Raw genomic sequence first — 144179 nt, forward strand, 5'->3', positions numbered from 1 at the left:
TTGTCTTCTGAGAAGTGCAAGGTAATTAAAAGGTCAAAACAAGGGCAAGTAGTACATGGTTTTACTTGCATGTAGTATTTCATTTAGAAATGTTAAACAGAGAACAAACTCTGCCGAAACATGTACTAATCAAGTATTTGGTTTTTTTCCCTCTGTATTAGGGGGCACAAGTCCATCAGCACATCTGTACCAATGCCCTTCCTATAAGGATTTATATTGTGGGCATTTTCAGTCACATTTCTGCTACAAAATACTGGTCTGTTACAAGCTTTTCAGCTCATTTTCTTTACCTGTCAGGTCGGGGTAGATAATTACTACGTAATGGGTGTCAAGGAATCAAATTCTTCAAGAAGGTTCTGCAATCTCAGACAAGAAATAGCTACAGGCAAACAGTTTGTCAGAGCAGTTATTGTACCTATCAAATGAAATTTTTAAAGGTTCCTTAAAAAGAAGGCAAAAAACCCCCCAAAACCACCAAACCCCTGAATAAGCTTAACTGTTGAATTACGTATTATTTTGCTCTGTAGTCCATTTCCCTTTCATGTGAAAGATTTTGCGAAGTAGCCAGAAGTAACTTAAGAAAAGCATGATGCTGGAATTCCACTTTTTCTGTATGTGCTGCAGGCAGCATGAAAATGAGTGCCAGTAAAAGAAGCAATTAATATCCAGGGTGCATAATATTTTATGCTATGTGAATTCTACTGGCATAAAAAGGGTCTTCACATGAATTTTATGACTGTATGGTGCCTGTAGGTTTGAGGGGAGAATGGCAACAGGTCATCCTCCAGTTTGGACATACTAGCTCTATCTTGCAGGAAGGTCAGGGTTGTGAGATCTTCTGGTTATTATGTTCGGCGGCACAAAAATTTTGATGAAATAGAAAATTTTCTTGTTTCAATAATATATTTACATTGGTATGAATTCCTTTCAAATAATCAGCTTTAGTGAATTTTCTTAATTAAATATTAACCAAAACTCTAGAGAAGTATATTTATTTGTATTATTAAAAATGTGAATTAAAGAAAATTGTTTTGCAAAAGCTATCTTTCCTATTAATAATTTGAAGTTATGATTTAAAGTACATGAAATCTTACTCTCATATAATACTAATATCAAAATTAGTACACCCAGAGCTAGTGACAAAGCAAATGGCAATTTCCAGAAGCATAATATAATGTTCAATCATAGTGGCACTGGTTAGAAATCCATACATGCATTCTCTTTATTTATTCCCTCTCTGTATAGTGTCTTCATGCTTGGTCTCTCAACCTCCCTTCTGATCGTAAGCCAAGACTTCCTCCTTATTGACTAGTGCATATTTATATACACATGAGTTCATATTCATATATTAAAAAAATTATGTAAATACACGTGCATATATGGTTCTTCACCCACACATGGGGAATACTTTTGCTGTTGATGAAGTCTGGAGTCAATGGTGGTGAATTTAATTTCTGGTAGTAGATGTTAGCATCTGGTTTATGACAAGAATGGCACAGATGTGGCTCTGGATGAATCATTTAATTGCTTCACCTGGGTTTTCTATGCAATCATATCACTTTTTTTTTTTTTTTTTGAAGGAAAGAAGTTAGTGTTTCATGAAGATGTGCAAACATATATTGAAAAAACTGTATTGGTAATAAATGATTAATACCATAAAAACACAGCATGAATACTTCAGCATCTTCAACTGGAGTAAGGTGAAAGGAGAAAGTAGGAAAATGCCCTCAAATTTAATTTCTCAAAGTGGAAGATCATTCAAAAACAAAAAGCCTGAGAAAGTTGCTTACTTGCTATAAGTATAACCCATGCCAGTCAAGAAGAAAAAGTATCCTTTACTGAGGAGCCACATTGGCTGAAGTAGTATGTGAACATCTGTAGGTATTTGGCTCAGTCTGTTCTAGTGGTTCCTTCATCACACCAAGCCCTCCTCGTTTTTTTTTTTTTTTTTAAATTTCTTCTGTAGAATTTATAGTCTATTGGCAATCTATAAGATTAAAAAAAAGGGAAAAAAAGAAGCAAGCACATAATATTACCAGTCTGGTGTACTCTTTTTGCAGAAATCACTTTTGGTATCTAGCTGTACTCTTTTTCTGCCTTTTGATTGCTATCTTTATATTACTACTAGGTTAACAAACAAACACGAAGAGCCAATGATGTTTTGAACTCAATCTTTTTGCAATGTCTGAAATACTTTTTTTTTTTTTAACTGGTTTCATTTATGTGTGAGCTAATGCAAAGATTCTCATTAACTAAAATATATTCAGATCTAGCTATTGTCCTTGATTTTCTGTCTCAACAAACCAGAAACATTTGTGCCAAGGACACAAAATAGAAAAAGATAGTGATCACAAAATAAATGCTAGCATGAGGCATAGGGATCTCCAAAGGGACAACTGTCTCCACAACCTGCCTGGATTCCTGTGGGGAAAGGACCTGGCCTTCTCTCACACCTAAGCCAGGTGTCCTAATGAGAGCACAAGGGGCTTTCTGGCTGCCCTGTGTTTAAGATTAGCTCTGCTCTTTTAACTAGGCACTCTGTCCCAAACCAGGGAAATGCTTGCATTGAAGTTACTTATAAAAGGTACAAACAAGTGTTGGTTTTTGGCAAATGGTAAAGAAATGACAGATTGATCCAATCAGCTTAAATGTATGCATCAACCCAGTTTTAAAACACTATCAATACCAAAAGGTAAAAGATCATTGTGAGTATTGATAGGAGAGAAACACTGTGCTTTTACCATTCTTGGTTTCATTGAATCACAGAATGGAAGACATGAGTTTCTCCAGTTTCATTATGCAAGAGATAGAAAGGAAATTAAAAATGAACATCTCTTTGGGGTCTATTAAAGAAAGAGGGCAGGGAATGGCAGAGACTGAGACTGCGGTAGTGTTGAGAAAGGAGCAGAGAATAGCTGTGATAGGAACTGGCAAAACAAGAGCAGAAGGGTTCTTGAGTATTTCGAGACTGCAGTGGGCTCTCTGGGGAAAATATTCAAGAAGCTAATGGAAACAATAATTCATTAATATTTTAAATAAAATATTAATGAAAGTCATGTGTTTTCAAATATTTCCAGCCTAATTCTATGAGGTGAGAATATAATGAAGCAGAAGAATTAAGGAGAAATAACATAACTAAATGACATGGCAAAGTTTGCTAATTGTGTTTGATCAGGATTGGCCACTCAAGCATCATAAAGTGAACGGATTCTTGCTGTAACTTTTTCAACTGTTTCTTGCAATACAGGAAATTTCTGCAAGTTGTATCCAGATGATCCCACAGTTCAGAGGAAGGGACGAGCTGAGAGATTCTTGTGTCATGCGAGACATTTAGTGACATGTATTTTGACTGAAGTTAATCATTCAGAAGCATTTGCAGAAGATTGTTGCTAATTCTCGGTGATAAAAATGGGTAAAACCAGCTACAGCAAACTAAATTGCTGAAGTGCTCTGTGCTTTGTCAGTTTGTCTACATTCTAAATCATAGTAAACTTAATATTTAGGAATGAGCAGTAGAGATATGTGATAGAAACAAGAGCTGTGCACTTCCCCCCCTTCTGCTTGTCTCTTCTGTTGTAGAGCAAGCTGTCATAATAATGGCATGGTACATGCTCAGCCTTATGTTAACAGCTTTCTGGAGATGATACACTATTCCCTTTGGGCAGCCTGCGTGCCAGCATTTGGCATATGCACAAAGAGAGGAACTGAGACAGGGAGACTGGATATTTCTACGATCAGCAAATATCTGGGAAAAGCCAAAGACAGCAGACTATTTCATATGGCTTAGTGATAGCCTGATATTTTTTCACTCTTTTCCTTAAAAAGATAGAGAACTGATTAGACCTCAAATACATTTTTCCTAGTATTTAAAACAAACCAACCAAAAAAAAAAACCAAACCCACAACCCACATAAAACCATCTGAAACTGTATCCTACCTGGTTTGTTTCAGGAGTGTTTTATCACAATGGAGGTTAGCTGATCAGAATCAGGCTTGCTGACTTTCAGGATAAAACATAACTTATAGTAGAGAACACAACTTTCAAAGTTCGGAGCATAGTAGCACACTGTAGATCAGAGTTAGAAATGTAGTAAAAGCAATGTCCCATTAGAGTTTTAGACTGCCAAACTATCAGTTCTGTTATCTTGTAAGAAAAGGCAATAATGCATATGTGAGGGTAGCGTAATTGCAGTTGCTATGGGAACCTACCTTGGGTTAGGAAGTTCCCTGAGCTGTGTGGATTCAAATTTCTGTCTCAGCAGTGCATCAATGTAATATTTTGAATAACATCTCTTTAAATTATCTCCCTGAAGATGTTAGGACTGCCATAGACAGTATTCAACACAAAATCATCTCCTCTGATATAATTCTTATTAGCATACAGTTGTATGCATTGCCAGTTGATCTACCTAAAAGCAAAAAAATTCCACTGAGCCTTTTACACGAATGCTTTTTTTTGGTTTTAATAAATGTATTTTTATAATGAGTGTTAAATTCCAAGATTCCAGGATACAAGTCAGCTTCTTTGCAGAGCAGTTTAAGCTGTTGTTATTTTTGAAGACTTCAGACAAAATTAACTGTTTTTCCCACATAAATCAACTAAGAAATATGTTTTAAAAACAATTCAGAGGAAATTTTTCCAAGTGCTGGTTTCTGAAAACAATGATATGTTTTTAAAAGGTTTTGGTTTCTGAGATTTTCATTAGCATTTGAAGTTCAGATTCTTAAAGTAGGTCCCTTTTTTAGGTGGTTCTTACCCACAGCTTGGGCCAAATTTTCCAAACTAAAATCTGTATTCTCATGGATACTTCTAATGGTTATCATCTGAAAAATAAAATGCCAGCACACAGTAATATTCCCATCACAATTCTTACAGTTTTTTAAAGGAAGCCCTTTTGAAGATTCACTTGTGATTTCTCTTCTTTTCCCCTAATCTAGTCCTTAGAGGCTTGTGTTGATACATGGTGAGGTGTGAGTTTGTGCTATTGGCAGAAACATACTGTGCATGGAAATATGACTGCTCACTCAGTGAGACCTCTATCCAAGAACTGTGATTTGTATTAGCTCTGGTTCCACTGTATATTAATAAGGGGTGGCAGCTGGTCCTGTCATATTCTGTGTTACTGCATTAACAAGGTGACCTTCACAAAAGCTTTCCTAATTTATTATTTTAGAGAGAAGGCATGTAAATTAATCCATTGAAAGTAATTATGTGCGTGCTTTCTCCATTACTTTGCATCATGGGAAGCTATACATAACACAAAGTAATAGAGCAGTGTAGATAAAAATAAGTAAGTTATGTAGTGGTTAAGCATCTTGCTTTCTCTGATTGCCACTCTGCATTGTCTTCCCCAAGGCTACTACATTATTTCTTCACTGTTATTGCATAAGGAAGTTAAAAATATCGAGAGAGAATCACCAGGAGAAAAAGGTGGAGAAATAAAAATCAAACAGCATGCAGGAGAAAATGTCCTGGAGAGTGGGGGTGAGTGTGAGTGTGATGGCAACTCTATTTTCCTGACTAGCACAACATGTGATACTTCATGCTGTTGTTCTGAAGGCAAAGACGACTACTAGGCTTGACCCTTCCTTCCTAGTGAAAAATCTGTGGTAAAGATGAACAGTATGTATTTTGCCACCAAGTGTAGTTTGAAAATAAGCAGCAAGGTTTTTGCGACATCTAGTGCTTAAAAATTCCGGAAACTGTCAAAACAATGGCAATAACTTTTGTCCTTTGACAACTTTGAAGGATTTAATTTGCCAGCAGGAAATACATATGGACAGTCGTACCCAGTAGTAGCAGCTGCAACATAGCCTTTCCTCAAGAGTTAGGCTGCTTGTCAAGATATGACGTCAAAACGTAATGATGTCATAAATTGTATTTTAATGGCAAAAAAACCTGGCCAAAAATATTTTTTACCTGTTCCTAGCAGCAACATATAGCACAGATGCAGTAACAAGTACCTGGGGATATATACTATGTGTTAAAATACAGTGGACTTGGGTTGAACTGTACAAATACTTCCATTTCAACACAATCATTTGAGGAATAAGATACTGCTCAACTTGAGTAAATTAATCAGAATCTCATCCAAAATGAATGTTCAAAAGCCTGTAGCTTGAGTTTTCTGGTTGCTGGGATAGACTAGTCTCAGGATTCAGCCTGCCACTTTGTGCTTGGAATTTTGTATTTTCATTTAGGATTATGCATCTGAGATGTGGCAAGCATCACTTGTGCATGTTTTACAGCAAGTGCTCCTTGGACACTTCAAAGACTGCATTTTGAAAAGATCAACAGTCTTCTGTAGAAATAATCAAGCTTGGCATGGTTTTATGAACTCAAACTTTTTCCCTATAAAGCATGATTAAAAATGCTGCAGTGCTAAGTTTTCCAGTAGATGTGGTGCAGTTAAGTGGGCTGTTTGTGAAAAAGGGTATTTCCCACATGAATTAAGAAAGAACAATCCTGAGCGATAGGTCTGATACTGCTCACAATTTATCCCTTTTGGAAGCTTACCCATGCCAGCTTCCTTGGGGGCTATATTGGGTCCTATCAGAAACTGAAAAAGATGAAGCTCCTATGTACTTCTCCATAACTTTGATGTCTAATCCCTACTGTGGGAATTCAGCCAGGCAGAATCTCTGGAAGCTGTACTCTGTTGCTCAGTCACTACTTTGGTATTTGTCAAGCTGGGATAACCTGGAAGCATAGACTGCAGTCTCTACAGAAGATTATCTAATCCTCTACAAAGTATTATCAAGATAAATCCCAATTTCTGATGTTGCTGTGAAACACTATAGAAGCGGTCCAAACCTGTGTAACCAAATGTTTGTGGCAATCTCTGTACAGATCTTTTTCCCACCCAGGAATGTTTCTGAAACATTTCTTCTGGCTTATTACAGTGTTTCTTCAGGAGTCTGAAATGAGCTATGGAACATTGCACAGAGCCACAAATGCTAGGCAGGGTTTTCATAAAGAAGTTAGGGCAGTTGAGACTGGGGTGAAGAGAGTCCTTTTAACTGTGATCTGGCATTTTTTAAACAACCTGTGTTCTACAGATCAGTCTAAGGAAACACTCACCATATAGTCTTTTATCATGCTACTGTTCAAAATCAAATTTGCATGTACAGGACTACTAAATTACACATACTCAATCTATTAAAAACAAGAGTATAGAAATTGTTCTAATTGAGCAGCTAAGGTTGCCTACTGGTAAGATAAATCTCTATGCAGAAAAAAGGCAGCAGGTTAGCTGTCTGCTCTATTCTTCATCCTCAGAGTATACTGTATTGTAGCAGCCTCTGGCAGGCATAATTTCCCTGACTTTTGCAGACAAAGTGGAATTTAGAGTAGCTTTGAATCCGCTCTAATTTACATCAGAGAATAAGTATGTTCAGTGTGTCCCTGAAAGGCTTTTTGTTAGTGGGTCAAAATAATCCACTTTTTCTGATCTCTGGGCAAAACTTTTTAAAAAATACAGTAATCTGAATCCTTCGTGCTTGGTCACACATAATGAGTCTGTCTCAGAAACTGTAAAATTCCTTATAAAAATAAAATATGAAGTCACCCTCAAACATTATTCTTTCACTTCCATTTTTCAAATCAAAATACCGCAAGGTATCTGCATGAATGGCATATGCAGAAGAGTTGGAAAATGGATATATTACCATGGTCATCCTTACTGTAAGATAGAGCTGGGATCAACCCAGTTTTTGTTTTTTCAGTTCAGATTCTGTGTGTGTGCCTTTATAAACATCAGAGAGGGAATGAAACTCTGGCCCGAATTGTTAAGATTCCATGTGCACTTACAAGCATCAGAGAAGCGATGAAGCTGTCCCCTGAATTGTTTTCCTTTGCTATGCAAATAACAGTTCATTTATATTTTGAATGTTTAAGAGGTGAGTTATGCTCTCATCTTCCTTTACCTGGAATGAGACATAGGAATGACCAGAGTCTCCAAGGAAGCATTCTGTACAGGTATACTGGAAACAGTATTCACAGAGTATTATGTCTAAGAATGGAATCAATTTTTCTTTGACATATACTATAGCAAAGCATAGCATCTTTTATAATATTTTTATATCATTTAATAAGTAGAACTCATTAGCATTATTTGATTAGCTATATGAATTTTGGTATGAAGGACCCTAAATAAAGATATTTAGGGGCAAACTGTAGAGGATTTAGTCGTATTTTAGTGCCGTATTACTACATTCCATTAAGAAGTATTGATAAGAGTCAAATTTTGCTGAAGTTAAAGGTAGTTGCAAGTGGTCATTATCTGGAGAACATACAGAATCTGATTCTTTTCACCTGCTTATAGCTCTAGCTGTTATGCTAGGAGGAATCTAAAAGGCCAAAGAAGCTCTGCCAATGTTTTAAAATCTCTGATTTCTTTTAACGTATGTGTAGATATGTCTGCTTGACTGAGTGCAGAATTAGGAGTTTATCATCCTTCTTATTCAAAGTTTCTTGGCTGAAATTTGTCTTTGTAAAAATCACATAGCAACCTGCTCCATTTGTGCAGTAGGGGTGAACTTAAATATACTCTGTAGACTGCAATGGAAATTTTGTTTTTCCTTCATATGTTCCTCCTTTCAATTTGAACAGTATTAAAATAGAGAGGAGGTAGGCTATAGCATTGTGCCCTCTCACTAGTTATCTGCCAATTCTTATCATGCCTGCAAGGGAATGTGTAAGTAGTAGCACATCTGACAACTCCAAGGCATCAAACCCTGGATCCAGCTTCTGCTAGCTGCCTCCTACAAGCTGGTCTGCACGCTGGTCTGCACACAGGTCTGGTACAGGCCTTTTGCTCTGCTGTCAAGTCACTTCACAGCAAAGGGAAAGCATCAGTATGTTATAAATATAGACAACCTTTGTCTCTTATGGAGAACTCCTGGTCATTGGAGATAAACAAGCAGAGTGTAGTGCCGGTATAATACTAACTCACCAAATATTTTCCTAAGAGAACACACACAGCTCTAACATCTTGGAATTTATCCACGTTGCTTCTGCAGTTCTGAAGTTCTTACAGCAACTTTTAATCTTTAGCTCCAAATTGTTTGGATGTGCAATACATCCCGGCAGGTACTTCACTTTATTTGTGGTATCCTTTAATTTATGGTTTATCTGAATGCTATTTTAAAGTCCCATGGTCAGGATTACAAGTTGGGGATGTCTTTTCATGGTCTAAAACAATTGCTTCATAAACATTTCAGGATGAAAAGCAAGGATATTTTCTGGCCTGTTGTTTGACCATGTGCTTGTATTATACTCAGTATTTCCTCAGCTATCATATGAAATATATTTTGATTAAACACCTCATTAGAAACAAATGTATTGTTCTTGGTAGTAGAACTGACTCTTATTTTTTGACTGAATTCAGACTAAAGCTGTCAGATCCTGTAGCGAGATATCCAAAAGCAATGAAAACAAGTCCATTAGTGTCAAGTATGCATGTGCTGCCATAACATTACTGCAACATTAATTATTTCTAACACACAGTAACAAAGTGGCACTTCAGTAAGAAGATAGATAGAATATAGACTATATGTAAACTGGATGAATGATACATAACTATAGAAAACCAAATATGTTTGAATGAAAAGGATCTCAAGTTTAAATAAATTGAAGAGATTGGCTCCATGTCTTTATAATTTATTGACTGAAGAAGCAGGCAAAATACATTGAAGACCTAATGAAATGTTTAGTGTTGCATACACATTTTTTTCTTTATTGCCTGAATTCAAGTGAATGGTTAGATGCATTTTAACAATATTCACTAAAATCCTTTTTCAGAGGGGAATCTCCTCTGAATGATAAACTTTGTTACTGTCTTTGCCAAAATATTGTTTATGCTTGGACTTGATGATCTTAAAGGTATTTTCCAACCTAAACAATGCTATGATTATGCAGTCACAATGTTTCAGCACATTCCTAATTATTTTGAGTGCTTGATCAAGTATTTAGCTGTGAAATATTCGATACGAAATTGCTAATGTTCATAGTTAAATAGCCTTTGTTATTGTTTTTTTTAAATACTCCCACTCTAAGGTTAGTCAATTTATTATCTAAAAAATTCTTTGTACTTTCAAAATAAAATTTATTAAAAAATTCAACTTGCAATACTATAGTTGGCATCTAAATCTGCTCCCAAAATTGAGGATTTTTTTCTCATTACAAATTCAGAAAGACAAGTAATTGAAAACCTTTTGTAACAAAAATCCCATTAGTTTTGAACTGATAGCCCAGGAACAAACTTTCAGCCTGATTTGATTTGAAATTGCCTGATAGTAAATGTACAAAATTGGGGGCAAAATTGCTAAAAGCTCACAGACCATGGTTTGAGCTTTTGTCCAAGTAATGCTCAAAAATAAAGGCATGCTTTCACCCTGTATTTTTGCCCTTATCTGTAAAATATTGCTCTTGGTGTAACTGCAAAATGAAGACAATTATTCTGTAATGCCATGTTATTTGCTAGATGACTACAGGGCTACGATTCATAACTGATTCACCCAATTACTGTTTTCAACAATGTTCTTACCAGGATATTGCTTTTTGGGCACTTAGAGAAAACTGAGTAAGATTGGATTTTATGCAAGATGAACCATAAAGGCAAAAAAATCCTACCACCAGCACAGGGTTATTTGCCTTAAAACCCATAAATTGTCAATTTAACACTTGATGTTTCTTGAATGTTCTGTGGTTTGGGTTTTTTTTCTTTTTTTTTTTTCTTTTTTTTGGTGCGTGTGTGTGTCAGGAAACAAAGGTGTCTGAAAACCTTAGCACAATCAACACAAAATCTATTAAACACCATAGTAATTGCCTTTTACATTTCAAAATACAGCTGTGGTTCTAATTTTAGGAAAAAATTAATCCCATTTTTTCCAAGCCTGACAGAATCCCATTGGCTAAAACAAATCTATTCTGCAGCTGCGGCTAGTAACATTAATTTCTATTGTGGAGAATGTGCACTTAATAAAATATTTCTTACTCTGTCTCTTTCTACTCAACTAGGAAAGAAAATGCAAATAAAGTCATATCAGCATTACATCTTCTTACGGGACAAAACCCTGAGCCTGCAAAAGTTGATGGGATTTTTTGCTGCTGTCTTTAGTGAACTAGACATCTTTTTCATGCCTGATATTTTTTTTTTATTAACTCACACACTTCACAATACATAAGAGTTGACAACATATTAAATACATTAAACTAACAAAAAAAAGTAAATTAGGGTTGAGACAGTAGTTTGAACAGCTTGTCTATTTAGTGAGAATATTTTCTGTAACATCTATCTTAAATCTTCTGCGATTTAAGCTTTTTACTTGTCCTGCCCACAGTGAACATGGAGTACAGTTTACTTCTATTTTCTTCACAGCAGTCTCTTATAATCACCTATCACCATGTGAATCCTCAATTTTTTTTTCTCCTATATAGTAAAGAAACCTACCTCTTTCAAGCAGAGGTCATATTTTCTAAATTTCAGGTGACCTGATGATCTTTTCTGTGCTTCGTCCAGTTGTTTCTTATCTTTCTTGAATGAGATGCTGTAAATCAGCTACAGCATTATAGCCTGTGTCATGAATTTCCAGAGCTTATAAGATTTAGTTCATGTATTTATGTCCAACACCTTTACTTGTATGTGACATGTACCAACATGCATATTAATACAGTTGATTTTTTTTTTTCCACACAAGAGAGTTTTAATTTTGCTTTCAGCTGGAGATCAAGAATAACCCCATATTCTTTTTTTTTTTGTATGTGTGTGACAACTGTCATCACTATCATGTGTTTTCATAGTAGACTAAAAGTAGCACTTTATACTCACACTTATTGCACTATATTACATATATTTTCCTACTATTTCATCAGAAATAGTTTCATCAGCAGAGAGCACGACTGTGCTTCTCTACACCCCTGCATCCTGAGGGAGCTATGGTAATAATCTTGTGGTTTAATCAATGGGACTGCCCTTACAAGCTCAGAATCAGTTTGGCCTCTTTAAAGCTCAGTACCTGTGTAATGAACAAAGAACATGAACAATGAAATATATGATGCCTGTGTATGTAGTAACTGAACAGATTTAAGAAGCAGAGTAGGTTCATGGGCAATGCGCTGGAGATGAGGTGTCTCCAAAATACCTTGTTAATGATCGTCCTTTACTTTGTACTTAAGGCAGCATGTTTGTCTGGAATTTTGGAACAATTCTCATTACGCTTGGAACTAACATTTCATTCAGCTATGCAAACTGAGAGAAAATGAATAAACATTGACTAAGAATGAGACGGGTATTTTGTGTTATATCAGGCACACAGGAGACTATGTTACTAAAATAATTACTATTGGCATATATGCATATCTGAGGCACAAATGGGAAAAATTGAGAAAGCCATAACTAGACGTTTCTGCTTGTTTGTTTACAGTGTGGCTGCAGATGTCTCTCACCCATTAAAAACGTTCTTTACATTCTTAATGCTAATGGATTATTTTTTTCCTCTGGAAAAGCTAATGAACTGTTTAAATTAATGAAACGATCAGGCTGTTTTGTTTTTCTAATAGCTATGTTATTCTTATAAAATACCTGAACACTTTCTGAGGACCCTTGTATTCACCCTGTTGAATTATTATTTGTTAGATATTCTTGAGGGCTTGCAAGCTACTTTGGCATAGTTAACTTAATTGAACTGGAATCCTTAATAGTTATTCTGTACAGACTGAACTGTTGTATAGTTGATGAATGAGCTGAATACACGTATATGGCCTTTTCATCTACTGGGGATGAAATTGAAAGGATTGCTATAGAAATGTGAATGTTTCTGTCTTAAGTTGAAAATATTCTAATGAAAAAGAAATAGCAGGCCAATTTTTGCACTTACATAAACTTTAGAAAGTCATGGTGTGTTCAGTGGGTACTATTTTTTTAATTAGAATTTGCATTTTGGAAGCAGATATTTAGTAACCTTTTCCCCATTTGATTACATACTGTGAATTAAAGGCTCAGGAACTCAGAGGAGGTAAAGTGACACTGTCATGATACTGCTCCTTTGACATCTATAGACTTGTGCTAATTCCCACCAAGTAAGCATTTGATGTAATGTGTTCCATGGAGTTCTGCCCTCATCACCAAATTTAGATGTTACACTGGATGAAGTTTCCAGAAGTCAGATTTGAAAATTTCAACAACTGAAAGCCTTGTTTGATGTACTATTTAAGGTTTAGCTCCTGATGAAGTGCAATTTATTCTTTCACTGGTAAGGGAGTCAGTACCTCCTAGACAGGCATTATGACAAATGCTAGATTCAATTAAGTGCTAGATTCAATAATTAAGTGAATTGTAAAATCCAAAATTTATCACATCTCTGCTCCCACTCTTGTGTTCAGCTATGGGAGGATAACCAGGGAACATTCAAACTAGTTCCAAAATTGTTATAATGTTGCTTCTCAGTGTCATTCAAAAGTGAGTATTTACAGATGGTACTTTTCCTCTACAAAAATTCTTACATCTGTTGTAAGAATATTAATGGCATTGCTTTGCATGCTCTTAGGTTTGAACAATTAGGAAAATAGCATGAGTATGTGCAGATATGTGCAGCAGCAGAGGTGCTTTTCCAGAGGTACCAGAGCAGTTCTTTGTTTTATAGGTGTTTATTATGGATCTGATTCCTTTGCAGAGTAACCATGCCAGCTTAAGGAGTCAGTTCTGTATTGTTTCTGTACGTATCTGACAATTATTTTATGAAATCATATGTAACTGAGTTGGTTTTTCTTTATTTGTGGAAAAATTTTTCTACTATACAGTAGTTGAATTCCAGAAATAAGGTTTGTCAACCAAAAAACCCACTCTGATTCTTATGCAGAGTGAGGAATTTAAGAGATTTCACATGGAATACTTCTTTCCAAGCGTCTCTGCTCTTCTGTGTGCTGTAGCTTTTGGCCAGTGTATCTGTTAGCCACTCTCATAATACTTGCTGTAGCTTGAGCATACACCTGAACATAAAGTTTATGGTCTAATAGGAAAAACTCATGGTCTACTGCAATTGCACAACAAAATACATGCTTCTTGTGAAATTATGCTTTAACTAACATGTAGATATTGCAACATATATGTGCAGTGCTGCCAGAAAGGAAAAAACAGAAGTCCTCAAGGACTTGGTGTGATGCGACCATACGCCGAAGGATCTTTTATAAAATATTTGGCTTTTGAGTGTGTCAACGTACTTACAGGTATTATTCTCAATGTCTTTGAATTTTCAAAACACTTCAGATGCCTGTGAAAATTGACAATAGATCAGTCAAGACTATCCAAATAATATTTCAATCTCTCCCTTTCCTTCTAAATATTGGTGTGGAAGGAAGAGAACTGAAACTTTTGTTAATTTTGCATGGACTGCTTTTCTGTTATCTTCCAAACATGAACTGGATGAGTATTGAGCTTCTGTAATGCTCAATTAATTACTTTGGAAAACCTGGATGTTAATTTCAATATATATCTTAATAAGCATATGTATAAACAAAAATCCACATTTGTAATTTACATTTCAAATGTCATCATTTAGTAAGTGAATTTGAAATACAAGTCTGTGAAATGTAACAGGTAAATTGCCAGTAAAAATGAAGTCTATTCTCCTTTCTTAATTAGGGAATCAGAACATCAGCTGTTCAGTTATTTTATTTTATTAGAAAACAGTGGAATGTTTTTCCTATGGTCCACTCAGGGGAAGCATTTCCATTGACTTATTATGGGATATAACTTTAATAATTCCCATCTACTGCAAGAAAACTTCTGAGAGAGATACATAATTACAATAAACTGTACCTATTTCTACAGATCTGTTTCTGTAGAGGAAAGATGAGATGTGTAGTATATCCCAAAAGTCAGTAAGTGTACATATGCTGTATAGCCACAGGTACGAAATGTAAATATAATTTCAATTCCCAGAAAACAGTTAGGCATTTTTGAAGTTTGTCACATATTTATTTTTAATCCATGCTTAACAACGTGCTGTGTTTCACAGAGACTTCCAACACCTTCGCACCATTTGATGAGGCATAACAAAATCTTTCACCATCTACAAAAAGTGCCTTTATCATGTAGAACCAGAGATGTGCACAGAGACTGACAGACCTACTCTAGTGGCTGCAAAATCAATGTTTAGCTGTAGGGAAGTAGGGAACAGAGAGTCTTATAGAGTTTTTATTGATCTACTGAAATATGAGTGAAGAGATAATGATACAAAGCTGTGTATCATCCACTGTCTTCATGGGCCAGGTGGAGCAAGAGGCAGTGTCTGTGGGACGAGGTATGGCATGGCACATGTGGGTGGATGGCTATTCATTAATTTACCTGATCTTTTTTGCCTTTCGTAGCCATCAAGTGCTATGTATAAATGGGAATTAAAGCGAAGGCAGCATTTATTTTCTCCTCTTTCATCCTCTTATTCCTTTCTTCTCTACAATGACATTGGAATTCCAGGTTGTAATGTTTAGTGTATATGTATACTACCTTTTACTGCGTGTAAGGAAACCTGCCTTGGAGGGGCTAACCATGAGTTAGGGAAACAACAGGACTCGGAGTAAACCGGAAGTCACAAAGGCAGAGAGAACAGAGGGTAACCTGCCTGATGTCTTCAGTTTGTTGACACATCAAGGACATGATCGCAAAGCACTCCTTGTTCCATAGCTAAGGCAGATACTCATCCTTCTCTGTTATTTTGCAGAAGTGAATTTTAAACTGTCTAAGTCTCTGTTGGGCACTCTGTATCAACAGACAGAAATGCAGGGAAGACACTATGCAGTTGCAAAAACCAAATGAGTGCTGGCAGTCTAGAGTGCAGGAAAAAATGTTTAATTAGAAATGTTTTTTGTTAGAGAACATTGATTGGGTCTGGATTTATTCTGGTTTTTGTTTAACACATAACACTGTAACTACTAGCTAGATTAAAAGGAATCAAAGGAGACACTGCTAAATATTCCTCCTTGCAATTTGATCGATACAGTAATTTTATTGTCTATCACCACATATTACATAGCTAAATAACACTTATTTTTCAATCATATTTAGTATTTCATGGCGGGAAAAGCAAAGAATACAGCTTGTGTCTCTACTCATATCAATGTTGTAAATTTCCCTTTTGTTTTTCCATAGATGAAAAATTATTGTGACACTTTGACTTTTCAAAATAATTTGCATGCAATCTTCTAAAGAAAGCCAGGTATTTTAGGTACATACAGCTACTGACTTTTCTAGTCAACGAAGGGAAAAAGAAAGCAAGAAAAGAAAAGATACAGTAGGTGGCAGTTTTTTCTGACTACTCTTAATACATTATTTTTGCTTCACGCTGTGACAGTTTAAATTTACGTATGGGTGTACTGTCAATGTAATGTCTATCCACCATAAATGCTATATAAAGGTCAGAATAGAAAAATGTCACAGCTTTAGGAGGGGGGGGATTATAAACATTTACCTGAGCCTAAGCACTGGTGAAAAAAATCTATATTTGCTGTAGTCACAGTCAAAAATACTGTCAATTACAGTTTAACTATATATTTTGATAAAGTAATTTCATTTAACCAGACACCTTGTAGAGTAAATTAGCTATGTTAATGGCAATGCATAAAGTAATCACAGCTGATGATTTTACAGAGCACTTAAGTGTGGACTTCAGTACGAGTTAACCTTTGGACTTCTCATTTTAGGAATATAATTGAATTACGGTGCATATTTAATCTATTTGTCTTATCCCCATGATCAATGCTGTTCAAGGTATGGAACTTCACGTTCTCATGTTTCTATCTACACTATGATGCCACCTGTAGCTATCAGACACATTTTTTCCTGCTTCTCCAGTACTTGAAAAAGGCTTGAATAAGTGCTAAGCATATTTACCCTACACATCCAACATTTATTTGATAGTTGTAATATTCTGCATTACTTCCTGACAGAAACTAGAATAGGTAGAAGGATGGAGACAATTGCTTTAATTCAGAAAAAGATGGTGGGCGTTAAATGTTGGTAGTTTTTTAACTGTAATACATTGGGTGTTTTGTTCAAGTAGTCATTCCCCACATCATTGAATCCTATGTTGTGTTACTTCTGGCTGTTGGATATGGCAAGAAAATACCTTATCCAGAGCCAACGTGACATTCCTTCAGGTCTAAATTGAAGGTCTTTGTGGTGCCATTTTGCAACATGTATGATGCACAGTAATCAGAAGGTATTAATTAATTCTCTGCAGTTTTCCGGTTGAGGGCAATGTAGCCTTTTGTTTCATTAGGACCTAGGCATGGGTGTGGGGCTAGGAAGTACAGCTTACATTCGACTTCTGAAAGCAAATTCTGGTCTTTGCATCCTAGTCTTCATGGATTTGCTTAGAAATAGCCTGTAAAAGATACAATTTGCTGTATCTTATTGGCTGCTGCACTTTTGGTTTTTAGTAGTCTTACAAATTTGGAAACTGTTGAAGGAGATGGTCCAAAAGCAGGTCTATCTAGAACAGCGTAAGGCAAGCTCAGGAAGGAGAGGGCTGCTTTTGAAATCACGCACACTGGCACATCTCTGTTTCATTTCTCATTTAGTACTGTAGACACCAAAGCTCCATTCCCTTCAGGGTTTTAGCTCCAACAGCACATATTATTGAATTGTGTTTTCTAGGCTAAACAAATAATGTAGATTTAAATTCAGGTCTGATGCTCTTATGCTGCTTGAATAATCTCATTTATTACTGTACGTGGTGTTCCTGTGTGGTATGATGTGCTCTCTTTCATTGTAATTTTCAGTCATGTGTAATTGGAATTCCATAAAACCACAAAAATCCACTATTTCTGTCTTATAAATACAGTCTTGAAATACCCCCCCGTCCCCCCCATTAATTGAAAATACTTGTTACTAGCAAATGTGAAGAAACTGGGAAAGTTTTTCTGAACCTAAGTATGGCCATATATAAAGACAGAGCATTTGAAATTGCGATGGTATGTAGGAAAAGGCTGTTAAAGTCAGTTATCAAAATGAAACTGCAAAGATACTTTAAAAAATATGAAAGTTTTGACTGTGGGAATGTCGACATAGAAAATGCCATAAGGTAATTCTTCAGAATGCTGAAGACTTACACTAGAATTGTTGTATGTACATGCACAGAGATTTATTTTTTTTAACCTGCAGTCTCTGTAAACAAGAAATGTATTTAGCTCCAAATTTTTGTCTTTATTCACGCAGCAAAGGTAGACTGCTTGTGCAGCCACCGTCACTACATTACTGGAAATAAAATGCTCTTTCAGTATTGGTACTGAATTGAATATTTTCTAAGGCCACTGAGGTAAACAAATAACCTTAGAAAGAATAGCACCAAACCCAACAGTTTCTTTCCAGAACCCCCAAAGTCATCAGTCTGTGTAGCATGCAGTTAGCACTGCAAGTTCTGAAGCCCATATCAGACTGGAAAATGGCTAAATCAGGTGAGGTAAATTAACTTTCTCTGAGAATTCTCTGGCATTTTGATGGGCAATTTCCATGAAAGTATATTAAAGATCTCAAATCTTAGTGAAACAAATGCAATATTTCAAAATATATATAAATTTAATGACACCCAAATACTGAGCCTTCCCCCTCTGATTCTAAGAGGTGATGACTAAAGCTTGATCTGTTCTTTCTTCTACAGCCAACGGGGAATATTTTCCTGGTTCAGGATCTGTCCTGAGCGAGTACAGGTTTGGCTGGCTAAAGACAGAGAAGTATGCCAAGATTAGGCACACTCTTCCCTTTGGACTTTGAGGGAAGCTGTGGAAATAGTAATTAAGATTGAAGTATTAAAGTAGGATGTGCAGGCTCAGAGGCAGGACCTATGGAAGATAATTTTAAGGTGGCCGTGTGCCTTAAAGGCACTCTCAAGGACTTAACTTTCTCTTAGGGTGAGCTATCACCAAATTTGATTTTTGAGGAGCTGAGACAGAAGGTGAGTTAATCCCTGTCTAGTCCCTGGAGTGGCATGCAAGGGACATGATTGGGCTAAGACCTCCTGGAAGAAAGTGCTGACAAATGGGTGGTGAGAATGGGTACCAACAGTTTGTTGCTGGTAGTCCGGAAATGGACTCTGCAACTTACCTTCATGGAAGAATGCCTGTGGAGACTTAAGCCAGTGACTTTTGCAGTTGGAAAGATAGCTCCCTGCTGCTTCTCAACATGCATCTGCCAGTTCCTGTGCAATTCACAAGATGCTGTTTGTGTTGCATGTAACTTCTGTCAGCCAATGCAATTGTTGGATGAATGGTATTCTTCATAAGGTTGAGAACTTCCTTTTATTCATAATGGCAAAATAAATCTCTCCCCGTTACTTACATAAAGTGAAATGTGTTAGCTTTGCACTAGTAGTTCAGAAACAGTGTGTCATCCAGAAGTCTCATATCATTCTACAAGTTAAATCTCTGTGTGCAAGAATGTTTGGGGTGAAAGTGTCTTTTCATGTTTGACCTGGATTTATTTTAAAGCTATTGAAATATTTTGTCTTACATCTGCTTTCTTTTCAGAAAAAGAGTTTCAGAAGAAATCTCTCTCCCTGTTAGATAAGTTCATACAAGCTAACAAAATATACAAGTTCTTCTCATACTGCTTTCTATATGTTTATTGACATCTTTCATTTTTCTACCAATGTTCAGAGTATTTTAGGACAAATCTGATCTAATCCCTCATTTTGTATTCCTGACCATTATGCTACTAACATAGCAAATTACAGTAACAAAAGTGCTCATCTGCAGGAGTTTTTCTCATGTTTTGATCTTGCTAAAGTTCTTAAAGGTACTTATGTGATTTAAAATAGTATTGACAGTATCCTTTTGATTTAGGGAGATTAAAACTAATTTTTAAAGAATCAGTGTTATTTTGTTGCTAAAGAATGAGCCAAAAATAATAGCTGATAGTTCTTTCACAAACATAATCCCGTATAGCATTCTTTCTATCTATTTATGCACAGAGCTGCTGATAACTGAATGGAAATAGGATTTAGTGGGATTTAAAAATATTCTCAGTAGAAAGGCTTAGCTTAATATGCAAGTCCTAGTGGGAATTTTCTTTCCCAAAGATATTTTTATTAGCATTTAGATACTTCAAAGTGTACAAAATAGAGATCCAGCTCTCAAGCAGAGAAAGCAAGTCCCATCAAAGTATTATTGTATTTAAATGTAGACCTTTATAGAAGCTGCACACTAAACTCATGAAGATAAAATGTGAGCTTATTTCTTTTAAGGCTTTGAAGTGTCTGTCCTTTCTCTTGTTATTGACTGCATTTAATACAGTCTTTGAGTTTATGCTTGATGTAGTCCCAGTGAAGTAGAATGGAATTATCCACAACTGGTCAATGATAAAGAACAATGAAGTAACCATCAACTACTGAGCACTCATCCTCATACAGTTGGAGCCTCATCCTTACAATGTGTATTTGTTAGTAGTGGTCCTGAGAATGTCTTCCACTTTCCATGAGTGACAGATTTGATACAGCTGCTGCACCCTGGTGTGACAATGCAGATACAAACTTAGCTGTAAAACTGACTATATATATATATATATATATGTTTTTACTACAACAAGGTAGCTGTGAACGTGGTGCACCATCCTTTCCCCCCAAAAAAGCCTCAATGATTGTGAACACCACAACTGATACATCTAGCAACTTTAGCTTCTGTAATGAATTATTAGCCTGAGAAAACCTGTATAGTACCTCTGGAAATTACAGCTGAATGTTAGGATAGCATCTCAGACAGTATTGTTGTATTTGATACTGATGGATGCTTTCTGTAAAATTAGAAAGAATGGAAGAATTTTTAGAATATTAATGCTGTAAAAGTGATCTCTGTCAGCTGAGTCAGTGAAACAGCAACAATTGGTTACTTAGTACAAGTTTGGAGATTCTTTAGATGGTTTACTGAGCCAGAAAATTGTCTAATAAAATGACTTTTTGTATAGATGTTTTGTGTAAATTCATGGTTACCTGGTAAATTACTTCTTGAAGGAATGATAGCTTTTTTAGAAATAAGATAACTGAGATACCGCAGAAATATTCAGAAAGGTGAGGCTGGTGTCTTCGTATATTCTCTTAGAAATATTTCTGTTCATGGCATTTTAATATACCAACTTGGAAGCTGAGTAGACAAAGAAAATATTCTCATAGGACTGCTATTGCATCTTCAAGGATGAAAAGCAAAAAAGTACAATGACAATAATTGGACTTCTCTGATAATAAAATTAAATAGAAATATGGAGGCCTCTAACTCACTCTTGTATATTTGTAAAATGAAAGGTGGTGGTTAGGAAAGCTGACTGTTATTTACAAGCATCATCTAGATATACACCACGGTATTCATTGAAGTAAATGAATAGCCAGTTCTTGACTCATAAATATGTAGAAGTAAAGGTCAGGTTATCTGGTGGCTAATATTTGCGAAGAGTATCTAGCTTATGTTTTTCCGAACTGATTTGGTTTCTTTAAGCCCTACTGAGACAGGCTGAATCCCCTCAGTGTGCCTGAGGTTTGTTTTTCCTGTTGGATAGGCATCTTGGCAAGGCAGAGCCAGGCAGGATAATCATCAGCATGGGGGACTGGTGGAATTCTGACAATCCCTCTACTGCTTCTCTCCTTACCCAAAGAGGTTTACTTGTCCAAATCCATCAGTAGCTCACCATGATCTTCATCTTAAATTTCTCCAAAAATAGGAAAGCCAGTTTGCTGCATCCTGCTGTTTTTAATTGATGCTTTTGTATTTCTTGCATTAACATTTATATTTCATGTGTAATGTTAACTTAGAGGTCTGGAAGGGTCTGTATTTTGTTACAATTCAATATCCAATTTTGTAATCATGTTCCAAAATTATAGTGGATATTAATCTTTTCTGTTTAACTTAATTTCTAATTCAAATCAATGAGTACTGCATATTTCTACTTGATGTGATACTTGGCTATTTTTTCCCCAGTTTACGTGGCAATATTTATTTAGTTGTCTCTATTCTACCCCCCCCCCCCCTTTTTTTTTTGACTTCTTAAACCTAGATTATTCCATTTATCAACTTTACAGCATACCCCACAAACAGTTGTATTGGCTCAAACAGTCTGTGAGTTGCAGCAGAGAGGTGGAAACAGAGACAGGGAGAGAAATATGGGAAGCTCTTTAACTGGATTTGCTACTACTGAAAATGAAATGTAAAACTCTTTGTAGGAACTCATGATAGCAGTCTTGATTCATGCCAGGCCTGTAACAGTCACTGACAAAACAGACATCACTCTACATTTTTTTTCCAAGTAAATTATCCAATAAATCCCAAAGTTAATGATTTTTGTGTTAAGGACAAATTGTAAAAAACTGATTAAAAGCTGATATCTTATATGTACTACATTGTTTAGTATTATCTGCTTTTGAAAAGCACAAAGTCAAAAAAGGGTTATTCATAATAACTTTCATAAATACATGTGACTTTCTAGATCAGTAATTCAATAAGTGCAGGAAAGTGCAAATCAATGGGACAATGCTTTAATGTTGACCTTTTTATGTTTCTTGAAGCATTGCTATGTGTTTATTCAGTCTTTATAAATCTGAATGGAAGAATGCACCCAAAAGCGCTGATAAATGCTTTAGATCTAAATATGTCAGAGATTCATGCAGTCAGAGTTTAAGGCTATGATGAATAATGCATCACCTATTCTGACCTTTCCTATTTCACAGACCATTACACTTCTCCAAAATTAACTTCAATATGGGCTCCTTGTTGAGTCCTATAGCTTGGGTTTGACTGAAGCAAAACCGAGGTGTAACTTAACGACAGTTCAGACATACCCATCATTGCTGGGTACAGAAATCTCAGTTCTTTTACAACTCTTACTGATACTAAAACATTTTCTCTTCAGAACTTGTTCCTTAATGCCCCTTTTAAAATTAATGGATGGTATTGCTTATGTAAGAATGGAAATGGAAAATAGAGCATTTACTAAACTTGATAGCTAATGATTTCTAATTACTTGAAATGCTAAAGCCCCTTGTCTGTAACTTAGCGAAACATCTTGTAAAAGGGCTTGGAAACTTTACAGGAATGGGCTCAGTAGTCTCAGTGAACGATAATTCAGCTGATAATATTGATAGATGGATTCAGGCAAGACCATATCCAAATACAACAGTGGGGCTAACTTGTGTGTCAATGTATGTAAATCTATGCTAATGAACTATTTGGTAGGCCAGAGGAATCCCTATTCCCTCCTTCCCATCTCCCTCACCTAATTCCTGGGAAGTCAGGTGGCAAACTTGGAAAAAAATGCCCTGTTTGTGAGTCTGTGCCACCAAGTGGGCTAGCTAGGCAGTGGCACGAAACTTTGGCAAACAGCTTATTCCGTCAGGACAGAAGCTGTTTACAGTGAGATTTTCTTGCAAAGCTTGTGACACTGTACAGTTTGCTTGCCTTTATTGAACAGATTCCTTTGATTATTCCGGTGAGCAAAGGTGGAGCATTGTGATTTCTCAGGACCATCTGCTGAGAGCTTTACAGTTTCCATAGGATGACTATATTGCTGTTTGCACTGCACAGTGGTAGATGCCTGGACACTGGGGTCTGTGGCTGTCCCACCACATCTTGCAGGCTGCAGCCCCTGCATGGCATGACAAACTTTGTTCCAGGTAGAAAAAAAATCTCAATTTCAGGGAGTCCAACTAACAAAGGGGTAGTTTTCTTATGTTGCGTGTGGTTGGATTTTTTTCTGGACATTACTGCTTCAGGCATTGTGTAAGCGATTGCCTGGAGACGCTATATTATCTCCAGGCATGGTCATAAATACCATGTAGAATTCAGGCACAGTCATGTATCTGTATTTACATCTGCATCTAGGTCTATATTTTCTATAACATCAGGTCTATGCTTTTTCTAAGTGCAGTTTGGAAAATGTAGAACTGAAATCTATGTAGCTCTCTCACCCAGATGGTTTTGATGCACTGTATATACTGATTGTTAATGTATATCTTTATTATATAATATTTTTACACTGTGGTGTAAAATATTTCTATTTCTGTGTATTTTCTTACTCTGTTTTAATATGGCAAATAAGCAGTGTTGTATGCTCATAATTATAGGACTTTCTGGATTTTTTATGAGCCAGTCTAATGACATAAATATCCATTTTCATACAGTACATAAATATCTAATTCCAGAATCATCTAGGCATATGTCATGCATATTGACCTTCAGTAAATACTAATAAAATCAAATGAGTTGGTATTTATTTAGTATATTCTATTGAATAACTATAACTGAGGGCTATTAAGCCAGAGGATGTATTGTGAAACAGCCCATTGGGATAATTTTATTTATTTTAATATGTTACATTTGACAATGTTTACTGTCTTTCAGATTAGGGGCTCTGCTGTATATGGTGTCATTTTTCTGCTCTGTATCATGATATTGCCATACTACTAGAATAACAGGATGTTAACGTTTGCCATAAGAGTGCAGTTTTGTCTTTCAGAGTGAAATGCGTTCCTGGGCATAGGGCCAGGATGAGTCCTATGAAGTCCTGCTTCAGCTCTCAAATCAGTCTAAAAGCATATAAAAATTGTCATGTTTTCCTCCCTCCTTTAGTCTGGTGAACAGAACTGCTTTTGTATATGCTTTGATGAGGTTTGTGCTCTCAAGTGAAGAGAGCTAGTCCAGAAATGTAAAAGCTAAAATGTGTTTAGGTAGGTACCCACTGTTCTTTCCAAACGTGTAGGTACAGTAATGTGCAGAAGTCTGCGAAGGGCTACATGTGAGGTTATACCCCAATCCTCACATTGCCCTGCTGTGGGAGCATCTTGGGTTGGATAAAATGCTCCTCACTGTGGCTTACCCTTTTCATGACCAAGGGAAGCTAGTAAAGTCTAGCAGTATTGGAGTTACTATAAGTCAGTCTGTTGAAAAGACAGACCTTTGCAGGGATGCAAAATATGGGCAGCATCAAAGTAGTCCTATTTGGATTCCTTCTCCATGAAGGGAAACAGTTAACTCCTAATAGAAGTGACATTTTTCCCTCAGAAATCACTGGAGGCACTATCCATGACAGGCATGCCATGATTATGAATTAACCAGCCACCCCTGCAATACATTGCCACTGAGACTGAAACTCTTGAATTAAAAATAACACCTTCCCAATGACCAAAGGCCTCCTTACTAGGGTGAAAACAAAATAGGAAAAGCCATTAAAAGATCAGTGTAACTGTGTGGGAACTGAACTTCTGGGCACAGATATTTGCTTCTGCAGGAGAACTAACAAATGATACACTGACTTGAGTTACTGGAAATCTAACATCAGCTCCTGGTGAGCTAAAGAAACCCTGTTAGGCTTAAGCTGAGCTGTTCTCTGTCCAAACTGCTCAGCCTGAAAAATGATATTTGTAAAAATTTCCTTTCTTTCCTGGCAGAGTGGGAAACTGTGTTAATTAGTGTCTGCAAATTGCCTTGCAGTCCTGAGCAGGTGGCTGCTACAGAAATGTCAGGTGGTGTGTGTTCTTTCTCCCGGAATGAGCTACTGTTAGAGCTCTAGTAATGAGTTAAAGCAGTTCTCCTGTGTACTTTACTTCAAAAGGCACTTGTGTCTTGAACTGCTACACTGACAGTGATGGTCCTGAGTAACCATTAATCTGTAATGTCCTTCAAGGTGACAGTAAACCCAGTTTACCCAGATGAGGGAAGCCTAAATAAATGCTCTGTCTGCATGGTGTGACACAGACTTGGAGCTTAACTCAAAAGGCATAAGCACCTTTGACAGGATGCACACTTAATTACTGTGATGCATGATTTTCTGGAGATGGAAGTGTTGCTGACCACCTTGAAGGTGTGATCCAGAAGGGAGAAATGGATGTCTAAACCTGCTCTGGTGAAAGATGATGCTAATTTGATTTCTCACTATTGCAGATATGAAACAAAATGTTTCCTTAAAAATAAATAAATAAAAGGCAAGAAAGTTATTTTGAATCTGTTTTAAATTATTTCTGTAGAGCAACCCATGATATACAATCAGTACTGCTTGTAGGCAGTTTTATGGGCACACTAGAGCTAAATTTTACATAACTGGGAAAATAAATTTAGGCCTTCTCCAGATGAAGCTTGCTGTGCTATAAATTTTCTGTGCAGTTTGAGTTCTGTCTGAACAGCCCTTCGTTGAAATTCACATTGCAAGATGAGAGAGGTTGGGGCAGGTTTAGGTGAAGATCAAGAAGATTAAAACAAACAAAAGAACAAATGCAAAGAAAAATAATCAGGAGTGGTTTGTACATGTGGCTGATACTGTGTGAGGGAAACTAAGGGAATGACTTCAGCAAGCCTAAGAAAACCAAAGGGGTAACACAATTCAGTAATACAGTATGGTACATTTCTTTCAGATTACTTTAAAACAATTTTGCTGTATAAGTATTTTCCACTCCAAATGTTTTTCATGCAGTCACCTTTCAAACTAACTTAATGTATAACTTTACATAAAGCATGTATAGCAGTTGACACCTATTTGCACAAAACCCCATTTTCCTTATTCTCGCAGAAACTGAAAGCAGTGAGACTCAAAGCCAACAGGTCTTTGGAGTAGGAGCGTTCTCGTCTATGTACACCAGATCACATTGCCTTAGATTGGGAATGAATGGCTGCAGATTGACTTAAGCAGCCCAGCTTGCACTCAGCCTATGCATCTGCAGAAGGGAGCAGCATCTATTGGTTACTAACGAACAAGTATTGGCTGCAGATAGTTGCCCGGTACCCTGGATCCTTGTCTCTCCTCCACCTCCTGATGCACTGGCTAGGACAGTAACACCCACTAGAAACCTAACATAAGCTGTTCTTTCTCAGGGGCCAGACAGGAGTAGAGAATACTGGGCAAGTACTCTTTACTGAAGTCTGAAATTTGTGGCTTCTTTGATGCTTCAGTGTCTCATATTAACAGTAAATGTTTTCATCATAAAAGGGCACCAAACCATTTATGTTAAAAAAAAAAAAAAAAAAAAGACCAAAAAAAGACATAGAATCAAACCTAGTATAGAGGAAAATATACAGCAATCACTTTACTTTATAAATTCCACTGTAAGTGCAGTTTTAGTATTGTGAGTTCTTTTGAACGAAGAACAAAAAATAATACTTAATGATACAAAGCATGTAAAACTACAGATAACTGTACCTGTCAGTAGGACCTTTGAGTGTAACAACGCTTGAAGATACTTGACCCATGTATAAATGAGCAGTTGCAGCAACGCAGAGGCCCTCACGAGCTCATTTGGACTCTTTCAGTGGAGAGCTGTGTGTTGTACCCCAGCGTGTTCTGATTACCAGAGCCAGAAGAGTCTTTGGCTTACCTTTAGGTTAGGAAAAGAATTTCTGCTGCAAGATGGATGGGGCTTAAAACACTGAGCTGGTGCAAAGCTGAGACAAACTGTTGGTGAGAAAGATTTCATTAGCTTCAGAAAGATGCAACTGGCTGTGGAGAGTTGCTGCTGCTTTGATGTAGGTTGTCTGAGGAGATATCGACTGTGTTTTCTGCCAGGAGCAAATGGTGGGAGTATCTGCTTAGGGTGTGGAGCCCACAGAGTGAAGCAATATGAGCACTGCACTATGTCACTGCAGGCTGAAGTAATAAAATAAGTATTTCTGACCCAGTGGATTGTTTCTGTTCGTGTTCACCATAAGAACTGTGTAAATATGAATTCAAGCTTCTGTACAAAAAGCACAGTAAAATGGATTGTGTTTTGAGATGTCAAATCTGACCTGTTAGTTTCAAGTGTCTTCATACACTTTTCTGTGTGGCTATGGTATATCAGTTGTACAGTTTTCAGGGAAAATGTGACTTCTGTACAGTGAACTCAAAGGTGGGGCAGAATACAACTGATCTAAATATTATCTGCATTTATAGTATTCATCACCCTTGCAGCTTGTCTGACACAATGTGTGCTAGTTATGTGAGAGGCTTCTGAGGAAAAAAAAAATAGGAAGTTGTCTTAAAATGCTCACTAAACATACTGACAGCAACTGAAAGTCTACAGGAGTTCACAGTTTTATAAGAGTTGTAATTAATTGTAATACTAGACTAATCAAGTGGATGGTCTGTTTGCAGTTTGGAGAAAGTCCCTGCACATCTCAGTTTTGTGAATCTGTGGTCATAGCTATTGCATCAATGTAGTATGTCTGTTTTCTAGAGCCTGGCAAAAGCCATACTGCACAAAACATTCATTTTTGTATAGTCTCCACAACTTGGTGCTGGGTAGGTCTGTGTCTCCTGTTTCCAGTGACGGAATGTAGAAACCCCAGTAATAATGATCTTTGCATAACCTAAGTGGTCTGTTTTCTGTGGCAGAAATATAACCTATTATTCTATAATTCTAGGATTAGTTTATAGTTGATTTATTTGTTGCATATTAATATGCATGTATATGGTCACGTGTGGGAGAATTACTGAGGAAAGCTCAGCTTAGAAAATGGACTTTACTTTTCATTTTTGCAATAAGATGGTCTCTATTCTTGGTGGGGAAGTAAGTTTCAGGACTTGGCTCTATGATCTATGGAAGTCAGTCTTTGCATGCTTGAGTCCTTCTGAATGTGAGGTTCTGGTGGGATGCGGTGGTACAGGAGGTCGTGGAGCAGGAGTTGGTCTCCTCAGAATTAGTGCAGTGGAGAGCTTGTCAGCTTGGGTTGAGATGCAGCTCTGTCCCACAGCTCTGCAGCCCTCATCAGCCTCTTATTCGCTGCAGGGAATGCTTGGATGATTTATAGAAAGATACATGCGCATCCAAATGATTTCAAAATACATTTTGACTAGCATAAAGCCCAGTCTGAATCAAGCCTGTTCCCTGGCAACTCTTGAACTGGAAAAGGATAAAATTTACTGGATGAATAATTTGCTGTGAATGGTTTGTTCATCTCTAGTGTTTTCTAAGCAATTGTTTATTATAAAAATTACCAGGTAACAAATTTATTCAGGCTGTGGTTTGAAACAAGCATCCTGTCTTCCTTTGCTGGGGATCCATCCTGCAGAGCTGAGTGACAGCTAGTGCCCTTGAGCTTGTCTGGAAATGAATATTCTTAGATATAAGCAATCTGTGATTAAAACATTGTATTGGTCTGTCTCATCCAACTATTCTCTTTTAATTCTTCAAATTGAATACCATCTTTTGCTAGCAGTGACTACAGTGCTGAGTAGGCTCCACAGAGCCACTCTGCCAGCCGTCTGCTTAGCACACCGTGACAGATAGGGCAGGCTGAGCAGCCTACGTGCATAACAATCGACTCGGTATAGTTACTCACTGGAAAAAATTGCCAGAAGGGACTATAAAAGATTTTTGCTGTTCAGGAAGCTCTTTCTGGGGTTTGTTCTACCTGTTTTGTCCTGGGGAAGGGTTAGCCCGTTCCAGGGAGAAATCTGTCGTTCACGTTCCTTAGGTTCCCTCAGGAGAGGCATGTCTGGTGGATTGGCAGACTTGCATTCCTGTGCTAGATTTGTGCATCCCTCTCTGCTGACAGCACAGTTTTGTGAAATTTAAGAATTCTGTTTTGGGTGCAGGAATGACATGGTCCTTTTAAGTGTTTTTCCCCTGAAGCAGGAGGCCACTAGGATATCAAAATAGGCTCTACAATTAATTTTCTCATGTTTAAGGAGAGATGGGGTTTTTTCACCTATGGTATCAATACTTCCTCATAACAAATAGCCTATGCTTCAACTATAAGAATAAAACTTTACTTGCTGATATGTAAGTTGCTGCTATATTATGAAGATTTTCTGCTTGTGCTGCTCAATTATGAAGGCAAAGCTTGTAACAGAAATTTGTTTATATTGAGGCATGGTGTTTTCAGCCTTTTGGAAATATGACTTTGGAATTTCCGATTTGGAAAAGATAGGTGATCAACACTGATTCACAGAAAAATGAATGCTTCACTGCAGGAAGCAGTGATACTTACTTGATAAAGTCCTACCAGGTTTTGCTGAATTGATGCTACGCAAGCTGTTATTTCATGTTTAAAGGTACTGGAATCCAACCCATTGTTATTAATTTAGAAGGGCAGGATTTATCTTGGTGTGACTTCTATGCTTTAGCACAGTAGCTTCATCAGTGAGACAAATCACCCTTCAAAGGTGCCTTTCCTATCCCTCTTATCCACCCATCTCTAGCACCCTGTAGTAGTGTCTCTTTCTTTCTTTGACTAATAGAAGTTTGTTACCCCTCACAAGTCTCACTAAATGGCATTGAAATCAAGTGAGATTAATCTTACTATAAGAACTGTTATCAGCTTGTACTAATATGTGCATGCTGATTACACACTATGAAATTCTTATGAAGAAACGTGGTAGTAGTAATTTTTTTAGATGAAGTGATCCTCATGTCATGACTATGTCTAGTTTATGATGATACAATAAAAAGAAGTTTAATTTCTCAATGCTGTATTTGTGGAAAAGTTCTATTTTGTTGAAGTTACTCTGTGGGGAAAAGGTTAGGGTTTGTTTTAGGGCTTTTGATAAAAATCTGAACATTGTTTTCATAAAACATTCCTGTAAGACACAAAATACATTTTTCAATCAGTAGTTGTATATGTTTTCAAGTGTCACAGGAGGTTTCATTGTCAATACAGGAAAGTTGGTTACAGGAGTGGTTTAATTTGTCTGTTTAGCTGAACTCAGTGTCTCCAAATCCTGTGTGACTGCCTTTAAGGGATAACAGCTGTCATTTCAGCTAGGCAGGAGCAGGGAAACGGAGGCAGGAGAATAACTTTTCTTTGGGCGTGTCGTAATGTGATTTGTTGGGTTTTTTCCCCTTTATCAGTTCTTGAAACCTAATTAGTAGTTCTCTGTTTTGCAACCAGTATGAAATATAAGGCAATTTGTTGTTCAGCTTCACATGGGCTTATATTGTAAAGCAGACTTGTAAATGTATATAGACATATATATTTATAATAATGAAAACATACATGAGACTTTAAGGTGGTCTTAGCTGGTATGTTGGAAGAATCAGCAAATCAAATGTCTTCAAAAGATATCTGGCAAAAAGTCAGTGCATTTCATTTTTTTTCTTGTTCTTAAATAGGAATATTTTTGTAAATGTTCTTGGTTTGCTGTAAGCCCAATTTCAAAGGGTATAAAGAGGAGAATCTCAGATTTTGTAAGGAACACAGCTTTCACATTATTTTTCAGATACTTGTCTTTTTGCATGATGTGATAGCCCAGCTTAATAAAAAGTTTTATACTAGTTCTTAATGTTAGTTTCTTTTCGATTATGCCAAAATAGATATATAGCACCTCATTTCTTTTTCTCAATAAAATACGCCCCCCTCCCCCCCAATTTCTAATGAGATAGTGTAGCAAGCCATATAGCTTTCAGAAATATTTGTTTCTCAAATGCATGGGTTTTGACCATAAGTAACAATTCTACTGCTAGCAAAACCCTAACCTCTTTGCAAGAGGTTGGCTTCAGTGTTGTGGCTGTTTTCTAGCAAGGGCAAGCAATATGGTGGCTCCCAGGTGCCACACTGATCATTTAGGCGTTGAACCTTTTCCTTTGTATCTTCTCCCTGATTACTGTCATCCCAGAGAAGAGCTTTGTCAGCAGTTACATGTTGTTCTATTAGGAGTAAGAAGACAGGCAGCTTAAGGAAAGTAACTTGACTCCTAACATTGTTCCTCACAGTGCAAGTATGGGATGCGCTCACACACTCGGGCTGGAAGCATGGGCAGCAGCCTGCTTTCAGATTCTCTCTTGTAAAGCCCAGATCAGGAAATGAGCATAACCAAGGGAAATAAAATGGTGGAAGGAAAGAGAGTAGGAGAAAAAGAGATTGAGACAGAGAGAGAGAAACCAGCAGTATGAGATAAAAATTGGGCAGGGCAAAAAATTGTAAAGCTGGGACTGGTATGAGGCTTCAAAGCTGCAAATTTACCAGTAAACACCAATGGTGAATAAGGAGGGGTCTACCAAGCAAAGCTGAGAGTAGGGATCATGCACTTGAGAAACTATTGGTCTTTCTCAGAACTAACACGCTTTTCTCAGATTTTTACCACTTTCAGTTGACTCATAGCCAGAACTCCAATTAAGCTTCAATATATTTTATAAAAAATAGTACTTGGTTTACTTTCACATAAGTGAAGAGATACAATTGCACAATGGTGGTTACAATGGTAGAAATACATACCGTCGATAAAATGTTTGCAAGAGATTTAAAAACATACTGTACAGCACCACATCTGAAATTGGGTGATGGCAAAATGAATCATACTCCATGTCCAAGTAAATTAAATTTCTAAATCTTTCTTTCTGAATAAATAAAAATACAATGTGCAATGTGTGTCTGACGCTACCAAAATATTTCCTGAAGTTGAGCAATAGATTAAAAAACAGAAATGAGGTAAAAAAAGACATTCATGCATTTAAGCCACCATTAGTCTCTGACTCTAAAATAAGGCAGATCATAATCTTTTTTAAAACTGTGTTTAGCCACTTAAAACCTCTTTAGTGCTTTTCAAGACAAGGTCCTGACAGATCTTGTAGAATCATGAGTTAAGATGCTTTTATTTCCAACAGGTCATTTTTGACAGGCTCGGCTGTATTTAAAATGCATTATATGGTTGAAAATGTTTTTTTTCCTTAATGAAAAAAAGAAATGTAAATTAAAAGGAACTGTGAGAGATGGATGCTTTTAGAGTTTATCACAAATGACACTGCTTTGAGGGAGGAGGGTGAGGGAAAGGGAAGGGAAAGAGAATTATGTGTCATCTTCAGTTTTAATGACGTGGAAAAGGGTGACGTTAAACAGGACTTGATGTCCATTATTCCAGGCATAGAGAGCTCTATCTCTTGCATTGTAGTCAAGCATGGATATGTGAAAATACTGATTATGGAAAGGAATGTCTGTGTACTCGTAAGTGGAGGTTTTTGTGGAATAAGAATAGTAGACCTTGGCTCCTGTTAAGTGAGAGTTAGTAACATACAAGGTGCCACAGATCATGAAGGATTCTCCAGCACTTCTCTTTGGGTAGCCTGTGCTCCAGCTCTTCAGCACCTCCAATGTATCCTGGTTTAGCTGGCTGATGACAATGTTGCCTGCATTCTGGTTGGTGGCATACACAGCCCATAGCCCAATTTCATCTGCCATCAGGTCAATATCAGAAAAGCCACCCCAGGTGTAAGGGTAGACATTGTGAAAGCCAGCATACTCAAGGCTACGCTGTGCAAGCACCCGCCCAGTGTCAAAGCTGTATTTGATGATGATGTTGCTCTGATACTTGTTGAAATAGAGGGAGCCATTGTAGACAACATGGTTGGTTCCTGCCCATTTGAATGGAAGGTTGTATGTCCTTGATTCAGCCCCACTGACAAAGTCTGCAATTGATTTATATTCACGGACAATTTTATTGTTAGTGTAACTATCCATGTACCAGACCTGGAAAGAAAACAAAGATTGGGAGTAAACACCTGGAACACAATCTGTGTTACACGATCATGATATGGCATGATGGATACATTGCAGAAAAAGAAGGAAAAAAAGTTTTAGGTGTGCAGCAGGCTATCAAAGTACAATATTGTCCACATTCCTGTTACAAAAGCATGAGGAACTCTTGAATTTCTGAATCAAAACTTACCCATACAGGTGAACTCTCAAGAAGGCTGTTATTACCTACAGTGTCTGCATTTTCAGAGAAATTTATTTTTTGATTATTCAGTGTTTGGGTCTCTGCTATACAGGGCTTGCTTAAAGATATTCCCACAGACTAATTATCAGAGCGAGAGCTGGGAAATGGCGTGTAAGCTAAACTTGGATTTATGCTTAGGAATAAATTTGGTTGAATTTTCTTCAGCTGAACCTCTAATTGGTGAAAAATAGTGTATTTTATTAAAGAAACCAAATACAATAGCAATGAAACCAGTAAAGTTTAGGAACCATTTTCCCTTGAAAACAAAACCAATACCTTTTTTGAATGTTCTATATGCCAACTTCCATTCCCCCATTTTTTCCTTCAAGCATTTTGCCTTTCCTCTGTTTAGTTTGTCAGAGGACAAATCAAATCCTGGCTAACAAAAGAACAAAATAATTTCTGGAGATACTTTTTGTGTTGATGTCAAAACTGGCATTAACAAAATATTTGTATAAATACCAGTTCAGCTCCCCATTTTCCTGTTAGTTGAGATGCTGTGAGGGATGTGGTTTGTTCTAATTTGCATGCAAATGCAAAAGCCCTTTGATGGAGGTAGCACCTCCTCAAAGCTGTGGTCAATGTGAGATCCTACTGCAGATCTAAGGAATAACATAACTTGGATCTGAGGCAGCGAATGGTCTGAATTCAGCTTATGTGGGGCCTAATCCTGCAAATTCTGACTGTGCCGCATTATGGGTTATGCTCTTGGGCACAAATGTTGATGTTTGTGTTATATTACTTGGGTTCTTAAAGACCCAAGCTCAATTAAATATAGTAAAAATTAAAAAAAATGTATAGCCAGTTCAGATAGGTGTATCTTATCCCTGAAACAGTTGAAGGAAACAGCACAAAGGTGCTTAGCTAACTTCTGTCTTTGAATATTTTTGCACAAACACTGTTGCTTTTTCTCTGAAGATGTTTAACATGGATAATGATGGAAGTAGAAAAAACATGCTTGTGAGTGTAACCTCCTAGGGGGAAAATATCTTTTTAAAGATTAAAATAAAGCAAGTAAAACTCCAGAAGGACACAAATATATTCAGTGTCTTAACATACTCGGTTATTTTTCTCTGATGCTAATGGATCTGTCATCCAGGCTCCGAATCGGGTTCCAGATATCTTGACTGTAATGGGGCCTGTAATTTTCATCAATTTGCCACATGCTGAAATTAGAAAAACAAATGCATTAATGCAAATAATTACACAACTTTCCTTGACATCAGTCAGAACACAAGACCAACTGCTCTAAACTAAATAGTGGCTCCAGGGGGTTCAGGCTTCTGTTGAAGATGGATTGTCATCTTCACTGTATGAACTTTTCCGTATCGAGAAGTAATATAAATATGTAGAAGTATACAAATAAAAATTTATTTGTGTATATTTTTGTTGTTATATATTTTAAAGCACATTTTCTGGGCATAAAGAAAAACATAAACAAGTAAAATATCTCCTGAGCTGAAGTGAATAACATTTAATAATAAATGAAAAGAAGACATAAACTACCCTCACTTTTGCCTTCAGAAACTTCAGCGCAAGGTGAGGATTGATGGATGTTTCAGTTTTCCATTGACCAGGGTAACAAGGAGGTTAAGGGCAGACAGGAAAAAATGAGCTGATTAGGTGAAACAGTATGTTTTTGAAGAAAAGATATTCCATAAGAATGTAAGAAGTGACACATGTATTTCTTTAATTTGAAAATAAGTGCTTCTCAATAATATATGGTTGTGCTATATTGTATCATAGAATGGTTTGGGTTGGGAGGGACCTTTAAAGACCATCTAGTTCCAACCCCCCTGCCATGGGCAGGGACACCCTCCACTAGACCAGGTTGCCCAAAGCCCCATCCAACCTGGCCTTGAACACTTCCAGGGAGGGGGCATCCACAACCTCTCTGGTATGACACTATCTAGGAAAGGTGGAAAACAGACTGTATCTGCTGCTGAGACTGAATTTATTCAGTTCAAAAGAAAAGGTCACATCAAGCCTGGATTTTCTACTTTATGTAACTGGCAAGGAATGTATTGTGCAAGCCAATTCAGTCAATTAGAAGGGGTTAATGCTGTGGTGACAACTCGGGCAGCTCGCAGGTGTTTTGGTCACAGCCAGGGAAGTGGAATGTAATGGAAATGAAGATAACTGAGTACATGCTGAGACCTCAATGAGCAGGGCAGGCTGTGTCTATTTTCTGGGTCAATTCAAAGGCATTGTTATTTATGTATCTCAATATATGTATCTTATAATCTTTTGAAGATATTTTGGAATTTCCTATTTTAAAGATTTTTATAGGTTTTCTGCTGATGGCTATCATAGCACATAATTTTTCATTCTGGAATTTTTTGTAGATAGGCTGCTGGTATTGTGTGATGGGTGCTGTTTTTCTACAGCAATGAACTGCTAGCTTGGAAAGTAGAGGACTATAGCCTATCAAGGTGAAGGCTTTTATTTTTAGATGTTATGTTAGTAAATAGTATTGGAAATGAGCATGAGAGAAATTCAAACCTTCAGAGGGGTTTAATTTGGAATTTGGAATAAAATTATCAAAAAAATAATAATGAGTAGAAAGAAATCAGGAAAAAATAATTACTCCCAAATTTGTAGTTTTTAAGATAATTAAAATACAGTGGATGTATGAGTTAAAGAGTATAATAATTGGTGCCTTTAAAACACAGTATTGAAATTAGTAGGAAAACATAAGCAAAGAATCTGGAATTCTAAAACACTATCTCTTCTATTTAAAAAATATCCAGGGAGCTAAATGTGGAATCAAAAATGCGCTGTGAAATTTTGCTTCTGAACAGACAAAACTGAAAGAAAAGCCCATGGCAGAGATGTGGGGGTGCTCGCAGAGCCCACCTTTTGCACATGGCCTGGGGAATGCCATGTGTTGGGGTAGGCACGGGAGTATGCGTGAGTTGACTTTTGCAAAACTGCCTGCTGGCACGATGACTGTTGTGGAGGCCAGGCAGAGCAGCTGCCCCAGCAGGATCCATGAGCAGCCAGCGCCCAGCGAGTGAAATCAGAGCATGGGGGCAGCGAGGTGGATCCCCTAGCCAGGGCAGGGGCGTGTGAACTCCCAGGCTTTCTCACTAGCGCGTGTGTTAGTGGATCGCGAGGAGCAGCATGAGCACACATCAAGCTCAAGGCCCTGCATCTCCAGCAGGAGAGCTGTAAAAGTAGGGGATGTGCTTCTAGCCCTCCCCAGCTGTTGTGAGGGGTGTGTGCACATAACTCCATGGGTATTTGTGCGCATGGTGCACCACGTGCGACTGGAACTTTTTGATACTAGCTAGAGAAGAGTGTTCAGAAATTTGTAGGTTTGTTGGTGTTTAAATGCCTAGTACTGTGGTTAGTCTGTTGTATTACTTGTATTGATCCTGAATGTATAGTTCACTGATTGCCAGTTAATGACATGTTGTTAATAATTAATAAACCTCTTCAGTCTTGAACTGAGCCGCTTTCTCCTGTGATGGGAGTCAGATACTTTTAGAGAATGATCTTTCAAAATGTATTGAGATACTGTTCAATGTGAAAAAAAGAAATGACATTGTACTGCAGACACTAAATGATAAGGGTATGTTTATGTGATTAAATTTTTCTTCCCAGGTATCATGGAGTGATATCAAGAAAGGAAGACTGTTAGGAGAGTTGCTATATAGCTGAGGGGCAGCTGACTGAAAAAGTCAAAGATGCTCTTTTCAGCATAACAAAGCAGAGAATCTTGTAGGAGGCATGAAGATTTTTTTCTCCTGCCCTACAGTACGTCCCATCTTTTCTTTTCCTTGTTCATTAACAGAAATGCACAAATCTGCCTATTTGTGATATAACTTGATGCAACTGGTATTTAAAAACTAAGTAGTAATACTACAAGGTTTTTTTTCCATAAATGGTAAGCCATACCCATTGTAGTGATAATTCATATCCCATCAGCAGGCTTCTGCTGTAAACCTCAGCAGTACCCGAGCTCTGTTGGCCTACTCGCTGACAGCTTGGGCAGTAAGAAGGAAGCAGCAGAGCTGCCAGTGTCCACCTGTCTTGTCACTACAGCCTCCTTATAGCTGGGAGATCCTTAGGCACAGGAGCTTAATATATGAAGTCTCCACCAAAATTCTAGTCATGTAAGTCTAGTACCCTGCTATTTTTCAGACAGCCTTTTTATAAAATTATTAACATGATTTTTAAAGTGGGGAAATATTGTTTACACTAGCCTACCCTTACTCCAACTGAAGATTGTTTCAGAACCTCACTTTTAATTTGAAAAATGTTCAGGGCCAAGTATGTGGATGTCACTTCTCTTTTCTTCTGAGTAGTCAGAACTCAAACCATTGCTTCCAGACACACGTGGACTGGAAACCCTTATCAGTAAGTTCTCTGAGTTCAGAAAGAACTGCTTGAAGGAACAGGACAAGGCCTCAAAGTATGTCTTGGCCCAATGGTTAACTTGATAAATCAGCTCATGCTGTTTTGAACTGTTTAAGGCTGCACAAGTAACTTTTGTAGAAGTAAATTGTCCCAAGTATTCCACAAATCAGTTGGCTTGCTAAATATTGGCCTTGTGAATACAGTGAACCTGTTGCTGACTGCTGATGCAGGGAAATGTGAGACTAGGAAAAAAGTAATTGAGGCCAAATTGTCCTGCCCTTCTCCTTGAAATCCCTCTGAAATTCAGTTCACGTTTTATTCTGTCAAACCTTCAGACAGTCCTCTAATGCAGTCATGCTTTCAACACTGAGAATCAAGTGAATGCAATTAAGAAAACAGTAAAACTAATTTCTCATTCTTCAAGAAAAAGGCATCATATCATTGTTTTCTGCAGTTCTGTCCTTTGTAGCCCTACCTTCAAATGTGTTTACCCATTTGTTACAGCAGACCTATGAAAATCAGCAGAATCTGGTTCATTTATGTTTTGTTCATTATAAAGTAGCAAATGTGCTATCTGTGCTGAAGTATTATTGACTTACTAATACAATTAAATAATTTATTCCAGATGGAATATCACAGCATTTTGATGACATTACCACAATATGCAGTTTATCAATCTGTTTAACACTGAAATAATTAGCGATACTGGCTTTATAAAGATAATTCCCTTATAGCTTGCCCAAGCCTGATCTTGCATTTGATACAGGAGTTAAATGAATGACAACTCTTTCAAGAGTAAAGCTCAATATAATGTTTAACAGTTCACTGACAAAGCAAGGTGAGTTTTCTGTGTGGTTGTAAGCACTTCCAACTTTGCATTCAGTGCCAGACATTTTCCTCACTCCTCCACCAGAATTGGAAAAAGCTTCTTCTTGTCTACTTAAGTCTAAAATGTGTCAATCTAATCTTAGCTGCAAAATAAACCTTGTAATTGTTCATGTGGCTATATTAAAATTGATCTTGCATGCTGAGGTTTCTTGCTAGGAAACGGTGATACTAATATACTGAAAAGCAGCATAATTTACTTAATGCTTTTGTGGCCTGGCAGGTCTGGGAGTCTGAAATTTAAAAAATTCTAATTAGTTTCCAACTGGGACTTTTCTTGATCTCATTTTGTATGTAGGGAGATAGAACATAGGCAAATGTCATGTGAAATGGGAAACACTTCTGGGCTATGAATTTTCATAGCAGTGAGGTGGCTGAGAACTAAAACTGGCCTATGCGTTTTTTTTTTAAGATGGTCAAAACCTTTCTTTTTTTCTTTCTTTTCTTTTTTTTTTTCTTTTCCTGGCAGAAGGGAACATATGAGGATGTGGAAATAACTCTTATGATGGCAGGAAAGATTTTTTTTTTTTTCCCCCCACTGGTTGAAAAATTTTGATTTATAGCAAACCTCTGCTCTTTAATTCCCTGACAGGAAAAGGAACAGATGTTAGTGAGAAGGTAGGTCAAATATATCTCCATACTAACAAATGTCAGGAAGTTCAGGAAGACAAAGAAAAAAAAGTGATATTTCTAGGCATTTTTTCTACCACTAAGAGGTTCAGATGGGGTGACACAGAAAACGAGTGGGATTTTCAGAAGCACTCAGTATTAGCCTCTTTGCCTTGACTTTGAAAGAAGCAGCTGCCTACACTAGAAAATCCCAACCATAACTGATTGTAGTAATTGGAAAATTAAACCTCTGAGTGTTTATCCATCCTAAATTGAACTGTAGAAGGAACATCATATCATGCATAATCTGGGTGTTTATGGCTTGATTAATCTCTTGTAACAGTTTTGTACCGTGGACTCCAGTAAGTCTGTTTGTGATTTCCTGTATTTATTTATATTAAGAACATGAAGTGAACATTAAAAAAGAAAGTAGATGTACTATCCCTGTAGGCTGGGAAAATCTGTGAGGCAGAATGCATCTGGAAAGCTGCCCCAAAGTGAGCAAATACCAAGAGAAGGTTGTGACAGAACAATTGGACAGGAGCTCTTCTGAAGATAGCTAGAAATAAGTAGTTGATAGTCCCAGTCTCTGTGATGCAAATGAATATTGGTGGCTGCTATATATACCAAGCGAGCGTTTGATTTATAGAAGGATTTGCAAGGGAAATAAAATCAAAACATTCTCTTGCAATGTTCATAAGCATTATTATTCTATTTATTGTAGGTAATAAACAGGGGAAAATGAAGTGAGTATTTCTTTCAGTGGTTACACAAATGGCTTCCAAGTGTTTTACTACTTGCACTTTCCTGCTTGCAGTCAAATTTGTCATAACATTACTTTGTTAATGTAAGGGAATGAAGAATTAGTTCTTAATGGGTGTATGTCAGTTGTCCTACATAATACAAATCCAGGAAGCACTATAATTAGAGCTTGCTGAGAGGAAGCCTCTGGATTCTTCTGTATCTGTGCAATGACTTGTGTAATCTTTGGAAAAGTCATTTATCCTCCTGGGCTACTTGTTCTTTCATCTACAAAATGGGGATAACAATATATATCTCTATTGCACAGTTTTGTACTAAATGATATTTGTAAAGTTCTTCAAATCCCAAAGGGAAGGATGCTTGGGAAGTACAAGTACCGCTGCAATCAATGAAGTAATCTCATGCTTGTACTGATACATCTTCTGTCACTGATGTAACAGCATTTCTTTGGATACATAGAATATTGTACTTTTGAATTTCTAACCAAAAACGTTACTGTAAAATATTTTTTAGATTCTACATTATCATCAGATGTAGCTACAAATGAATTCAATGTATATCTACTGTAATTATTTCTTCATATTTCATAAGCAACATTTGGCAGAGTATTGACCTCTATGAATGATACCCAGATAATTTTTTTCCAATTTCATAAACATATGAGAAGAATAGGAGGGTCCCAAGCATACTGTGCAACCTGCATTCTCTTATAAATGCGCATGCCTTACATGACTGCCAGCAAAGGACCCATATGTGCATAAGTGTATGCGAATTTGTGGTGTGTGCAGTCATATCCACTCTATTCCTACATGTTTAATTGCATGCACCCTTTTAAAGTTTTATGGACAAATTTCTCACCAGCTTCAGCCTGAATTTTCTCTAATTCCAAAAAGAAGGAGCAAGTTTCAGTCATCACAACCACTGTGGTAATCATTAAACAGTGAAAGTAAGACAACTGCTTATTGTATGTTAATGAGTGCTGAAAGTGTTGCCAGTGCAGATGGGAGAGCCTTTTTAAGTGGCCAGGGCAATACAAATAATGCATTATATTGCTGAAAAACACCTGCTAGGGAGAAGAATGGAAAATAGCTGTTACAAACGCTGGTTGGATAATTATATTATGAAATGCAACAAAACCTGTGAAGATTCAAGCCAGATCCTGTGGCACATCGGGGCCAGTCTGCCTTCTGCTGCCATAGGCTTCTGGCCATCAGGTTGGCAAGGACAGGCACAGCTGGAGCATCTCCAGCGTGGTGAATGTGACTGGGGAGAAGGTGTAGGCATGAAAGCTGGTTTTCCTTTATGCTTGCTGATCTGAACATACAGAACCAGCTTTGAGGAGTTACAGTAAGCCTAGCTGAAGCTGTTTTTACTTTCAACAGCACACAGAAACACAGCCAGTACATTAGCAGGCGACCATAAAAGTCATTTAAGCATCTAAGCCCAGGGAATAACGGCAATAAGGATAAATAAGTCTGTATTAGAGCTTGAGAAGGCCAAATCCCTTTTAATAATGGATGTGCATAATAATCTATTTCCTACACAAATTTCCTCTCTATTGTTAATATATGTAATTTTAATAGTCTTTCTTTACATTAGCATGAGAGAAATAGAATGTGTTGCAGGAATTCAGGATAGATAGGAGGGGATGAAAAATAGGGAAATAGTAAATAACTCCTGAGAAGAGAGCCCCCTGTGAATACACCTAGTCATTCTGATGTATGAAATGTATCTTACGCTGTAGTCACTTCACTAATCAATGTTACAAGAATAAAAGCAAAGTAGGTAAGAGTAAGAGCAAAGAAAAACAAGATACTCATTAAAGATAAGTTGATCTTTTGGTGTCTAATAAACTTATTGGAACACTCACTATCAGAAAATACTGTCTATTTATATGAATTTTCTTGTTTGCTGCAGTATTGCAATGCAGCCATTTTCTCCTGACTGCCTCCTGTCAATGCAGTAATGTGCTATTATGCGTGTGTACTGAGGGGAAAATAGGATCATAAGAAATTTCTGTTTGAAGAAGTCTTTCATGTATTTTAGCCCATCATCACTGTATTATTTCTAGTGTAAAATAAAGAAATTGAAAATAAATAATTTAAGAAGCTAACCTAACCTTATTCCACTGCTTCATAAAAATAGAGGCACTGCTTTAGCAAGTTAATAACATATTTTGTGTTATATGTACCATTTAAAAGAAATGTCCCACACTTGATAACCGAGATACTGTTCACAGGACCTAACCTTGGAATTTCTAGTTTATTCATGTTCAGCGTTAACTTCAAAAGCACTTATTTTTCATAGTGGGGCTGGATTGTTGGCTGTAGCAATCCAGATTGCAATAGTGATCCATTCAGGAGTCTAAGAATGCACGGATAGGTTGGGGAGAGGACAGACTTTGCATTGTGATTGCAAGGTAGGTAGGTACTAATTATCCCTCTTTGGGTAATGGAAGTTAAGGCTGACGCTTGATAATGATACAACATCAGGCTTTTTAGTTGTGGTAGCTGATACTGAGCTAGGGCTGATTTTCAGAGATGCTGAACGTTTGACTTTTTCTAACCAAAGCCAGCATATGAACAACCAAGATGGAGGATGCCTGATGTAAATCTAGTGCAATGCTCACAACAGATTGTTGCTGTGCTGCCTACAAAAATCATGCTTTGTTCCCTTAAATTAGGCCTAATGCCGAATTATGTTGTATTGCAAATTGGAGAATGGCACATCTCTCCTAATGCTAATATTACAGGTCTAACAACAGTACAGAGTGGCCTCTCAGGTGTCATAGCAAGATGACAGGGTTGTGATGTGGACATCTCGAAATGGATTCCAGTCTACTTCCCACTATTTTTTTTTTTCTTTTTTCACACTGACATCCCAAAGATGACCTAAGTTCCAATGCCTGTCTGAGTTTTTTTGAAAGAGTATTTGTAGCTCTCCACCCAGTTGTAAATCTGTTAGATTTTAAAGTTGCTGTGTGTTTGTAAGTTTCCATCTTAATTCCTTCTGTATTACACTAGGACAGATCATTACATAAGATACATTGGTGCAGACTTAGAATGATAAGACTAACCTTAGGTTGAGCTACTCTTGACTTTTATTAGGGTAGCACAGATCAGAATATAATGCAGTCTTTCATCAAACAAGAAAAAAGAGAACTTCATCTTTCTATAGAGACACAACTAACAATATATAGCTGAGGGACCAAATTTGCCATGAAATTGTTAACTTACTGAGCTTTTTCATGCAGTCTCGAAGCCTGGTTTCTAAACTGAGTACGCGCTGGTGTAGTTCCTCATAGTCATAAGCACCAATTTCTTCCTGAATCCCAGTGAGGACAGTAGACAGATTCCTAATTTCCTCCTTGAACTGGGTGATTAATTTGGCATCAGTTTTGTATTGTTCCAGAACTGGGATCAGTGGCAGGAGCTCATCCATCTTTTCTTTCAACTCCTGTTAAAGGCAATCAAATGTGCGTTAGAGAACTTCAAAGGATTTCAGTTCCCTAATTCTGTGTAATGTAATATTTATGCCTGATTATTAAAATGACTTGAAAATTATTATTGATTTTAGTTACAGATCTATTATTAGTGTATCGTGAAAATCTGAGGAACCTCAGACTTAATGGTAGTAAGCAGTAGATAAAATGCATGAGAGAACAGGTTTTTCTACTGAAAGTACACAATTACCTTCAAGTGATCTGAACCAAACCTGCTGAAGGTCTGACTTTCCATCCAGAGGATATGAACCCCTGCTATGTGTATCTTTCCTGAGAGAAGGTGGTTAGGCCTGAACATACAGTGACGTTCAAAGAGGTCAGACTTGTTTTACAGTGCTGCCATAATGAGTTGTTAATTTCTATTTCACTCCTTAGAAATACTGAATTCATTTTTTTCTCAATGGCTGTTGAACACTGTTTAGTTCTGTTCCAGGCACAGTGATATATACCCTTTCTTCTGAAGTAAAAAATCGATAATTCTTAACTGCGCTTTGTATTTGTCACCCTGCTACATCACTAGGTGCCTTTAAACTTCCTCAGCTGATCTCTCTTAATTTTTTTGCCATGTGCAGTTGTTGTGGCTTTGCCAATCCTATTCTTACACATTTATGAAACAAAATAAGGCACCACTTTGGAATCTCAGGTTGCCCTTTCTCAGACTTTTGCTGAGTCACATACTTCAAAAATTTGTTTCAGTTTGTAACCTATATTGGCTGCTCATCTTTAATTTCTTAATTATTCTTTTAAATGCACTAATCATAAGGCTTTATTAAATTTAAACTAATTGTTTGAGGTTGTTTTTTGTTTGGGTATTATTCTGTAGAAAACCTCAAAGAATCCTTGCAGTCAAAAGGTTTTGTTGTATTGAAAAGCGGACAGGTTTGTCTCTGATGTGTGATCTGTATCTAGAGATTTGCATATCTTTTTATAATTTGAGGAAACAGCAGGACTTCCATGAGCAAATGCCAGAGAGACATGAGGAGATGCAAAGCCTGGACAAGGCAAGGCAAAGGATGCAAGTAAGGATTTGTTAGGTACTAGCATTAGGGGATAACAGAGACTGGGAACAGATGAGGACACAGAGGGATAGGCTATTGGAGGGGTTAAAAAAATCAAGTCCTGAAGAATAGCTGGAGTAGTCAGCAGGCTAAAAGGGAAAGCAGAAGAGAACTAAATGGAAGCCCAAGCACAAGAAAGAGGTGCAGAAGCAAATGTGGTTTGAGGTTAGTGTAGTCACCATGGTGTGTGAAGACACGCATGTAGTTTGTTACATCACTTGTACTAAAGGATGCAGTAAACAGGGTAGGACATTTCCAAACTAAGTAACATGATGATGCCAAATGCATTTTTGCTAAGGAGATGTGAAAGAAGCTGATAGGCAAGGCCAGCATTTGAGCTGCTTGAAGATCTCTGAATTTTTTGCCTCTCAAACGTGTTCTTAAGACAGCTTGAGAGTTCTGCAGTATCTCTTCATCACCTAGCTAATATATCCATGTTATTTTAACAACTGCTTTCATATTGAAATTATTATTTACTTAAAGACTTGTATGTGTTGTTAGGAAGTATATTTTGCACACAGGTCATCTTAATAGCTAGAAAATTGCATTTTAACTTATAAGCAGATATGTCATTATAAGTGGATTTGAGAGTATTAGGAGTTCTATTGGTTCTATTCTCAAGGGATCTTCCAATTACATTATAGTAGCAGAATTACTGAAATGGATAGAAAGAAGTGGAGAGTGTTTTTGTCTACAGTTAAAATTATTTTTATTTGACTGTTTTTAATAAAAACTTAACTGTAGCCTACTTTATACCTGTTAAAATGAACAGTTGTTTTTTTCTTGATGACAAGGAGAGTAGGCTTTGTAACATAGAAAGCAGAGCTCCAGAAGCCAAAGTTTTTGTTACTTCATTTTGAAATGATGAACTTTGGCTTCAATTCTGTGGGGCAGTAAATTGCCAAAAGTCATGGGTAAACTATGATGGAAAAAATGCAGAGCTTGTAAAAAAAAAAAAAAACCAAAAAACCAACCTTCAGGAAGATAAAATATGTTTAAGGAATTAATGAAAGTAACTTATTCCTGATAGGATTTATGCCAGATGAGGTATCATTTGAGCAAACTGCTGTAATTTTTTGTGGCAATCAGGTATCTCCTGCCAAATAAATACTGATTTGACTGAAGTATGACCATATGCTCAAGTGTGATCTGGATCGAATTTGTACTCTTTGGTTCTCATCAACATGGAAGACCAGCATTAGAATATCTCACTTCAGTAAATGATATAGAGATGTTTTGGGTATTTTCATGATAAAGAAAATAATTTTGTTGGTTTCTGCTGACAATCCTAGCTTGTTGCTATGATGAGTGGTACAAGAACTAATTTGTATTGCAACACAGACAGGTGGTAGACATATTCTGGCACTTTGTGCCTGCTGGTTTGAGGGGTTATGCTATATCCAGAATGAGTTTCTTTGCCTCAGGAAAGACAAGGTACTGGAATTTTAGTAGATCAAATTTCAGAAAGCCAGCAGCATATTGTATTATGACCTTTTAAATTACTCTATAATTTGATTGGCTGGAAATCTGTTTTATACTCCTCCAAACTGTCAAACTGTAGTTAAATGACTGGCCAATAGAAATATCAAATATTTAAAAGGTTAGAGTACTGCAGAAATCTGCTACCTTTGACATCGTGTATCAGACATTCAAATTTTGGTATTTTGTTCCCAAGAAAAACTATAACGAGAATACAGACTATATAATGGCATTATAGAAATGTATTGTTATTGTAGCAATGAGTGATGAAGGGAAAAAAGGTGAAGATGTTTCTTGCTACCTGAAAATAACGGTAAGTATGTGCTCAAACTCTAATCTAAACTAAGAATGATGACATAAAGAATAAAGTTTGGTAGCCAGATCATTAGTGTACTTAATACCTGATATTATTAAGAACCTTTGGATATTCAGTGTCTCTCAAAAATACACTAGACCCCTTAACTGCAATATTGTATCCTGAACAACAGTTCAGGTATCTAACTTTAGCACCAATTAGAAAATTAAGTCCATTTTCTGTGAACTTTCATAAACTTTTTAAAAATATATATTTGATTACCATAGTATAATCTTCAGAATTAGATCCTATCTTGCTGTCTTGAAATATCAATTTATCAGACTCTATATTTAAAGAACTTAAATATGCTCTTGTACCATTTTTTCCTTAAGAGTACTTCAGATAGCTTTTTCAGAAGAAAAAGAAAAATTTTGTAATCTCTGCAGCTCTCCTTCCTGACAAAAAGATTGGCTTGTGGCTTTTGCTGTCATTAAAATTCCTTGGAAGTCTTTTTTTTTCAATCACACAAATGTGACTGGGAACGATTACCCTCCTCCCCTATCCCAAATTCAAAACAGCAAACCTTCAGACATGAAATTAGATCTTAATTGTACTAGATAAAAATTAAAATAACCTGATTTATTATAGGCTTTCTTCACTTCTACTGCAGTAAATGTCAGGCAACAGTAACAGTGCAGAACTCTCTAGTTGTTTGCTATTAATTCCATTGGATGTCCCCATTTATCACTGGAGTTTGAATGAATATAAATTTCTCAGTATGACATGCACATTGATAGAGAAAAAACAAGAATCAGTTTATAGTGACATTTCTCAAATGACTTAATAATTAATGGTTACTCCCTATTACAATTAAATTGAACAGAGCAAAAGATTATGATCATAAAGGAAGTTTTATTATGCTTTTTTTAAAATGTTGCTCTTGTATGAGCATTTCAAGCTGAGATTTTAGTAGTCCATGCATTGCTGCTTAGTACATTGCTTCCAGCAGGCTTTCAAAGTTATTGTTAAAATAAAACCTACTTGAAAATGCTTTGTCATTAATGTCTTCCGATCATCTTCAATTTGCCGAAACTTGGCCTTCAGCCCTTTCATTTGTGTTTCCATTTTTAAAACATACTGGAAATCCCTCTGAGTCCGTAGATTTAAAACTTCAATAGATTGGGACATATTCTGAACCTGTTGAAGAAGAACACTCTCTAAATGCACTTTTTGTTGCTTTAATTTTTTTCCTGGTTAGGTAGTTAAATGTCAGGCAATAAAATGTACTTATGTCAATGCTTTAGTTGTGTCATTTATACCACAGTATAGTTTTAAATTCTATAACCGTATGACAGTACAAAAATTTGGGAAGAGCGATAAGAGAGGACTATCAGCAGCAAGGCCTTGAAACCATGAATGATTTTGACTAGCTTCTTTGAGGTAGAGAGAGACCAATCCTTTCAGTATCAATGGGCTCAAAAAAGGCTGATAGGCAGTGGAGTCTACTTTGTCCCTTGTAGTAGATGCTGACTGTTCTTCAGGATGTGCTAGATAGCACGTTCTTTCTCCCGAGCACTTCAGGAGGGATGGGACTGAGATTTGGAGATTTTGGTTAGTATGAAGAGCATGATTTTATATTGCTAGTAGGCACTTATATAATAATTCAGTATAAGGAATTCATGAGACTATCCAGAGAAAAGCTGGTGTGTACCCATCATCAGATAGGTGTTTGCTCATGATTTTGTAAGTAGATATAAAATTAGAAATTTTATTCAATTGTCTCTTTGGTAGAAACCCACTTTTTTTTACTGGTGAGAAGTAGTGAATGTTCAGGTAATCTCTGTAGAGCAAGTGACTTTGTAGCTATACTGAGCACTTTTACCACAGAGAGGCAAGAATAACTGTCGTCTAGAGTAAATTATATATGTATTTAACAGTATCTGTTATAAAAGCAATGCTTTTGCCAGTCATAAAAATGACACATTTTGCAAGTCCAGTTATTCTATTTCAATAAGCGTTTTGTTTTCCCAAGCTATGAAAAAAGTAGACTGCTGTAAATGTTTTAGGCACCATATTGAAGTTTTAGCTCAAGCAAAAAAAACCCAACCCAAAACAAAAAAACCCCCTAGCTTCCTAATAAAAGACAAACCCAGCAGTATTCCTGTTGTTTGCAAAAGTATGCAATGTTTGAACTGATATTCATGTTTGAAACTAATATATTGTGACCTACAGAATGTGTGGATTCAGGAAATACTCTTAAAGTACTTTTAAAATTATTATATATTAGTTATTGCACAGTTGCCATTAGCAGTTCTTAGAAAGTATTTTTAATGAGAAAGGTAATGTTTCTTTTTTTCTTTGCTTTCTAATTGTTGAAAGCAAGCAAATAAAGTTCTTCAGGTCTTGGAAGAACTGAGTGTTTCCGTTTGACAGAAGATGCATTCACATAGAAGCTCTAATCAAATGACTGTGCATGCACTTAGTGAAGTAATAATATGACATTACATACCCCAAATTATCACAGTTCTAATCATAAGAAAATAACTTTTAGAAACTGATGATTTAGGTTCTTTTCTGTGGCAGCTCAAAACCTACATTGAGATTTTATCACCCCTCCAGCTGCCACCCCAAAAGAAAGATTTTTTTTTTAAATTTTTTTTTACATTAATATTTTAGTATTTGGGAAATATGCTAGAGCAAAGAGTCTGGGGACTAAAGGCTTCCCCTGTTAAGCAAACAGCATGAGGGGAGGTAGCTCTTCCTGTGTGTGCTGGGTCATCAATGTCCTCTCCCCGCATCTCATGCGCTATGGGCTTTGTCACAACCTGAAACTAAGTCCCTCCTGAAGTTCCACGGAGATTTAGGAGGAAAATCTGTGGGGATCTAGCACTATATTAGCACTGGATGTGATTTTTCTATAGCTAGAAAAATGCTGAAAATTGTATGCTAAAATATGTATTGTTAAGTCTACATTTTATGTTGCTTTCTGCTGCTTTTCAAACACTCTCTCAGGCCTCGGGTTCTGTACTTGTAGCTGTGATACAGTAACTATAACCTTGGTCACTTCCACAGGGACTGCAGAACAATAGTTTGTGTGTTCATTGTTGCGGTGCTTTTTCAGTTGTTGATGGAAAAATATGCTTCACAGGTTTTGTTATATATGCAATAGTGGGTAATATGGGAAATAAGAATTGGATTGTTTGGGGAAAAATTTGCACCACCAGAGAACGAATAAATAGTATTATTTGAGGAAAGAACAAATGAAAATTACAACTGTTTCTTTTCTGTACAGTCTGCTTTGCAGGTGCTGTCATGTCTATATCTTGTAATTTGCTGATAAGAGACAAGGAATGACCTTCAAGAGTCTCATATGATTGAAGCAGAAGCTGTAGTTGAAATCCCACAGCAACTAGCTAGTTTGAGGTGGGATTTGTAACTGGTTTTAGTTACAGAAAATCAGTCCTGTCTGTCTAAGGAAGAATTTTGGGAGGAGGTGAACAAGAGAGAAGATGCAACTTCAGCTTGCTAGATAAGTGGCTTGGGTTGGGAAAGGTGTGAATATAAGGAAAATAGACAAATTAATGATCAGTGGTGAGAACACAGGTAGGGGATATATCCTGAAGAAATATTTTTATTAGATAACTCTTCAGCACTCTGTTATGCATTAAACTTAGAGGGAAAGGAGTGGATTTCTATGGGAAGTTTACTGATCAAAAGGAGGAATTGCTGGGAAGACTTACCTTCTCTAGCAGTTGTCTGAGTTGCCTGCTTTTGGCATCTCTTGAACATAGGTTTTGTTCAGGTGCAACAACAGTGCAAATGCAACGGCCATCAGGATCCTGGGCTGAACTATAAACTTGCCACCCTTCCTTGGGGCTAATCTGAGTCTGTAACAACAGAATAATAAAAATAAAGGGAACTGAACTGATTTTTTTGTTGCTTGAAAACCCGCTACCTCAGAATATTTTGTTTATTTTTATAGTATATGTCTGCAATGAAGTTCCTCCCAGTCAACACGTATTACCCTCCTAATTGATTAGATTTGTGGTTTCACACAGTTTTGTCATATCTCACACCTTTGTAATATTTCTTTAGAAGTGTCCTGCACGCATTGTTTCCAAAGTGGATGAGAACAGTTTTCTCCTTGTGATTCAGCACAAGCTAGTTGATTTAACTCTTTGCAAAGAGAAGATACAGTTTTTCATCCAGCAGAGAACAAACATGTCCTTTCAGCCTGAATGACTTTTACTTTTAGACTAATGGAAACAACGAAGAAAAGAACAAATATAAAACCCTAAAGAGAGAGCACAGTGTATGTGACTCACGCCTCGGGAATTGGAGCAGAAGGGGTTCAGATGTGGGTTAGCAGATTTCCTCTTAAAGATGCAGCATACAGAAAACTGTTCTCCGTTGACTTCTACTGCACATTCACCAAAGGGGAGAGAGGCTTGCTGCGGGTAGTACTGAAAAGTGTTTGGTTTTGTTTAGGTGAATGGGGGTCATGGCAAGCGTGGCACAGTGCAATTGAGACACTGCACATCCTTCACTGGGATAGAATAATTCCAGAAATTTCTACCCTGTTCTTTTTTGCAGCAACCACCACCGAGAAAGAAAAGCAAAAAATAATGATGTTTGCTTGTAGAGGAGGTTAACTCTGAACTGCATCTAAAGTTTGTGTGATACCTTGTGAGACTAGGTAGCTGTCTATTTAATGGCATATATAGAAATACACAGCATAAGAATGAAAGAAAGCAACATAATTAGATGATTGAAAAGATTCAGGTGATGGAATTAAAACTAATGGACACAATAAGTAGTTATTTTAACTTTAAATTACAGATTAAAAAGAAAGTAATAATATGCATTATTATGGACTACTAAATTTTATAGTACAGATGCTAATGGATGCCATTGAAGTAATTTTGATCTGGACAGAGTTGGTATCAATTACTAGTTATATTATAAAATTGTATTCAGTGTCAGCACAGAGAGTGATTACTTAAACTGGCAAGCTTTGATATGTTTTACTGGCACTTTAGTGCAGAGTAAGTTGCAGAGTTCCTCACCTCATAAGAAGAGCAGTATCTCTGTAGGCTTAGGTCACAAAAGAGCACAGACTTTTCACAACAATGACTCTTCTGGAAGAAGTCATTGAAGAGAGCAGTGATCTCTGCTGCTGAGTTAATTGAAAAAAATCAAATAGTATTGTTCTCCTGTTTGCAAGGAAAAACAAAGTGTGACAATGTAGATGACTGTAAAAAGACGACAGCTGAATTTGCCTTAGGGTTTGCTAGAAAGGCATATCAAGAGTTCAGTGCTAAATTACACTGCTTCTATGGTGTTCTCTTAGCCTTCACTTTAAGAGCAAAGGGAATCTAGTTCAAGACATGGAGAATAACAAAATAAACAAAATTACATCTGCAGAGGACAATTTACATTGGGTTTGAGCAGCTGCTGAAGTTGCAGGCTTGAACAAGTGAAGCCTATCAAGGCTGGTAATCCCTGCAAAGTGTAAGCTCTATTCACTCCAGTAGTTTCCGTGATTCTCTGTAGAACTTATGCCCACGCAGCGTTCTCATGCAAGGGCAAGGAAAATGAATATTTGTTGAAGTTCAGGAACATGTTCAGGAACCTTGAGTTTGTGGTTATAATTCCTTTAGGGCAGAAATACTTAATATGAGTTTACGAAAATTGTGATATTTAAGCCTTATACCCCGCTACATTTAGATTGGTAGCAACTGTTTTACTGCATTTCAAGTAAGTTTTCTACAGTGGAGAACATAAGAGATACCAGGATTGTGCACGCTCTGTAGAAAAGCCATTATAATCCAGGTTGTGTTATCAAAGGTGTTTATATATTCTAGTGATGTCATAAGTGTCTTTCTCAGCTTTATCTAAGAAAAAAACCCCCCAACCATTATTGATTAACTTGGCATGATACTTTTCTTATGGTGTCTAACATATGGCTTGATTTTAAAAAGTAACTGCTATTTAGGAAAATATTTCTCACAGTGAGAGACTGTCAGGCCCAATATGAGTGTATGGTTATTAGCTGCCTGTGCATAAATAAGCTCTCGCATAGTACTCCCACTACTCAGGCTACAGTTCTTCACGGTATTCTGTGGTTCCCTGTATTTGGGCCATATAGGGTTCCTCCTGATTAGGATGGGTAATACGAGTGATCACAGAGAAAACAAGCATGTGCACGGAGGTGCGCTTTGCTTTTTTTTTCTTCTGTTATTTTTTTAGTTTGACATTTAATCTCCACATCAAGCAGAAACTGCGTGCCATGCAGAGAAGGAACTAAAAGACATCAAAACCTCACTGAAGCTACTGAATCTACTTTTCAAATGCAGGCTTACTGCTGACAGGCCTTCGTAAATGAACAAGAAAAGAAATAGCAAGTGGAGAACAGCAATGATAACAAATTATGCGAGTCTGGGGAAAACAGAGGAGTCTCTACAAAGAGCAATATTAATCATGTCTTGGCAGGCTGCTGTGCTACAGGCTCACTTCACCTATCTCCAGATTTATTTTTTTTCACTTGTACTTTCATATATTCCGATAAAACTGTTATAGTTACCTTCATTGTTACTATGACAGGGCAAATGCCATGCATATACTTAATATGATTGCTTAAATATAAACTGTATTTTTCAGTTCGTCTTGCAATTTTAATTCTGGGACTGGAACAGAGCTGAAAAGAGGAGGCCCTTTTCCCAATGCCACCTCCTTGAATAATTCTTCCAGCTGAAACGAGGAAAGTGGGAGGTTTTGGGGTTTGTTTTTTTTTTTTTTTTTTCCTGGTACAATATACACAATTTATGAGTCTCTGTGTGTGCTAAGAGAGAACTTTTGAAGAAATGCATGTGCTGCACTGTTCACTGGACAACTCTTGATGGCAGTTAAAAACCAGTCAATGATGACCTCAGTATTACTGAGCACCTGGGCCATAAAGTCTCTCAGCCACCAACTAAAGTTTAGAGAAAGGTAGCAGATTTGGGGTGCTTGGTTTTGTGCAAAAAGAACCCCCCCCACATTATTGTAAGTTCATATTTATTTATTTTTTTTTTACTGGCAGATATTGTCAAACTCAGATAACCAGGGTTTTACGATCATTTCTCCAGCTCTACTGGCACACAAGATATGCATATAACTTCAACTCAGTGAGTGCAAAGAGCATTACTGAAATAATACTTAGGAGGCATTTATATCAGCAGTGCTCTGTTGTAGCCAAGGGAAGCATGACAGTTTACACTACTTGGAATCTGAACATGTTAATATATATAAACACATATGTGTGTGTGTATAAATAGATATATATGTGTGTGTGTTAGAATAACTAGCATGTGTATCATAGTTATTCAGTTGCAACTTTAAACTTGAATTTAAATGTGATAGGGAACTTAAGTACTTGTAATATCATATTGCCACAAGAACTAGCAATATAGACTGTAGTTCAATGAGCACAAGTTACATTTAAAGAAAATAAAATAGAGCTTTTCCTTGTCATCTCATCTTCTTGCTGTCCTAAAACACTACAGAATTCTTTCTTACAACATCCTTTAATTTTAAAGACTAATATTTAAAGTCTAAATGCAGTGATTTTCTGCAGTAATGTTTTTCTTGCATGCATATATTCAATTAATTAAATGTTGATTAGTAAATGCATCATTTTTAGTTACAACTAAAAAAACTAAGTTCTGGGCATAGTGAACTACTGTACAAACAGTTAAATTTACATTTTACATAACATAGTATTATGTAAACATCTGATTGCAGTTACACAAAAAGATACATAGAGAAGAGTGTTCTACTAAACATTTAGGACAGTGGTGTTCTAGTTTAATTTATGAATACCACTGCAGTGTTCCCTCTTGTCCAATTAAAGTATTTCTTTAATTTTTAGACCTTTTATGAGTAGTTAATCACAGCTTTTTGCTCACAGATGCTGCTGTACATAAGCATCGACAATACAAAGTGATATTTGTGTCATTTGTATTATTCCCATATCAGCCTTTCTAAAATTCTGGTGCTGAACCTCCTAGTACTAATTTTATTTTGTTTCTAACGCTATTTGCTTAACCGTACTCTGATGAAGAAAAATAGGAAAGAATCAGACACCTTGCATATTGTAGTGAATAGCTAATATATAACATTTTTCAGACAAAAAGAAACCTACTGCTGGATATTTGTTTCTTAATAATGCAATACATTTTTCAGGAACAGTAAACATAGGAAAAAAGTCTAGACAAATGAAATCACATTCTTGGACTATTTTTAGCATTTCACACTAAAGATGAAGGCATTTGTTCTTAAATATTTAAGGACGCTATTTTAAAATCTTTCCTTTCATAGTAAGACCACAACATGCTCACCAATGTGCAGTTTCATGATGACCCAAAGAGAAGCATGCATTAAGTGACGACAGGAAGATTAGTAGCTAAAAAAGAGATTTACAAAGAGGCAACAAACTAAAACTTTTCCTAGCACTTAAATACTACTTCAGCATTAAGATGGCTTGCAACACATCACAGCTACTTACTAGGGTATCTGAAGTGGTTATTCTGGTGGTGTTTAGTCCTACCAGAGATGGGAGAGTTTGGGACATCCAGTTAGAGATCATTGCCATGGTACTAAGAACAGCACCAAGCTTCAGCAGTGGAGGACTCATTGCTGTGGAGCTAATGAGTTTTCATGGTGACTGATTATCAATCCCAATGCAGGCTGGCAGAGAGAGGCGTGACTGCAGCACACAACATCCACAGCGTGAAAGGACATCAAGCTACCCAGATTCAATCATCCCTTAAAAACACTCATATCCTTATTTGCCCTCTGTCTTCCTGTTCTTACTAACAAATACTTATGATTATGTTGTGCTGCCCACTAAAGAAGCAGTCCTTTCTGTGCTAATAATCAGTGCAGTTTCCAGTGGGAGATGGCATGGGTGAATCACCTCTTTATAGGTGCTAGAGAGTCAATTAGCACTTAATTAGTTCAGTCCTTGCAGAGTGCTATGTGTTCCTGTCTGAAACACAAAAGCCCAATCACAAACCCAAACAACCCCCCACTCCCCACCACTGCTTTGGGAGAAATCTGCTCCAGTCTATTTCTAAAGATGATGCTAGTCCAAGTGGATGGGGAATGGGGAGAACTGCCAGCCTGCCCCTTAAAACACCAGAAACCTTTCTGACCCTTCCTTAATTTGTTGATCTCACATAAATTACAAGCATCAGTGACTTTATAATTTGCATAGCTTGTTATTAAGATATTTGTTGTTCATAAAAGAACACTGAAGCAGTAAAGATTCCAATTTCTTAGTGTTCTTGTTAGTTTACAAGTTTTTATACCGAGAGTTATGGCACTACATCCAGGACCGGCAGACTCAGTATGTCTTTATTGCTGTTTGGGTGGGAATAGAAGACAAATTGTGGGTCGTTCATGTAGCATTTTGAGGCTTCTTTTAATCTGCTGTTAAATCTACTGTTCTCCAGTGCTGTAGCATGGTCTCCAGGTTCAGTAGCAATTTATCTTTGTCATAAATTTAGCAAGGGGGGGGGGGGGGGAAAAACCAACCCAGAAAAAAAGAGTGTGTAGAAATCATTGTGCTGTTGGGGTAGTTTTATTTTTTTAGAATTATCTTACAAAGAAGAAATGCTAAGCAGGGATTTCTAACAGCAATTATTTTACAGAGAACTTGCTTAAAAGTTTGCAGATAGACAGACTATAGTATTTTTCCCAGAGGCAGTTATGGACTTTGCTTGTTTCTGAATTTGCTTCCAAAAGACTAATTTTTCTTAAGGAATTTTCGTGGCTTGTATGAAGAAAACCTGTAGTGAAACTGAAGTGATGTGTTTTTATAGGAGAGTGTGATCATGAATGAATTTAGTAAAGTTACCAAAACCCTGCAAACAGAGCTCCTGTACTAAATTCAGGCTAGACTTTTCTCTTCCAACATTCGTTCAGAATTATTTCAATAAACCTCTGCAGTTTAATGAAGACACGTGGAAAATTAATTTTTCAAAAAGACATTGAAAAACACATTGAGGGCTATTATATAATCTTATCAGGAGTCTTATGTGGTGACTCTACTTTCTGGTTTTTTCCAAAGGACTCAATAGCAGCATTAAGTTTCAGAAATCAACTTTTGTAGTGGTGTCTGTGCTTACCATCTGGGCCGTGTTTGAGGGCTTGGCCTCCTGCTTGTCTGGAGTAAGCAACTGCTGCAATACACTGGCTCCAGCCAGGCATCTGGGTTTCCTTACCGTGAAAACCAGAGTGCAAAGATGGCTGGTATGTGCCCCATGTCAGGCTGCTATGGGCTTGTGGTGGTACAGGGATGTGCTGCTGGACCCAGAGCTTCAGAAGCACTCCTGCGTTCCACAGTTCTGTAATGGCAGCTGCTTTACTCAGTGTATTTTCTGTATTTCAGAAGATAAATGTCATAATAGCTTGGATTCTGGGATGGTGGCCATGGCGTATATTTCTCTGAAGAAGAGGACCCTGAGGCAAGACACCCTTGATGTGGTGTCTAGAGACTGAGAGGTCAGTCAAGCATTACCTCAGCATGATGAAGAGCATAGCAAATGGAGATGATTGAGTCTTTGAAAGAGAGTTTGTGTTTCTGTGGAGATAGGCTCAAAGTTGTCCACTAAACAGATGTGCATATTGAACCGTCCAGAATGACATCAAGAATCAGGCTTTTTGCTGAACTGTTGCACTTCATTGGCAAATTATCAATTTTCCAAGTAACTCCATTTTCCCGAGTACTTCCAATATGGATTAGATAACATTTGGACAACATTGCATGATCTTCTAGTTTTATTGGGTTCTTCTGAAGTACCTCAGCATCCTCTCTAGACCTAACACAAAGAAGATTGTCATGCACCAGTTTTAGCACCTTTTTTTGTTCCTGTCTTCTTTCAGAAGTTGAATAAGCACATTAATTCCCCCAGTTCCAACACATTTCCTTAAAGTCATGATAGTTTGTTGTTTGGGTTTTTTTATTTACCACATTGAGCTGCAGATGTTAATATTTTTGGTTTTCTTCTCTTAAACATTTTCTGTTCCAGAAAAGAACATAATCTGTCCTCTCCTGACTGTTTTAACCTTGGACAAAGTACATTCAAAAGACAATAAAAGGCTTTTTCTGATGTCCGGATGAATAATTACTGCTGAGTATCCTCAATCCAGTGTATTGTCAAGTCCTAAAAAGAACACTGGTTATTATGATTATTCCTAACAGATGACATGCTGCTGGTTCTTGTGATAGAATATTCATAACATGGTTTAGAACTTTGTTTTCTTCCAACTAGTTTACTTGCCACAGAGAAAACCTGCTGATGTGTGATTCACAGTTTTGAATCTAGATAGATTTTGCTAGATACATCTAGATAGATTTTGCTGCTAGATACATCTTAAAGAGCACAGCAGGAGATAATCTTCTAGTACTCTTGGGTGGTTGTATAATTTAAAATTACCATATAGGAGGTATCTGGACTCCCTATGGTACCGAAGTTAGACTCCCTATATAACTGCACAAGGGCTTTGAAGCACATTTGCACTGCAGTGCAGAGATGATGGCAGGTTGTAGAGGTATCTGTGAGTCTGCTAATGCAGCCCTAGCCCAGGGACTGACCCAAGTGTAGCTTACACTGGAAAGCTGCAAAACCCTTCTTCTAGGATTGTAAGTATGTGGCAGCTCTGTCCTATATTGATGCAAATTTAATGCTAAACTTGGGTTTGTTTATATAGGCTACACCTTTCCCTTAGACACAGACATGTTCAGTGTAATAGTCAATATTCTATGTATCTAATATTCCCCATTTCATGCACTCATTTGTCAAATAGTTGCTTCAGAGTAGTATTGTGAGAGAAGACATCTGTGAGAACGGTATGTCTCTAAAAAGGTTTCTTCCCTGAACAGTGGAAATACTCACTACAACTGTATTTTGTTTGTGTTCTTATCAGAACTGTAGAAATGTCCAAAGAAACCCTTTCTGTTGAGGAACCTAAAACTTTACAGTAATTTTAGCTGTATTTGGCCATAAATATTTGGGTAAATTAAAAAATGGCAAGCAAATAGTAGAATATTTTTGTGAGAAACATCTGAAATCACATATCAGAACATCTTATTAGAAACCACAGAATAACTGAAGAGTTATTCTCACCTCGTTAGGAAGTAGAAACAAAACCTTATGATCTGTGTTTCATTTCAGCTCTGTGTTTTTGCTTTTGTTTTTTTGAAAAGGTGCAATTTCACATTTCTAGTCTATGATAAACTGCTATGAAGTAGTTTTATGAACAAGAATTAGAAAGCAACAGCACTTCTAAATCTGAACATTATTCTTTATTACTCTGAAATTTCTACTGTATGATAACTTCCTCTTTTCATAGCTAACTTTTAAAGACAGTAAAAGCTAAAATGTTTATACAGAATGACTACAGATGCCATATTTTGATCTTAAAAAGTATGTGAATCTCTAACAATTTCAGTGTTGTTAGCAGAGTTACTGTATTCCCATTCTGTAATATTCAATTATTTTATTATAAATTATTTAGGGGTATTAAAGATATTATTAAGGTATTCTATGAATGCCCTTATTTATTGTTATCATATAAGAAGAAGTCGCAGGTTCTTCTAGTCTCTGATGTTTACTTTCACTTTGAGATCCTGTTATGTTTTGATATGGGTTAAATAAAATACGTAATGAGAATACAGCCAAACATTACATTATCAAAACTGAGGTATGATAATCTCTATAATATAAAAGAAATTAACATCAGTATTAGGAATATCAACACAGCAATGTCCTGAGAGTCAGCAACATGTGAACACACTCATACGTAAATGCATGAAAAATGTCTAATTACCTCCTGACTGGAGGAAAAGAAACAGTGATTGTAAGAAAGTGGAAATGGTGAAGTTCAGAAGCAGTACTTAACCCTGATGTCAGCTTATGTAATGTATGTAAAAAAAATAAAAAAAAAAATTACCTCATTCCCAAATATTTCTTAAAATTCAAAATCATGTTCATGGGTAAATGCTATAAAGGCTTTGCCTAAAACCTTGCATTTTATCCAGATAGAGATCAAAGTAATTGCATACTCACGGCTCAGATGTCTTAAATAGCTTCCTTTGAAGCAGAGCAAAGTCAGAATCTTAAATCTCAGTAAGTTTGTACTTCGCCAGGTTAGGTTTAGAAAGTAAGCTCATGCATAAAAGTCAAAGCTCCTTTGTTATAGTATTGTTCTTCTATAGTGTATGGAGTTCTTCTTCTTTATGTGATGTATTCTAGTGGTGACTCAGTAGCACATTGATTTAAAAAATGTATGTCACTACATTAGTCATGTTCCTGAGCATTATTATTATTCACATAAGGTTAATGCATGTATTAAGCAAAGTTCGTAGAATTTGAATAGCAATTAAAATTCACAGAGCTTAGGTGGACTGAGCAAGGACGTCTTTGCCTTTTTCCATTCAATTCCAATTCTCTGAATTTAGAAACACTGAGAAAACATTAGCTGCTTCATCTAACTCTATGTTTTTGTTCAATAAAACCCTCTGGCTTTGCAGCATTACTTGTGAGTAGTAAACATCCAGGTTCCTTGTAAGAGCAGATTGAGATGTTTGTCCCCTTTCTAGAGCATATCCTTTCACCAGCTCATCTGGGCGTAGACAGTGACATTCCTTAATCAAGCATCTCCGCTGATAGTAAAAGCATTGAGCAAGGGATTTGTAAAGTCTGTTGTCTGTTACATGCTTCTATACCGATGCTATTCCTGAAGTGGTCTTAGCTATCTGCTTGTTCCTTTTTCAGGCTTCAGGGAACTTCCTTTGAATGAAGGAAGACATTGTTCTTAGACAGCATTTTCGTGGGTTTTTTCCCCCACCTATTCTCTTGTGTTAGCAACTCACAAGTGTACAGAGAAACAAAGTAGTGTGTCTACAGTGAGCTTAGTTCATCATGAGAATTGCCTGCAACTAGAAGTAGGCTGAGCAGTTAATTGAAACAGCCAGGAAAAAAATGGGCTGGGAAGGACTAACTGAAATGAAAACAAAAACTTCTTCACTTGATTTCCTGCCATTTTAATTTTCAATAACATTTATATTATTCCTGCAAAATCCTCAAAAAATAAGATTTTGTGAACATGTCTCATTGGAAGCAAATCCATTTTTAACGTATACTGCTTCTCAGTGCCATTCTGGAAGGACTAGTTTGCATTTAAACAGGGATGAGAAGATACAAGGAGAATCTTGAGAAAATGCCATGGGTGATCTTTCCTGCAAGGCAGAATGCTATGGCCAAGTTCCAGTAGCGTTAGCAATGCTCTGTCTCTAGCAAAATGCTTCCTGCAGTTTCAGTTGGTTACTGTAATCTGTTCTAAATGCTGTACAGTGCTTTGAATACAATTAAACGGGTGCTGTGTTTTACCTCAGAGATGACTGCATTTCAGTAGTGGGTAAAATAGTCCATGGATATGACAGTAGTTCACACAGCTTATGATTTTCCAGAATCCCAGACTCAGCAACTGTGTTGGACAACCACAGATATCCACGTTGTTTTGAAAGAAGTCATTTATATTCTGACTTTCCTTCCTCCATTTCAACCAGCAGTTTGACTCAGGTGTGATTGATGTACCATTTTGCGGAGTTTTAGTATTAGCACAATACTCAGAAAATTCCATACATGCAATAGGCAGCAACTCAGGAGAGGACCTGTTCTTTTGTTTAGAAAAGACTGGTGTACATTGAAAGTTCTTGTAAAACTAGGCACGGAAAATTGTCAGCCAATGTAAACAATGTGATAAATGTAGAATATTTCTTGAAACTTGTGGAAAATAAGAACTGGAGAGATATTCTAAACAACTATGTTCATAGTATAACTGCATGGCTTGCATGCTGGTGCTTAAAGGTTAATAATTGCAATGCTTGTGATTCTTCACCCTGTAATGTATTGTCCTCTACCCCATTCTTCATGTGTCTCTAAAACAGGCATTGAATCCTGTTCTCTGAGTTACAAAGCTGTGAACTCCCACTAATAATGAGTGATTTTTCAGTTATTACAGAACATGATTGCAGCAGTTGAGGACATGGTGGAAAATGGTTGGCCTTTGTGTTGCTTTGCAGTCATGCAGTGGAATGTCTGATACTACAGCCTATGGCAGAGAAAGAGAGCAAAACCTTTACAACACAGTAAGCGGTTCTGACATCAAGCTGATGAATGACTTATCCCACACAAAGGGCTCACATTTCAGCTTCCAAACATAAAGCATTCTCAAAAAAAAAATAACCGTACATATCATGTCATATTACACTCATTCTTTTATAGTCACATTTTACAACCAAAGAAACAAAGTCATTCCCAATTTACAAGATGACTGGAATTTTGCAGTTTTGCGGGGTACAGTGAGCTGACAACAGAGGCGTATAAATGATGAAGACTCAGGCGATACCACATCAGAAGCCTTCTGTTTACTGACAGTCTCCATACAGTCTGTAACCTATATTTCTAAAATGCCTTTTTAGCAGTTTAAGGCTATTTTTATCATCTCCAGCACCTAATCCTTGTGTGAATTCGTAATCCTCTATTTACAATATCAAAATTAAAAATTGTAGAGATGACTATTATCTTACAAGAGAAAAATATGGAATGTGTGACAAGCAGACATCAATGAATAGCTTAGAAGCAAAGGTTTCATTTCCAGAGGAAAAGGTTTCTGTCCACAAGAAGTTCAATGCAGGCATTTTTCTTTCTAGCTGGAATTAGGGGGAATTCACCAATTAGGAATCACAAAGTCAGTGAATCTTTAAAGCACTGCTTAGCAATGTGATTGTGAAGACTAAAATTCACAGCAAAGCTGGTAAAGTTTTACGCAAGCTTTTAGATCTAATTAATAAAAAAGGGCCAAGATTTTGGTTAATGAAGGCATTTAGCTAACTTTTGAGATGTGATATTAATTTTACAGGGAAATTTAAATAACTCATTAGCAAATGACAGAGAAATTTAATAAAAGATTTCTACTAAATCTCATAATTTGTTTCTGCAGCTTGGCTAACAGTGATGCAGAAAGTGAAAGAACAACTGGTGTAAGGGCAAATTATAACTTTGGACACACAACCTGTGTTCGAGCTCCTGAAAAGTGTTTTCAATCCACAAAGATAATTTAAGACACATGCACAAACTCATCTCAAGGATCATGAAAACAAAACAAGAAAAGGAAACTTAAATCCAAACTACTGTAAAGGTCATGAGGGTAAGACTCCCACCTAATATCAAACAGTATACAGCATTTTGAAAGCAAAATCACTATATTCTTCAGGACTATTTAAACCTGAATGTCTGCAGAAGACAAGTTTTAATTCACTTCTGTGATATCAGCATATCTTAAAACTCAGATGACTACAGCCAATTATACAGTTCACCTGAGTTCCTTATTTGGATTTCATGAAAGCTTAAGTTCTGGTATGCACTTTTCTGTAATTTAAAAGGAAGAAAAAAAATCAGTCATATAGTATAGAATATAGTATTCAAGATCCAGAGACAGAAATATAGTCCTCTTGCACCCAAACTGTCCATACACTGAAAGTAACTGAGACTATCAATACTTTGGTTGTCAACAGAGAAAAACTGTTGAAATTGTGTTGTCATTGCTGTAGCTAAAGGTGAACTACTTTAATCCTGGGAAAGTATTTTGCTGTATGGTTTCTGTGAACCATCATTTAGTACCATTTGTCATAATAATGTCTTTCATAAACAAAGCAAGCATCATAATTTTGGTCTTCATAGTGACCAGAGACACTTTAATTTTCACCTGGAAAGCCAGTATGCCCTTGTTAATAAAAACATCAGGGATGCGATGCGTGCTCAATGTGACATGTTGCTTAGAGGGGTGAAACTGTCTTTTTTCAGCATCTTGATAGCAACAGAGAGGTAGGAAATGCTGTAAATAAGGAGAGCTTACATTTTCAAATGTAGCTTGGGAGGATAAAAGTATGAAGTATTCAACATTTCCAGCAAAATCCATGTGAAAAAAATCTGGCAGCTTTGCTTTTCTCTCAGAATCTTAATCCATCTTGAGAACACTGGAGATAGTGCCTCAGAAGTGAACTATCTTTTTCAAAGATCTGACTATAGCATGTCTGCAATTTTATTTCTTACCTTTTATACTGAGCTGAGCAAAGCATATTAGGGTTATATTTTTTGAATCATATTTTAATCACTCAATACTTCCAAAATAGCCCATAGAGAAATGATTCAAGAACAGAATGAAATACGTATTGTTTTCGGGCACTTCTAAATATAAGGAGGTTGATGATTGTTGGTGGGCTTAAAATATTTAGTTTTTGAAATCTAATAAAATTAGCGTAGCTTTCCTTTCATGATTTGAAGCCTAATCAAATTACCCGTAAGTGCAGGCAAGGTACTTTTCCTATTAAGGGATGTGCCTTGCCATTCTGCAGCTTAAGCAGTGTAATACTGAAATCATTACAACTAGCAAGTTCTTTTCTGTATTTTACAGCTGCGTGTCCCAACCAAGCAAAAATTCTGTTCTGAGTTTTTGTCTTGCATTAGTGTGTCCTTAGCCAAGGTTCAGATCTCCTGGTGTTGAACATATTGCCCACTACACATTGACTTTTAAAAAGCACCAAGTTGTTAAACCATAAAAGTAAAAACTAATAACATGAAACTGGGAAAAATGGCCACATCTCAGCCAATTTGTTACAGTGCTGGTGGTATTAAGGCAGTTAAGTAGCAATAAGAAAGCACTAAGGTCCATCATTGTTATTCTTGGAAATCAGTTTTAAATTTATAACTAGAATAAAATGATTTGAAATCTATATAAAAAGATGGCTTGACAGAAATAAGATGATGTGGAAGACAATATTGCAGAGGTCAAAAGCGGGAAGCTGAAGAAACTGCATTTCACACATACTTTTTTATTGACTTTTCACTTTTGATGGACTAGCAAATTATTATTTGTTTTCTTATGAATACAGTGCAGAATCAATCTGTCATAAATAAGGAGAAAAGTGATTCCAGATGGAACCCACCTCAGCCAATGCTGAGGGAAAATATTTGTCTCTTTGGAGGGCCAGATGGAATGCCACAGGGCTATTTGCAAGAATTAGGTATGGTTTTTTCTTTAATTAAAGATATAACACAGAAAAAACCAAACAGTGAAAATACATTCTCTAGCTTGAAAACATGGTTGCTGTAGGGAAATGCCTGCTGCCTGTGTTCTTATTTCTCATAAGCTTTCTTGCAGCTGAAGGGGAAGGAAAGGGTCAAAGGAAAGTAAAAATATTAATGCATGACTTCAGCAGTGTGCAGTCAGTTATAACAACAAAACTTTTACAGATACTACAAGCCATTTCCTGAAGGGCACTTGAACAAAACCCAGCTAGAATTTATGCCACGTTTTCCTGGAAGAATTTAAGTGGAGTTTTAAAATAAAGTTCTAAATTTTACTCTCTGGAGTAACTTAATTAAATGACAGTCACGTTGCAAATGGTTTTTGCTCATTATAGTCAAATAATCGAAATCAGTTTAAAGGCAAAGCATGGCTTGCATGATTTGCACAAGAGGTATAGCACAATTATTTTGGTTTGGATAGATTACCTTTGCTCACGTTGGTAAACTCTGCTTTGAACTGTGAGATTTTTGATTCACTGTTCAGTGTACTAAGGATGTAGATGAGTTATTTCACCAGTTAAAGGTAAACTCAGGAGAGAAAGTTAGTGACACGCACATTTTTCATCTGTAGTATGATGAAGTAAAAATATTCTGATGAATTTAAAATATTAAACTTATCACTGGAGAGTTTGTTAAATGACTTTGATACAAAAAGAAACATTTTGGAATGCTTTCTTTTAATAAATTGTTAATATGTAAGGAGACAGGTCCCTAGGTTGCAAATGACTTTTTGATCCACAGAAAGGTTGTCAGTCAAGTCCCTTTACATAAATCCAACGGTTTATTAGTAACATGAATGGACATTTTGAGTTGAACAACAAATTCTCCTTTCAAAGAGTTTAGAATAAATACCAGCTTAGACACTTTAATTCTTTTGAAAAATTGATAAACTTGAAAAAATACTTACTTTGTTGTTTAACAGGGTACTGGATAGAGCCATACTCTAAAAGCAAAACAACCTATGGGAATGATCTAGAGCCTGGGAAAGCAGACTACAAAACCACACTTAACTAGGGATGTGCAAGCAATATTGTTTTATCCTGTACTCTAACCAAATGTTATGCTGCTGCAGTCTTTCATGTTTGTTTATTGTTAAGATACATGTCTGAGCTGTACAGAAGCAGCTGGCTGCAGTTCTTGTGTGGTTTTGGTTCTACAGAACTGATGGCTATGGTTTCTTAGGTGATATAAATTTCCAGTTTTTTCCCTTGGCAAACCATTTCTCTAACTCCATCAGTTGGTTTAATAAATTATATGACCTCTTCCTAAAAATTTTACATGCCTAATGTACACACAGGAATGTAGAACACTCCCTTAACATGTATTAGGTTTTTGTGCCACAGCTTGCTTTCTGGGTTTAGAACAATTGATTTCAGAATCAGACTGGCAGATCTGGATCTCTTTTCAGAAGAAAATGTGGGTCCAGATTTTCCATCTTTCCTTGCAGGGTCAAATACTTTGCTAGAAGTTGTAGCTTGAGGATACCCGTCTTAAGAAATCAAGGTATCACACTGTAGACTTAGATTTGCTAAACTCCAAGCCTTCCTAGTTATGGACTTTCTAGTGGTTCCTTGAGGGTATGATTAATTGCCTGTAAATAGATTTTGAACTGTGCAGTATGTTTAGAACAGATAGCAAAACACAAAGCAGTATCCCAAGCAGTGTTCCTTGATGACTTTCATTCCTGTTATGCATTCCCAGATGATGGGGAAATGTCATGGCTGTATTAGCAGTCCCAGAGACAAACAGAATATATTGGATTTGTAAATATTTCTTTCAAAACTTAACAAAGTATCATATCTAAATGAGCTCCTTTGTGTGATGCTATCCTTTCTCAATGCATATCGTTAACCTGAAACATCCAAGAAGTTAAATGGAGGTAAAGGTAAGGTGCAGGCAAGCTGCTTCAAGTTGTTGAAAGTAACAGTGGCTTGATCATGAGTACAGAAGAAAGTACGTCTGACTCCTGCAGCCTTGAATGGAGTACTTCTCTGAAGCCTGAAATGTGGGGTCATAGACAGTTCAACCCCGAACACCTCAGAGCAAGGAGGACATAGGAAAAGACAGGTTTACATAGAAGATAAGAAACTTCAGCTTTTACTTCAGTTGCATTATGCTCTAGAGATAAAGCTGGAAAGCTAAGGTTGAATGTATAAAGGTTACAAATACTATCTAGTTATAAATGACATTTACTGTTTTCACTCTTCCTCTTTGCACTTTGGGGCTTGGAGGAGTTAGTGTTTAATTTGGAGGATACTGTTCCTGTGTAGCTACAAGTTTATGTTGTCCTGGACTTGGCAAGGGTGCTAGAATCTAGTGAAACCAGTATGGGAATGAAGGTTGGGAATCAGGAAGTGCAAGAGATTCGCAACAAGAATGGTTAAATCTCTTGCTTTGAACCGCAAGTGAGGTATTAGAAGTCAGATGCATTAAAGAGGGAGCAAATAGAGTCTCTGGTGCAGCTTACTTGGCAGTCAAAAGAATGTCATTATAAGAGCTTTTTAGTGGGGTGGAAATATCCATTTTCCCCAAAGACCAATCTGGCTTAGCAATGCAGACTTTCTGACTTCATATTCTAATGCTTACTTCACAAGATGCCTCATTTCTCCTTATGTAATGAATTGGAAACAACATTGTTTCAGAGCACAAAATCCAAGTACTGCTCCATTAAACAAAAAAATTCTCCAGGAACCTACTAAATAGAAAAAGAGAGAAAACTGGCCCTACAGTCTATATGTGAAAAAATTCAAATTTTATCTATTAGATACCTGTAGAGGAGATAATCAAACACATTGCCATCACTGAGACATCTGGAGTAGTGTGGCTCAGATGACCATACAGACCCTTTAAAAATGAAAAAGAAACTGAAAAGGCTGACAGTTGGGAACACCAGTATCTTGGAAAAGAAAAGCACTCTTGAAGGAGAATGTGGTTTATCAGATGTTAAAGGACAGATGATAAATTCCATGTTACTGAAAGCTGTTACTTATGCCAATGGCATATGAACTGCAATGTAGCTATAACATAGTACACTATGCATTATGAATGTAACCATTGGGATAAAAGCCTCCCAGCATTCTATACAGATGGTTATGTTACTGCACCAAGTCAGTCTTTAGGAATTATGACGAATTTGAGACAATTCATAGTCTCTATTCGTACTGTAATTTAAGCCTTCTGGGTTGGGAAACAGTTGTCTGCAATCTATTGTAAGAGGCAAAAAGCAAAAATATTATATAGGCCAATACTTACAAGATTAAATGAGAAAGTAGGGAAGAAGAAGGAAAATAAAATTATACAAATAAAAACAACAGATTAAAACAGAAGGAAATGTATGCATTAAGAGAATAACCTGAGATTTAATGGATAAATCTGTCTCTCTCAGACTAGGGGCAGTCAAAGTAAAGAGACAAGAGATGCAGTGGGTGTTTGGGCTTACAGTAATCAGGCTGGAACATTATTATGGAAAGACAAATGAGGTAATATTCTTCATTCTATAGTGACCCTTTTCAATAAGATTTTTCCTCAGTCTAGTATGGTGTTCCTACTAGGTAGTATGCTAACAATCTACCAAATGAAAACTACCGGAGCTGAAAATTGAGCACTTTCATGGGGAGAGTGAAACAAAAGAGTAGGAACTGAGGCTGACATAATTCAAGAAACAGATGCTTTCTGGTTTCTGTTAGGATGCTTTGGGACTCTCTAGCTGTCCTGCACTGGCTGAGAAAGGGATGTCTCAGCAGGAAGAGATCTCTGGGTTATATGACTCTCACTCACTGTCTTCCTGGACCTCTGAGACAATCACTTGTTGGCATCACAGGCTTCAGTCAGCTCTGATTTATGTTAGGATGAGCAGGTTCTCCTGGCAACACCAAGACTGCAGCACTGCAAGTGATTTATGATCAAGTTAGCCCTTCTCCCCTGGTCTTTTATGGGACACATGTCAGTGGTTCCTGAACGATGAACATGTAATCTTTAGGAAATTGCAGCAGAAATGCCAGGCTCTAGTGCTGAGCTGCAGTTTTAAAGGAAAAGGACTGGTGTGTTACTGTTTCTTCTGAATCCCTTATCAATACTAAAGCACATATCACTAAAAAATCTTGTATACAGTGGTGCTTTTTGATGGTTTTTATTCCATGCATGAATTAATCACACTACGCAAATCTGATTTAGTTTTACTGAAACACAAAGGAATGTACGTATGAATAAAAATTCCTATGACTAGTACCCAGTGAAACATCTTTCACTCCAATCAACAACTGGGCAGAATTTCCTGCTCCAAGTTGACTGTTTCATCAATAACATTATGAAAGAAAACCTCTTATTTCACCTTATGGAATCACTGATTGTTATTTCAGCACTTATTTTTTTCCTGCTTGTAATACAGATTCATAGATATCCTGTAATTAAAGGAATATGCACAAGAATGTGAATATGGGTTCTGCCTCTGCTCTCGAAGTAATATATAAATTAGTGGTTACTCACAGGAATTGAAAAGAACACTTAGAATTGAGGAAACTGTACTGCAACTTTTTAAAGGGTTTTGTAAAATATAAAATGAATTTCTAAAAAAGTATCATCATTTCCATCAATTAGTATGTTGGTACTTGCAACATTACACAATCAAATATCATTGACCTCAGAGATATTTAATTGTGTGCATAAAGCACTCAGAGGTAATTAATTTCAACTGTGTTTATAGGGGGATGCGGGGCTGAGAGTTCACGATGCAAATATGCCAAAATTGTTCAGTTTTGGAGGAATAGATTAAACGTCTTTTTGAGCTTCTGTCTATAGTTTATTTTCTGTGATCCTGTGATAGTTCTGATGAAGGTAGGCAACACAAGATTTGTTTCTTGGGTGGAGGAAGTGAACTGGGAAGGAGAAGAGTTTCTGAAGTACCCAAGAGACTTTTCCTCTTTTCACATGAGATTAAAGGGGGGCGGGGGGGGGGGGGGGGGAATTCCCTCAAATACTATTAAAATGAGCTGTGTGCTTAGAGGGCAGCACAGTGACAGAAAATGAGCTCTTCTGATACAGCTACCAAGACGCAAAAGTCAGAACTACAGACTAGGCTCTGGTCTACTAAAAACAGTCAGACAGAATGACTGTGCTATCTTAGTATAGATAAGCTAGCTATGCCTTTTAGCTTCTTAAATTTTCAATCTTAAGACACTGGTTCATTTATATCTTTGATTTGTGTTTGTATGTGAGCTCAGACTATGAACTGCAGAGATGGCATAATGAAGGTTAATGACGCTCTCAGGTTCATGTAACTCACACGAATTAGAAATAACTTACTAAAACAGAGAAGGCTCAACAAAATCAAATCTAAAAATACTTCATGCAGAGTTCATAACAGACTAAATAACAGACAGCTGCAATGTAATTTTGCCAGACTGATATAAAATAAATGCCAAGGAAGTGTCAGAGTGAACAAAGGAAGGGTCCCTTCTGTGTCCCTTTATGAATATATTTTCTACATTATTTCTCTCATAAATAGGGATGGAATAAGAATAAAAAGAGCAAGAAACATTAAAAACCAAACTGAACTCCCTCCTCCAGTTAGTACAGGAGTATACATTCCTGAAATCTCTCATAGCTTGAAGTCAAACACACAAGCAGCATTCGCTCTCTTATTTTGGTAAATACTGGAAGCATTATGAACTCAGCATTATATTGTGAAATCAGCTGTATGACTGCTGAGGAAACTAAGGAAGAATGAGTCCGGTTCTTTTGTTCTTCCCATAGACAGTTATACAGAATCTCAGGGCAAGGAGGAATACAAAAATGGATATAGGCTTGCCTCTTCTCTTCCCAAGATACCTGCCACTGCAAATGAGCCAGTGTGACAAGAATAGTATATACTTTCTTATATTAATAGCAATAATTAACATCTTTGGGAGGAAAGGGGGAAACAATTCTTTCTTTGTGCTGTTCATATAATAGTAAAACAATCTAATGCTCATTAAGAATTGTATCCCCAGGGCATAATTTGCAGGTAGACGACCTATATAGTTTTCAAAGGCGTAATCTTATAAAGAGAGGAAGAATGGTCTTAGATCATCTGGAAATGAATTGTACTATACACGCTAGAAAAGCTTGAAGGGTTTGGAACACAATTTTCATTATGGACAAGGCATCAATTTGTGTCACTTGGCAAATAATTCTACTGCACTTTCATCTTTTCAGGTTCAGTCAGTAAAGAGTAATTTTACAGTGAAGGTTTCCCAATAGGCATGCTGTGGAAACTCCACAGAGGTGGAAGCTGTCCCAGCAGCACAGTTAATCAGCCATCTCCCAAGTGCCATAGGAGCTCCTCAGAGGGACTCCACAAAACTACTTCATATGGGTTAATTGCAAGTTATCCAAGCTCAGGTTCTTTGTTCAACCACATTTTAATTCACAGAAAGACATTAAGCATTTAAGTCCAGAACAGGTCTGACTGAATTCTTTTCCATTTCATTTTCTTTCAAATTGCTCCTTATTTTCTCTTTGGTAATAATAATTACTTTAATTTAGACAGAGACTTTACTCTAAGGATGTCACAGTATTTTAACATGGGCAGTCCAGCCCAGCAAAAAAGAGGAGACCTAAAATCCTGTTACCTCCCATACCATATGAACAATGTGTGTTCTTATCATGGATATGAAACTACAGTTAAATTCCTAAAACCCTGGAGTGACTGCAATAGAGGTAGAACTGAATGTAATGGCTACTGATTGTAGTTGAATACTCCTGTGATGAAATCCAGTGCCTAAGCTGTAGGTTTGGTATAAAAAGAATACGCTACGTATGATATAAATATACCTTCTGTGTGACTCTCAGTAGCACGTCTATATGCTCCTTCACAACATACGGAGAACTTATGTGCATGTGTGAGACAACATCACATAAATGCACTTTGTGTCTAGATTATGTACAAGAAATACTAAACACTAGGTGACAACATATTATCTCACCATTAAACATGGTAAAGGTAATCATATATTAATAATGTGAAGCAATTGTTATGTGGAACTAAATCCCTAAATCTTATATGGTTAGACAGGTTAAGGATTAAGGATTTTGCTCCATATTGTCTATTCACCAAACATAATTACTTAGTTGCAAGTGTATGTGGTAAAAGAAATTGTGTTGTCTGTCACTGCAGACAGAATCAAAAGATACCATTCTTTTTTTCACACTCTGCTATTGCACTGTTCTCAACAGAGCCTCTGAAAACTGAGCTGAAAAAGACAGACATGAATCCAAAACTACCATATCTGTGTTTTGTAGATTTCCATTCATGGTGTTAGCAAATAATGAAACTCTGTCTGTGTGATAACTAATGGAAAAATGATGAGCAAAATCTCTACTGAGTATAAACAATGTTTAGCTCCATAGGCCTTTCTGTGTATGAAATGCAGCCCTGAGCTTACCTTAAGGTGGTTTTCAGTGGTGACTCTGAGTATTAAATGTCAGTGTATTATGCAAGTTTAGCTGTGTTCTTGAAAAGTACTGAGCCCTATTGTGTCTTTTGATATCTAGAAGTAAACCTGAAGTGACTATCTTCCGAATAGTACCTTGTTAACACCAGTTTAAGGGATGTCAGAAATTTGTTCTCTGGACATTGCTTTTGTTCTTTGGTTCACCAGATAAATAGAAGGAAAACACTCCTTTCCAAAGCATAATAATTCTGTTTATTGTCTGGGGGAAAAAGATATTTAGACATGCCTGGTGAACGCAGAGCAGCCTGCAATAGTGGACATGTTTGTCAGAGTATGTTGATTTATTTGAATATTAAGGTCTTACCAGAATAAAATATTTATGCAGCAGCTTTATGTAGCTAATGATGAACAGGGAGTAAATAGCAGCATGACTTCCTTCATTAAAAATCTTTCAAGCAGAGGAGAAAAGGCAATTGAGAATTCCACTGCACATAAAGAAGTTAGACTTCCCTTTAGCACTAGAACGGGTCCAGCTCCTGATGCAGCCTGACCTCTCTGAGAACCTCTGGTGACAGAAATTACGCTAAAAAATGTCTTATTATTTCAGCTTAGGATTCCTTTAGTGTGAAGGAGAGGAGGTGGCAAATAGGGGCAAGGATGTTAAATAATGGTGGCCAGATTCTGTCTCATCTCCCTGGCTTTTTAGTGCTGTGTGGGTGTCAGTCTCAGGCATAGATGGTAATTACTGGCTTGGGGATGACAGGATCACTCTAGGACTCAGTAACACCTCAAAATTATGACAAAGCATTTAGTTAAGGTCAGACCCTCAAGTGGTGTAACTCTGCCTGTCTGACTTCTGATGGTGCATCTATCTATCTATATAGACCCATCTTGCAAAGATCTATAGGTTTATAGTAGGAAAAATAAGCAAATAAAACTGAAAAAATATTGTAAAATCTAAGCATATCATTTTCTCCCTTATCCTTTAAAATGCATTTGTGCTCATTATTTTAAGATCTTAATAAATGACTTCAAAATCTAGTAAATTATGTTGCAAGAAACCGTAAAACTAGTAGGGAAAGAGATTTTTTTCTTTGTTGCAAACCAAATGAGACTGATGGCTAGCTAAAGAGTGATAAAATCTGGGAACAGCTGTAAATCACATTGTGTAGGATTCTGTTTCAAATATGTAATAGCTTATTCCTAGCTTTGTTTGCTTTCTGACACATTTCTCAGACATATGTTGAAGGCAAATCAATCATTTCTTAGTTTTTTAGTCTTCCCTGCCATTGAATAGTACTTAATATTCCTCTGTAAGGCTTCAGTGACTGATCCCTTTCTTTTCTCTTTTTATCCTTAGGTCTATACAATGAGTCAGAGATCCCTTGCCTATTTTCTCAAATTTTTCATAATTGTATGGAATTACTTTTTTAGAAAGTACAACAGGAACATATATTTCTCCTCCCTTGTAATCAGTAAACCAGATACTGCTTTGTAAGCATTACATAACTCTGGCTGTTTTTATATAAATAACAGTAGAGAGTTAATCTGAGAATGAAGAACTGGGGGAAAAAAATTGCAGCAGTGGAATGTGTTAGGCTGTATCATACTCTCCTGAGAAGCGCTGAGAGCCCCATCGCATAGTCAGAAATTAGACCTCACTGTATACTCGATAATAAGGCTAAGCAGATAATTTGATCAAAACCATTTCATAAAATTAGCTTCCTCTTTTACTAGAATCAGTCTACAGAGTACTATTTTCAGCAACATTTCTATAAATAGTTCCTGCTGTGTAGCTATTTTATGAATATTTCACAAACCTGAATGCTAAAACTGAAGCTACTTTGGACTGATAAACCATAAAACTATATTGGTATTTCTTAAATGAGTAGGCAAAATTTATTATCCTGTACAAATGCAAGTACAAATTATAAACTCCAAAATATATTCAAAAATATATTACAATATTCACCTAACATTCTCCTCTGTCATCAATTTTGCTTGCTAGAAAAGGAGTACAAAACAATTTTTAACCTACATTTGTTTAAAAATTGGAATGACTATTTGTGGAAGATTTTATTCTATTTTCTTTCCTATCTACCAAGGACAGTGCATTAGGAAAGAAAACTATTGAACTGTTTAATCTTTTTCATTCTCATTTTCTTCATAGGTATCTCGCACTGATGTGCTTGTCCAGTAAGACATAATCTTTGATGGGCATAGGCCTGCTGACCTAGTCACAGCTATGGTAATGTTCTAACTCACAGCTGATTGATGTTGCAAGTGAGAAATGAACGTAACTTTGCTGCTGTGGCCATTTTTCTTTGGAGATCTCTTGGTTTTGTCCTTGGTGAAAAACAGGAAGTATAGCTTTCTTTAGGCAAACAGCAGTGTATTTCTGAATGAAATATATCCCGTCACAATCTACTTTGGTACTGTTAGTCTTATTTTTAATATGCTCTTTATTAATAGGTCAGAACCTTTATGAAAGACAAAATAGTCCTAAAAATATTATCATGGGTTTTTTCAGATATTTCCGTTTTCAGTGTTTCCAGGGTGCTCCCAGTAGAATTATTTATTTTAATCTCACATTATATTATTTGGGTTTCCTGTTATCTTTTCCTTCCTAAGCCTATTTTTCCACTTTTCAGAGTACCTAGTACATTTTTCACGATGTGCCCACTACATAGCACATTCTGCTAAGTCCTTATCACTGTATCACAGTCTGTTATTTGAGATTGATTTTTGTATTTTACCCTATGAGGACGATATCTCATGCATTCAGCATTTACAATATAAGCATTATATTATAATGCATTACATTATAACACAACTGAGAAGAAACAGTTTTTGTGCCATGTGAGAACTGAAGTAGCAAAAAAAAGTATTTGGATGAATTTATCTTCCCAATTCTGATTTTGTAAATTTGGGCTCTTGAGAGTGCTTGCAAGCTATTAGCTCTGGGTACAGGCTTTGGCCATAAGCCCACGTAAGGCTACTTATGGCATCTAACCACAAACCTTACCTTGGTTTTAGTGGGAACCAAACCAAGATGGAGAGCTGCAAGGAATCCCCAGTGCCCACTGACCCTGACTGGACAACGAACAAGTCAAGCCTCCAGATGTACCCCAGCATGTATTTACTGCTCAGTCTAGAGGCAATCTTTGTTGCCAAGAGATGTTTCACTTCCTAGAAAACAGATTTTTGTAAGGAAAATGTACCAGAAACTGTACCTATCAGAATCAGTGGTGCAAAAAAAATTAACGAGAAGAAAGGCCCAGTGAAAATGATGATATGCTTGCCTCTCAACAAAAAATGAATACAGGCCAGCAATGCATATATATATGCAGTTGTTCTTAAAACCTGTATGGCTCCCCTCTGTGCTACACGTAAGCTGCCTGGTTATGGGAATGTCTGTACTGCAACTGGGTACGTGACTACGATGGTTTGCTGGAAAGATTTTTCCTCTGGCAGGCTTCAAGGTAAAACAGTGCAGACGGTCTAGAATGTAGCTTTGAATGGCATTTGGAGGTTGCTTTTAAAAGTCAGCAGTGGCATAGCCCGTATCTACAGTTAGACATTTAAGGGTTGAAGTTCCCATTAGGTTTCAGTGTTATCTTTGGTCTTTCAGCCAGTTACTCTTCACGTAAGTTAATCTTCAAGTAGAGTCTTGTAATGAATAGACACCATGGCACTCACTTGTACTGTGGAATCAGCCTTGTCATTTTGTCAGGCAAGAATTCCCCCAGCATCAACAATCGTAGGTCTGAGCACACTGGTCCTAATGAAAACAGAAGCGCAAAGCCTTATTGACTGGAAATGGGGAGGATGTGCTTTGTGTAGCGTAAAGATGCTCTAACAGGATGTTGCTGATTTTAAAATGCTCTGAATTCAAAGAGTCTAGCAGAAAAAGCAGAGCTTCTGAAGTAATAGGCCTGATCTCCAAATGTGAATTGTCTGACTGGATAATTATTTTTTTTAATTTAAAATACCCAGGTAGATTATTTAAGATATTTCTTAAGTTGTATTTAAATTGATGGTGGTAGTTATGCTGAATCATTTGTTCCTCCCACTCCGTCAATGCTTTGAGCAGACCTGTGCTAAAAAATGGCCCCCCAAAACAACCAATATTATAAGAAAGGGTACTTTTAGGCAGTGGTGTGTTTGTGGTTTTCTTCTTCTTCTTTTTCTCACCACCCCCCCACCCCCCCCCCCAATGCCTGTCATGAAGCATTTTAGTTAAACTGATACTAATTGGAGTAACTGTTCCAGAATTTGGATATATGCCCTTGGAAGGATAGCTGAAAGTCCTTCCAGTCCAATGGACCAAGTTACTAGATCTGTCTGTTATGGATTTTTAAGTAAAATCAAACATATATGGTGCATGAACCATAATCATATGAATGCTTGTAATCTTGGATGTTTTCCTTAGGTTAACAGTACCTTTGGCTTGAAATGTGCTTATTTGTAGCTCAGAGGATTTGATTTCAATTATTATTAAAAATAATAATAGCAATTATTAAAAATAAAAATAGAAATAACAAATTCAGCATATGAAGTGATATGGAGGGACTGGAAGATCTGTTAAAACTTAGAAAAACTCTTAAGAATCTTTCAAAACTGAAAAATATCAAAAAGGTTCCTGGAAAAAGACGCCATCCTCTAAAGACACCTGAGTATGGCAAAAGTAAATGCCTAGCGGTTAAGGGGATCTGTAAGGAACGTGGCTAGTCAGAAAGCATTCTAAGATTGCAAACAAGGATTGTGCGAGTACAGAATAACAGCATTTTGGAGGAGGAAGAAAGGACTTTGGCGTGCAATTAGCTAATAATAGCATAACAAAAATATTAGAAAAGATATTACATTTACTAGTTTATGTTCTTAAAAACTGCAAATGTTTGGGAAGCTAATGATGGGAGTCTTTAGAATAGCAACTGAAATTTATGACAATGGAAGGAAGAAAGTGATATTTTAACATGAAAGAATTTGCCTAAGAGATTAGTTTCTGGAGGTAAGGGTCCAGAATAATTAGAAAGTGAAACGGTAACATCAGTCATTCTAAGTGTTCGAGGCTATTAAAATCACAAAATACAAATAGCACATGTCCAAGAATACTAATGAGAAGGGGAAAGTAAGTGTTAGATAATATCTAGTTGCATGTGATTTGGGAACATTCTGAAGGAGAAAAATTGCAACCTTGTTTCTATTTAACAGAAGAAGTAGGCAGCTAGGGCTTATCAGATTATTTTTTTTCCAATAACTACCATCTCTATTACCATCCATTTAGAAAGTGATTTGTGGAACCGTATGAGAAAACATGAACTGGTCATGTCCCCTTGTACAGAGATGGACTCAATGACCTAACCAGCCTTAACCTTATTTAATTTCTGTGCCATTTCTAAATGAGGGAGAGCTATAAGCAAGAGCAATTCTCTTCCTGACAGACACCGCTGAATGTAATGTGAATGCCAGTAGCATCTGGGTATATTTTTCTTCTGTATGAACAGGAACAGTGAACCTTCACCATTAGTGTAGCTTTCTCACTTGACAAATCTAGAACTGGGCAAATTTGAATACTGCAGCTACTGCCAGTATTACATCAAAATTCCTTTTCTTTCATTTTCTCAACAAATTTCAAATTCAATGCTCTCGGTATTGCCTGGTGGCTTCTTGTGCAGTGGCCTTATCAGAGACATCAGGGAAGCCATGTCATTCTGTCTTCAGAGAGTGTTTTGAAATGTCCAAAAGAAGAAGAGTGTCTCTTTACTTCTTATTCAGGCCAGAGGAAACACAAATTCAGCCAACACATACCCTCCCTCTCCTTGTGCATCATATCCATCAGGGATAATTTCACTGAGTAGTCCAACAACGTAGAGGAATAGATCTGCCTGTACACACGGATGAGGTTGAAGGAGGTGGAAAGCAAATGAGCAGCATTTGTGTTCTTCCTCATGTGCTGCTCTCTAGAGCTGGTAGCTCAGAGAGGGAGGAGGAAGAGGGGGAAAGCTGCTGCTGACCGCAGTATAAATATAGGTGTTTTGGGAGAAGGAATTGGATTTCTCTGCCTGCTCCAAAATTCCACAATCTAGTCCCTGGTGGCATTCACAAAAGCAAAGTTATCTCTTCGTGAAATACATTTAATGATGATTGTGTGTTTCAGCCAGTATAGTTTTTCATTCTTAAGTCCTTGTGAGGTGAGAAAGACAACCTTAGAGAAGGGAGTGCTTAGTATTTAAAAAAAGATCACCACCGCAGTCTAAATAAATGGGACATTCTGAGAACACTGATTCAGTCAATACTTCCATTCAAAATTTTCTTCAAATGCATCCTCTTTTTCATTGAGAAAGAGGAGAACAAGCATATATGTCCTCAGGCTAGAGCTGTATTTTGCTGCTTGAAACAAAGGACAGAATTTTGCTGCTTTTGTGAGTATGATTTATTGTCCGGCAGTGTTTCACACCAAAGCAAACACAGTGGATGTAATGGAGGATGCTGCGCTTCCGAAATAAATGCTCCCCATAGTGGACTTCTGGCTGAAAGCACTGATACAAATACTCAAGGTTTAATTTATAGAGAGGTCATAAAACCAAAATAAACTAGCTACTTCCTCTGCTGTTAGTCCTTATTCCTTCACGACCTCAATAGAAATAATGTTATAAGAAATGAATATTTAAAATAGAAGCTATATCTTTAAATAATAATAAAAAAATAGGTACAGTGAATTAAACATTTCATAAATGAGTGGGAAATAAACATTAGACATAATAAAGATACTTCTCCCCAGAAATGAGAGATTATGAAAAAGATTGATTGGTGACATAGAGTGGATAATGTAAAATGAGATAGAGATTTTCCTTAAGTAAACATTTAGCCTTTTCCAGAGAAAGGGTCAACATTTTTGTCATTGCATTTTTTGATAATAAAATCACAATCTTACAAAGAACTACAATCCATAGGCTAATAGTTAGCTTTTTTAAACAGAATTTGTGATGAGCATTTCTCTGTAAAAAGCCTCGTATCTCCAAAACAACAATTTTCTGTCTCGGATCACCACAATTAATAATAAATTTGTAACATTTCAGCAAAAGTTAGATCTAGGAAAATAATTATGGAGAGCATGAACAACTATCTATCTAGTTTTAAATTTTTTTCTGGATTCTGAAATTTGTTTTAAAAGCAGATTTCTGAAACTGTGAAGAGCTTATGGTGAAAATGATGTAGTTTTGTAATTTCTAGTACTTATCCTGATTCAAATGCATTGGACCAGCACTAAGCAAAATGACTTACATATAAAATTGTTTTGTAAGAGACACCTGAATGAATGTTGCAGCTGTGATGCTGAGAAATATTTAAAAGCTGTTTACATTGAAAGAAACTCTAAAGATCTCAGAGAATTGCAATAGCAACATTCACTCTAGATAAGAATAGCAGAAATTGTTTAAAGCCACTAGGGTACCATATGTAAATGTAAGGCCAGTAATCGGAACTTTGGATACACTGATTTTACTCGTCACTGCAGTGAAGATATTCACATTTGCTGACTTGATCTTAAACAGAATATGTACATGGTTTTATGAGAAAGCAAGTCCAGAAGGCAAAGAAAGATCAGCAAAAGATGACAACTACTGCTCGGAAATTTGAACTCCGTGAATTGTGCTACGTAGATTGCTGATCACAGCAGGAAGTATGGAAAGGAAACAAGTAGACATGTATTGCTATACCATCTGCTAATATGGAAGTATTTGTTTTAGCAGTGTCTGCAGGACTAGTATAGCAGAAGGTCATTAAAAATTACTTTTATAAGCTTCATATTAAAAAGAATTAGAATGCGAATCAGCTATTTAATCTTCTGACAGCATAACTGACAGATTTTTGGATGTCCTAGGTGAACCTGTAATATCACAGGATGTAGAAATATGTAGTGCGTATATAACTCCAGAAGTTTTATGTGCAAATTCAGTAGAGGGGTAAAGATATAGCCAATCTCACTACTTAAATGCCTTCTTACCTTAGAAGAACTCTTATTCTTTGCTTCTGGTTTCAATATAGTTTTCTGGCCCAGGAGGGACTTCCATAAGACTGAAAAAATTAATTTTTGTGTGACATAGGATGGAATATAGCTTCCGGTTTACTCATGTGTCTTTCAGCTGCATTTTTGCATATCTAGTTTAATTGCACGTTACTAACATACATATTGTTGAGCTTTTTAAACAGCAATGTCCGTACAATGTTCATATCAACATTTTAATCACAAAGAGAAAGAAAAGCAAGGGCACTTGCAAAATTTGTGTGAGGGACCAAGGAGGTGTCTGGGAGTCAGTAAATTCCTGCCTCTTACATGGCAGGCAGAGGTGGAAGTAGGATTAGTCTTTAGGTTAAAGAGTCAGAGGGAACTTAAGGCTTTGAAAAGACAATCATGCAGGAGACTATATTCTTTGCTTGTGGCTAAAGCTAACCCTCATGGGAGACAGTTAACACATATGTTTACAATGTTTTGATAATTGTGCAAATATTCAGAGATGAGATGGAAAACAGGTCAGTGACAATCGTCGTATCTTCAGCTGTTTTGAGGACATACTGCTTCAAGTCAGAGGACAAGCCTATCCATGAATTAGATGTCCTCCATGTGGACCAGGAATACACGTAGAACGAAGATATGACTGATTCTCCCAATGTGATGTAATGTGTGTATCTCAGAAAATGCAATGAGTTTCTCTCAGAATGTCTCAAAAAGGAGTAAGCAGAATAAGCAGTGGGGACTAAAGAGTTGCTGAAAACTGTATTACACTGGGAGAGCAGTAGTACTAGAATAAATTTATTTAGAAAGGAGACAGACTGAGAAGTACAAGAAGTTATTTACAGAAAGTAAATTTGTTTATTCTAATGAATTTACTTGTAGTGCAAGTGGGCAAGGATATTATATCCTATGTCTAAAAAAGGAGAGAATGATATCAATAAATAATTATTTTTCAAATATAAAAAATAATAGATCCTGGGAATGCACTGAGACCGATAGTGGGGGGAGTCTGCACAGCCATTTACTCCTTTTAGTAAATTCATTCCTGAAAGTATGTTAAGTAGTTGCCATTCAGGATAAGTCAGTTATCAGAACAGAAATTGTGTGCAGGCTGAATAAAGTGAATATAATGTTGTAACTGACACCTTGAACAAGGCTTTTTGTGTGTCTGAAAAATAGCTACTGATTTAAAAAGCAAATCACTGAGTTATTAGGCTAACTCAAAAGACAATAATCTGTTGAATGATGATGAACCCATAGGAAAATGTAGTTTTACCTTGAAGCAAACAACCCACAATTTTGAACATTCTTTGAAACATGTATTTTAAATAATTCCTTGGCTAAGGTTGAAGGTGACAGAAGTAACTTTCAGGCTTAAATTTGCTTTGCAGAAGAAACCTTTTCTCTGAATAAGGTATTTCCAAAAAGCTTTCAATTCATTGCAAGTCTGAGTAAAATATGTGCAGGGAATATTATAATTTAGGCGGTCACGGTTCTCTGAGAAAACTTAAGAACTTGGCAATTCTGACTTCATTAACCAGTATTTGTTGTTCATTTCTACAATGGTTTATTGATGGATATAATTTGAATAATTACTTAATATCTGTGCTTTTTCTTATTTAATATAGTTGTGGACAATTGTGGTGGCTCCCCACTTACAGGTTACTTTACAGCTTCAAGAGGTTGTAAACACTATTTCCCAAAAACATAGGAGCGAAGAGTGCTACTTGCTTTCAGAATTTGCTTAAGACACTGTTATGCTGACCTATAAATGTTTTCCAGTGAAATAATAAGTAAATAGAAACATTAAGTCTGTAGTCACAGTTACAAGGATTTGTTTGGTTAGAAGGCAGACAGATGACTGTTCTTGAGGGGACTGAAGGATGAAAAAATTACATTTGTTTTAACTGGGGCTGCTTTAGTGTTAGTTGTTTAAGTGATTTAAAAGTCTGAGAAATTTCTCTTGAGGAAAAAAGTTTTAAATAAATAGGTGTCCATATTTTGTGAATAATTGTGAATAACATAATATGTTATTCTTTCTTGTGAAAACACATAGGTACAGAAGCAGTTGGGTAAGAGTTTAGAAAATTCCATATCCATAGGCCTGGTATTTCCTGTTCAACCTACTTCTGGCTGTAACTCAAGTTCCAATTTATGATTGTTTACTGACATGAAAAATATGCCCACTTGTTTCTTTTGCTTTTCTGATAAGTAACCCTGTCATAAAGTTGAAGAGGCCATAGGATTGTACGAAAAAAAGTATACAGTCTGTGTGATACCACCATGCAACTTTAAGCAAATTATTGTGTGTAGTCCTGTATCCATTAATACAGTTACCTTCTCAATGTTAACTGCTTGTATCACCAACATCCTGTGCCCTGTGCTTCCCTAAGGATGCACACGTTGTGGTGTATTTAGTTCATTCATATGAAGCAGTCATATTGTCAGAAAAGCTAGTTATTAGGAAACTATTTCTAGAAGCTGGTCAGTAAAGATAAAGACTAGAGATCATTTAGTTTTAGTCAACACAGAGCTAGCTAGACACTTGCTTTGATATATAGATTATTTTCCTATGTATTAAAAAATCTTTTAGTGCTATTCCCAATGAGATGGTCTTCTGAATGGGGATAATCCATACAGGGGGCCTTGTTCTTTTGCATTCTGGTGTCTTGGTGTCTCTTTCAGACAGAAATACGAATTCTCCGATTCCAAATAAAACCAACTCTAGACTTTAAAAACCTTTTAATGGCAGGAATAAAAAATTTACAATAAAAATAGTAACATTTTTGAAATAGTTTTCAAGTGTTCTGATAAATTATGCTGCTGATAGAAGTTCAGTTGCCTTAAAATTGGAGTCACTAATGAAAAAATCTGAAGCTGCCATCCATGCTTCCAGTGAAGTGTCACTGATTCTTGGAAGTAATGCTGTGAAAATAAGAGGTTATGTCACAAGTTCAGTCTCTTTTTTTTTTTTTTTTTTCAGATACATTTCTTGACACTGTGCTGTGCACAAAACATTAAGAAAATAATCTCAGAATTGTCTTTGCTTGGGCTTTAACCATCACCCAAAACACTGTAATTGGTGGTGAAGATAACTTAGTACTGAAGTAAAAGGAATTGTGCCCTCTAGAAAAGTAATTTCCTTCTAGTGTTAGGAAAATTTCCCCACTGACTGAATAAAGGAATGGTTAGAGATATTTATTGCCTTTTTTTTCTTTTAGCAAACTCAAACAAAAACATCATTAACGCCAAGATGAAGTACATGAAGATTGATGCTGTGTACTTTGAGAGTTCTTAGAGATCTCCCGGTGAATGCATTACGATAATTTCCTCTTAAAGACAAAAATGTGAGTATAAAATTACTGAAGGGGGGGCAGATTTGGAGCTGGCTCTTTTTTGTTTCCTGAAAGAATTCCTTTTTCGAAAAATGAGGTCAGATGAGGTGAACAGTAAATTGTTCTGTTCTGCAGGTGCACCAAATGCACACTTACTAGCTGACCATGTGGGAAGTAGTGCACACTGTATCCTTATATTAAGCAAAGTACAATTGAAGCTCTTGAGCTTCTTTCAGAATTCTTAAAATACATAAAAAATGTTAACATCCTGAATGTTCTTCAGTAGACCATTCAAAATATTTTTAAGAGCAATGTATACTGCTACTGTATTTCTGTTTTTAACTAGCTTGGAAGACTAAGAATTCTGCTGGCTAGGTTCTTAGGTGGGAATGCTTAACACATATAGAAACATGTGCTTGTATCACACATCTTGTTTAAAAATATGTGAATAATAGATCTGGTCTGGAATTCTAAGGTCTGTTCGTTCTTTTTTTTGAATGCCACTTAGGCTTAAATGCAAGAATTTCTGAAAATTTTCAGTTCATTTCTATAAGTAAGAGAAGTTTTCCACTTTGTTCCTGAGCACTCCTTTGTGAAAAGAATTCTGTATTCAAACCCAGTGCCACACAAAGTCCTCACGTTCTCTAGGTTTCATCTTAGATAAGAAACCCACTGCCTTGTGGAGTGAAGCAGTAGGATAGATTGTCATTCTTGTGAAAAGATGTCTTTGAGAGGACTTCTCCCAGACTGCATGCTGCAAAGATTTACCTAAGGATTTTGATTTTACCTATTTTCAGTGAAGATCCAGTAAGAATACCTAAGTGATACCCTGAGCATTTTTGTCGACTACAGTATTGAAAAAGGGGGATTTCAGACCCTAAAATAGGCTGGAGCCTCTCTGAGGACTCCCTGTTCATTTCTTAATATGTGATGTATATAATCCAGTGTATGAGTGCATCCAAAAGAAGTAGCAATCATATTAGTACTGAACAACAGAGGACTCTGGTTTTAGTTAAAGCAAAAAAAAAAAGTCTGTTCACATAGCATCAACAGTTTTAAAAAGCCCTTAAAGACCATGTGATGTCTGATAGCACCAGAAAGAGGTTAGCAGTCATGCAGATGTCAATCACATGCGTGTTTTTGCATAGTCTCTTCTAATATCTTCAGATATTACTTAAAATGATGTAGTGAATACCTTTCTGTGATTTTATATAACATATGGTGCATGCGTGTCATTGAGAGTGGATGAATAGGAAATACATGAAGCATCTTTTTTTTTCCCAGGACTGAAAGGTTAGAAAGCATTGTATTGATAATTGCAGGAAGAACCCAGTAGTGTTACCAAACAACAGTCTTTGGTCTTTACCCCGTTCACTGAAGTTACTAGAATGAGAGTAACATAACTGGAGTGCCACCTTGGGAGAGGCCCAGGATATATTGATAGCAATAGGGATAGTTCTTCAATGGCTATTGAATCACGGTGCTCAGAAACAGGATAGTAAACACCAAGTAAGAGTTGACCATGTTCAGCAATTAATGATTTAAAGCATTCTTAAATCACGCAGGTTAAATAATTATATACAATTTTCATATTGACTAACTACTAATATTGTAGGAAATAGGGTAAATTAATTTCCAAATAGCTAATGAGGAGTTCTATTTATTTTGCAGTGTATTGTAGTACTATGAGTCATATTTCCAACAAAAATAGTGTATTGTGGTAACCTTTGTTTGTACATAGTATTCTTGTTATTAAATCTCACAACAGGGATGAATTAATTTGTACTTACAAAGCAGCATTAAAAGCAGTGGGCTCTTCCTACTGACAAGTTCTTGAAATCTGGAAAAAGAAAGATTTTAGTGGCTATTTGTATTCTGACTATGTGTGAAACTAGATTTTGAAATCTAGAACACAGCTATTCCAAAGATGAAAATGCAAGTTTAATTAAGCATTCAAAAATAGATGACTGAATTTGATTTTATTTTTTAATGTTAATATTCCCAAATGTCCTATTATCTAAAGCAATAAACACAGATAATGGTTCCTTTCAGTAACTGTCCTTTAATGATACTATGGTTAGCTTCAGTATGGGATTGTACATGCCAGTCTTCTTCTGAAACATTTTTTGTGAAATTCAAATAATTGAAACCCAACAGATGTAGGACATACAGCCATTATAAAAGTTAAAGGCATAAAGTTCATTAGCTGTATTGAAAAATAAACATGGTTTCCAGATCTTTTATATAAAAAAGTAGTCCACTTTATATACTATGAAGGTCATTACAGAAAACTCCAGGTGTGTAGAAAAGCAGCACAGAGATGCATCTAGCAGTAACTCTTAGAAATTTCCTAATTATGTAATAGTTCCTTCTTTCAAGATACTGCACTTAAAGTGTAGGAGGAAAGAGGGAAAGAGTTTATATTCCAGGTCCTTTCCCTGTAGCTGGCTTCCTGCTGAATATCTATCCATGCTGCTGGAAATAAACCTTTACTGAAATACATTATCATGAATAATTATATTTTCCTGTATTTTTATGTAAGTACAGAGAAAAAAACAGAATCAAATTAACAGACATAACATTTAATAAGTCTCTTAAAATGATATTCTGTAATTAGCTCTAAGAGTGTTAAAAATTGATCAGTAGTGAGCTGTCTTCATTTGTTCAAGAAGAATTTCCAGAGCTGGTCAATATTCTATATCATGTTTAGCAGAAAATAAATAAAATACAAAAGCATGGGCAATAAATTACTATGGTTGAAATAAAATCCTAATATTCCAGAGATTTAAGAATAAATTTTATGTATATATATTTGGTTACATATTTTACCATAAGATGGCGATACTTAAACACTTACAATCAGTAAATAACCTAGTAAGTTTAGCATAAAAGCCCTGTCATAATAAGGGTGCCTCTGGACAGCTTGAGTCAGTGATGGCCTGGTACTCAATCAAAGCTTTCCCCCGGCATTATTTTAAAGTAGTTGATCAGTAAAAAAAGTTATTACTTGAATATTAATTAAGTAGGACATGAATAGGAATATATTGTGTATACTTTGAAATGTTTGATGTGATTTATTTTCATAAGCTGAATGGTTTGTGAGTGTCAAGGGCATGTAAAAAGTTGTCTGTCTAGTCATGAGCATACTGCACAGTTCTTTTTGGAAAAGAAAGACTTTAGCATCCCCTTGTTTCCTACAATTAATTTCATATGACATATTTGTTTCCCAACTTGCAGGACAGAAAATTATTATTCTACTTCAATTTAGCATAAAGAAAGATAAATAACTGAGCACTACTTCAATTTCTAAAGTAAAATTTCATTCACAACTTGTACTTATTTCTAAAAACATTCCTGTAAACATTTTATATATATCATTTTTCACAGAAATATGAAATTTGTTGTTCATAGTCAACAAAATTAATTATTATCTGCCACGCACCATCTTTTATATCCTTAATGTGGTGTAGCATCTTAACCAAGGATCTGAGTAACCATTTGATCTGATGTTTTAATTTCTGAAAACCTAATTTAGCTCTGATAAACACCAGAGTTTGATTAAAGGCCTCTTATTTTTACATAATCTTAAGGACTTTTGAGCTTCCTGGCTCATGACCCCTTCACTAAGTTAAAAGAGCCTGCAATGAACATTTTAATATCCCTGAAAATGTCACAGAGAGTGATGAATAAAAGGCCATTTTTATGCCCTCTGCACAGTATGCCATAGCAAAAAGGGCTAGAAGCAAGTTTCAATAGTTAATTTATGTCATTTCCTTTCAGTGGTTCATCCTGCTTTTCAGTGCTGATGGTGACAGACACATAAGATGGAGCATTTCTTGCCTCTGATATTTTGGGGCACATCTCTGACACCTAAAAGACTAATTCTGGCAGCTGAACCTCATTTGCTTCATTAGTGGGTTTAATCTGCTGTGGATAGACAGTGATACAGATTTTGCTTTTCCTGCTTTCACAGTCTCTTTAAGTCTCTTAACATGAATAGATCTCACTAAGTGTAACAGAAGATAGAAAAATAAAGGAAAAATGGATGTGTGGAAACCTGTAATTACAATGTGACCATGTGCTGCTATTCACACAGATGTGGAACTCCTGCACGTTGCCATACATAGCACTAGCGAATACTCTCAAATAGCTCCTATTTAATAACACTGATATAATTATTTAGCTAATGTTATTAATCCTATATCACCTCCTGCTTTTTTAAGATGTCACACTATCTTACTGATTAAAAGCGGTCAGAATGCTGTAGCCATAGATCAGATTTCTACTGAATTGCTTTTTAAGTTCTATCTTTATATTTCTAAAGAGGAAAACCCCTTCCATATTGTTGTAAATTCAGTACATATTTGTATATGATTAATTTATGCGATTAATTCCTTTATTTTAAAGGAAAAAAAACTGCCAGAAGAGCTGAACATTGCCTCATATGGTTGTCTGGTACCTAAACGGTATCATTAAAATGACATTCACCAACACACACGGTAGGGACCAACTGCTGGTAATAGGACTGCAATATACTGTAAGAATGTTTTCTCTCTCATTACTTTTTTATAATGCTTGCAGTTACAAGATTGCATGTCACAAAAAAACACGAGCCAAGTTCTACATCTACAAGATGCAGCACTACAGATATCTGCAGGCCTAGGGGTTTTCAGTCATCATTGCTCTTAAGTGATACAGTGCAATTCTGCTTTTATAATGATTTAATCTAAAATCACCTTCACATGCCAGGTTGCATGGCTACAACATATTGTTTACATTTATCATTATTTCAATATCAGGTGTGATCTTTTGGTGACCTGAACACTTTTGAAAATAACAAAAACTCTGCAGCAGCCCGGAGCGTGGCTGTAGTACTCAATTCAGTGTCTTCATGTGATGCCTCCGGTTCCACTCTAGACAAATTTATTTCCAGTCGGAGGCTAGTCGATCCCTGCTTCCAGTGCCTAGCTGCTTCCCCAGAAGTGGTGCAGTCACCAAGTACTATAAATACCTCTTCGCCTGCAGTCGGATAAAACCGCTGTTCATCTCAGCTGGACAGCTACCGGCCTTCAGCAGCTGACAAGCCCGGTGCTGCTCTGCCCCAGCCGTCCCGGGGCTCCCGCTGCCCCCCTCTTTTACATGCACCTGGTAGAAACCTGTGCGTGGGGGGTTGGTGCCGGGGGGTCGCGGGGAGACTGGGGATGCGGGGCTCTGCGTGCCGGTGCCGCGGGCCCCGCTGCAGCGTGCCCGCGCCATAGCCGCTCCGACCGCTGCGCACCCCGCGCTTCCCCGCCTCGCACCGTGAAGCCGGTAATCCCGGGACCGGGGACAGCCGTCTCCACCACCAACTCTCCGCCTGCCCTCGGACAACCAAGGACACGCACCCGCCTCTCCCTGGAGCCATCTAGCACGCCGGCAGAGCCGCATCGCCCGCTACCGCATACGCCGTCTGCGGACCGGCGCCGCCTGCCTTGCTCCGCCGCTGCGGGGCCGGGGAACTCGCCCGTCCGCGGGGGGCGCCTGGGCCGCGGCGCCCGGCCGGCTCCTACCTTGGACGGATCGAGGCCGGCCAGCAAGGACAGCAGCAGGAGGTTGATGATGTTGGCCAGCGCCCGCATCCTGATCCCGGGGCTGCCTTCTCCGCGCCGCTCCTATCGGTCATTCCACTCCGCTCCCGCTGCAAGCGACCGCGCCGGCAGCCGCACTTTCTGCCCGCCCGCCGGAGCCCGAGTGGAGGCGGCAGCGGCAGCCGCCCGGGGGACGCTCATTCCGCGGGCAGCCTCGGCGCGGGGAAGGGCGGGCGAGGACGGCGCTGCCCGTGCTGCCGGAGCGGCTCCGCTGCCCCGTCCCACCCCCGGCCCCTCCCCTCCGCCCCACGGCCAGCCCACCGCGAAAGTTTGGGCCCCGGGAGACGGCGGCGCGAGCGCGGCTGGACGGGTGCGGGGAGTGGGTGGCGGATGTGACATCACCGCCGCCCCGAGGGAGCCGCGGACCGTTAGCGGGGAGCGTACCGGGGGAGGCGATGGCGGGCTGGGCTTGCTGAGGGGCACCAGCAGCCGCAGGCTGAGGAGAGGCGCGACGCGGGCTGCTGAAGCGCGCGGTGCCCCGTCTCACAGGGTGACTCTCCCTGCCCCTTCACCAAAACTTTGCGTTATTCCCCACCGGCTGTGGCTGGCGGAGGCCTCTTTCCTCTGTGGAGGGCAGCGTGCCGCCAGGCACCGCTCTCCCGTTGCTTGCAGGCGGGTAGGTGCGGCTCTCCTGAAAGGAGCACCTGGCACCATCGCACTGGGAAAGGGGCAAGGGCGGGCTGTTGCGGGGAGAGGGCGGTCAGAGGAGAGGGGTTTTGTCTGGGGGATCCCGCCCTTTCACTCCCCCGCTTAGAAAGTTAAGTCGGGGCTTGGCAGAGCTCTGATGAGGGGAAAGCCACCACTCAGCTTTCCAGCTGGACCATGGGCCAGCAAGGAACTGTCATGTCTCCTAGCTTTGGCCAGAGCTGTGGCTGGAAGGCCTGTGTAGGTGAAGGTTGGTGGAGGTCACTGGTTAAGAACACGTAGCATGCAATCAGGAATTTCCTTTTCTCTGCTTCAGGCAGCACGTTTGTCGTCAGAGAATGCTGGTTTGTCAGCAAAGGCTGTCTCCTGTCTCTCAAAGCCCAGTCAGCTGGGCTCCTGTCTGCCTATGCAGCAGCTCATGGTTGCTGTTGGGCAGCTGGAGATGGGGAAGTACCAGCAGGGATGTGGTTTGGCTTCCTCGGGGTTGGATGCTCAGCACAGCTGAGTATGGCCTAAATGTAAATCACCACTTACAACAGCACCATCCTGTTAGCGTGGGCAAAGTACGTTAAAGTTTTCAATTATTTTTCCCTTACAAGATTCAAGCTGATGATCTGTGGTCAGGGTAACCTTATTTATAAGATTACAACTAAGATGATTATAATGAATTTTTCAATTTTGCATGGTAAAATACAGTTGGCATTTTTTGGTCTCGATTAGATTCTCTGGGGGTCTACATTTTGTACTTTTTCAGCAGCTAGCACAGAAAGGCCAATTGCTGTTGTGGGTTTTTAGGTGCTATGTAATCCTAATAAAAAGAAAAATAAGATAAAAATACTCTTAAAGAAGCAAAGCATCAGTGTAAACAAACAAACAAAAACCAAAACCAAACCCAAAACCCCAAACTAAAAATCCAAGCTTGGAGGGTGTTTTAGTTGCGTATCTATAGGATGAGTAGGGATAGGGGCATGGTTTTCTCCACACTTTTCTCCCCTTCCTTTTTTCAGTCTAGCATAAACTGGAAAAATGTACAATCTATTAAAGTAATCATAGAATGCAAACTTTTTAACGAGCTTCAGCGATGTGGTATGTTTTGTCCACTTCCTGATGCTGCTTGGAGTATTTTGTCTCTGAAATCAGTAAAATATTGAGAGTAGAAGTTAAAGCAAATGGCTCCTCAGGCCCCTGAAAAAAGGGAGACTTTAGATCTCCTGAACTCCTCAGATATTTTATGTGTTACAAACTAATAATTTGTTTGATATATGAAAAGATACCAAACATGTTTCAAAAGGATGATGTAAAGTGACCCAATTGTATTCTGCTTGATTTTAATAATCCACTAAGAAGAAAAAGAAAATATGTAATAGACTTATCTCCTCCACCTTCTAGCAACCTGACAAGTAATTTTTTTTTGTCAGAAAAGACTCTCTGAAGAGTGGTGAGAATCACTAGCAATTAGTACCTGAAATAATTGGCTTTGTTAAAATGTATCTGAAAAATTAAACAAAATTCAAGTTCCTATGAGATGTTTTTATTTCTGCTGTATGCCTCAAAGTGGCAAGGGAATATCTGATTCCGAAGATCTTTCTCTAACAAAGCTTTTGATCATCCTTAAAGCTTAGGAAATTCTATGTGAATTACATTTTTTTCTTTAACTCTTTGCATGGCAATGGCTGCAGTCAGGGTAAAATACTCAGTCATGAGAGAGAAGAAAAGAGATATCAAAAGCTTTCCTGCAGGCATCGGTGACAGAGTATTAGCAAAATGGAGGCAATCTGAATACAGTTTATTTGGATAGTGAAGGATATTTGCAGTGTTTGGCTAAAGTTATAACTTCTTTTTCACACTATATTGCAAGGTGTATTGCTAGCAGTTGGAATAAGCCAGATACTTGTTCACTTGTGTACGCTGGAAACTGAAGTTGATAAATTTGATATAGGTACTGAATTATATACAAATAAGTTCCAAGTCCTGCAATCTGAGGAGCTCAAAAGTACTGATGAGAGTTATGATAAAAGACAACATACATAGGCGCCTGTAGAAAGACTCTCTTTAAATTATTTATAGCAGGTCACATATGAAAACGGTATTTTAAATTGCAGTGCTATCAAATTTTTTTCTAGAAAAGGAAATTTTTCATGAAATCGGTCTTATACTTACACTGAATTATTTCATGGGTGTTGAATTTTCCACCAAGTTACGAAAATGGTCCAGATTTGCAATTCTAGGGCATTTTCCATACTTATTATAAGAATTAAAAGTTTAGGGAATTGGGAAGAGAGGTTGAATACTGATGCTTGTTGACTTTAATGGAGCTGAAATGTACTTGGTGAGCATAAATGTGTCCTTCATTACAGAAGAGATTTTGAATATTTCAATGAGACTAAAGAGTTAAAAAGATAAAAACAAAATTAAGCCATCAATGATATAGAAGCTAAACTTTTATGATAGATGTTATATTTGATTACATCTGTAAAGAACATGAGAGAAACAGATCACTTGAAGTGTGTTAAATCAGGTGAACAGTAAAACACGAATACATTTAATTTAGCTAGTGAAGAGTATGTAGATGTTAAATAGAATATAGAGATATTGCAGATACGGGACAAAATTTCAGAACTACTGTAAATTATTAAATTTGCTTATATTTGGATAGATTTTGCCATCCAATTGAAATATACTTTATAGTTATCAGTCATGTAAGGAAAGTAATCTTTTTTGGAATCTGTTAATACTACAACCTCACTTCCTAATCCACATTGATATATTAGTCAGTTGCAATATTGCGGTGAGGTTTCAGAAGCACGTTTTATGAGTGTGACTGTCCTAGGGATGATTACTTTTAGTAAATAAAATTGTGCAATTAGGTTATCACTAAGTATTTTTTGAAATCCTACTAATACCTGAAAAATGTTTGGGTTTTTTTTTTGTACATTACCAAAACTGAAAGGTGACTAAATGGTTACTGAAAATAAATCTAGCAGTTGATGTTTTTCCTACACTCTGCTCTCTCAAAGTGAATCCTTTAAAAGAATTTATTTTACTCAGAGGTTTTTTTAGGAACTTTTCTGGAAAATTACCTTTCTTTGTATATATCTCTGTAAAACCAGTTAAAATTCAAGTTTCTGGAGAACTGTCATACTAATGTTATTTCCCAAAGAGCTTACTGTCAATGCTAATGTGAAGTGTACTGTAGATGCAAGTAGCTGTGAATCAGCATAATTGTTACTGGCTTCTACAAGTATACAAGTTAGAGATGTACAGAATTATTTAGGCACTGGAAGAAGTGGGCAGGTTTAATGAGAACCAGTGAGTTAGGCACCTCTTTCAGATCTCCAACTTTTTCTTGAAACTGATCTGAATTTAGAATTTACTTTGTTGAAGTTTAAGTTTGACCTTAATTTTAATTGGTGAAGAAACTGCCATAGTAAGTATTCCCAGGTATTTAGAGTTCATATGAAATACAGCAAAGACTTAACTCTTTGGAAATCTAAGTTGTTTCAAAACTAATATGAAGATCAATATTTGTAAATATTTCTATGAAATGATTCAGTTTGCTTTGTTTTTCTTCCAGATATCATTTATGCTTCTTTTATTTCAGGATTTTATGCATCAAAACCAAATTAGTAAAATAAATCCTCTTTCTGGGCTTTAGGAGTTAACATCATCTTTACTTTAGAGCACCATATGGCTATAATCTTTTCAGATTTACAAATCAGTTACATTTGAATATAAATTACTGTATAAATAGGAATGAAAACATGTAATTAAAGATTTCATCAGTTTGAAATGTAGGAATGGCATTCTTTATGAAAGTGACACCGTATATGAAGAATGCTTATCCCCAAAAATGCTTTTCCTAGAAGATAATGGAAACTCTGCTCACAAGCTTTCTGATATTTTTCCCCTTCCAATATGGACAAGTACAATACAATATATCCCATCAGAGTGACCTTTAACGTGTATTCTTGGTTATGTGTGACTTTTATAATTTATAATATCATAAAATTTTAAGGATTAAGATTCTCTTTTAGAAGATCACAATGACAATAAATGTATTCTTGATGAACTCTCTGATGTTCTTAAAATTGCACAATCACATAGAATAAGTGAAACTTGGAGAACTAAGGTTGAAATATGTCTTATTTCAGAATTCTAGTGCAGATAGTAAAATCTAGTCAGTTGTTTAATAGAAATTTGGTTTGGCTGACAGATTTTGAAAATAAACAAAGGTACGATTACTCGATATGAATAGGAATAATATAATTTTAAAACAGTGAAATATTCAGTTGGCATAATTTAAAATTGAATATTACCTCTTAAAATACACAATTTGCAGCCTGGCAAGTCACAGTTAAAGTTGAGCCTAAGTAGCTGATGATCAGAAAATTAATTCCCCAGCTAAGGCAAATGAGCTAAAGAGGTGGGTGTTTTTGTAATACAGTAGTTCATTGCTTTGATTTTTAATCAGTTTCAGTTTTTAAAAGGACCTAGTAGTATGGTGCTATTTGTGGTACTATTAAAATATTCCTGGTTCTGTCCCATATAGCCCAGAAGGATGCTTGTTATAGCTAGTGACATAAAATCATGTGCTGTTATTGATAATTTTTTGTTAGTTGACACATGTTTTGATATTTTAATTCCAGCTGGATGCTAGAATATAACTAATCTGAAAAAAAAGTAATTGTCTAAGCTGATGCTTACTGACATTCCCCTGGTGCTTCTGTAGGATTAGGTTTTGAATACTGATATAGGATTGTGGCTGTGAAAGGTATGTGTCAGTATTCTCTCTGGTATCAGTTTAAGTAGGGAGGGAGCTTTTTAAAGGTAAATGTTAGGAAGAGAAATATTTTAAAAAGGTATTTCGGTTTACTTCATACATTTGTAGGTTCTAAAGTAGGTCTTTCTAAAAAGTACGTTGATGTGTCTCTTGGCAATTATCAAATGGTATCTGCTCTTCTTATCTATGAGGAGATTATCCAGGTTATACACTAATTGTCGTGAGTGAACAGACCTCCAAACTAGCTCCACCCAAGTCTCAAAGCAGTATAGGTGTGCTCGCTAAGAGTTGCACTGGTAGACTTAACAGCTCGACAAATTCTGCATTCCATAATGTACAGTGTTATTGCTTTTCTATTTTCTCATTACAATATACAATTTAGGAGACTATAACTTGCATGTGGGACATATTTTCCCTTTTTTATCATATTCCATTTGCCCAGTGTTATCCCAAACGCTTGAGAGTTGGCTCTAGTTTTATTTTGATTTTACTCCTGTTGCACAGCAGCAACAGAGAAACAGATGAAATGATTCCATTCTTTCCAATTCCACTCATTGATAGCTTCGGCTATGATACTTGGTCAAAGTAAACACAGTAATCTCTGCTTCAGAGAAGAAATTTATAAAGATTTTCTTCAATTTTCTGTAGCATATCAGCTTGTTTGTAAATTGTAGAGGGAATAACTGGATTAAATAATCCATAATAAATAATAATGTTTACTTTGAAGGCAAAAGATCTCGTTTTCCCTCATACTGTAGTTTTACATTCTGGTAATTTTGTCGGTCTTTTGAACAGCTATCCCTCCTTTACAACTAGTGTATCTGAAAAGTCTAATCCTACCTACAATATCTGATATTTAGGAAACGTAAAAGCTATAAATACCACATGTTTCAAGATATAAGGAACCATTTTTTCACCATTAGTGCACTCAAGCAGCAGAAAAGGTTTGCCCAGCAAGGTAGCACAGTCTGTATCCTTGGAGGTTTTCTGGCTAGATTGAATAAAACTCTAAGAAACCAAGTCTGACTTCACAGCTGACCCTGCTTTGAGGAGCAGTTTGGACTGGAGACCTCCTGAGGTCTATTCCAGCTTGAATTATCCTATGATCCTGTATCATTGTCAACAGTGGTGATCTGCACAACTGACTCTCCTCTTCTGCTGTGTGGTGGACTTGGAGCCACCTATCTTATCCCTCAAGACATCTGAGAAAAAAACAGATGCTGTGTTTTCCATCAGTATGTATTTTTGGACAAATATGGTGTATATTAGATAGTTATATATGTGTGTATATTTTGATGTATATATAGTTTTAGACCAGTTTGGTGTAGGTTTTTATTTACAGGAACAGTAGTGTACAAATTACTCAGTTTTCTAATTTGATAAGGTTTTATTGAAAATCAAAAAGAAAAAAAAGTATTGAGTTTGGTACACCTCTGCTTTTTTTTTCAGAAGATAGCTGTAGTCTTTGTAAGAACGGTATCAAGCTTTCTCATAATTAATAAAAAAAAAAAAAAAGTCACTCCTCTGTGCTGGCCCCTGGCCATTGTTTTGCAGGAACTTCAGTTTATACATTATTGCCACTTTTTTATCTCAAGCCAGAGGAAGAGCTCTTTAAATCAGGGTAACACTGAGTCTTGACAATGAGGTACGTAAACTGTGAACTCCCTTGCTCACATCTGCACTGCATGAGAGTTCACATAAATCTCCTGATTTTTTTGAATATGCCCTAGCTCCAGCTGTTAAGCAGTGGGCTCAAAATCAAAGCTTTAATGAATTCTTTGAGATAGTCTCCTTTTTCATTTTAAACCTGTGAGTCAAAGAAATGGAAGGTACTACCAGTTCTCTTACAGAACCTGAACAGTCTTTATTTGACTTGTGAAATAAGCTATGAATGAGGGGTTTGGTAACTTATTTCTTGGAAGGCTCTACACAGAGAGTAGTACAAATCCCTTGCTGTCATATTCAGCAGATGGCAGCATGCATGTTAACTGGCTGGGTATCTGCTCAAATCTTTAAGCTGCTATGCCATATTGACTAGCAAAGTAATGAATTTGTCAGTGTCTTTAAGGTAGTGGAAGCTTTCAGTGTGTTAATGTAAAAATCATCTTTACCCCTGAGGGGGCACTGTCACAGCAGGTAGGAATTAATTGTGGAATTATAGCAGTTTCTTCCTAGAATACAACTGTGTTGGAAGAAGGAAAACATACAAAGCCAGCAGAGTGCAGTTCAGGACCCTGGTGTTTAAAAACCTTAAAGCAAAGATTTAACATTCCCACACATGCAATCTGAGTGGTACCAGGATCAGAGCCTGGGGATTAGGTCATAAAAGGTCATGCAAAAAATAAGAATAATTCCATGACCAAGCAAATGTTCATGTGTGACTTTTCAATAGCGATACTCATGTCCTTTGGTTTTGGCCAGGTTTTTTGATCTTGAGAGAGACAGGTACTATTGATTGAGATTTGCCAAATTCGCTGCTTTTATTTGAGTTAGGATTATTTAAAAAAATATTAATATAATATTTTCCATCCTAAAAGATTTAAATGAAAGCTTTCAGTGTATTAACTACTTTGTGTGTGAGCAGAATAAGTTTTTATGTTGTTAGTCTGGCTTGCTAGGTTGTGGTACATTTTGGATTTTGTATTGATGATTTTGATTGTTCAGTCAAGTTGTGACATATTTTAAAAAATTTATTTAAAAAATCTGTTAAATGACAATTTTAACCTGAACGAAATCAAAAAATACCTTCCAAATTCTGAGTAAAACATGTTTATAAAATGGAAATTATGACCTAAAAAAAAAAGCTAAATTAATTTAAAAATACATAAGATTTTTCCCTATATTTCAACCAAATAAAAGATAAACAGACTGAGTTTGGAGTTCACCAATTCAAAAAGTGTGAGAAACACTGTAGTACCTTAGACCACTTGGAACCATGGCAGGATCCTAAGCACTACTGCAGTTCAAATAATGATATAAGATTGCTTTGGCTTGGAATTTCATCCACAGTATTACAAAAAAAATAGGGTTTGGGGTTTTTTTGGTTTTATTTTGTTTTTAGTAGAGGACTACCATTTTTGTCATGAACTGCCTCCATCTTTGTGTTGGCAGTCACCTGCATCTTGCAGATTCTTTGTGTTACATATGAATGAAGAAGATACTTGCAACTATAATATACTTTCCCACTTGGTCGCTCTTGGTTCCAATTTGGCAGTGCAGTGGCTCAAGTAATTTGCTCATTGATTCATATCTTTCCTTATCTAGCAGACACTCTAATGCTTACGTTGGGTCTAGTGGATGTACAGGCTATTTAAAAAAACAGCAGTAGAATTTCTTCAGCTGTATTTTTGTGAACACTGCTATCAACCAACACAAATATTGTAAGGTTTTATTTTATTATTATTAATTTTTTTATTCTGAAGCTTTATTTGTTGTCTTATTAAAATATTTACCGGTTTGGTAGTCAGTAAGACATGGGACTGGTTTACACCTTACACTTTTGTAATGGAGAAAAGACTAGATTTTCTCAAAGGGATGTGTATAACCTTCAGCTAGGTTTTGATATCAACAATGATGCCTTGTGAGGGCATTACAGTTAAGGCTCTTGGGACGTCATACAGAACTGGTGATGTTGATCTGTGCACACATTGAATATATTTGCATTAAATACTATTTTTTACTGGTTAATTTCTAGAGCTAAGCCTAGAATTATAAATTGCTCTTGGCTAGTGCTTTTGGTGTGATCCTTTGTTTAGCTCCAAACCTGCTGGAAATTACTTATATTCTAATTTCCTGGAGAAGACACCCAAGCCACAGTGTATGGCATTCCTGAAGTTATGTTAAACAGCTGAAGTCTGAGCAAAATTTGTCAAAGTGAGTAGTTAAAGATCAGTAATGATTAACATAGGTAATGACAAATTTTCAGTGACATATTTGTTTACTGAAGGAATGTGGGAGTGGAAAGGTCATTCAATCCTGGCCCCAGTACTGCATGTGACCCTTTTGCAAGACAATTAAGCTCCATCCTGAAACTAGTGGAGAATTTATAAAAGTAGATGTCCTAGAGCTTTGTAGCTGATCTGTGAAGCAATATTTGATCTGACCTAAATGGATATTTGAAACATTCTAGGCAAATGACTGGGAGGATGCACGTGGAGGTGGAAAGCATTTTTCATAGCAGAAAAAGAACTGTAAGTCACAGTGGAGGTGGAAAGCATTTCTCAGAGCAGAAAGAGTACTGTAAGTCACAGTGGCTAAGAAGGTCAGATGAATGGTGTAATAAATGAGCACTTATGCTAGTAGTCTGAGAATTTTACAAGGGCTAACTCTGCTTCTGGTGTTACTTTGCTTTGCAGCCCTAGAATGTAATTTCTGATGGCTTCATATTTCCTACGCTGTTAAGGAAGCATTGCTAATTGTTTATTAAATGATTTGGAAATAGAAATACAGAATTTCAAATCTGATCGTTCCAAGAGGAGAAAAAGCCAAACCAACTCACATGTGATGAACCACACATCCGGAATGGGAGCATTCTACCAATTCACCTTTTAAGCTTAGGTAAATGGACACATTCAAAAGCTCAGTGGCAAGGCTTCTGACAGCCTCTTTTTTAATACCTTGCTGGATGTCCTAGTTATAATTGAAGTCTTCAGCCTGAATTCAAAGAGAGCCTGATATTACTGCCAGACTCTTACAATAGGGCTCTTGCCATCCTCCAGTAAAACCAGCACAATCATAAAGGAATCACAGTGTGCTTCCATTCTATGTTTCATATTGTGGAGGCTTCCCTTCTACACCTATCCTTTGAGAAGTTAACTCCTGTAATATAGGATATAATGGGGTTTTTTTCCCCAACTAATTGATTTCTGCAGTTAATATGAAGTGTAAGTTCAAGTGGATCTTCTGTAAAACTTAAGAACAAACTATTATGATACAAGGTAATACTATGCGCAAATTAGTGTTCCTGTCTTTCTACAAGTATATTAGTTTCTTAACTGATTAAAGAAGACTGGAGAGAAAGAAAAGCTTTATTCACGTAATAACTTCTATTTGCCTTTTATTTGTGTTTAAAGGCAAACATTTGCTTTCTCATGTTTGAGCTTGTTGCAAAATAAATGCCAATGTAAAACTACAGCTCAGAATATTAATATAACATTAGAAGAATAATTTGAAAAAAGTAAAAAATTACCTGTAGACTAGGAAGTCTTAAAGTCTTTTCACAGACAGACTTTAAACATTAGTTTTGGCTAATTCATTCAGCCAAGAAAACCAACAGTATGGACTGCGGTAAGCTTTCAATTTGATGCCATTATAGCTGTCAGTCAGCCGTGCTGAGATGCTTACAATCAAATTACAGGTTATTGGCACTGTCTAGGGCAATAGTGCTGAATATTTTGCATATAAATCCACTACAGTGGAAATTCTGTTTACCTTATAGAAATGGTCAAAACTGTCCAAATTATTATAGTCAGTTTTCATGCATAGACATTTCATACTTTAATGCAGTTAGGCACAGTATGAAAAAGAGGGAAAATTTCTGATTGGGCAGAACTGTGAGATTAACCAGGCAGAGAATGATAAAAGCTTATATATCTATAATGGCTTACAAATTATGTATGTGAATTAGTTATTTGGAAAGTTACTGAAGTCCTTACTGTGTTAATAAAATATTTGCTGTGGGCATCTATTAGTTTAATTTAATACGGGATGCTAGAAATCACAGAGAAGGCATACAATGGCTCCAGACAAACTCTGACAGAGGTCAAGATAAAACCCTGAATCGTTAGTTGAGAAGGTGCTGTTTCCATCTGCTAAGGAATACATACAACTTTCATTGCTAAGGTATGAGGCTGAAGTTCAACGGAACGTTAAATACTTGAAAATAATTGTCCAGGAAAAAATAAAGAAAATTATGCATTTTGGAGAATTGCTTTGACAGTAACAGAGTGACAAGAGATGAACTATGCTGGGAAATGTTTGTGTTGATAAGCTTGTTGTTTGTTTTGATCCTGCTTCCTAAAAAAGGAAAAAGGGAAAAAAAAAGCAATCACATTGTTTGCTCCCTCCTTCAGCTTTGCATTATTTTTTTGAAATTAGATGTTGGCTAATTTCATCCAAATTCAAGAGAGGGGTAGACATGCCAAAGAAATTAATTTCATGCTGGCTTTGGGGAAAAAAGTATTAGTAGTGGTACAGAGGACAGACCTACCTTAGCACTGCCCTCAGAGAAAAGGTCTTATATTTTACTGTTGTATTTGACCTGCTAGCTAGCTGATCAGCCTATCCTCTGAACCATTCATGGGCCAAAGGAATCTCTTACACATCTGATATTGAGAAGTCTTTGGACAAGAGGAGCATACTTGGAAAGAGAAGGGTTCTTAATCTTTTATTATGCTGCCTCCTGATAGAAAAATCTTTACTTGGAGTTCATGACATCAATTTAATGGTTCCTAGTTAAATAATCCAGTTTGTATGTAAAAATGCTTGGAAAAATACCTGGAATTTATCAGTTTTCAAATAGATGCCTGTATGTATACTATGTAGGTCTGTGACTATATATATTAGAATATAGCACTAAATTTTATTACCTTATAGACCTGTAGCTATCATTTGTGTTCAAACACATTTGAGAGATGCTTCAGATAGAGGAATAACATTACCTTTGAAACAGCAGCCTGACTGGGCTAGTGTACCGTCATTATTCCCTTACTCTGTTAGATTCTGTAGGAATGTGGTTAGCTATGATCTAAAATGTAATTTCACAATGAATTGTTTTCACCTAAATGAAATTAACAGGCATTCTGCATATTTTGATTGTTTGAAAACACTACACTAGAAGCTCTTGATTTTATTACTCAGCCATCTAAACTGAGAAAATGTTTTGCCTAAATAGATTTTGAAATATATTGACATTACTCTAAAAATTAAAAACTACTTCTTTCAATTGAAGCTCTACAGAAGTCTTGCTAAAAGTTTTTTAACAGTCTCGCTTTTTCCAAAGTATTATATAATATCTTTTAAAAACATGGTAACAACTTTAATGTGACTTGAATCTCTTATTCTGTGAGACTGACTGAAACAAGAAGATCAAAGCGACTATATGAGACAAAAATCAGATATAAGCAGTAGGTGCTTTCTGAAGAAGCTTTGCATAAGACAACAAGGATTTGTAAAGATGGCACAGCTATCCAGGTTAGTAAAGGAAGAAATTGAAAGTACTTATGCAAAATTTTGCTATTTGTATTTCAGAACTTCAAACTGTAGTCTTCAGAATGATATACAGTTAGGCTGGTTGAAAAGTTGCACATGAAACTGTTTATATTATTTTTTTATATATATAGAACTTATGTATGCACAGATAAGACTAAATGGAACAGTTTTCATGGTTTTGGTAAACAGTTTTCAATCTTTGTAAAGAAAAAAGGTGTTTGGTAATTAAGAGAACATCACTTAGGAGGTAATCATTCCTATTGGTCCTGGTATTTTCTGGCCTGGTCAGTTACAGATGTCTTTAAAAGTTTGGAGTGATAGCTTAGAAAATGTTTACACTGAAGATACTTATTAATTATACACGTAGCAATGGAAGGGGAATGAAGGTAAGAGAAGGGGTGGGACTGTGAACAGATGTATAAGAAGAGGGAAAAAGACTGAAACAAAAATGTTGAGTGACAAAACAATACAGAAAGCAAAACAAATCCCAAACAATTACTTAAAATGTTCTTAACTGCTTAGGCTAAAAAGCCCCATTAACTGCTTAGGCTAAAAAGCCCCAACCTTAAGCACAATGTAAAAACACATGCTTTACTAATTTTGTATTATTTTAAATTATTTCATACATTTTGAGTTTCAACTAACTAAAACTGAAAATACAAAAATACTCTAATAGAATTGTATTTATAATATTTCTAATCAACTGTTAATCAGCAAGGACTTGCAGTATTGTGATCTAACCCTGTTGCATAGACATAGTTCTTTTTTACAGATAAGGAATTTAATAATTATAAATGGTGAGCTGACTTGAAATTTAGGAACATTTTGATAGTACTATACTGTTCCTAAGAGTCTTGGTTTTCTTGTATGCATACACCTATTGCTGACATTGAAGTCACTGTCATTCAGTGTAAATGACGTATATGACATGCCTAAATGACTGAGAGTGCTCTATCTATTACGTAAGTAACACAGAACCTTAGAAATGTTTAATGTCACCTAACTGTCAGGCTTTTAAGAAAGCAACCCCTTAGGATATGGTTGTTGCTTTTTTTTTTTCCCTGTTTTTTTTGTTTGGTTGGTTGTTTTTTGGTTTTGTTTTTGTTTTTTTTTCCCTCGCATAATCTGCAATGATCTTAAAAGGTAGTTTAATGGCTTAGATGATGATGAAGTATCCCTCATACTGGAAAATATTCCAGCGTTGATGTTTTTGTTGCCCCTGTTATGTCTCAGCATTTGAGTCATGGGCAGAATTGAATGAAGACTGTCTCTTAGGGTACAAATGCTGTTTCAGAAGATGTCTTGAAGAAGCAGTTGCTCTGCACAAAAGCACATCGACTGTATTGCTAGCATAAAGTAGCACCAGAAAATATGCATGAGATAAGCTGTCAGAGATGGAACCTCAGTTAGGTGTAGCAAAGAATAAGTGCAACTAGCTGCAATTTATCTATGTCTATTTGGCAATGCAAAATATACTCAATTCTTACTTTTTACCTCTGGTGCCAAGCTGGATGATTTTATCTATTTTCAATTGTATAAGATCTGTATATAAGATCTAGTGCAGTTTTGTCTTCTGGTTTCTCTCCTAGGCTCAGACTAACATCTATCTAGATAATATTTTGTGCTCTCTGCACTCTTTTTGTGATTTTATATGTTGATGTTGGTATGGTAGTCCTTCAGATCACAGTGGTCTAGATCATTGCAAATTAAATAAGAGATTAAATGAAAGCTCCTTATTTGTATTTGCTGTGCTCTCTAAGTGTGGCATATGGTCTTGTGCATACTAGGAGTAATTTCTGTGCCAGATTAAATACCCTAAATACAGACAGCATGTAAAAACTAAGCAAAAAGAAGCTTATAATCAGAAACAAAATGGAAAGTTAAGCACAAAAGGTATCCATAAGCTTAAGCATATAGCATTAGGATCTTTGTATTAGCAGACATGTGAAAATCCATATAATTTTTCACTCTCTTGTAGATGTTTAATGGCCCTAGGGGAGCCAAGCTTTAGCTCATGAATCACTTGCAACTCTGAAGCAGTTCGTATTTCTTGCCTATTCCAATTGAGTCGTATATGAATCACTGCAGGGGTATGCTAGCACGGGATCTGCTAAGTAATATGGATTCCTATGGGGAAAAAAGGGTCAGAAGAAGTGGTGAATCCAATGTCACTTGGTTCTATTAGACCCAGCCATAGACCCTGCCTATTCTTGCCCTGTGTATTCTTGTGGGAGGGTGCCTGGGTCCTTTGGAAGATGTGTCGCTTCTTGCTTGGGAACCAGTCCCAGGGGCTTTTACACTTTCAGACATATGATGATTTTAGCATGCTCCTGTAGGAAGAAGAATATCAAGGTCATTGATGTAAAGGGTAGATAAGGAACATTTTCTCTGTGTTTTTTTCCCTGAGTTTGCAGGATTTGATAGTGTGGGGAAGCAGAATAACATTGATGATATAGGCAGTATATCAAAACCTGTAGGCCCTCTAGCTTGAGACCTATCCCACACTTAGCGTGTAGCTTCCACACTTCCTCCGTTTGATTTAGTAGGCATCTGGGCTTTTTGTCAGCTGCAAGTGTGTTAGCCTCTCTGGGGAATGAGAACCTTTTCTCCTCATGTCCAGTTTAGTGCAGGTTGGCATCTTCACACCCACCAAAGCACTAGCTTGTTTAGTGAGAAGATAGTTCAGAATGCCACAGTTCATCAGGTAAAAGATGGCTGACACAGGTAGAAAGGGATCTGGAGCCTTAAAAAGCCAGACCACAAAGGCATTAAAGAAAATGATAAGTAGAGTCAGTACACTGGACTGAGGAAGGAATTGGGTAAAAAGTTGCAAAGGGAGGGCTATGCAGTCTCAGCAGTGGGTAAAGGGACTGATGACTATTCTCTAACTGAGGGAAACAATCAAGTAATAAACCATGATCTGTGCTGTATGAGGCAGTGCTGAGTAGTTCCCAGATGAATTAATGATGTTTCTGCTTAGCTAAACCATATCCTTTGCATATTGTCCTTCTTTTCTCATGTCTGGTTTAACCCCAATTTAACCCCAACTACTCTTTCTTTGAACTAGTGCTCATTAAAACAGCTCAGCTATGGAAATAGCCATGCAATTAATTTTGATATTATTTCAAGTTTGAAAGAATACTTCAGAAGCTCCATCAAATATTTCAGAGACAAAAATACCCCAGCCAAGACATATACCAAAATGTGATAGAAATTATATCTTCATAATTTAACAAGAACACAGTTTTATCTTTATTGTTATTTATATCTAGGCTTGAGTGTATATGAAAGCAGGAGTATAGGAATGCCCAGGAATTTGTTTCTCCTAAACTTAAATATTACAATCAATGATTTAGTACTCTAAGTGGAGCTGGTAGTATAGTAAGACATGTGATGAAGTACAGTTCAGTTCACCAGTAGAATATGTTGGACAAACTAGGACTTTATATACATTCCATTACTGAACTGAGAGATCCAAGTTTTAGTATTATGTATGACAGTACCTGATAAACCCTCTGATCCTGCACTATGCCCATTAGCTTTTTAAGATTAAGCAGAAAATGATCATTTAAATTGTAATTAGTCTTTCTGATGCTTAATGGACCAAACGTTTTCACCGTTTCTTCTATGTGCAATACACTAAATCTCAGTCTTGCAGCTAAGAAAAGGTGACAGCAGTGATTGAAAGACTGTGCATGTATTTCACTGAAAGTATTTATATTTGTAAATCTGGTGAGGTATGTTTTATTACAATGAAAAAAAAATCTGTAATCCAGTTAAAAATTAAAGCAGAAAAACACTAAAATGTCAAAGTGTTTCCTGTCTGAAAACAGCAAAAGTGAGTGCCAACTAAGAACATTCAAGATCTTTGATCAATAATTCCATTACTGATGTTCTTTAGTTTCATTTGCATTTGTAAAGTTCCATTGAAAATCTTACAAATCAACTCAGAATCAAAATCTCATTGTTTGGATGAACATGCAAATGCTTGTCTAGTATTCTCATCAGTTTGATAGTAACCCTCCAGAAGTACAAGCAGAGTAGGAATCCTGGCCAATGTCTAATTGCTATACATTCAAAATGATGGTGGGGGTTTGGAGAGAGTGGGAAAGAAAACAACTTATTATTATGTGAAAACAATAACCTAAAAATAAGATATGCCTGGTTTTGTATTTGTTGACTGCTCATCTTAACAGCTCTATAACCACAAAGGAAATAGCTTTCATTTAAGGCATTATAGAGAGAGTACTATCTGATGAGGGCTTATTGCTTACCATCCTTCATGAAAGATGTGGCTTTTAATGAAATATGCATAAAAGTAATTTTAGATATGTGACCTACATAATCATACCCATCCTGAGAGGCTGGGGTAGAAAATTATTCTATTCAGAATAATTAAACTCCCCCTTTGTATTATTTCTCATTAATTCAATATTCTTCTAAAAAATAAAGCTCCCACAACAGTTTTAGTAATCGGCCTTTCAGATTTATGAGCTATTCTTATGCTAGTATTGTTCTATAAGACAAGGCTTCTTGATCAATTGCCAGGTAACTGTTTCAGTCTTTTCCCAACACCCTGCTAATCCAGCACATGAACTTAATTTTAATTGAGTAACTTCATTATTCAGAAAATCCCCTTTGTCATACTTCCATAAACATTAACAGTATTTTATACAAACAATTATTTAAATATAATCATGTTGCTCCCTTCATCCCCATCTCTCTTCTATAGGGAAAAAAAATGTTCCCAAGCAAAGAAGGAACATACTGAAAAAATTAAAGCAGCTTATCATGATTAAAATTATTCCCCAAAGTGCAAGACCAATTTTAATCAGAGGTCCAGAATAAGACAGGTCTAAGATAAAATTTCGAGAAGCTTAAAAGTGATTTCAATATACTTTTATGAAAAAATGACATAGTTTTTCTACTTGTCTGCAAGGAAATGTTATATCTGAAGCATATCATAAGTACACGTACAACAAGAATGTGAAAATAATGACTAAACAGAAGTGATTCAGGTAGTAACATTTTTAGGTTGAAATAAGGAAGAGATTGCAGTGACAGTTTGCTTTAAAGCAGTATGTTTTACGTTACCCAAAATTACGGAATCATTGAAATTAGCATTCATGCATTCTTAGTTACCTAGTTACCATGTACCAGCTGCCTCGTTTTCAACTGAAAGAATGGCTTTTTAGTTCAGGTGCTCTTTCTTCAACACTTAATTATTCCAGCAACAGTGACAACAATGCCTCTCCTAAAACAAACAAACAAACAAAAAAAACCCAAACCAAAACTGAATGGTATCTCTGAAAGGATCAAGAGGCACTCAGTGAGGGAAGTGGTGTGATTAGCACACTAGCTGCCTTTTCTACAGGATATTGTTGGTTCTCATAATGACTCTGGAATGCTTGACATTCATGACAGAAAGGAGGAAACCACAGAGAAGGAACCTCTGATTGCCCTCTGTAATGAAAACTTTATATTTTATGAGTGCTTGTAAGAATTCTCCCACAATAACAATATTCCTATTTTTGCCAAGGGTGAGAAAAAGGTATTTGCATCACCCTACATATACGTTCAAAGCGTGTTCCCTTGGTCAAAGCTTAGACATTGGTATCTTCCGGCACATTAAACAATCTAGCTGTAAAGGGATACCCAAGCTGCCACTATAGTAGATTTTTAGCTATCATGCCCCTGATGGCCAATTGTTATTAATTCTGTTCATTTTCTACCTAACAGTAGCTCACATACTAGACCTCATAGCACTGTTTTCTGCTTTCTGTTCATGAACCATCTTTAAGGCAGTGAAGACAATATCAATTTCTTGTCAGACTGCAAGCAGACCAGCTATACAGCAGCTGATATATCAGAAAAAAAACATTCATGGAAAGAGGAACCTGCACAGAAATTTAGCAAACAATTTTATGTAAGATCACTTTAAGGAATCCAGACACCTACATGGATGATTTAGAGCCTCTGTAGTGGGTAATCAGAAGTTGGCCTGTATTAAAGGCAAACTTGTGGAAATCAGCATAAGGAATAACAATCTGTGCTAATCTGATTTTTTTTTTGTATAGTTCTCTATGGGAGCCTTTTTTATTGGATAAATATATACATGAACTTTGGAGGCTAGCCTGCTAAACTGCGTACCTAATTCAAGTACATAAAATTAGGCAGTGCAACTAATCCCCCTTCCCTAAGTATCGATCTCATACGAATTAATGTCTGGATTTTCAGTAGTGTTAAGTACACTTTTACTTTTGATTCATGAACTTTTGTTTAATTCTTATGAAAATGAGTCTAGTATAAAATGCAGGTAATTCCTGACTAAAGTCTTGATCTTCTCCAGTGAAACATTCAGTTCTTTTGAACTGATGTTGCAGAAAATTCAGTTCCCAATGTATGGTTGCTACACTTAATGCAATTAGAGGAAGGATTTAAATAATGAAGTAAGCGGTGTTATTTCTTGTAGTTTTTTATCATTTAATATTCATTTTTTTAATTCAAAACTGATTCATCATTTCTGTGTTTCAACATTAAGGCTTTGTTCCTAAAGGGCAATACTGTGTGCTTGTTAGCTAAGCTCTCTGCCTAATATCTGCCAGTGCATATTAAGGTGTTGAAAGTGCTTTTTATGTTTGTTGATTAGAGTGATCACAATTATATCTAAGAGGTCAACTGAAGGGTGCCATAAAGCAAATAGCAGCCTGCACTTTGATTTAAGTAGATATGAGCAAGTGCTGAAAACCATTTACCCTAGAAATATTATGTTGCAGAATCTGAGTGCAATACAGTTTTTTAGCTTGGTTGCCATGTGGTAGTTCAAGTTGAAATCCACCCATGAAGAAAATACTACTGATCTGACTGAAATTGTCTGCTACTATATACTACACTTTTGCACTGCTACTAACGTGCTACTAATAACTACTATATACTAATATTCCTGATACTGACGATTGATCATGCAGTCATTTCTAAAATTCTACCTGCTAACAAAAATTACCCTGCTCCCATTTACTTCTGTCATTGGTATACTTTGACATTTCTCATGCACTGTGTGACAGAGTCTTTAAGACTGCTTTAAAGCTGTGCTAATTCAGTCTTAGATGGAAGAACCAATGCCATATCAATATATATGTATGTTGCGTGTTTTTTTGCTTCTCAGTTCTGCTTTTGTGCAGACTTATACCACTTTCTTCATAAGAGATGTTTGCATGGAGTTGTGTGTAGGGGTAGATGGTGGTAGAAAATTACTCATGTGGGAAATGCCTTAATATCTTCATGTGATAAACGTGTGGTGGGTTGTTTTTTCTGCTTGTTTTGTTTAGGGTGGCTTGCAAAATAAAATACATAGTCCTTTGTATATTTTTTTTCTCTGTAGATAGTTCACTGATGCAAAACAGGTTCTACCTTTCTAATTGGATATCTAACCTCACTAATTCATAACAATTAAAGACATGAAAAGTAACAAGGCATTTGATTCATTGCCTGTATGGCCCATTCAGAAATGCATAATTCATCAGATTTTTATTCTTACAGTTTAATAGATTAAAAAAAGATTCCAAATCCCTCCAGAAGTATGGTAGCGTGCATAATAGTGTGCCTGATTTTCTCTTCCAGGAAAGTTTTATGGTTTTTGTTATTCAGTACCTTCTGAGGTACTCAAAGACTTCTTTGCCTCAGTCTTCACTGGCAAGTGCTTGAGCCACGCTGCCCAGGTCACAGAAGGCAAAGGCAAAGACTGGGAGAATACAGAACTGCCCACTGTAGGAGAAGATCAGGTTCGAGAATATCTAAAGAACCTGAAGGTGCACAAGTCCGTGGGACCTGATGAGTTGCATCCGCGAGTCTTGAGGGAACTGGCGGCTGTAGTGGCCAGGCCACTCTCCATCATATTTGAGAAGTCCTGGCAGTCTGGCGAAGTTCCCACCAACTGGAAAAGGGGAAACATAACCCCCATTTTTAAGAAGGGGAAAAAAGGAAGACCCAGGGAACTACAGGCCGGTCAGTCTCACCTCCATGCCTGGCAAGATCATGGAGCAGACCCTCCTGGAGACTATGCTCAGGCACATGGAAGATAAGGAGGTGCTTGGTGACAGCCAACACAGCTTCACTAAGGGCAAATCATGCCTGACAAATTTGGTGGCCTTCTATGATGGAGTTACAGCATTGGTGGACAAGGGAAGGGCAACTGACATCATCTACCTGGCCTTGTGCAAGGCATTTGACACTGTCCCGCACAACATCCTTGTCTCTAAATTGGAGAGACATGGATTCGATGAATGGACCACTCGGTGGATAAGGAATTGGCTGGATGGTCGCACTCACAGAGTTGTGGTCAACGGCTCAATGTCCAAGTGGAGAACGGTGATGAGTGGCGTCCCTCAGGGGTCGGTACTGGGACCAGCACTGTTCAACAGCTTTGTTGGCAACATGGACAGCGGGATCGAGTGCACCCTCAGCAAGTCTGCCGACGACACCAAGCTGTGTGGTGTGGTTGACATGCTGGAGGGAAGGGATGCCATCCAGAGGGACCCTGACAGGCTGGAGAGGTGGGCCCGTGCAAACTGCATGAAGTTCAACAAGGCCAAGTGCAAGGTCCTGCACGTGGGTCAGCGCAATCCCAAGCACAACTATAGGCTGAGGAGCAGCCGTGAGAAGAAGAACTTGGGGATATTGATTGATGAGAAGCTCAACATCAGCCGGCAGTGTGCGCTTGCAGCCCAGAAAGCCAACCGTGTCCTGGGCTGCGTCAAAAGAGGTGCGACCAGCAGGTTGAGGGAGGTGATCCTGCCCCTGCTCTTGTGAGACCCCACCTGGAGTACTGCATCCAGCTCTGGGGGCCCCAGTACAGGAGAGACATGGAGCTGTTGGAGCGAGTCCAGAGGAGGGCCACAGGGATGATCAGAGGGCTGGAGCACCTCTCCTATGAGGACAGGCTGAGGGAGTTGGGATTGTTCAGCCTGGAGAAAAGAAGGCTCCGGGGAGATCTAATTGTGTCTTTCCAGTACCTGAAGGGGGCCTACAGGAAAGATGGAGAGGGACTGTTTATCAGGGAGTGTAGTGACAGGACAGGGGTAAAGGGTTCAAGCTGAAGGAAGGTCGATTTAGATTAGATGTTAGAAAGAAATTCTTTACTGTTAGAGTGGTGAGGCACTGGAACAGATTGCCCAAAGAGGTTGTGGAGGCCCCATCCCTGGAAGTATTCAAGGCCAGGTTGGATGAGGCTTTGGGCAACGTGGTCTAGTGGAGGGTGTCCCTGCCCTTGGCAGGGGGGTTGGAACTAGATGATCTTTAAGGTCCTTTCCAACCCAAACCATTCCATGATTCTGTCAGTGTTCTGAATCATCATTTCTGTTGGCAGTGTTTCCTTGCATAAATTATTTTTTAAATTGTAACATATCATGGGAAATAATGGAGATTAGAAGTGCTTTGGAGAGGTGTATGTCTGTGTATCAGAGATAGATGTGAAGAGATCCTTTCTTTGAGTGACTGGTAGTGTTTATCAGGAGGAAGAAGCACTGTGTAGTATGTATGATTTGTGCAGACACACCCCAGGAATTACATTAAAAGAAGACTAAGACTGCAACTATTTAGTATTCAGAAGTTGAGAAATGTCAGTATTGCTACCTGACCAACTTAACTAAAGTGGCATAACCTGAATTATATGATTGTATGATATAGTTGCCTTTTACCTAGCTGCACAGCACATTCCTTGTTCAACTTGCAAGATGGACAGTACTCACTGAGCATCTGTGTAATATTTTCTCTAGTTTGTATAGGTACAAAGCCAGGCCTAAGGCCAGGGCTGTTTGTCTGAGGAGCGTTCTCTGTGCTAGCTGTGGAGCAACTCATCTGATGCTTATAGAAGTGCTTATATAACTGGAGCACTGTATGCTTTACAGAGACCTCCAGAAGATGCATACCACCATGCAGCTTATTTTCGTGTAGGAACAATGTTGTGGGGTTCAGGAATACCTGAGGTCACCCTAGGCAATTCCTATATATACTCTAGTGTATAAAGTCTGTCAATCATCCCTTCATTTCTTGGTCCATGCCCCTGCTATATTTCCCTGCCTCATTTGCTTTGTTCACGTTTCCCTCTGGCAGTTTCCAGTCACAGCACCTGACTGCGGTGTCCATGCTTCAACGTCCGTCTTCTCATTTGGCCTCTAATATACCAGACTTCTGAACTACAATATACATGGCAGGACAGTTATCTCTGAGCTTGAAAAGTCATTGGATAAGTACTAAGAATGTTCTTTTTATTAAATACTGTTCTGTTCCTCTTGTTTTGATTTTTTACTTGTATGTTTCTCATTATTTCATTGTGAATTTAATTCTCTGCTGATCGATTAGTTTGTATATGTGATACATTTCTTCTATGGTTTAAATATTGACTACTGATCATCTTGACTGGGAAAACTCTCTGAGGTGCAAATTGTTTCAAATTCCTACTTTTCTCCCATCATCATTTACAATTATTGAAATAATTTTTGAACTTTCAAAGGAATAAATGAAATCATAGATGTGAAATGGATAAAACAATAGAAAATGGATGGGATAAAATCATACATCACTGTTTTTATTGTGTTATTTCTTTGTACTTGATAGTAGCACAGGACTAGAAGTGAGTGTTTGAAGGGAGCATCAATTCCAGTGCTCAAAATTGTAGACATAGGCATGGTTTGAGGACCAGTTTAAAAAGACTCAAACTCTGGTTCAGCTCCACTGACATTGCTGAAACTAAGCACAGCAGCTGTGGTAAATTTGAGAGAAGGGAATACCCAGTAAAGACAAAGTAATTTTCTCTCAAATCTATTTGGAAGAAATAGTCTTCAGTCTGGTAAGAGGTAAAACTGCTTTATTAGAGTTGTTTTGTCTTCCACACCTGGTTCAAGTCTAATTAGGGGACTGTTGAAATTTACTTTTCATGTGGTCTCATCAATGGGAAAGGCCAACTGGAAAAGCTTCTTAGCACCCTTACAATAACATAAACTGTGGCGCACAAATTAAATAATTTTGTAGCCATGAAAAAAGAAAAAGAACAGCTTGGTTACAAATTTCAAGACTAGACTAAAACAAAGAATGATCTTCAAGATAGTTACATTTTGTGAAGTGCTGTATTCTATGTACTGAAATGTTGATTTTCATTATCCAGCAATTTTAGAACTATTGTTTTGTTCTTTCTAGGGCTTTTAAAGAAAGTTTTCTAAGTAACAGATCTGTCCATATATTGATTTTTCTCTCTTTGAGCACTGTTTTTGAAATCTGTTTCACCCTAGCATTCTACCATACCATTTGGAAGCTGGTCACAGGGCTTCAAGCAATGTGTCTGCCAATATTTAAATTCAACAGCTATCAGCTTAAAGTTTTGTGTCTAAAAGTTCGTTTATTATAACATAAAACCATTCTTTTCCTCTTTACTCCTGTCTCTTCTTTTTGTCTCCTGCCTTCTTTCCTCTTTCATTAACAATGACCGAAAATCTTTGGTACTCTCAGGTAGGTCTACATTCCCTCTATTTCCATTCTAAATACATTCTATTTGCTTATGAAATTGATTTTAGGAAAAAAAAAAAAAAAAAAAAAAGAAAAATTATCTTGCAATTATGTTTATATGTTTGTAGTAGTGTAGTAATAGTTTTCTTCATCAATTACAGAAGCTTTATAAAGCTTTAGTATTGTAATTCCTCATGTATTTATGGATGTAATAACATTAATTTCAAACTGTCTCTTCCATTTGCAAAACACAGTTTCTCACTATAAGCATTTGTTCCATTTTCTTCTGTACACAGGCTTTAAAAAGCTTATAAAGTATCATTTATAGATGAAGTTCACTCTCTTGCATTGGAGCTATATATCTCCTAAATAAACAGGCCTAAATGTAGTAGGACAAAAACGGTTTCAACAGCAAAGGGGCTCAAGCTATACTAAGAGAACAAGGGAGCTGATGATTGGCTGTTGAAGCCATGTTGAGTGTTTTGGGCTTTTAGGTTAGGATTCTATGTCTGGTGGATATACTTTCCCTAGTCACTATTATTTAGTTTGCTCCTTCAGTCTCCTCTTTGTTTTCTGAGTCTAGAATGATATGAGTATTTGATGGCAAGCTCAGTGAGGAAGGAGGAAAAGTCTTCAGACCACAGTTTTCTGCTGTTGACAGTGGAGTGAAGGCTGAGGAATCTCGTAGGCTCAGAGTATGACAATGGCCAGATTATACCCTTTAGACTCCCCCTTTTGCTTAAATGCCTGTATGCTTCTGAGGACACTGACTTCTGGCTTCCTGAAGCTCTTCACTTTCTTGGGAGTCTGGCAGTAATGCAATTGTCATGCTAGGTATGAAGTCATTTGGTAACTTACTAGAGCAGTTAAAGATGCTTCAGAATCCAAAACATGCCTTAGAAGGAGGCAATTTACTAAGTGATCCTGAAACTATATATACGTGTGTGTGCGTGTATGTAACGAGATATATATATGTGTGTGTGTGTCTTTGAAATAATTTGTACTACCTCCACCTCCTAGGGTTAGCTATAGGGAGTATTGAAAATAGCTACTTGGTAAGGATTTTGATAAAAACCTTATGTAACTTCACATTTTGCATAACAAAAGATCACAGCAGCTGAGAATAGAAAAATGTGCTATTATCATAAATAAATACTCCATGATGAATATTTAATATATATCTTCAATCTAAATTTAAGTACATTTTGTTGTTTATTTCATTTCTTCTTCCTTTGCCTGATTTTCACCTGGATGGCTCTATTTTAAACAGGCACAATAAAGACATTAGTAATGACTGAATGTTACCTTGGCTCAGCTTAAAAACAGTGCCAAAAGGTAATCAAGTGTTAATGTAGGTCAACATCATCCCACTAGTCAGCACTGATATACAGCACTGGATATTTTTATGTGTTCAAGATCAGCATGAAGTTCTTCCTTTTAATATTGTTCACAGTGTTCAGTGAGGCACTGGCTTTGCTCCCTGTATTTGTAGCAAGATTTTTCTTTTGATACCACATGCAGACCAAGAGCCTTCTGAGCTGGAGTATCATTTCAGTTAAATATGTGTTTTACCATTTGCAGCATTTGCAGCCTCAATAAAACTACTTTATAATATAGCTCCTCAGAGATTTTTTTTGTTTTAAAAGCATCTTAATTATTATTTTCTCAGAGAGGTTTTGGGAAATAGAAGGCAGCAAAGTGTCATACAAAATAGCAAAGCAGTCCAGGAGTGCAGGCATTTATTGAAGTGTTCCTTATAAAATGTGTCTTACTGTAAGTGATGATTCCCTTACAGTATTCAATACACAAAATAGTTTTAGCACTCCACTGTGCTAAGGAATCATCTAGGCCTACATTTTAAGGCACACCTTGAACAAATTTTAGTTTGTAATTAGTTAAAAAATATGGATCTGTTAAATGAATCAAAGTGCTTGCATTCTTACCCTTGAACTTTGACTTAAACTCCAAACACTGAAAACCTCTGTAACGTCAAACATAAAGGATCCCACTGAATTACTTCTGAAGAGTATGTTTCCTGTGATTTCTTTGTGAAGAAAAAGAATGCCATTTGGTATTTTTAGATTCTTGTGACTCAACATTCCAATTGATCATAAATATGCCACTAAATAGCATATGGCCAAGTAAACAATTCCCAGAATGCTAGGAGAGATGTTAAACAGTGGTTAAAACCTCATCATCCTATTGTGTTTATTATCGGAATGTGGAATGCAGAGCACGTGCACATAAAACCACTTGAAAAGACACCTTGTCATCCTTCATGATGTATTTGAGAAAATAACACATTTCAACAAAATGCCATGGAAGATTAACAAATTAATTATGTATAAGCTGACCTCCTATATCCTTGGGCTCTCAGTGCTATCTCACTCCCTCTCAATGCCACTCTGATACAATTGGAACCACAGTTCCTTATGCCTGTTTGAGTTTTGTTGTTTTATTGCTGCTGCCCTGTGTGGGGAGGACTACCTCTAAAAGCAGGAAACATGCATTCTCTTTAACAGTTTTTCCTCTGCTTCAAATAGAAAACCTAATTCTAAAGGAATATGGACTGTAGAAACTGCTGCACTCTGTATCAGCATTAGGATCAAACAGGATTTTTTTGCAGATTTATCAAAAATAAAACAATAGCATTCTGTGAACAGCATTGATTGAGTACATTACATGTAAGACACATTTTAGAGAGGATCAGGTGGCAGAAATAAATATCATCTGTTCAACTAGTCCTCTACACTTACAACGTAAAGCTTTTCTGCATTTTTTTCTTCAGTATTTTGGGGGCCATTTAAAAATGAATCAAGTGATGTAGCAACTCCCTGCACCTAGAAGAGAAAAACATCAGTAAGCAAAGCTCTGCTTTTTCTCCACTGAAATTCTCTCTTGCCTTGCTTTTTCATTAATTTTTTTATTCATTTATTCTCTCTGCTTCTAATACCTCTTACTATTCATAAAATATCATTTGCACAGAAGGGTAAACAGTATCATGATCAAATACAGGCTGCACAGGAAATGGCATAAGCAGTAGTGCTGACTTTTTAAAGCCATGTGTCCTTGAACTCTTTGCTACTTTATATGTTCTTCCTTCACTATGCCGGAGGTATCCAGAGGCCATGCTTGTCAGAACACTCTGAGCCACAAATAGCCATACCATGTAGGCCAAGACAGAAGTAATAAGGCAGCTTGCCTTTTTTCTTTTTTGCGACCACTGTAACAAATTGAGTGATTGCTGTAGAAAGGATCATGCCTGCTTTATGTTGAAAGAACATGCTCACAAAATGGAGAGATGAGGGTCACAGTGGGGAGGGGCAATACTTTCTAATTATTTCCAGAGTTTTACAGCAAGTGGTGGTGAACAGAACAAGTCTGTGGTCTAACTTCATTCTCCAAGGAAACTTCTCTATGTTGCCACAGTTGCATATACATTCTCCTTTTCCTCATGGTAAGTGCTCTACTAGAAGTTCAGCAGCAAAGTAAGCTGGTGGAGGGCAGCAGATATCCTATATCCTGCAGGCTTAACCTGACCTTTAGAGATTAAATTAACACACTTATATCAGCAATAATCTTTTCCCTCTTTTTAAATTCCTTGGACCTGCCTGGTAAAAGAAATCTGTTCCCACAAAGTTATTGATACTTTCCTGAAACAAGACAGACTATTATGTAAAATTTCCACTTTATGCCAAGCCGTAAGGCAATACCTGTGGGGAATAACAGCACAGATGCTTGAGTATCGTGAATCCAGTGTTTTGGACTCTGCATTTTGCGGGAAGGTGTGAAGGGAGCTAGAGATGCCCTGGAGTGTGATGGAGAAATGGCCGAAGAAGGACATAAAGTTGTTTGATGGGAAAGAGGTGTGCTTTTCAGCAAAGCCCCTCTGGGCACAGACCCTAGTGGGATGCACGGTACTGGGGCTCTAGGCTGTGGTTGTTGCTGTTGTGTGGAGTCCCAAAGCAGAAGAGACACTGCTACACTCTATTATAGATTCAGTTGATGCCCGGTAGAAGATCAGGACTCAGTAAAGGTCTCTTACTGACAGCTTGAGACTTGACAGAACTGCTGGTTAAAAAAGTCAGTATTTTCCTTCTCAATTCTAGAAATGCAAACTTGCAAACTTTAGTGAGATAAAAATTTGTTTCCAAGCCTGCAACTTCAGTATTTTCACAGTTTATTTTGCCACAATGTTTTTCTTATCTGCTCAGCTGCAAGTGAATGTAAGTATATGCAAGTTAAAGAATAAGAGAGTGAGAGATTGCAGCAATGAGAGTATTTAGGATCTGATAAATCAGGCCAGTTTGAAGCTTCCAAACAGAACTATACTAGACTGACATTTAATAACGATACGTATTGCCAGTGGTTAGTTCTTAAACATTATTAATTGTTGTCACCACTTCAAAGCGGTCAATTCTTATTAACAAGCTTATCCTAAATTAATGGTAGTACCACAGACCTGTGCAGTTAGTGCTGATGGATATGGTGCTTGGTCTTAGTCACTGAGGTTGAGATGATCAGGCTATAGAGCAATTCCATGAGGGAAGGTGGAACCATTGTGAGTAAAGCCAATCTTCCCTATTTTACTTCTCACACTGTTGGCATTTCTATATTCCTTGCCCCTTTTGTTGTTATGCATTACACTTAGCTGTATTACAAAATGCTTATATGTGATAGCAGTGTATGTTTATGTTAATTCAGAATACCTATGCCTGAATTCAAGAAAAGCAAGTATTAATTGTATTCTGCTTAATATATTTCTACTTTATGGGTGCAACAGGCCTCTGCTCTTGCTACAGCATTGTAGCATCATTTTTCCTCTTTTAGTTTCATAGGTAGCAAATGAAGTCTGTGAGAAAATTTTTATTTTCCCTACAATCTAAGTTTTTAATGCAAAATTTTTAGGTACTTGTTCTTTAAAAAATGATACATACTCAGTTCGTGTCAATGTCTGGGAAGAGCAGAGATTGCCAAAGGATTCTCTGTAATAGTTAGGGAGACACCTCATGGGAGGCCTCCTACATGGATTCCCTGGGTTCAAGCAGAGAAAGAGCTTCACTCCTGAAGGAAAAAAATATTTCCTCTCCTTTCCACCCCGTGTCAAACAGAGGCTGTTCAGGTGTGCTGACTGGGGAGGGCAAAAGAGAAAACTCAGGCCTTGTGAATCACTGGGTGCTGCTAACTTCTCATTGTAGTTTGAATTCTGGACCTTCTTGTCCATTAGATTGCAAGAAAAGAATGGCCATTTTGTCTTCTCTTCCTGCAACTTTCATGATCTCATTAAAGTATGAAGTGTTTCATTTTTACTTCTATAGGCTTGTACTACTTAGTGCTTCACGCTGCTGAAGGTGGACTATATGGGGGCTTTAACTTGCTGGTGTCTGGCTTTCTGAGTATATAAGGCACTATGATTTCACCATGGGCGAGTCTGTTGGCATCTGAATCAGCCTCCTATTTCCTTACAGAACAAACAGCTACTTTACACCCTAGATGAATAAGAATAGAAACTGCTTTAGTATATGTTTCATAGCTAGCAAAAGCCCTGCCTGGATCCATACGAAAAGGACTTCCCATTAAATAAGTACGTATTTGTGGATACAGAGATAAAAATCAGAACCTCGTTGTTGGTTGACCTCTGTATATTTCTAATACAGACGTATCAAAACATCACTTCTAACTGAATATTTTAATACTCTGAAACAATATTCTGTTTCTCGTACTGCTTTTTTCATTGTATCTCCCATGCGGTGCTCTTATTTAATCAATAAAAATCACTAGCCTTATGCTCATCGCTTATTTTACTTAATTGTGTTGTATGCTGGCATGATTGGAACTGTTTTGACTCTGCTTGGTTGTTTTAGTCACAACCTCTCCTAAAGCACATTGTAAAGATATTTACATAAAAAAGTATAGTAAAGACATGGGGAAGGGGCTGTTCCGCAAAGGAGTAGGACTATTTTTTAACTGCTTGGACTTGTTCATCTGTATCACACTGAAAGCTTCATTAAACCATGGAGTGTCCTGAACTCTGTCACATTTTACAATGACATCATTTTCTATTCCTTCTGCTTGACAATTACTAAATGACATCTAGAGCAAACACAGCTTTGATATCACCTTCAGACACAGATTTTGTGTCTAAGCAGAGCAAATACGTTTTTAGCTCTTCACCTCAGTACTTCCTATGACTAATCCTTGTAGCATTATTTTTACCTCCTAGTTTTTAGTTTTCTTACCTTCCCCCTTAATTATTTTCTGTTTCTCAACTGGGCTATCTCATGCTGTGGTTTATATCACTGTCCTTTGAATAACAGCCTTCCCAAATGTCTTGGTTCTTTTCTTGTTGTTGTGTGTTGTTGGTTTTTAAAAAAGAAAAAAGCCTAAAAACAACAAAAAAGAGGAATGTATACATGAATATTACTGACCAAAAGCTAAACAAGACCAAACTATAAAGAGTCAACAAATTCCCTATTGCTCTACCTAGTCCACAAATTCTGAAATCACAAAGGAAATTTTTCCTTCATGTGCTCTCAATGGTGGGTTTTGGTGGTTTGTGGTTTGTTGGTTTTCTTGTTGTTGTCATTTTTAAGAAAAAACCCAGAACACTTGGTAGCCACTTGCCAGTTAAAATCAGTTTTCAGTCTCCCTGGTTACAGTTACATGCAGTTAGTGCATGTAGATGTTCAGAACTTTCTGCTTGTCCAATTAGCATGACCTCAGATAATCCTGCTGGAAGACAGTGAGGGAACACATGTCCCTGAGAGCTCATTTCTTACCTGACAGTGAGCTTTCTTGCAGGCAAATCTGACAATCAGGCTGAATCGTATTCTTTCTTTCCTGGGGCTAACATGTCAAGGTATGGAACTAACTCATTTTGTTGCAAACAAAATGCAAACAGGCATTGTTGTTATGTTCTGATTGTGAATTTCTGTATTTTAGTCTGATTATGATTTTCCCCAAATTTGTGTGGTCTCCAAGAGAAAAAGCATTTTAGCAATAAGTGAAATATGTCAAAATATGAAAGATACATACCTTGTTTTTCCTGCTTCCTGAGGGCTGAATCACCTTACTGGAGTCAGTGGTCTGCTCACTTGAGCACCTTTTGCAGTCACAGCTTTATTCCTTTTAGAGGAATGATGGTGTCAGTAAGGAATACGAGTTATTAAATGCCTTGAAATAGCATGTAATTTAGGGTGATAAACAACAGAGTAACAAAGCCTTTTTACTTTAAAAAAAAAAGTAATTTTTTGAATCAGGTAGAATACAAAAGACTGAAACACCCATTATGTTTGTGTTCTGTACGTCATTCAGGACACAGAACAGCAGTGAGCAACTGTCACTTTAGTGCTCCTGCATTTATTCATTAAAGAAATGGTAAGATCGACATAAGTCATTGTATACAGTAGAAATAAAATTATTAAGAAAGAATATAGACAACATCAGTGTCCCCTGCTTTGAAAATAAACCTGTTTACTTATTTTATATATCAGCTGGAGACAATCATGTAGTGACAGCTTAGTATTCTTTTGATGTTATCCACCAAATTATATAAAATAAAACATTTGTCTTTTACTGTCACTATTCATTTTTGGATCTGAAAAAAATGTTATTTCTAATTACTTGCATTGTTTGGGCTATTTTTTCCCCTCTTGTTTTTATTGCAGTGGATCTAATTTTGAATATGTTAGAAATAACATTTATGTTTTACCATGGATCTTTGAATGTAGGTGGATCTTACCCTCTGAGAACAGAAAGAGAAAATAGAATAATGGACTGTTGAAGACTTAGCTCTGCAAAGTTTATTAGGAAAATACAAGTTTTTATATAAAAATGAAGAATTAAATTGTGAAAACAAAATGGAGGGAAATCCCTGAACATCATTACTACATCAAGAGAAGCTTTAGTGGAAATTGTATCTTTTGAAGTCTTTTAAGAATTAAAATCTGTGCAGAATTAATTAGCAGGTCTGTAAAAATGCTAGAAAACAATCTAATGGAAAATTTAGTGGTGGCAGTAGGTTTGCAATCAAAGTTTTGTTTTGTTTTAAAACTTACAATATGCAACTAGCATATTTCCTATGAAAAAGTTAGTTTAGAATAATAGCCAATGTTAGGTCACACAAAAAACAATGCTCCAAAGTTTAAAGTGTCTCAGTTCTTTTGTACTCTTTCTACAAATTGCAAATCATTAATATACTATCTCTAAATCGGTCCTGGAGGAATTCATATGGTACAATGTTCTGTAAAATTGCATTTACCAGAAGTTCACCCTGAAGAAAAAGACATGAGGCAGCTTAAGTGGAGGATGGGGGTTTTTTTTCTTGCTTGTCTCTGTTGTCATGCTAACTCTTTAGTGAACTTATGCTCTCATTTATTTTAAAAATTTGCTGCTCAGTTAAGAAATGGCTCATGTGATAAACCCAGAAGCCTCTGAATAAAAATCCCTTCTGGTGTAGTCTGCAGAATGCTTTTGTAGTACTTCTGGCTCACTTCAACTTTCCGTTGAAACCTCAAATAAGCTCACATGGCTTATTATTAAATGGTGACACACAATCTGTGCTAAACACACTGGTTAAGATGTGTAAAAGTCTCTGTCCTCTTTTATGCTTTGTAATTTCTTAAAGCAGTACTGAAAAGATACTTTAACAAAATATATTAATGTTAGAAGTGAGGGAATAGGAACATTTCTTGTTCCATCCGTGTTATGTAATTGGTCATTTATGCAGCAGCTACCTTCCTCTTGTTATTTCACATCACAGTGAAACTATATTAGAAAATGATAGTAATTGGTTCCTTTGGTAGGAAGTAGTAGGAAACTACTACTGAGATCAGGTTATCCTTTCACCCTAAGGATTTTCCATCTAAGTCAAAGTTGAGATGTGCTGGCGGGTAAAGAAAATTGTATTCCTGTTAGCTGTGGCAGAAAGTGAGACTTGGGAGAAATTGGGAGAGGCAGATCAGAATTCTCTTGAACTTGGGAAGATAATAGAAAATGCTTTGGTGATCCCAGAGAAGACTATCTATAAACCTAACCTGATAGGAGAATAAGGAAAGAGTACTTGAGGTTAGAATGAGCCCTACAATAACAAAGGACATTGGACAGGGAAATCAGATAAAAGTGGATTAAAGTATAAATAAAAATATAGCATCTTGTGAAGGTAGAGCCTGGTATGTAAGTGGATCTTGGTTTATAACTGGGGTTATTCTTGTTATTAATTGCCTGGAGCTGGTAGGGGCTACAAATAGCAACCCCCATCAGTCAGATCAACCCACTAAACCCACCCGTCACTTGCGGGTTGTTATTGTCTATTCTAATTAAACACAGAACCAGGCTTCAAAAGCAACTTGATGCTTTGAAATTGATGCAGAGAACAGCTCACGTTTTTGTATTATCTTATTCCCTAAATATATGTCATCTTTTTCCATTACTGTATGGTAGGGGTATGCATGTACTGACCTTGCTAAATGACCGCAGCAAGTTGTGAATAATGTATGGAATGCAAAGCTGAGGCCCAGTGCACAAAGAATATAGATAGTGTTCAGTAGTCGGGGCTGTTCTGACCTGTGTTCTCATGCTCACAGTGCTCAGATTTTAAAACCCGTCCCTGTTTCAGAGCAAGACCAAAATTCATTAGAAATTAAAATTATTTTGAAATGGAATTATTTGTATTTTGTTTTCATTTTTCCTGTAATTTTGCAACTTGATAATTATGATATTAGTTTCTAATGTTTCTAGAATACTGTTAGCTACTACAATTTTGCCTTCTCTTGACATACACAGATGCTTTTGAAATTCTGATATCTCATTGTATTGGGTTTGCATGGCAACATTTTGATAGTGGGGGGGCTGTGTGCTACAGGGGTGGCTTCTGTGAGAAGCTGCTAGAAGCTTCCCCTGTGTCTGATAGAGCCAATGCCAGCCAGCTCCAAGACGGACCCGCTGCTGGCCAAGGCCAAGCCAATCAGCGCCTCTGTGATAACATATTTAAGAAGGAAAAAAACAGTTAGAGAGAGCTTTTGCAGCCAGAGAGAGGACTAAGAAGATGTAAGAAACTCTGCAGACACCAAGGTCAGTGCAGAAGGAGGGGGAGGAGGTGCTCCAGGCGCCTGAGCAGAGATCCCCCTGCAGCCCATGGTGAAGAACATGGTGAAGCAGGCTGTCCTCCTGCAGCCCATGGAGGAAGGATGATGGGGTGTAGAGATTCCACCTGTAGCCTGTGGAGGACCCCATGCCAGAGCAGGTGGAGACACCTGAAGGAGGCTGTGACCCTGCAGGAAGCCCACACTGGAGCAGGCTCCTGGCAGGACCTGTGGACCTGTGGAAAGAGGAGCCCACGCCAGAGCAGGTTTGCTGACAGGACTTGTGACCCTGTGGGGGACCCTCGCTGGAGCAGTTTGCTCCTGAAGGTCTGCACTCCGTGGGAGAGACCCACGTTGGAGAAGTTTGTGAAGGACTGTCTCCTGTGAGAGGGACCCCATGCTGGAGCAGGGGAAGAGTGTGAGGAGTCCTCCCCCTGAGGAGGAAGGAGTGGCAGAAACAGCGTGTAATGAACTGACAGGTTCATTACACATTCATAGTTACAGGTGAGTATAATCACTCTCACCTTTTTTCTATACTTCTATACTATCAATCCAGTTGTCCTTTCTATCCTGTCTTTATTTCTGTCAGGGCAGCAGGAATAGCTTTCTGCAGAAATTTGTGTTCAGTGGAAGATCATCCTTCATTTTACCCTCTCTGGAGAATTGCTAGAAATTGGTCTTTCATTGCATAGTAGTAGTACAAAAAGAATAAATGTTGACTTCAGCAAAAGGCAAAAATCTGTAATCATATGGTGCACGTACTCCAGAGTATCAGAATAAAAGTGGAGATTGTTACAGTGCATTACTGTCTGTGAAGCTTAGGGGTGTGATTTTCCTGGCTACTGCAATTATGTAATTATGAAATAGAATATGATATTTAAATTTTATGTACTTAGTGGATTATTAATATTTAAGCATATTTTCTTTACAGAATACAATGAAGAAAATTCTTTGATGATTTTGACAGCAGGGATTTCAACTAATAGACTGATACTTGTTTCATTCTACTTTAAAAACACTAATATTTAAAATAAGGAATTTGGCAGACATTCAGTCATTAAGCTAGAGTGATGGGTTTTTTGAAATAATTTATACTATTAGTATTTTAAAAGAGTCTGTTGCCTCTGCAACTTGAATTCCACTAAAACTCTTGAGACAAAATGCCTCCATTGATGCAAACTGGCTACAGCGATTCACGTCTGTTGTATCAAATGCATATGAAGTTTTATTCCCATGGAATAAATTAAAAGAAGTTATGTTTTGTGGGAACAATACAAACCCATTGGAATCCACAGATAAGATCTTACTTGTGGAAGTTGATGATGAAAGAGTTTATTAATGTTATTATGATTTAGGTAGTGATTAATATTTAGAGTGATGAAGTAGTATCTGAAAAATTCAGGAGAATGCCAGATCTTGTCCTTCAAAGTCCTGCTGTTCTTTCCTTTCCTTCATCTCCTACTTTGGTCAGAGAGTTGAGAGTTCCTCAAAATGAGAGCCTTGTCAGATCCTTGAAATCCTTGTCTGTGCACAGAAAATGAAAAATCATGAAATAATTAAGTTACAAAAAATGCATATTATATCTATGTATGACATACTGTGAACCTCTGTTGTGCCCCCAGCAGTATTCACAAGGAAGGTGAAAATAGAAGCATTTTAATAGCTTTTACTTATGGCTGTATATTTCTAATGTGTGTTAGAAAGGCTATTACAAATTTAATGTTCTCAAAATTCAAAAGTCTATGGCACATGTTTAGCACCATGCAGTAGAAATAGATTGTTCCCTGGAGAACCAACAGTGACAACCTACAAATCATTTCTGCTTGCTCAATGTGTTATGAAGAAAGGATTGTGGGGGATCATATGAATCATATTTCATATCCTCACCATAAAAAGAATTGCAATTATATTGAGAAAATATTGAGTCAGATACATGTTGTGAGAGGTGTTCTGTTTTTACACTCTGCAACCAGAGCCATGGGCTGTAGCAAATCACTGACCACTTTAAAGATCTACAAATCAGTGTCAGAGCCTATAATTAATCTCGGAGTCCTAAAAGTAAGCTGACAATTTGTTCTGAAAGGAGTTTTACCCTCCAAGGTAGCCTGGTAGTAATACTGACACAGGGAATTACTGAGTCAGACTGACAGCCATGCCTGGAAGGGTCACCCAGGTTTCTAATGACCAAATGCCTGATAAACATTAAAGTGTTTATCTTATTTTCATGCATTTAGGAAAAATAGGTCAAAAGCCTAATTCCTGCTGTAACGCCATGGACTTCGACTGGATTTATGCTGAGGATGAGTTTGGTTCCCACAAATTGTAACTCCTTTATCTAAATGAATCATGCTTTATACATGTTAGTAATCATAGTAGGAGTGCATGATAATGGGTTCCAACTTATTTATTAATTTTCAGAAAAATTGTCTAATATTTAATTTTCCTCAGGAGGCAGTTTCACGTTTTCTGTACATGTGGTACTAAGCAAGTTTCAACTTGAATACCACGGTCAAAATGTTGCTAACACAAATATGGTAAATTAAAAAGAAAAGGATGGATATATGGCAGTGATGTTGGTTAGTGGCACCACTCTGCAGGAAAGGAGCACATCTGTGGCCGAAAGAGTAAAAGAATATAAAATCAAGTTAACGGTCTGTATAATATAATGCAAATCCCAGAGGTCTAATGATGCTGCTTTTAGCTAAAGTAGCTACTACAGTTTTAACAAAGGTATAATAAATAAGGAACTTAAGAAAGTGTTAGGTAACTGAGAGTTAGCTTGTCATAGTATTCTGAGTTATCATTAAGTAAGTTTTAATGTTGGTAACTGACTTCTAGACACAAAATATCAAAATTACTGTGTTCTTCAATAACCATATTAGATCTTTTCTGTTAAAGTGTCAGTTCATAAATAACATTGTGGTTAGCTTTTATATTGCACTTCTTATTAGTAGATGAGAAAGCAGGTAAGTATTGTCATTTTCTCACTTTGTATGTGAGAAAAACTATGTTTTTCTTTATGTGACCTATCAGCAGAATGGAGACAAGAACCCAGGTCTGTTAAGTCGCCTCTAGTACACAATCCAATAGAACACTTGTTCAATTAAGTTCTTTATTAACATGATTCAATTCAATTATGAAATTTTCTTTAATATTCAGGATGAAATCTGCAGGTTATCCTTCGGAAGCACTTAAGCAACAACTGTTAGAACACATAAACACCTTTTATATTGCTTCGTGTAAAAGCTCAGCACTCTTCATGATCTCCTTTCATATTCCATACTGTGGGACATTAAGCAAGCTGCTCTCTGAATTGCAGATGATTCATTTAACTACTTCAATACTATCTTAAGTGTTTCTCTCTTGCTTCATACAGTCTTGATTTATTTTGTATTGGTGACTGCAATGTAAATCCCAATGAAAAATCCAGCCATATAAATACAACTGATCTAAGTGTAATGGAGTCTGCTTTAAACCAGGCAAAAATTAAATCAGAAAAACTATCTGTTCATAATTTGATTAATTAATTTTTAGGTTAAATTCACTGGGGCAGTTTCTGATCTCATTTGTGCTTATTTTAGCTACTCTTGCCTTTACTATGTAGCTCACACTTCTCATTAGTGTGAGGAAGGAAACTGTGTTGCTCATGCAGTGATATGGTTTGTATTTATCTTCATCCTATTACTTGCATTTCTGTGTCCAATGAATACAAACAATACTTTCCATTTAATATATTGGAGTGAAGTCTGATTTTTTTGTAATAGTTTTTGGTTTGATGGTAGCAATTCAGCACTCATATTAACAACCAATCAAACAGAAAGCCTTCCTATAAGCTTAGGAAGTTAATAAATGAAACCAAGTGTAAGCCTTTTGAGATCTTCTTCAGTGCCAGTGTACAAGGAGGTCAATGACTGATGGTTTGCCATCTAATCAATCACATGTGCGTAAGTTATATCAGTGGCTTTATTTTTCTGTGTGTTCAAAACAAATGTTTTACTGACTTTTTCAAGTATATGAATAAGGAATGGAAATAAAACTTACGGACCAGTGAGGTCACAATCCTCTCTGTATAGCACAACAAAACTGTACCTGGAATGACGTTCAGTTTTAGGCAGCAGTGAAGCGGGAATATGAAGATTAATTGGAAATAATTCATGAGGAAGCAGAAATATGTTAAGTTGCACTTAATATATACTTGAAAAGTGTGTAAGAGCTACGTATGTAGTCAGGGTATGACTTATTGAGAGAATACAAGAAATTCCAACCAACATTTTAGGAGAAGCAATATTTCACATGGTTGCCTTAAGCTAATAGAACTTAGGTAGAGAGGGTGCAAAGGAATCAGTACTTTTTCCCAACTTAACCTCTAGAGAAGAATAATTTTCCATCTTCAGTTTCTCAGATTTTGTTAACATATAGGAAATAAGAGGTTCTTTTCTGTAAGTTAGGTTCATCATATGATTTAAGATTATTAAAGAAAATATTTCTCTGTATGAAAAACAGCAAATGGACACAGACTTGAGCATATTAATCACGAAATTGTTGTGTTATGTGTCTTCAGCAGTTGAATAGATATTCTTTCCAGAGCTGCCAAATCACTTCATGTATGCACAAAGAGTGGCGTCTTTGTAGCATTTGCTTTTTAGCTATCATCACACCCCTCAGCAGCTATCTTTCATCACCACAGTTACCACTGAGAGTTTTCCTGGGATAAATAGGTCTCATTTTATAGAAGAATAAATCCTAATGTTAAGTAGATTATTTCAATTTTTGCTTCCCAGAAATGCTGTCTTGTCAGATCTCCAGAATAGACGGTTGCCATGATGTTACATCTCCAAGATATGTTGTGCATTCAATATTAGTGTTTTCCTAACTACACGTGTTCAGCTGTGTTCTGTGAGATCTAAACTGTGTGCACTTGGTGAAACAGCTACCTTTGTAACTAGTGAGTCCTTTCATATCTCTCGATATGCATTTGTCTCTGCCTAAGAATGGAAGAGGGTTGGAGAAGGAAATGGAAAAGGCAGGAAGGGAAGGTGACCACAAAATTTTCTGTCTTGTTTGTATGTTTAAATTAAAAAGTTGCAATCTAGCCCAAGCTGGCACTGAAATCAGATATACATCTGGTGTTAAATTCTCAGACTCCAAATTGGCCAAAGCCATTCAGAGTTCAAAAATCAGATTTGAAAAATCAGAATCGTGTGAGGTGTTTTTATTTTTGTTTTTAATGTGTGAGGGTAAACCATTTTTCTCCTAGATCTAGGAATTATATCCATGTGTAATCAGATTTAACATTGGACTGTTACATGAAAACTGATATTCACCATGTTACTCAGGGCAATTACTGAAGGATTTGCTGGTATTCTTTGATTATTAATTGCATATAACTTTACTGTTGCTGACCATGAAATGGAGCTAACATACTAACCTGAAGTGATGGAGTCAATTATGAATGATTGCATTCCTTCCTTTCTGATATCAGATCACAGTGCAGCATGGTAAGTAGTGAAGTCAGGAGCCATCAGCTGCATTTCCCCCAAGAAAGTTTATTTTGCTCAGTTACTGCAGTGTAATTCTGAACTAAGATTATGATTTCCACTAGTATACTAAGACTTTCACTTTCTTCAGTCATGGGAGCAGTAGCCATGACAGCCTATGTGTAAGGTAAAAGTTGTATGCAGTGAAATACAAAAAGAAAAATGCCCTTTTGGCCCTAGTAATAGTGCTGAGAAAACAGACCAACTTTTGAGAGCTTAAGATTTTGTTCAAGCCACTGGAAATTGAGAGCTAGGCTGACTAGATGTTAATAGGCTACAGTTCCACTTGGAATAAAGAAGTACCGAGATCTAGAAAAACATGCATTTGGATATGATGTTCTTGAATTACTTTGATAATCTTAGCCATCACTACTAAATTATCTTTGATGTGAGGGTCTAATGGGATTAATGATTGCTTGCAGAGGCCAACTGATGGCTACTGACCTTTCAGTTCTTTCTGTTATGACTAGCAAGTGGACACTTCCCCTTTTGCTCTCTGTAGCTGAGTAGGTTGGTTGCTCACACAATTCAGTCATCAGATGGAGTTTTATAATGACTTTTTAGTCAACATTTGTATAGCAGGGTAAGTATGTTGTGTTTGTGGTAAGTGTTCCATGAATAGCATCTTGTCATTGATACCTGCTTCTTTAGCTGGGTCAGTCACTACAGCACACAGACAAAAATAGCTAGTAGTGTTGAATTATTCTGTGTGTTTTTCTTTGAGACAGCAGCTGTGGTGCATGTAGCAAGTATCATTCTCAGCTTTAGCACTTGGCTATGGTATGAGATGAATAGGTGCACTGCAGTTATAAACGGAGGAAGGAAAGACTTGCCAACTAAGGAGAATATAAAGTATCTATGCCCCTGGTATTAATATCAGACATTTACAAGGCCCTAAAGCATCCACTGGCCATTACCAGCTTCATACACAGGAAACTTTCCAGGGACTTCAGGCTCTCTGAATTAAGTTTAAAAAAGTCTGAATTTTCTTTTGTTTCCCATCAAACCAGTGATCTGCTTCATATTTGGTATGAAAGCGTGTGCTTAGGTGCTTTTGTATCTGAGAGCCTGTGTTTATGAAAGCAGAATTTTAAGTTTCAGGAATCGCTTATGCAAGAATATTAGGTATCTCACTTCTTGAGTATATGATGGTTTTCTACACAGAGATATTCAAATAGTTGGAAGAAATGATGAACACTTGATTCTCCATCAGCCTAGGATAATTGCAGTGAGAGGGGAAGTTATTTTTGGTTATGGCTCTCTGAATCAGTATAGGAGTTACCATTGGCATGCAATAGTATATAATTCATAAGTGCTGTGTTAGGTGTCATGGATTAAGCAGAAATCCTTGTCAGTTTTTTTAAGATTTATCTGTTTTTAACATTTTAAAAAAATTGGAATTAAGGAGTACAACTTCCATTTAGGTCGGCATCTCCCTCCCTGCAGAGGCTGAAATATTGAGACTGGATGTAGCAAACATTCTAGCAAGCACATATGGACAAAGTTCTGGCATAGGATGATTTGCTTGCACAGTCTCTTATCTAGCCCAAGGATAGAAAAGCATGTGCAATAATACTTGTGGCACCTAATGGAACAGAAGCCAGCCTTGCTTCAGTTGAACTCCAGTGCTGCCTCTGCATATCAGGTCTATTCAGTTGCTTTTGCCAGGAGGAAATTGTTGACTAGTCTCTTGGCAGAGGTTGGAGCATGTGTCTCTAGTCCCCATGCTGCCACATGCTAAGTTTGACGGTCCCTGTAATCGTCGCCACACTGTGTTAATCTGAGTCAGTGGAAGCTAGGAGGAGGAGAGTATGGAAATGTTTTGGCAAGAGAAAAAGTATTTGGGTCTGTAATGAGATGTGTGTTACCGAGGACATGTTAAATTACATTGATAGACGTGATCCAAGGTGGTGCTGGAGCACAGCCAAATTTAGGCAAAGAGCGTTTTCAGGTAAAGGAAGTTTGTTTTCATTTACACGGGATCTATTGCCTACAGAATATGAAACTTCCTTTCTGTTATATGGTATCCGTCCCATTGATAAATATTCAAATGAATGATCAGTAGTCCTGGGATCGTCTTTATTTGGAGTGATGGCTGTTTTGCATACTAAATATTACCTAGTACTTGTTCCTATCATGTGTGCCTCATACACATAATTCTAAAGAGTTATTAGTACCACAGAGATGTAATCAGACTAATGGTTCAAAATACCTCTGTGAAGACTGTCCAGAATATTACTGTGTTAGCCTTTCATGTCTAGAAATTCGGGTTCATAGTCGTGGGGTACGGTTTGTGAAGATCACTTCTTTGGCAGGAAATGTATCTGTTGGTCTTTAGCTTGTCTTCTGAAGCGCATCTCCCCTTCTCGTGGGCCAGTGGTATGAACAACTGCAGTCAGTGTTGTCCAAACTGTCTTCAAGGAGTTCTGAAACAGTCATCTGTGAGGGGGGATGAGTAGGCTGTGGGAAGGCCTGAGTTTGGCACCAAATAGAATATACATGTTAACTGGCATCACCTTAGCAAGTCCTGATGTTAGTTCAAAACTCCATTTCTCTTTTCTCAAACAGACAGTGATTACCTAATTTTTGTTAGGAAAGTTAACTAATGGCCAACTATTTTTTACATGTCAGGTATTATTTATTTTATTGTAAGAACACTAAAGGGAAAACATACATTGTAGTTTGGGACCAAATGGACAGGGTGGAGACTAAATGAGCTTGGATACCAAAGCCCTTTTACTCACGCATATATTCACTGAAAAGTGACACATCTGCCCTGTGCTCAGAAAAGATAGTGCAGTCCAGGAGAGAAGCCAGGCAGGTCAGCACAGCAATTTTTAACGTCATCTCTCTGTCCTGCAACAGAGAAGGTGGCAGAGCCCCGAAGGAAAGCTGGCTGGGTGACCATACAGTTTGGCTGCGCAGTGCAGACTCAGGGTGTGGGGCCATGCGTCGAGGCCCAGCCCTCCCCCCATTGCTCTGCCCCTCAGGCACTACAGCAGCTGCTGCCCCATGGCCCCAGGTGAGGGAGGGGACAGGGAATACTTGACTCTGATTGGCTGATGTTCCTGTGGTGCCTAACGACCACCTTTTGCCTTTCTGCAGCTGTTCTTCTGGAAGGTTCTCCACACCTTGGCAATGGCACAGCGACTAATGGGTTAGTTATAGGGGAGTTATTTGAACGTAAATAAAGTTTAACCAGTCCTAACCTCATGCCAAACTGCAACATGTAATGAAACCATAAAGAATTGTGTTGGGTTTGCATGGCAAGGTTTTGGTAGCGGGGGGGCTACGGGGGTGGCTTCTGTGAGAAACTGCTAGAAACTTCCATTGTCTGATAGAGCCAATGCCAGCTGGCTCCAAGATGGATCCGCCACTGGCCAAGGCCAAGGCAATCAGCACCTCTGTGATAACATATTTAAGAAGGAAAAAAACAAGTTAGAGAGAGCTTTTGCAGCCAGAGAGAGGAGTGAGAAGATGTAAGAAACTCTGCAGACACCAAGGTCAGTGCAGAAGGAGGGGGAGGAGGTGCTCCAGGCGCCGGAGCAAGATTCCCCTGCAGCCCATGGTGAAGACCATGGTGAAGCAGGCTGTGCCCCTATAGCCCATGGAGGAAGGATGATGGGGTGCAGAGATTCCACCTGTAGCCTGTGGAGGACCCCACGCTGGAGCAGGTGGAGGCACCTGAAGGAGGCTGTGGCCCCATGAGAATTTATGTGTATGTTAGGTTCCCAGCTATTGACCATCAGTGGCTGGCATAAGCTGTGCCTAACATGAGATGATCAATTCCTTGTCTATCTCTTTGGCTGAGATTTGTCTCAGTTTAATTATCTAAAGGTTAGGCGTTAGACATGAGCTGCTCACTTCCTCTGCAGTTGATGGAGAAGGTTATGCATTTAGGTCTTTAAGTCACAGAATAAGCTTGATTGCAGCATGAAGGTGACTGATGGTCTCTCTGCTTACTATAGAAGCATCCAGGAAAAATATAGTTTAAAATGAATACTTGACTTTTGCATGCTAAAGTTATAGAAGATTAATTCCAACCATTGTTTCAAGTGAACATCCTTTTGACTCTAAGTAAGGCTGAACTTTAAAAACTTTCACTCTTTCTTGAAATGAGCAAAGCAGTACATGTGATTGTCTCCAATCAGTTTTAACAAATTATTTCTCAGTATTCCTTATCTCAAAAGATAACTGCCTGTAAAATAATTCCAGTGGACAGAGTCACAACCTCCTTTCCCTTTGTTAGTGTAAGTTAGAATTCATGGAATAAAAGCATGGTATATATTTTGTTTGCTTTTTAAATAAATGAATGAGCTATAACAATTTGATGTTTTTCTATGTAAATAGCAACTTTAAAACAAATGGTATGCATTTAATTAATTTAAATGTGCTTTTGAATAAAGTCGTAGACAGTATATTAATATCAATTCATATGATAATTTGTATCTGCTTGGTACTCACTATTTTCCATGCATATATTAAATACGGGACATTTAGAATTCAGGCAATACTGAATTTCAGGGTTTAAATGATGACATTCTTCTATGGGAATTAAAGGATAGACCTAACAATTGTGATCTTGAATCTGTAAGATATATACGGAAGTAATTTGTGGTAGTGATATTGTATTGCTAATGATTTCCAGAGTTCCCTCATTCAGTTAAACAATAAAGTATATCAAGGGTAGTTTTGATGATGGGGTATGAGTCATTATGAATGTCAGAAGTTACTGTTTCTCTGCTTCCTGAATTTCTTTGCTTTGAGGAATTGGTGGCGTGGGGTATTTTTTCCCCACTTCTCAGCTCCTGTGAGATGTCAGTGTTATAACTTAATGAAAGTTCTAGCACTTCGTCACACTTTCCTCAACAACTCTGGTATGAAAAATTCTCACTTCAGAGTTTCTTTGAAGTATTACCGAAGTGTAAAAAGAGATACTGTATTATTTGTTTAAAGTCTGAAAAATGTTCTCTTCCTTAAGACTGTCTTTTAAGAGCAGAAATTCACTCTAGTCAAACAGTTGTTTTATATAAAACAAAGATTTGTGTATTATGGGAAGCACCTGCTGTGATGTATATCCAGTAATGCAAAAAAACCCAACAGTAAGATTGGAACAAGCAATTGTGAGGCTAACAGGACTGATTAAGTTGAAATAGTGCTTGCAGGTACTTGAACTCTTTTAGGATTTGACTACACATATTCAAAATTCAATAAATGCCTGAACCTAAATAATTTCTTAGTTCCAGCTGTGTCATGATCATAAGGACACTGATCAATTATACCTGAGGTTTCTCAGACCCCAATATAACTGCACCAATTGTGTGTTGCAATTGATTGTAGACTGGAAGACTGTAGTGACAAGGATGCATTTGTACATGTATTTTTTCAAGACTGCAGTATAGAATCTTTCTGGGGAAAAAAAAAAAGAAAAAAGTACTGTTTAAAGCATGTTGTTTCACTCTGCTGGGATTCATGGTCATATTGCTTCCTACAGACAGACATATCTCACATGGTGTACTTTTGATTTATTAATTAGTGTACTTACAGACTTTCAGAAAAATAGTCAGATGCCTTGTTATAATCTCATCTTGTGCCATGGAAAAGCAGTGTGAAAATATTTATTTCTTCAGGTTTACAGCTGAAACTATACAATATTCTAGATTCTTTGGAAATAGTCCATGGATCGCTGAGGAATGGCTTGCTGGTCATTAAAGGTTTTATAGTACTTTAAAGTGAAAATTCTCTGAGTTTATATACAGCAAACTTTGAGAGTAGTTATCAATGTTTATTAGGCCTTTAGTTATAAACATACTTAGCTACTGATCCAAAGCCTTTTGCATTTTGGTTGTACATCAAGAACTTTATTTTTGGTGTTATGGGGTCAGCTTCTCAGCCACTATAAAACCGCATAACTTTATGAAGTCTATGGAGCTATGCTTCTTTATGCCATTTGATGATCTAGCCATAAATCACTAAAGCTAAAATATTAAAAAATCAGTTAAAAGCTTAACTCCCCCGACTTTCAGTTAAAGATGGGCTTGTCCATGTCAAAGTCACTTTGAAAGAAGCAACTTGGATTCCTAAATCACTTAGAAAATTCTTAAAATTCTTAAACTTTCCTGCTCTAATACACTGGACAATTATAGAAAATTGTGTTTTCTGAGAGTCATTACATCTCCAGTTGTTTTATTTTGTTGCTGGAACAAGTGATATTACTGACCATTTGGTGAATACCATAACACCTTTTAAAGCTACTAGCATTCTTTAGTGAGGAATACAAAGGATTTTGAATCTTTTGAGTCACATCCTGTGGATTATACACACAATAACTTATAACTACCATGAATGTTTGAAACTTTCCTGTGTGATTTTTAATTATTATCCTCTGGCTCTTGACCTTATTTTGGATTCTCATTTATTTATTCCTTCTCCAGCAACTTACTATAGGTGTTAAGTGGTGCATTTCATTAGGAGTAGGTAAATGCACACCACAGACTCCAATGTAAACTGAAAACTTTAGCATATATGCAGCAGTCTCACAACTGGCTTCCAGTAAGGGGACAAACTCTCTTTCCCTTTTAAATTATGAAAGGATGTAATAGATCCAGCCATCTCAAGCTGTTTAACTGAAGTTTCACAATTTGGTGTGGGCTATTCCCAAAGCATATAATGCAACATAAAGTTCAGATGCTGTCTGTAGGATCTGTTAGTTGTATCTCATATGGATCCAAATTTGCCATGCTAGGATGCTTGAATTTATGCCATCCATACTCTATAGAGATAGAACTGGAGTTCAGGATGGTCCCTATATATGTCTGAGTTTCACTGCCAGGCCCTAGTGAGGGTGAGTAAACCACTAGGCAGTATGGGTAACTGTAGAATTTGGGTTTATGTGTGAGCTAATGTGACAGTGGAGATGTACCCGTAGATTCCATACCCAGCAATTCCATCTGCTTCACTGAAGGATAGTGCAGTAGAAAATAGATACTAGTTAGATAGGAAATAAAGGCAAGACTGAGAGGAAAAAAGCAGACAGAAAACCATTGTGGAAAAAAAGAAGACAGTAGGTTCAGGTGAGTATGTGCCGTACTTGAATGACAGAGCAAGTGTTAGAGGATCAGAGAATGTATTTGAAAAATGTCTGGACAGCCAATAGCATGAAGAAGAGCGTAAAGACCTCAGGACCTTTGGATGTGCTTCTAGTGTACATGGGAATATTTTTGGAGCTTAAACTTGGTACTTTAATAAGCCACCTAAACTACATACTTTTCTAAGTTATGGAGCAATTGAAGAAAAGAAGAATATAAAACAAAAACTTATGTAAAAGGCATGGGAGGAGCATAGGCTGTGTGGGAGGGTATGTATAACCCTTGGATTACAACACATGTAAGAAAGCTAAATGTAACTTTGGGGCATTGATTATTTTGGCCTTTTGGGCTGTATTGGCTATTTATTACCTGACTGGTAATCCTCACATGAGAGATTTTTACTCTTTCTTAGTCTGAGTGATGCTTGAAAATTATACTAGAAGTTGAATGTAGGAACTTAAAAATTAAAACAATATTTTAATATACAAAACAGTTGAGAAGCATCAACACCTGCACAAAACATAGATCCCAGTTGGAAAAATACTTGAAGCTTTGTGGGTATTTTCTATGTTTCATTGCCCTAAAAGAAAAAAATTTTGTACTGTAAACCTAATCCCATATATTTAAAATGCCCCAGAGTTGTTTCCTGAGATCTTCACAAGATTAATTAGTATAAGATGAAGTCTGAAGACACTTCTGAACTATGAAAGAGGCAATATGAAGACAGCATCTTTACAAATGTAACATAAATCTTACTGGGTCACATGTTGCACAAAGGAAAAGAAACTCTCATTCTGAGAAGTAATTTTAACAGAATGGTTAACCTTTGTGAGGTGCATATAAAAGTAAATAGTTGAATTTAATAAGAGTCCGTGGAAATTTTTTTCTAATCTCTGTGGATACTAGCTTTAAGAATTGCCTGGAAGAGTCAAACTGATAAATAATATCAAAAGGAATATAATTTCATCCTTTCATAGTTTTCAGAATTGATCAGCATTCTGTTCAATTCAAAACGGGAAATTGTTCAATTTACTGTTATTTTTGTATTTTGTGCTTTGCAAATCTATGACTTGAATTTCACTTGAAATTACTTGAGAATATGGCTTCATTAAAGATGTCCTTGTTATCTGTTTCTGGAAAGGTCTGGAGACACTTTATAGCATCAGTAATCTGAAATTCCCACATTAAGTCTAATTCTGTCCTTTACACCTTTAAAAATATCAGAATTGACAGTAGTTGCAAGTAGAATGTAGAAGTGGACTCTTTAGGAGCTACAAATAAAGTTAAAGATTTGATACTTGGGGGGGGGGGGGGTTCTGTAAGTATAAAACATAGTTTCTGTACACTGAAGACATCTGACATTATCAGTGGGTGAATAAGTGATTGTATGTCAGCTTTTAACAAAAATGTAGTGGACAGACACTTTCAGGCAAGAGCTTAAAAATCACCCTGTCTTATTGTTGTTCTAGATGAACATAGTCCATAAGAGAAAAGAAAAAGGCAATCGCCTAGCAGAAGTAGATCTGTATATTTCTGGTATTTGACACAAAACACCATCAGTCGAAGTTCTCTTTCTGAATCATTCCCAGTAGAACTAATTTACAATTTTTATTTGAAAGGAAATGGGCCATGGCTCTGTTTGTATCTGCAGTCTGTATTACTTTTGTTGGCTTTTAAATAAATGCGGACAGAACTTAGCCATAATGGTAAATGTTTGCCAATACTGTTTAGACTAAATAGTGAGTACCAAGGAGCTTGAGAGCTTTCAGCATCCATGAGGCATGTAATTAACCCCTCAGCATCCTCCACTACCACTGCTTACTCAGTTTTTACATACCACTAGTGATAAAGTTAATTGTCATGGTTCCTATAGTAAAAATATGCACAGGATACATTCTGCTGTGTGTAGTTGCCCAGTGTGTTACAATTATTATTCATCAGGTAGATTATGGTAGTCCCTAATGACCAACAGAGAGAAGGCACTGCCACACCATGCAGTGGACAAATACAAACGTGTGCAGTGTTTGTCTTGACTAACAATCCAGACTGGTGTGACAGATGTGATGTGGGTGAGGAGTCTTATTGACAAGCAAAGTGACTGCTGGGACGAAGCAAATGCATTAATGACAAAGTAAAAGGAGAACAATGGAATGAAGTGGTAGAGTGGCAAGGAAGTGCATTTACTGTGGAGAAAGGGACAGAGAAAAGCAGCTCAGAACAGCCAGTTACAAAACACAGGGAGAGAGGGCTGAGGCATCACCCTAGAAGCTCTCAGAGTGTCTGCTGTAGTTGCTGGGCTGTTTCTGCACCTGTTATTTACTGTATTTCTTTACTGGTTTTATGACTACTTCCCCAAAACCATGTACAGCAGGAGGTTCTGGTGTCCCTGAAGCAGATGAAGGATTTTCCTTGCTCCTTCAGCTGTTTGCTAGTCAGAGTTGTTTGTACTACAGATTGGATTCATGATAAGTTATCATATCAAATTTTACTCTGCATTATACTAGTATAAATCAGATGTTACTGACTTCAACTTGCCCTCCCGTTCCTTTTTTCTACATGTATGTCTGACAGTAGCCAGTCCAAATTTTCCCATCAGTTCCTAAGAGTAGTGCTTTGTATTGCTGTTTGGGGATACACAAATAAATTCCTATGTTTGTGCTACCAGGTACAGTATGGATAAAATTACTGCAGGATGGGCCTCCAAATGGGATGTCAGAAAGTAATGTGATGTGATGCTCAGGATTTTGATGGGGGAAAATGGCAGAAGGTGAAAAACAATGAACCATCTTATATCAATTTATCTTTCATTTTAACTGCCACAGTCTGGAATTCAAAAAACCAGCACCGAATAATTTCATGGGTATCAGACAGAATGCTAATTTCATTTTTACTTTCTAACATGCAGTGAACCTATTGAGCGCAGCACATAGTAATGGCAAATTTTGCATGAGGATAATTATAATGTTCAGGTAGCAAGCAGAATACATGCCATTATCTGAACTGTTCATATTTTGCATGAATTCATGATCAGCTTCAGAGAAAAACTACCAGTTCACAAGATGCAAATGTGAAATGGTTCATCAGATAGATGAGGAAAGTACACTGAACCTTCCCATTGTGAAAGCTCAGTAAAAGCTGTGTATATACTTTGACAGGAAAGGGGTGAGACATGGACAGGACACAGTGAACATTCAGTCAGCGTAGTCTGGCACAGATACAGAACTACTGCCAGACAGGCATCAGACCAAACTAGGAGGATGGGCATTTTATCATCTTTATGTCATTATTTACCCAGCTTCTTTCCTACTTTGGAAAGGCAGAGGAATAGCAAAGGAGATGGTATACTGAGTCCTGTGCATGAATTAGAGGTGGCAGATGCATAACATATTGTGAACCACTCTCTAGACTGTCTAGTAAGTCAAGGGAAGTAATTTCATTTTTGCCCTACATAAACCCATTCTTTACCCTTTCACATTAGCCACTGGGTATTTCAAAAGGTAACAAGAATATCACGAGTCAACCTTTGTTGCCTAGATGATATACTCAATTTTGGAAGCAAAGAATCAGCCTCTTTTCTGCTCCATTAGCTTCACTGGTAGCACAAGGACAATGTAATTATTTGTGCAGCTCAGTGGGAAATATTAGCTGTACTCAGTTTTGCAATGTCTGTTTCATATATCTAAGGAACAGGAATTTATCATTAGGAAACACTTTCACATTACAAATATACTAGGCTGGCATAAGACTGCCCAGAGACTAACAATCTAGTATCTGGTAATTTATCCTGGACAAATTTTTGTTTCCTCTCCAAACTGAGATTGGCTCCTGGGTGAGCAGATGCTATTGTACGTTACAGAGTATTTCATTGCAATGAAATGGTCTATAGACCTTCTCTTAATTCCTAGTATTACTAAGTTAGTGCTACAACATGTAGAGCTTTAAGTATTAATTGTTGTATCTAGTCTCCAAGCTCAATTGTGAAAGAGACGGTAAAGCTTGTTTTCAAACCCCTTTCCCCCCCTCAGCTATGCAACACCCCCAGTCTGGTCAATTATTAAAAGGACATTCGGGATCTTCATAATAGGCTTCAGATGATGCTTACATGGCATGGAAGATGCTGTAAAATATTTGTACCTATATGTGAAATAGATATTCAATACATGATAAACAGTTTGATGATAGAGACAAAGCACAGTCGGGGTTTTTTGTGGTTTTTAAGAAGAAGAAAGCCTCAGAACTTTATGCTTGTTTATATTCCATGTGCTCAAAATCACAATGGAACTTTACAACCTGAATGACATCTGTCTGTTATGATAGAAACAATGCAAAATGGTGCTCTGCTGTCACTGCCAGGTCATATATGGTCCCATGCGTCTTTTTACTGAATGTGAAATGGTTTCTCTGGTGAGATGTAAGAGAAGCAGATGTGGTATTGTGATTCCAAAATGTGGAATCCATAATGTTGATTTCATTTGAAGAAGCTATTTTTGAAACTGTAAATTAGCCTGCTTAAAAGACTTTGCACTGAGCATCTTTGGAATACCTTGGGACTATCCTATGTTTGAAAGAAGCACAAGCTCTTTGTTTTGAGAGAAAGAGAGAGAGAGTGGGTCAGCCTTCTCACATTAAGGGAGGATGAGAATTCTAACAGTGAAAAGGTAATACGTAGAGCTACTACAGGAGGAAAATCAGGAACGTAAGATAACTTTAGACAATTGAAAGGCAGGACTGTAGTTTACAAATAATGTCTGAATTTTGAAGTGCCTGAATGTTCAACTCTGAAAACTAATGACTTCAGGCCTAGCTACTTAGTATGCAAAATAGGCTTCTAGAAATGAGAGGTAATTCAGGCTACTTGCCTCGTCAGTCCTTGACTTCTCTGTTGAGATCAGTAACATGTAGATAGTAAGATCTAGTTGCATTTGGTTTGTGGGGTTTTTTTTAAAATTTTATTTAATGTATACACCAGAAGATTGAGACTTCAGTTGACTTTATATATACTGTTATGACAATCTTGGCCAAATCTGATCACAAACAAAGACTTCATGTTGGGAATGGAAGATCTTGTTTTGCTATTTTCATATGTTGCCTAATACGATGGAATTGAATTAATGTTTCTCTTAAAAATAAAAGTGGAAGAAAAATCTGAGGGGAGAAAAGAGGAAAAAAATCCAGTCTAAAATAGGGTAGAAATAGAGATGAGCACCAATAGTTAACCCCTCCCCTCAAATGAATAAAGTGACCAAAAGAGCAGAACAAGAAATGGTGTCTAATGATGGAAAGATGTTTTAGCTGGGGTAAATCAGTACAATTCTATGAACTTAATAGAATCCCTCTGGATTTACAACAGTAAAGTATCTTACTATAGTTTTTTATCTTCTAGAAATATTGAAGATGCTATTAGATTACATGAGACAATGTGTGAATGGGAGACAATTGAAACTTGCACAATATATTCCTTTTTTTATTTCAAGATACTCAGTAACCTCAAATAGCTTTGCAAAACAACAGTATAATAAAATACTTATTTCTTATAATATAGAACTTACCACTAATAAGCATACAGTTGACAGATTCCAAGAAATTCTTAAGTAGTTCTGTATTCCATTAAAGTGTCATAAGTTGAAAAAAAGTGTATGTTTTCACAACATTTTCATTTAATTTTTTGACCAGTTCAACTTACATGTGATCTAGATCCCCCATCAGCTGTTACGGGAAGAATCTACAATGCTCATTTATTTGTTCAAAATAAAGGTGTAAGATGATCTGTAGCTTTTAAAGGGACAAATTCAAAGGGAAGCAGCCCTGACTGAAATGTTGAAACAAGGCTACTGTTTCAGTTTCAGCAGATTACTCCCTGTCAGATGGGAAGATAGTTCAAAAAATGAAGTTAAAGGAGAAGTCCTTGGAGAGATCTGTTAATACTAGGGAAGGGTTTTCAGGAGACAATCATCCATAATCAATCAGATAAGGAGAAAAATAAAAGTTGCCTACTATTTCCTCTTGGATCATGCACTGTTCACTTTGAATCTGATCTGAGTTGAAATGGAAAGAATCTTGTAATCCTGGATCGGTACCTGTTATATCAGTACATACAAAACTCATAGCTTGGCTAGAAACGCATAACATGATTTTTCAGTGATTGGAATTCTTTCTTAACCACCTCTTTGCAAAGAATATAATTCCGCTTATTATTTAGGTCCAGCAGAATATATTCTATACAATATTGACTGTAAAATTCTTAATTGGACACTTTTATTACATGACTTGATTATATCACTTGATGCTCCATCTTGTAGGTTCCTTTATTGGAGAGTACTTGTTTCCCATTAAATACAGTGCCTGTGTTGATCAATTAGCCAGAAGTTTTCAGCTACAATTCCAAAGGCTTAAGATCAATGATAGCTTTAACATCAAAACTTCTCCCACTCTAAAGATAAAACTTCCATGGTTGTGAGCTGCTGTGTACACATTATAAGTAAACCCCATATTTTTTTCTGATACCTAGTTACTTCTAGCCAGTTTCCCCATTGAGTCTAACTTCACCTCTTTGACCTCACTCTTTCTCTTTCTGTAGAGTGCTACACACCTGTCTTCCTTTGTACAAAATAGGAATTTTAGAATCTTTGGCCAGGTTTTATTGCCACAGTAAATTCCTGACAAACTTTGTGGTGGTATTTTAATAAAATAAATGAATAAATTAATATATACAAAACATTTAAAAAATAGCTAGAATAAATAATATTCCTGAAGAATAGTGGAGTTGGGCAAATGGGGCTTCTGTGCATTGAAAGTCCCCCCTCCTTCTGCATGGTACCTCATGATCTGTGATGGTCCTATTCTATACATATTGGATTTTGTATCTGCAGTGTTCCTGGTAAGGAACATTTTGATCCAACATTTGCAATCGTATTTGGAGTGCTTTTTTACGTTAGGCACTTTTGGTACTTTCCCAGTACCTGAATAACATGGCTCAAACCCAGCATTTTCATCACAACAAACAAAACCCCTAACTGCTGAATGAAATTGATTTTGTATAAAAATAGTGAAACAAAGAATTGCATATTAAATCCATTCTTCTTCTTACTGAAGTACAATCTTTTTACCTGTGTCTTATACATTTGGTACCTCCCTAACTATCCAGCTGTTACTTTCATGTGGGTTTAAGCTCTAAGCTCCTGATAGTTATTCAGCTTTTCCTAGTTTCCTTGGCCAACATTTTAAGGTTTGGGATTTCCTTATACTGTAGGCTATCAGCAAGAAAAAAATAAACCTAGCCAGCAGCCTGAGTGGTAACAGACCGCTAGCTCCCACCTGGTAAATACCTCAAGCCAATGTTATTTTAACTACTTTGAAGCTGTCTCCTGTGAATATTTTTTTTTTTATTGTGCTCTTTTTATTGATTTTTCACCTTAGCAGCCTTGCTTGATTTAACTCCTGGCAGTCAGATGAACAAATATCAAATTGACAACCTGAGCAGCATATGCAATTTATAAAAGCAATGCATAATAACCTTATTCTCCACAGAAGACTACAGTGATACTCTTGTGTAAGAGGAAATTTTAGGAAGATGAGATGTAAACCTGTTTATATATGGATGGTGTTCAGGAATATAAACCAATTATAATTCTGTAATTGTACTGTTTTTGCATGAAATGAGTTCTTATGACATGCTGTTATTAAACTAAGCACATTCTCAACAGTATTTTAATACTGTAATCTAATTAATACTTCTAGAAGGTGCTTTTCATAAGTTAGAAGTATTTAAATGCAAATGCAGTTCTTCAGACAAGTGCCCTTTCTTGTGTTTGGACAATGAAACAAAGCAGTGCTTATTACTGATTCACTGCAACGGTGTCATTTTGCACAGTTCAGTCTGTATGACATAAATCTAAAGAACAAAAGCAAATAAGTGATTTAATAATTATGGAAGGGAACCAAGCTTAGCAGTATAACCTACAATCTGACTGCACAGAGATGAGCAGCAAGTGAGAAATCAGCACAAAGTGATTGCAAAATACCATTGCTACTTCATCATGTGAAATAGTTGTGATCCCACAGTAAAGTAACTCCGGCCCAATGATGGTAATTTGACAACAGACTATGACAATGATTCACATGCCTAGACAGG

The 144179-nt window shown here is 37.0% G+C and overlaps 1 protein-coding gene across 4 annotated transcripts; it reads right to left on the reverse strand.

Moving 5' to 3' along the window:
• Positions 1-32050: 32050 nt before the first annotated feature.
• Positions 32051-89519, reverse strand: OLFM3 (olfactomedin 3). 4 transcript variants are annotated; one of them, XM_075760038.1, is made up of 7 exons: positions 89131-89450; positions 50679-50778; positions 50343-50489; positions 47644-47799; positions 43505-43724; positions 34710-34816; positions 32051-33400 (listed from the first exon to the last, which is right to left on the reverse strand). In XM_075760038.1, exons 4-7 carry the CDS (start codon positions 47788-47790, stop codon positions 32723-32725), a joined length of 1152 nt encoding a protein of 383 aa, XP_075616153.1. In that variant the 5' UTR covers positions 47791-47799; positions 50343-50489; positions 50679-50778; positions 89131-89450; the 3' UTR covers positions 32051-32722. The 4 variants fall into 4 exon arrangements, with proteins under 4 accessions (XP_075616153.1, XP_075616152.1, XP_075616154.1 ...); XM_075760037.1 differs by lacking the exon at positions 50679-50778 and having other exon boundaries at positions 89131-89519; XM_075760039.1 differs by lacking the exons at positions 50679-50778; positions 89131-89450 and adding an exon at positions 59715-59820.
• Between the last annotated feature and the right edge of the window lie 54660 nt (positions 89520-144179).

This window comes from Balearica regulorum, chromosome 8, assembly GCF_011004875.1.
Source record: "Balearica regulorum gibbericeps isolate bBalReg1 chromosome 8, bBalReg1.pri, whole genome shotgun sequence".
Lineage (NCBI taxonomy): Eukaryota > Metazoa > Chordata > Aves > Gruiformes > Gruidae > Balearica > Balearica regulorum.

Coding starts and splice junctions, on each gene's coding strand:
- OLFM3 (XM_075760036.1), bottom strand. CDS start 55,276: ATGAGTCCTCCACTGCTGAAGCTTGGTGCTGTTCTTAGTACCATGGCA. Junction 47,800..50,342: donor TCAGACAACTGCTAGAGAAG/GTAAGTCTTCCC, acceptor CTTCTTCAACAG/GTTCAGAATATGTCCCAATC. Junction 33,401..34,709: donor CATCAGAGAAAAATAACCGA/GTATGTTAAGAC, acceptor TTTTCTTTCCAG/GTCTGGTACATGGATAGTTA.